General features: G+C 36.7%; 3 protein-coding genes across 7 annotated transcripts in view; all 3 read left to right on the top strand.

Annotated features, from left to right (window-relative positions):
* The first annotated feature begins 14,387 nt into the window (after nt 1-14,387).
* Nucleotides 14,388-35,997, top strand: LOC142351754 (ATPase family gene 2 protein homolog A-like). Its single transcript, XM_075407192.1, has 3 exons — nt 14,388-14,604; nt 33,842-34,144; nt 34,265-35,997. Exons 1-3 carry the CDS (start codon nt 14,388-14,390, stop codon nt 35,995-35,997), a joined length of 2,253 nt encoding a protein of 750 aa, XP_075263307.1.
* Nucleotides 35,998-36,904: 907 nt separating this feature from the next.
* On the top strand, nt 36,905-95,575 carry LOC142334876 (uncharacterized). 5 transcript variants are annotated; one of them, XM_075383210.1, is made up of 11 exons: nt 36,905-37,450; nt 80,143-81,635; nt 81,937-82,534; nt 84,503-85,266; nt 85,703-86,719; nt 87,167-87,456; nt 87,860-88,033; nt 88,712-88,998; nt 90,457-90,710; nt 91,589-92,212; nt 94,751-95,575. In XM_075383210.1, exons 2-11 carry the CDS (start codon nt 81,465-81,467, stop codon nt 95,072-95,074), a joined length of 4,503 nt encoding a protein of 1,500 aa, XP_075239325.1. In that variant the 5' UTR covers nt 36,905-37,450; nt 80,143-81,464; the 3' UTR covers nt 95,075-95,575. The 5 variants fall into 5 exon arrangements, with proteins under 5 accessions (XP_075239325.1, XP_075239346.1, XP_075239339.1 ...); XM_075383231.1 differs by lacking the exon at nt 36,905-37,450 and adding an exon at nt 58,735-59,303 and having other exon boundaries at nt 88,712-88,944; nt 90,460-90,710; XM_075383224.1 differs by lacking the exon at nt 36,905-37,450 and adding an exon at nt 58,735-59,303 and having other exon boundaries at nt 88,712-88,944.
* A 21,215-nt stretch (nt 95,576-116,790) lies between these two features.
* LOC142345505 (S-phase kinase-associated protein 1-like) overlaps nt 116,791-122,025 on the top strand; it is a 13,707-nt gene continuing 8,472 nt past the window's right edge. Inside the window, exon 1 of the mRNA XM_075397580.1 lies at nt 116,791-117,006. Coding sequence (XP_075253695.1) covers nt 116,914-117,006 — 93 coding nt within the window. The 5' untranslated portion in view covers nt 116,791-116,913. The remainder of the gene's footprint in view (nt 117,007-122,025) is intronic.

Genomic DNA, 122,025 nt, shown 5'->3' with positions numbered 1-122,025 from the left:
TAACATAACTTATATATCTATTAAAAAACAAAATTAGTTTATATATTTATATATATATATATATATATATATATATATATATATATATATATATATATAAATGTATATATATATATATATATATATATATATATATAACTTATTTGCCAATAATCGAAATTTGCTAAGTTTAATTATTGGCAAGTAATTTCCAAAGTTTGACAAAACTTATATATCTATAGAAAAAAACTCACTCTATATATATATATATATATATATATATATATATATAAATATATATATATATATATATATATATATATATATATATAAACAGAAACTGACCAATTAAACGCAAAAAATTTAGCTAAAGTGAAAAATGTATAGTAACTAGACTCTTTGAAATGGGTTTAAAAAATCAATTCATCCATTTACAGCAAACAGTAATATCAATCAAAAACAAATCAGCACCTTGAAGAAGTTTTCTGAGCTTTTCATCCTGAAAGGCAATTTAAATTTGTATTTTCTGTTTGAACTAACTATTTATGTATCTTTGATTTTGCTTCAACAGAAAAAACGGGGTTTCAATAACTATTTGCTTTATTTCAACTGCTCTTGAGTCTATTCTATAATATCCCTAGTTATTACCAGAAAGCGCTTTTTTTAGCATAAGGCGCTAAATAAAAAATTCTAGAAACTATACAAATGTTCATGAATATATATATATATATATATATATATATATATATATACACATATATAAGTATAATTGTTCACTTTCTCTATTTGAAGCCATGATAAAAATTTCTGATTCAATATTGGCAGCTGCTTCTGCTACAAAATTTAGAAAGCCTCAGCAGAAAATAAACAAAAACTGAACATTTGAACAATTTATCCATTAAAAACAAAACCATTCAAAATTTGAAAAAAATATCCTCGCAAAACCCCATGATTATTGTTGTGCAAAATTGTCCGTCAGCGCCTCCAAATAGATGATGAAAATTTGTGAATTTTGATTCTTTGTAAGAATTGCACAATATGCTTTCATAGAAAACAAGTTGTTTAAGTAATGACCTTTCTATCGTAAGGGAGTCACATTTGATCATTAAATTTGCCTACAAAAGTTACCAACATCGTTTATTCGACTGTTGAAAAATTACAACTCCAGACAAGTTCCACATATTTTTGACTACTAGTACATCGAAACTCACCATAATTCATATAAAAATTTACTAAAAAGAAAAAAGTATTTATATCTTTTTTAAGTTATTGATTATTAAACAATTTATTCCTACAATTTTTCAAAGCTGAAGCATTCGTTTCTCAACAGCTTATTCGCAATCAATTTCCAAAGCTTAATTATAACTTTCAAATCTATAAATATGTAAAATTGATGCGATATATATATATATATATATATATATATATATATATATGTGTGTGTGTGTGTGTATGTGTGTTTGTGTGTTTATATATATATATATATATATATATATATATATAAATATATATATATATATATATATATATATATATATATGTATATATCTTCTAAATTTTATATACTTATTGAGTCAGCTGCCAATATTGAATCAGAAATTTTTATCATGGCTTCAAATAGAGAAAGTGAACAATTATCCTTATATATATGTATATGTATATATATATATATATATATATATATATATATATATATATATATATATATATTTATATATATATATATATATATATATATATAAACAGAAACTGTCCAATTAAACACAAAAAATCTGGCTAAAGTGAAAAATGTATAGTAACTAGACTCTTTTAAATGGATTTAAAAAAATCAATTCATTCATTTACAGCAAACAGTAATATCAATCAAAAACAAATCAGCACCTTGAAGAAGTTTTCTGAGCTTTTCATCCTGAAAGGCAATTTAAATTTGTATTTTCTGTTTGAACTAACTTTTTATGTATCTTTGATTTTGCTTCAACAAATTAAACGCGGTTTCAATATCTATTTGATTTAAATGTGGAAAGTTGCTTAGTAACTAGATTCCTTTCAATGCGTTAAGAAATTCAATTTCTCCAATTACAGTGAACAGTAATATAAATCAAAAGCAATTCATCACCTTAAAAAATTTTTCTGGGCATTTCACCCTGAAAAGCAACTTAAATTTTTTTTCTGTTTCAATAAACTTTTTTGTATATTTGATTTCAAATCTCCAGAAAAAACGCGGTTTCAATATCTTTGTTTTATTTCAACTTTTATAATATCCCTACTTATTATCAGAAAGTTTTTTTAAGTATTGAGCTTAAAATAAAAAATCCTAGAAACTATACATAAAATCATATATATATATATATATATAGAGGTGTATGTGTGTAAATACAATCATTATACATATGCTAAACGTACAACCTTACCATCTTACCATCTTATCTTACCATCTTATCTTACCATCTTACCTTATGTAACCAAACGATCTTACCATCATTGCTGCAATCGTGCAGTGTGCAGTTTGAAATTAAATTTATTTAGAAACTTTATTAAAAACTAGTTTATTGAGAATCAGTTCGTTTTTTTAACACACTCTTTGATTCTTTAGATTTGTTCTCAGTTATTTAACATTCTTGTGATCTACTCTGTCCACCTTGTTTAGTTGGCATATAATGTTTACGTTCCCAGCTGCGCGTATTATTTTTTAAATAGTATCATTCTATATAAGAACGTATATATTGTAATGGGACAAAAAAAAACACTGCGAAAATAGAATAAATCCCTTTTTTGCCAATAAAAACTGAATTAGTGACTTTTGTCAAGCTTGATTAGTTTCTTAAAAAGCAGAAAGAGAGTAGTATAAAGAGCTTGAATTTGCTCAATCAACTTTCAATGTTAAGCGAGAAAACAACCTTTGGGCCACTTTCTGAAAAAAATTTTTTTCCTGATTTTCTGCATTAAGGCTGTGAAAAGTTCAAACCTGTTTTTTAACTAATCATAGTTGCGGGGATTTAAATACCTAAATAGGCATTTATGATTGTTTCTAAGATTTAGGCACCCTTTGATTTCAAAAAAACATCTCTGACTTTTTGATTTTCGCGATTCATTTTTTTTGTTTTTTTTTTTGTGGCTACATTAATAGAAATTGATTTCTTGCCATATCTAACTGCTCCACCGACTTCCAGACTAATTAATTTTTTTCAAAAAATATGTATTGACCGCTTAGTTTATTAATTCTATCACCAAGTTCCATTGACGACAAGTCTTATCGGCGATCTAATGAAGCATTGGGTGGTTACCGAGGCAACAGTTTCATTTCACATCCAACTCTCACTCTATCTGTATTTATACAAAAAATCAGAAGTTTTTAAAATTTGCTGGTATTTTTTCTGTTTGTTCATTTTAATTAGCAGCCTTCGCAATCACTGATGATATTTGAAATAGTTGACATAATTTAAAACTTAAGTCTATAGCTGATGGTTTTTTTTACTTTTTAAAAAATATATATTTGGTGATATATTGAGATTATATTCGGTTTGCCTTTTTGTTATATTGGGACTCAGTATCAGCTATGACAGTTCTCATAAACTTTTAATTTGTCGAAATTAAATTTTTTAAAAAATTTCAATCAGTTTTCAACTAAGGGTTTTATCGTCCTTTTTGCACCATTCATTGTTTTTCTCACGGGTTCGTTTAAATGTTTGGTTTTTAAAAAAAGTTGATATGTATTTCCGAACGACGGATATTCGGATAGTTAATAAAAACTTTTTGTTTAGTTATATGTTTCTGAAATAACCTCGGCGGCAGTTTTTGTCAAAAACATCAGTAAAGTATGAAAGTTTGACGGAAGATGTTGTTATTGGATTCAGGTACTCTGGCAAATTTTTTCCACGAATGGGAGAATCGTTTAATATTTTTAGTTTTTGTACATTTATCTGATGATTTCCTAGTTATAAAAATATGTTTTTTATTTCTATCCAACGTTTATTATCCTTTTATGAGCCTCATAGTCTTAGTTTGTTTTAAGGCAGACTCAAGGTGGTCACCTTTTACAGCCTTAGGGCATAAAGAGCAAGGGCTACCTATTTCTGCGCGCGAAGTAGGCTTACCTATATCTCTCAGACTAACCGACTCTGTAAAACACTGAAGATAACTTCTATTAATACGGTGGTAATACAATACAGCACCGGAGTCAAGAGTGTACACATGCTAACAGGCTGACTGCAGTCAGTGAAGTTACTGCTATATAAAAAGAGAATAGTGTCTTCTCAGTCATCCAGTTGGAGGAGTACATCCAGTATTTTTACTGCTACAATTTATTGTATTTCAGGTCCGGCACTGCCATGGTTTATTGCTTTTCTATAAGATTTGCTCAGAATGTATACGGTCGGGCGATTGTCACTTTGTTGTTCATCATGTAACTCAATACTCAACAGTACTCTCGATTTTTATAACCAAAATATGGTTATATAGGAAAGAAGATTCATTAAATTTTCAGTCAATTTGTGGCCAATAATGATAATTTAAAAGCAAAATTCCCCAAAACTTAAGGTATATGTATACTGATAAAAGTGTAGGATCTATGCTGTTTTTGGCCCCCGAGCTAGTGAGCATAAATTTTTTATGACCCCCAGGCGCACGTGCTATTTTCTTACATAGTAACGTGCTATATAACAACATATAATTTGTAACTGGGGGTCATAAAAAAACACTGTGGTGGCCGAAACAGAATAGCTCCAAAATGTATAGTTAAAAAATCTATGTTTTAATACCCGGGTCGAGGATTTGTGATGAATTATCGTAAGAAATGCGGTGAAATGCGGTGAAAAAAATAATTTTCACCGCGTATTTCTTACATCTTTTTGTGGTGAATGCGGTGAATCGGGTTAATTATTTTATTTTTCACCGCGTTATCAGTATTCTTACAAAAAAAATCGTGACTATACGGGATTCAACCTCTTACCTTCTGCATAACTATAACATCTTTATCCACTGCGCCAACTCTCACTTACTGATTTAATATTTCTTGTGTATTTAAATCGGATTGAGTACGTTGGAAAGCAAATGCGTTGAATTGTTGTAAGAAATGCGGTGAATTTCGCGGTAAATTTTTGCATGAAATGCGGTGAAATGTGTTGAATTATTTTTTACCGCATTCACCGCTTTCACCGCATTTCTTAAATTAATTTGCTGCAAAAGTCGATGCGGTGAATTTTGTAAGAAATGCGGTGAAATGCGTTGAAATATTTATTTTCACCGCATTCACCGCAATCACTGTATTTCTTACACAAATTCGCCGCGTTCACCGCATTTTTTGCAAAAATTTACCCAAAAACCTCGACCCGGGTAAGATATTTTCGAGTTCTCCCACAAATTGCTCTTATAGCGAGGTTATTGTTGTCGCTGACTAAAATCAATTCAAAATGACAAATAGAGCTCATTGATGTCATTTCCTCACAATTATTTGAGCCCAAGTTAATTGGAAACTGGTAACGAGAATAAAAAAGTGTTTTAATAACCAGATTCATCTGTTTTGTGAAAAATGATGCTTCAGGATTAAAACTGATGGCAAAAAACTGCAGATAATTGTGATAGAATAGAAGATGAGACGATTCCGTCTAGTCAACCATAAGTCAGCCTTTTCTCCTCGACAAATTAAAACATATCTTTCCAAGGCTAACGCAACAGTTGATGTTGCTAGTACCAAACTTTGTTTCCGACCTTTTTCAAAACCAAAAATTTTCAAACAAAAAAAACTTGAACCAAATTTTTTAACAAATTCAAACGCGCCATGCTTAATATTATAATCGAAAATGTTTCAGCGCGTCTATATGTCGCCATTTCAAGCTGCGGAAGTCAATAAATTGCGTTAGCGACAAAAATTTTAATAATTTTCCAGACGGAAATTTTTGTGTTAGGGCAACTAATACACAGTGTATATTGTTTCCAACAAAATTTAAAAAAATTGTTGAGCAACCAATAGGTCGAAATCAAAAGTTCTGATCATTTGCCTTGGCACCAGTAGGGCACAACTTCAGTCACAACTCGTGACGTCATCAATGTCTGTCTGAAATCAGGCACTGTTCTCCAGTAGTCATCCCCCTTGTAACTTGTCTTGTAGTCATTCACACTACAGAGAAATAAAATGCTTCTCCATTTTAGTCTTTTCATTTTCAGTCCAGATCATTTGCATTAAAAAATAACTTAACTCACCTGAACTATTAATGCAAATGAGCTTTACCTTAATTTCTTACTTAAACTTAGGCTAACTTTGCCTCAACATTGCTTCAAAAGAAAAGGTCTTTACCTTAACAAAAAAACCGTAACTTTAACCTTACTTGCCTTTAAAACATCTATAGTCTTTCTCTCGTGTTGAGGTAAATTATCCTTCCTTTAGTCTAACTTTGCGTTAAAAAAAAGTTTAACGAGATGTTACCTTAAATTAAATTTACCTTTTTAGTACGCTTGCTTTTGCTCGCTGGATTTTCTCCATCAAAATGAGGAAAACCACATAAATTGATTTTTGAGAAACTAACAGGTTCTTTTATTAACTCTCCTCTAAAATTGGATGGAATTTGGAGAGAACCCGATATGTATATGTATATATATATATATATATATATATATATATATATATATATATATATATATATATGTATATATATATATGTATATATATATATATATATATATATATATATATGTATACATATAATTATATATATATATATATATATATATATATATACATATGTATATATATAATTTTGGAGCTAAATTCCGCAGCTCTATTTGATAAATTCTGGTGCGCTGTCTTCTTGGAGATTAAAGTATATGAAACATTAACCTGAAGTAAGGAGTTCTGTATTACGAGACCACAGATTATCACTGAATTCAGAGTTAGAGCAACAAGTAAACTATGTAAGCTAACACCGTTCCATCAGGTTTTTTTTTAATCGAAGTACAATAATGTGGAACAATTGAAAAAGCTTACAGAAAACAACAAACAGTTGCAGAGAAAAACAATATTCAAAAATTCATTGGCTACAAAAAAACGTCAAGAACTCTGATTTAAAATGCGTAGTGTTGAGCAGGCAAATTTAATTGAGAAGCAAATTATCCTCTGTATGAAAGTGGAGTTGCAAAATTTCTGCCACATCGGATAATCGTCGAGGTAATCCCTTACAGTAGAAGTTGAAGTTGCCAAATGAAAGTTAGAAAGAAAAACTTTCATGAAGACATTGAGTCAGCATAACTCTAGCATTACTCTGACTATTTTTTTACCATCTAGGGCCTCAGCAAAAACTGATGGCCCTCGTTTAATGCAAAGTAGGTTTTTCCAACCCTATTTCTCTGTTTTATATCTGAGTAATTATCTACTTTTAACTCTTTAACTCCAATTATTTTCATTACGAGCCAGCTCATCTTGCAAATATAATTGACCATTTGACCCATTTTACCCCTTTATTTCAACAAAACGTATTTTAAAATATGGTAAAAAGGCTTTAAATGTAGGATATGGCAACAGCAGACCAATCATTTTTATTGAACAACTGATTACATTAAATTATATTTTAATAAAACATAATTGGTTTTAAATTTTACAATGTGACTGCTTCAAAATTCCAAAAACTAGAGCAAAATAACTAAAACCTATTGGTATGGTCGCCAGTTGAGTGGCAACGTCATGCCTAACAAAATTATTGCGTTTCGATCTTTTAATGTTATGTGTTATGATATTCCAAAAATTCTGTTCAAAAACTGAGCCTGATTTTTTTTCTTAGTCTCCTGCCTTTATCCAGTTTTCTATGAAGGCCCTAGAACTCATCAGATCTTGTTTAAAAAAAGTGGTTGTATCTAACCGTAGCCCTATGAAAATATCTCTTTCTGTGATCTATTTCCTCCCCAGTAAGGTTAACACTTCATCGAAGAACTAAAATGTTAGACTGGTCAGAACTTCTCTATTTTTGTACAATTAAACGATCAATGATAGATGAAAAATCAAAAGAAGCAAATTTTTTTTTCCAAAAAACTTAGAAATCAATCATTATGGAACTTCAATTTTTATACGGCGTGTAATCGTTGTGCCATTCATGGAATCCGCCAAACAGACAGAAATAAAAAACAGCATACCAAATATCAAGAAGGTAATCAAGCATACCAACAATTCCAGTGAATATCAAATCAATTGCACTTTGGTAACCTACCAGGAAGTAATCCAGAGAGTGCAGATCTTTATTTTTACAGAGGACGTACAGACAGTAGATGTTGATTAGAAGAACAGACCAAAAAATCGTGAACTAAAACATCACAAGTTTAAAATAATTTATGACTTACTATCGTTTACAAATTAATTTGGAAAAATAAGTAAAATAACGAATTACTTTACAAAACTATCTGCAAAAAAAAGTTTGGTCTTTAATTCCACTCTCGCCGTTAGATTCTTGTCCTGCACATGGAATTTGGACTTTTTTAATGTCATGAGTTGTATCTTTGACATGATCTAATTCCAATTAGTGGGTTTCCCTTCCAAGCTTAGGAAACAAATATCGTCGCCATCTAAAACAGAGCACGACATGAATTAAGTAGGCGCTTTGTTTGCGTACGTTTTACACTATGAACGTTTTTCTTTCACAATTTGGAATCTATTCTGTCCCCCCCCCCCCGTGTTGAGGACAACGACGAAAAAACGACGATATTTTGTAAGAAGTTGTCGTTTTTCGTCGTTTTGTCGTCGTTTTCGTCGTTTTGTCGTCGTTTTCTTCGTTTTCATTAGTTTCCGTCGTTTTGGTCGTCTTTTAAGTGTACGAAATGATCGTTTCTTCGTCGTTTTTTTGTCGTTTCTTACGTCGTTTTTTTCAATTGAAATCGTCGTTTTTTTTGTCGTTTCTTACGTCGTTTTATTGTTATAAGAAATCGTCGTTTTTTGATCGTTTTTTCGTCGTTTAATTGCTCTTGAACTATTTTTTCTCTATTAGATCGTTTTGGCATAAAAGTATTATGGCCTGATAGCGCTGAGGTCAGTGCAGCAGGTAAATGTATCAAGAGTTCAATGGTTCCAGCGCGGATCGTTTTTTCGTCATTTTTTTGAAAAACAATCATTTCCTACATAAGAATAACGACGAAATAACGAACAAAACGACGATTACCACGTAAGGTCTTTGATCGCTTTTGTCTAATGAAAACGATTAAAAAACGACGATTTCTTTCAAGTGAAAAACAAAATTCCTCAACACGCCCCCCAGTGTTTTTATGACCCCCAGTTACAAATTATATGTTGGTCATAAAAGATTTAGGACCCTGTGAAGTCAGATTTTGTAAATATTGCCCAGTCGATAAAAGCGATTACACTTAACATTATTTTTGAACTAAACATAAAATATTCAGTACAAAACAAGACTCAAGTGATATATCGAGAAGTAGCGAACTTAGCAACTTAAGTTAAAACTTCGATATATAAAGAAAACTTTCTTACCTGATGTTTGGTGAAGTGAAATTGAATAATGGCTTCTAATTTGAACCGAATCTGGGGAAGCTGAAGTTTGGGAAAGACTCCAAGTGGACTGGCGCTACGTTAAGGATCAAGGTAATATCTTAGTGATAGTAGACGCGGGGTCAGGTTGCATAGAAGCCTTCCCTGCGGGAAATAGAACCTCACAAACAGTGAAGGTGTACTTGAGTCAAATCTTTGCAAGATTTGGGATACCAAGAACATTAGTATCAGACAATGGTCCTGAGTTTGTGAGCAGTGACCTAAAGCAGTGGTGTGAATCACTTGGGATTAAAAAGATGGAATCTCCCATCTACCATCCAAGAGCAAATGGAATTGCTGAACGAGCGGTCCAAACAGTGAAACGGGCTATTCAAGCCTGGAGTCCAAATCTGAATGTGTCATTTGGCGCTTTTCTACAGCGGGCTTTAATGACACATCGGAACACTTCCAAGACGCGGGGCAAAATCTAAGTAGAACTGCTACTGGGACGCAAAATAAGACTTCCAGCAGTCACTGATTTTGATCTGTGTGAACGAGTCCTCTTCAAACCGACAAACAGTTCACCAACGGTTCCAGCTACTTTCATTATCCGTAAAGGAATGAACACTTCGTTCATCCAGCCGGAGAATTCAAACAAGACAGTTCTTGTTAGTGACAACAAGATTGCACGGTTGGAACCTGACGACATCAAGACTGAATCTACTGACTCACAGTCTGAGAGCAGTAGGGACGACATAGACGTGGCATCACCCAACTCTACTGAAGAAACCTCAGTAGTTGAAGGGGAACAACCTTCATTGGCCACGAGAACTTCAAGCAGAAATAAAAAACAGCCAGAAAGATTTGGAGAAGCTATTCCTACAAACTTGCTTAAAAAAGGAGGGAGGATGTGATATATGGAGAAGTAGCGAACTTAGCAACTTAAGTTAAAACTTCGATATATAAAGAAAACTTTCTTACCTGATGTTTGGTGAAGTGAAATTGAATAATGGTTTCAAATTTGAACCGAATCGTCGATTCAAATTTGTTCATACCACAAGTTTATCAATGTACATAAACCATAAATTTGTGAGATAGATTCGACCTTCTCACTACCAAACTCGATCAGTAACCAACTCTGAGGTAGGGACAACAATGTGTTAGGTGCAAAAAACTGCACTAGTACTTGCCATATACGGCAAGGGGAAAAACTTGTCCACAACTAAGGTGTAAATTAACACATATCAGTTTATCTCTATCTAGACGGATCTGTAAATTTTCATACTGATACGGATTATAAATACCTGTGAAATTTCGTACATTTAGGCCATTTTCAATTCAAGTATTAAAATAATAAAATTCTTGTTATTCGTGCTCGAGACCACGACAATGGTGTCCAGACCACCAAACGACCGACAAACCTTGGATCTGCAGAATGCTGAATCCTGTACTGCGTGGATCATGTCTTTTGTGGCGAAATGTCGCGCGGAGAAGAAAGAAGATAAAGTCATCAACGACGGTACGATCGGGGACCTACAGGTAACAAATCTCTTTCTTAGTATATGCGGCCAGGACATATTTAGGAGCCAGCCAATTTAGGAGCCTTATGAGCCCTAAAAAATTGTTAGACACTTCTTTTAAAGAGATCAGTCTAGCTATTCAAAACTATATTTCACCTAAGGAGAGAGTAGTAAGGGCAGAAAGGGCTAAATTTCTGTCCGTTGTCTAAGGCGTTGGAGAATCTGACGACGATTTTCTAGCGCGCCTCAGAGAAGAAGCACGTTATTGTGACTTCGAAAAACTTAAAACAGTAACCAACTCTGAGGAAAAGTTGGTGAAAATAAAATTTATCTCTTGTTTGAGAGACCCTGAGGCCAAATTAGGACTATTAGACGGCATTAAAACTAAGCCAACGATGTCTCTGTCTGAAATGACAGAAAGCTTACAGTTCAGAAGTCAAGTAGTGGCTTTTGCGAGTTCCTCAACAGGTAATAGACTATTTGTAATAAAAGAAGAAGTGGGATACAACTTCAAAAAGACCTTCAGAAAACCTAGTGAAAAGTTCACTGGTATTGAAAGCACTGGTAACTTGTGTAATAGATGTGGAGGTAAGCCGTGTCCGGCCTTGAACAAGAAATGTAACACCTGTGAAAAGGTGGGGCACTTCTCAAAAAAGTGCAGAAGTAAAACCCAGCCTAAGTCAGGTAAGTCTGACCAGCACAACAACTTCTGCGAGGAAGAGGGTGAGTTGCCTGGTCAAACATCATCCAAAATGGAGATGGGAATGTACTATACACGGGAAAACGTGTTTAACATGTCGGTGACATGGGAGTACATTACAGTAAAAGACCATAAAATAAAAATGCAAGTTGATACCGGTGCTGATAGCACCGTGATATCATCCCTAATCTGGACTGAGCTTGGTAAACCTCAGTTAAATGGGAAAGTCAGACGTCTTGAGGCCTATGATTGTCATCAACTGACGCTTCTGGGATCACTAACATGTGATGTTGAGTGGAACGGAAGCAGGTATAGGCAACAACAACTAGCAGTTGTGCAATCCGACAAAAAATTTGGGCTACTTGGGAGAGACATACTACCCCAAGAAGGCATCAATGCAGTGAGTGATGAAAGACTACCTGCAGTCAAAGGATACAAAGCGCATGTGAAACTCATACCGGGATCACAGCCAATGTTCTGCAAAGCCAGAAAGATACCTCTACCTCTCCAAGACAGGGTCAAAGAGAAGCTTGAGACAATGGTACGACAGGGCATCCTGGAGCCAGTACAACTTGGTGGGGTCACAAATGCATCACCAGTAGTGTGGCAGCGGAAGAAAAATGAAGCTTTGAGACTATGCGTGGACCTCAAAGTTCACACCAATGGCAAAGTTATGGACGAGGACTATCCAATTCCATAAATGGAGACCATTTTTCATAATCTCCATGTGGCCTCTTACTTTGGAAAAATTGACTTATCAGATGCATATTATCAAATTGAGCTGGACGAGGATGCAAAAGAAATATGCACAATCAACACATCGCAAAGATTGCTCAACGTGTGCAGGCTTCCTCAGGGCCTAAAGAACTCTTCATCAATCTTCCAGAATTGCATTGAGTCAACCCTCAAAGGAATCAAGGGCGTGGTCATATTCCAAGACGACGTTCTGGTATATGGAACAACAAAGGATCAATACGAGAAACGAATGCTTGCAGTCAAGAGTCGGCTACGTGAAAAAAATTTTACCATCAATGAGAAGAAATCCAACTCACAACCAGTTTCAAGCGTAAGTTTTCTTGGTTACTCTGTTTCCAAAGAAGGAAGAGCACCCGATCCCAAACATGTTGGGAAAATCAAAAATGCAAAACCGCCATCAAGCATGAAACAACTCGAGTCCTTTGTCGGCTTAGCAAATTTTTATGGTCGAATGATACCGAATTTTGCAACCAAAATGCTACCCCTAAACGAAATTCGAAAAGAAGAATTCAGATGGGACAAGGAAGAGGAAAATGCTTTTGAAAACATCAAAAACGAGTTATGTGCTAACCCTCTTGTACAGCCTTACAGCTTGACGAAGGAAGCAACTGTGACAACAGACGCCCTAGAGAAAGCTATAGGCGGGGTACTCTCACAAGAAGGACATACTGTGATCTACGTATCGAGGAAGTTGTCACAAGCCGAACAAAATTACTCCAATATTGAGCAAGAGGCACTTGCAATCGTCTTTGTGGTCACAAGATTGAAACAATTCCTACTCGGAAGAAGGTTCACTCTATAGACTGACCACAAACCTCTCAAATATCTCTTCGCCCCAGACGAAGAAATTCCGAAAACAGCATCAGCAAGAATTACAAGATGGGCGATAGCGCTGATGGGATTTGACTTCGAATTGGAGCATACATCCGGAAAACAGATCCCCCACGCTGATGCTCTGAGCAGACTAGACTTTGATGATGACGATGACAATGATCGAGTCTGCTTTGCTCTTGACAATATCTACTTCGTCCAATCCGACCTGGTGACACAATCAGACATCAAAACTGAGCTGGGATTGAATCGACTCTTTCAAGATGTCATCAAACGAATAAAAAGCTGCATCTGGAAACAGTGCTCAGAAGCAGAGAAAGAATTTGAACAACTGAAAGACGCCTTGACCATTCACAATTGAATCATCTTTCGAGGAGTTGTGCCTTTCATTCCACCCAAACTAAGACCCATGGTGATGGCCAAAGCTCATGAGACTCACCCAGGCAAAAATGCAACTAAAACAGCATTTCGAATGATGGCTTGGTGGACCGGCATCAGTCAAGATGTTCTTCGATATGTTAGTAAATGTAAGGAATGCCAAAAAAGCAGGCCTCGCCTGGGGAAAACAGTATCCACTTGGCGGGAAGCTGAAGTTTGGGAAAGACTCCAAGTGGACTGGCGCTACGTTAAGGATCAAGGTAATATCTTAGTGATAGTAGACGCGGGGTCAGGTTGCATAGAAGCCTTCCCTGCGGGAAATAGAACCTCACAAACAGTGAAGGTGTACTTGAGTCAAATCTTTGCAAGATTTGGGATACCAAGAACATTAGTATCAGACAATGGTCCTGAGTTTGTGAGCAGTGACCTAAAGCAATGGTGTGAATCACTTGGGATTAAAAAGATGGAATCTCCCATCTACCATCCAAGAGCAAATGGAATTGCTGAACGAGCGGTCCAAACAGTGAAACGGGCTATTCAAGCCTGGAGTCCAAATCTGAATGTGTCATTTGGCGCTTTTCTACAGCGGGCTTTAATGACACATCGGAACACTTCCAAGACGCGGGGCAAAATCTAAGTAGAACTGCTACTGGGACGCAAAATAAGACTTCCAGCAGTCACTGATTTTGATCTGTGTGAACGAGTCCTCTTCAAACCGACGAACAGTTCACCAACGGTTCCAGCTACTTTCATTATCCGTAAAGGAATGAACACTTCGTTCATCCAGCCGGAGAATTCAAACAAGACAGTTCTTGTTAGTGACAACAAGATTGCACGGTTGGAACCTGACGACATCAAGACTGAATCTACTGACTCACAGTCTGAGAGCAGTAGGGACGACATAGACGTGGCATCACCCAACTCTACTGAAGAAACCTCAGTAGTTGAAGGGGAACAACCTTCATTGGCCACGAGAACTTCAAGCAGAAATAAAAAACAGCCAGAAAGATTTGGAGAAGCTATTCCTACAAACTTGCTTAAAAAAGGAGGGAGGATGTGATATATGGAGAAGTAGCGAACTTAGCAACTTAAGTTAAAACTTCGATATATAAAGAAAACTTTCTTACCTGATGTTTGGTGAAGTGAAATTGAATAATGGTTTCAAATTTGAACCGAATCGTCGATTCAAATTTGTTCATACCACAAGTTTATCAATGTACATAAACCATAAATTTGTGAGATAGATTCGACCTTCTCACTACCAAACTCGATCAGTAACCAACTCTGAGGTAGGGACAACAATGTGTTAGGTGCAAAAAACTGCACTAGTACTTGCCATATACGGCAAGGGGAAAAAGTTGTCCACAACTAAGGTGTAAATTAACACATATCAGTTTATCTATATCTAGACGGATCTGTAAAATTTCATACTGATACGGATTATAAATACCTGTGAAATTTTGTACATTTAGGTCATTTTGAATTCAATTATTAAAATAATAAAATTCTTGTTATTCGTGCTCTAGACCACGACAACGAGCATTAAATAGCACTTATGATTTGTGGAATGTATGTTGCAATGAACGATGAAATCTGCTTTGCAACCTGTGGTACAAAACTCAACAATCAACGATTCTATTCAATTCTCGTTGCTATAACAAAAGTTGCAAAACTTACAAATGACATTATTACATATTAGCGCCAGAAAACTACCAGAATATGAAAAAGTTGGAACCTCTACTTTGGCTATATATATATATATATATATATATATATATAATATAATATATATATTTATAATATATATATATATATATATATACATATACATTTATATATATATATATATATATATATATATATATATATATATATATATATTTCCACAACTCTTATGCCACTACTGTTGCTTTTTGAAGAGCAGTGGTGAGAAAAAAGTGGTGGAAAATGGTGTCCCTTTTTCACCCCTATTTATTTGAGTGCTTTTTTCACCCCTTATCAGTTAACCCCGATTTGTTCACCACTCTATCACATAACCCCGCTATCTTTTCACCCCGATTTTATTCTTTTATATAATAAGGACTATTAAGTTAATCAAATAATTACTGGGTCATGCCTCTCGAGGCATGGCCATGCCTCAGCAGACCTTGAGACTTGAGATGAAACTATCACAACCGAACATCGGATTAAGTTATCCGCTTAATTTTAACAAAACATGCCTGCAACTGCTGTTCGGCGGTGGGAAAAGATAGAGGGGTTAAATGTTATTGGCGGTTAAATAAAACGGGGTGAAAAGAAGTGAAAACCGGAAAAATGATACCCTTAGTGCTCTAATGTTTTGCTATGAATAAGTTAAGAGCTTTAAACTAACAAAAAAGAGACTTTTCTTCCTTTTGTATAAATAGGAAATGAACTTGAAATGACTAATGTCCGAGTAAAAAAAAACAACAACAGCACTGCTCAAAGTCCTTTATTCGCATCCAATGCCGCAATCACTTTTTTCTCATCATTTGGCGTCTGGAGTTGTCTTCTCTGAACGCTGACATTTTCTGTTCGCAATTGAGAGAGTACCGGTCTCGTAATAAGTTTCTCAAAATAAGTTCCGAAAACTTTTGAGAGAAAACTATTGTAGAAACAAGCCGAAATTTTAGATGGCACCCGAAAATGAGCGTGCTTTTTGTCAAAAAACTAGAAACGGGCGTTGTGCATCAAATACATAAATAAGCACTTGATATGATAAAGTCAAGTAACCCAACAATTCTTTTCAAAGGGCAATAAGTAATAGCTCACCAAATTAATAAATATTACCTACATTTTGCACGTTTTGATCCTTTGAACAATTTACTTCCAATTTGCCACACCAAACTTTCCTAGACCAACTCCGACAGTTATTTTGCATGATCTTGCAAGATTTTTGCAGATGACGCTAATATTGCAAGATTTTGCAAGATTCTTGCAAATGACGCTCATCTTGCAAGATGCAAGATCCGGACGCCTATCTTGCAAGAAACTTGCAAGATCTTGCATGATAGACGTCAGGTAGATCTTGCAAGGTAAAATGTTCAAGAAAAAAAAGAAATTTTAAAGTCGTATTAACTCAAAGATCATTTTCTCTTATGAGTTCAGACCGTCGAAGGGAGCTCTCTGATCAAACGAAAAACTTTCATATCACTTCTGCCTTCAATAACGTATTTGAAAAACTCATATCCAGAAAAAAATTTTCAATGACCGTTTGAATGCTTTGTTCTATCCACACAAAACTTGAACTGTGAAGTAGGCAAGGAAGAAGAAGATAAAAAAGCCTAAAAATGATTTTTCTCGGGTCTAAACGTAAAGTTTTATATCAACTTTACCGTCGATAACGTATTTGAAAGACCCGTTTTCACAAAAATAGTTCAATGATCGTTTCAACGCTCATTCTGTTCACACCAAGTGTGAATGATTTGACAAGCACTAATACCTTCGCGCATTGGTCTTAGCTCTTATAGTCTTTTTTTCTTTTGTGTCTATCTAGGTCAGGTGCGCTCCTTCAGGAGCTCAGTAATGCACCGACTCTAGTCATCATAGAAGCCAAAAGGCCCGCACTCAAGCTAAGACTAGATTTCCGGACGTCCAGTTTGCTAGGGCCTTGCAAAAATTCGTCGTTTATCTTGCAAGACTTTTGCAAAAATCAGACGCTTATCTTGCAAGATTCTTGCAAAAATTCAACGCTTAACTTGCAAGAATCTTGCAAGAGTTCGACACCTATCTTGCAAGAATCTCACAAGATCGACGCTTACCTTGCAAGATTCTTGCATTTCCGACGGCTATATTGCAAGATCTTGCTAGAATCTTGCATGATCTTGCAAGATGGTGCGTAATCTTACAAGACTCCTGCAAGATTCTTGCAAGATCTTGCAAGATAGCCGTCGGTATTAGACTAGGGTTTTCATTTAAAATCCAAGAGCTACAACAAACTTCAATTAAAGTTTTTGGTACGTTATTTTGGTCTTTCGACATTTTTCGCATCCATATTAAAACCTTCGTGTTTGCACTGAAAATTATGAAATATTTCTCATACTTAAGCACTTCATTTTTACTTAAGCACTTCTCATACTCAAGCACTTCAAACACGCCCCCCCCGGTGTTTTTTACGCCCCCCCCCCGGTGTTTTTTACGCCCCCCCCCCATTACAAATTATGTGTTGTTATATAGCACGTTACTTTGTAAGAAAATAGCACGTGCGCCTGGGGGCGTAAAAAATATCAGCCCAATAAGCTGGGGGCCAAAACAGAATAGATCCAAAATTCCCCTAATATCAGGAAATTGTAGTTCAAAATATTTGCTTAGTGGTTCATAAATTGCGTAACTTAATCGAATTCTTGCCTAATGCCCCTCCCTCACTATAGGAGTAGCCGAACGCAAGCAATACAAGAAAAAGCGATTCCCGTTAGTCGCGATTTTGACCCAACCCAATCAAAGAGTGTTTTTTGAATAGCATTTTTAGCTGGATTTACTTGTTTTCAACCTTTTTCAGGCTTTCCCACTATTTTGTTGTTCGCTGAAATCTTGATCATTTTACATGGATGTACTGCAATTTCTCTATTTCCCTGGATTTTTCCCCGGATTCCCTCTTAGATTTACAGGGAATCCTGGGTCGAGGTTTGGTCAAAACATAATATAAGATTAGCGGTGAATAGCGGTGAAAAAAAAACTTTTTTCACCGCAAAGCGTGCGCATCTTTTAGCGTTGAATGAGATGAATTTTTGCGGTGAATTTTTTTAGCGGTGAATTTTTTTTTCACTGCATTCAATTGATCTCTTACAAAAAGAACCTGTCGTACACGGGTCCGAACCTCTTACCTACTGCATGTCGACAACTTTTTATTCCACTGCGCCAGCTGTCACGTATTTTATTGCTATGTCCTTTGACTTAAAGATAACCGTTGAAATTAGCGCGAATAATATTTGTAAGATTTGCGATTTTAGCGGTGAAAATTTTTTTTCACCGCTTTCTGCTGGTAGCAGTGAAAATTTTTTTTTCACCGCATTCTGCCGATAGCGATGAAATTTTTTTTCACCGCATTCTGCTGGTGGCGATGAAAAACTTTTTTCACAGCATTCTGATGGCAGCAGTGAAAAATTTTTACTTTCACCGTTTAAGCGGTGAAAAAATATTTTACCGCTTTGAAGTTTTTTTCACCGCATTAATCACTTTGAAAGCAAATCTTACAATTTAACTCAAATTCACCGCAAATCTTACATCTTTTAGCAATTTTTAGCGGTGACACCTTGGCTCGGGATAACTGCACTAGGCAAATTGAATTATGTTAGTAGAGCAATATCAACTTTTGCCACCTACCATTGGGAGTTCTGAAAATATCTTGAAGCGCAGAATTCCAATGTATTCGGCGGGTTCGGGGTCCCTGTAAATTGGCATAGACCGGGTGCTAGTAATATGCGAAGAGTTTGTCGAAGTTGTTGAAATCAAGGTTGTGAAAACTAAAAAAATTATATATCCACCATCAACTTAGATAACTAATTGTAAAACGCCATGTAAAATTATATTGTATTGAAAAACTAATTGTAAAACGCCATTTAATTATAACAATATAATAATATGCGTATTAATTACTCAAATAATTTTTACAGTACATTAGATTCATTCCTGAGTTACCACAAGATCCAAAGTACAAGATTTTTAAATATTTAAATGAAAAGCGCTATTTTAGGAGCCTTAAAGGCGCTATTTTAGGAGCAGATATAGAAGTTTGTGGGTTGAATCAAAATCGTACATGCAGCTAAAAAAACATCTACAAAATATTAGCTCCCATATATAAAAAAAAAGTAAAGGCTTTTGCTCCTTTTTAAAATTAAAATAAGTATCTGTTCATAGGAAGTATAAAAGATCCAATGGTATGCAAAAGAAGAATTTTGCAGATTATTTTGTCTCTCCGGTTGATCAATACCAAATCTTTTTAGATAGGAACTAGATGATTGATTTGATATATGTTAAAAAAATGTAGAAGTTTGCAAGACTTCGTAGTAAAATCCATAGACTCAAAACACGGCCATCTAATATATTATAAAAAACGTCTCAAGACAATTAGAATATTCAAAATATTGATTGAAATTACTTCAAAAAACGATTTAATGTTATTAGGCAATATAAATGAAAAATTAACAAAACATTCTCAAAAAAAATAAAATTGAAAAAAGTAGCATAGTGTCTTTTTTCAAAACTTGGTTCAATTAAATTACATTATCTATGCGTTACGTACACCAAATTGTTAAACCAAATACAGTTCTGACGAGCAACTGAACATAATTTTTTTCAAATTATTGAATAGCTGCAAGATATTTTTAAATCGAAGATCGATTCCCTCACTAATGTACTTTTTAAGGGTTGAAGTTTGTTACTATTTTTTTAACCGTTTTCTTGCTAGGCAATCAATGATTTTTCTTTTTTCAACGTCAAGAACGAAGCACCTCTGTTGATATCAAAGAAACCAAGAAAAAGTGAGCTATAAAAAAACTGTTGTTTTTCAGTCAATTCTTATGGAGTGGCTGTAATTTACTTCACAATAATTTCTTTTCAATTTTTTAGTGAATCAACAATGTCAATAATTGCTAGCATTAAATGATTGAAAGCCCCAACCACATATTTTTTTTCTTTTGTTGCCTGTTTTTGAATTTAGAATCAACGTCAACCCTTAAAAAGTACAATAGTGAGGGAATCGATCTTCGATTTAAAAATATCTTGCAGCTATTCAATAATTTGAAAAAAATTATGTTCAGTTGCTCGTCAGAACTGTATTTGGTTTACAGTTCTTGAGAATTCTGCAAGAAAAATCACAATCTCTGTTGGAGTAAACATTTTTGGTGCATAATGTAAACTCAAAGCACATTCAGTAAAAATTCACATCTCGAATACAATTGAATCTGAATAAATCTATTTATGATGCTGGGAAAATGACTATTTGATGCAGTGAGCAATTATGAAAAAACATCTTATAAACTATTATCTCTGCTTTTTTCAAATATAAATTCACGGCGTGCTTTAAAGAATTTCAACCTCAGAAAATTGAAAACGAGCATCCTTATTGAACATCAACTTCTTCTATTCAACTCAAATATTGTTTAGGAGCAACTATTTTTAACTGTTTTTTAAAATTGATTATAACAAGAAAAATTTTTTGCAACCTAATTGTTGTAAAAAACAACTGTTAGCCTACTGCTAGAGGTTAGTGGTATAGTAAATCAATGCTGAATCATTATAAAGACATTCTGTTCTTTACGATGGCCAGTAATGCATGAAAATTAATATGCACAGCTGAACTCCCGCGAACAAGGTTTGATTTATCTGCGATTCGAAAATCCGCGTGGGTACTTGTAACTTTTTATTTGCGTAGCAAGTCGTAACCACTCGGCTAATTGGGCTTTGTGGAATATGCCTACAAACTAGCTTGTATATAAATAGTGTTTACACTACTATAGTAATTACCAGTTCTACGCTACAAAAGTATGACATTACTCTGCTCTGACTTACTTTTGGGGCATGAGTAATTTTCAGACTGTACAGGATAAGTTAAGCCTGGGCGAATTCCAGGACCTGAATATAATCTTAAGGAAGAAGAACTGTACACAAAGAAACTTAAAATATTCTGGAGATGCAATGTTTCAGAACTGAAATAAGTTTTTATACTTGAAATGTGCTGGTTCAGCGCTGAAATGCTCTGAGACTCAAGTTCAAGAGCCAATACTAGAAAAAAAGAGTTGGTGAATTTGAAAAAAATGATCTTTGAAAGACATTTAGCACCATTGAAATTTTAGTGAACAATGGAAATTGTAAGTGGAATTTAAAAAATAATTGTCGTCCGATATCTACAAATGACGAAAAAGTAAATTTGGTACCGTCAGAATTTTGCACTAGCATAAGATCTGAAACGATTCGAAAAATGATATATCGTTAACGCGATGACCGATCAACTGCAAGAGGAAAACTACAAATTGGTTTTGTATATCAGCAATGTTAATACGCCATCTTTATTTATTCTTACTTTCCTTACCCATTTTGAAGTATTTCTCCACTCGCTGAAAATGCGTAAATTCATATAATGGGAAACAAGTGCAATTTCAGTTGTATTAATCTCAACCCAGACAACAATTTTTTAATCATAGTTCCTGAATTTTCTTTAATTAAATTTTCCTCACTTGCAATGCACCGATAAATCTGAGGAGAAATTCATGGTGCACAAAGCGCATCAAACACTTTTATCCGGAGAGCTTAAATTCAACAACTGCAGGGTATAAAATTTGCACTAAATTTAGTGTCTGTGACAAATTGAGATGAGTGAAGCTTTTATTGGGGATTAGAAATTATTCAGTTGCAATCAGAATTTAATTTGACTTTTCTTTCAATTTTGATCCCTAATATTTTGAGGTCAACGAAGGGTCAAAACATAGTGGTCAAGATAGCCCGTAGTGAAGATTCTTTGCTTTCATTTGAGGATCATATGTGATTTCATATGTTTGATCTTATTTACTTATTTTATTTCATATGTTCTTGATTTTTTAGTACGGTCATACTAAGAAATCGAAGAAATCATATGTGATGCTTGTATGATTCATATAAAATAAAGTATGATCCTTGTTTGATTACCGGGAGTCATACATCTATTTTCCCCTACTATTTACGCTTTTAGATTTATCACTAATGTATCAATGATGTGATTCCCCGGGCTCAGGTTGCAATGCTCCAAACAATTGTGTGGAGCAACATTTGTTTCAAAGTTGGGAGTTATTTATTAGAATAAAATATATGTATATAATTAAAGTTTTGAGGTTCTCTGAAGCTAAGTCATACGTATAATTGATCGTTTAAAACAGTAAACAAACAGCATTCTTTTCGCTGTTTGAAACTATCAAAACCAGAATATGAAAAAGCTGCTGCTTTTTCCAGAAGTTAATATGTGCAAATATTGAGAAATACACACAATAAAATCCTTTGAGATTAAAAATCTGTGCAGCATTGTACATTTAAGGGAGGCAAAGTAAATTGCTCTTAATGAACTGTATTCAACTGACGAGATTTCGAGGACTCTCAGGTGCACTACGAAAACATTTTGAGGCTAGACGTAACAAACGTTCACTTAAAGTTCAATAAGATGCGGTACATTCAACCCGAGGGCTTTGTCTTGAGTGTCTCGTTTCCCATGATACTGAAAAAATTAAAAATTTGGCCTAAATCCTTTGAAAAATCTTGCCGAAAACACGGGGAGGAACGAAGAGCAAGACTCTTGACATGAATGGAATGTGCTACAATTTTAAACAATGGGGAAAATTATATTTGGTTTCTGTGTAAAAAGTGGCAAGCGCAATTCAAGTTGAAACCGGTTTCATACAAAATACCAGGAATTACGGACGCGATGCTTAACAACATGCAGGAAATTGTTCGAGTATGTAGCTGTTTGGAACAAAATCTCAAAGCAAACAAAAGTTTCAAAAAAAAGTGAACATAGAGCATAAGGCGATGTTTTTTTTGTTCATAAGAGGGGAATTATCAATCAAAAAAATTGCAAGTTGACAAGAACTTGTGTGAATTTTAAAAAAATTTTACTACGAGAAGTTTTAAAATTTGCCGACCCTAACTGAAATCATCTCTTTTTTGTAACTTTAACTTGTATGTGTTGTATAGCTAACATAAAATGGATACAATGCCATCTATCTTGGTCAAACCTGCCCTATTGTTACCAATAGAAATCATGAGCATCAAAATAAAGGTTCTCCTGTGGAACAACAGACCGTTGATTTTTGAGGAACTGCAAAATCTTGAATGGGATAATCTCACCTTGTTGGGTTGAAAACTAAAAACTCTTGAAGCGATATATACCTATAGGTTGAAAACTTGGTGACCGGGAACGGAATCGCCATTAAAATTTGATTTCAAACGCCAAATTTTACCTTCGACAACTATGAAAACCTGAATATAAAAATACGGCTGGTTTTTCCAGAAGTTAATATGTGCAATTATTGAGAATTACACACAACAAAATCCTTTGAGATTAAAAATCTGTGCAGTATTGTACATTTAATGTAGGCAAAGTAAATTGCTCTTAATGAACCGTATTCAACTGACGAGATTTCGAGGACTCTCAGGTGCACTACGAAAACATTTTGAGGCTAGACGTAACAAACGTTCACTTAAAGTTCAATAAGATGCGGTACATTCAACCCGAGGGCTTTGTCTTGAGTGTCTCGTTTCCCATGATACTGAAAAAATTAAAAATTTGGCCTAAATCCTTTGAAAAATCTTGCCGAAAACACGGGGAGGAACGAAGAGCAAGACTCTTGACATGAATGGAATGTGCTACAATTTTAAACAATGGGGAAAATTATATTTGGTTTCTGTGTAAAAAGTGGCAAGCGCAATTCAAGTTGAAACCGGTTTCATACAAAATACCGGGAATTACGAACGCGATGCTTAACAACATGCAGGAAATTGTTCGAGTATGTAGCTGTTTGGAACAAAATCTCAAAGCAAACAAAAGTTTCAAAAAAAAGTGAACATAGAGCATAAGGCGATGTTTTTTTTGTTCATAAGAGGGGAATTATCAATCAAAAAAATTGCAAGTTGACATGAACTTGTGTGAATTTTAAAAAAATTTAACTACGAGAAGTTTTAAAATTTGCCGACCCAAACTGAAATCATCTCTTTTTTGTAACTTTAATTTGTATGTGTTGTATAGGTTACATAAAATGGATACAATACCATCTATCTTGGTCAAACCTGCCCTTTTGTTACCAATAGAAATCATGAGCATCTAAATAAAGGTTCTCCTGTGGAACAACAGACCGTTGATTTTTGAGGAACTGCAAAATCTTGAATGGGATAATCTCACCTTGTTGGGTTGAAAACTAAAAAATCTTGAAGCGATTTATACCAATAGGTTGAAAACTTGGTGACCGGGAACGGAATCGTCATTAAAATTTGATTTCAAACGCCAAATTTTACCTTCGACAACTATGAAAACCTGAATATAAAAATACGGCTGGTTTTTCCAGAAGTTAATATGTGCAATTATTGAGAATTACACACAACAAAATCCTTTGAGATTAAAAATCTGTGCAGTATTGTACATTTAATGTAGGCAAAGTAAATTGCTCTTAATGAACCGTATTCAACTGACGAGATTTGGAGGACTCTCAGGTGCACTACGAAAACATTTTGAGGGTAGACGTAACAAACAATCACTTAAAGTGCCATAAGATGCGGTAAATGCAATCCGATGGTTCACTTTTGTGTGTCTCGTTGACCATGTTTCTGAATAGTTGCGCTTTAAATCTTTGAAACATCTTGCAGAGAACAGTGAAGGGAGGGAAGATCAAAATTCTTGACATGATTGGAGTGTGCAATAATTTTCAACAAGGAATAAATTGAGAGTTGCTTTCCAAGTAAAAAGTTACAAAACATTTCATGTTGAAACCGTTTTTATGCAAAATACCAGGGGATTATGGTTGCAGCGCTTAACAACGTGCAGGAAATTGTTTGAGTCTGTAGCTGTTGTGAACAAAATCTCAAAACAAACATTAATTTTAAAAGAGTGAGCATAGAGCATAATCCGATGATATTTTCCCGGGGGATTTACCAATCAAAATTGTTCAAGTTGACAGTAGTTTGTTTAAAATTCGAATCTTCTTCACAACAAGGAATTTTATAAATTTCTGGTCCAAACTGAATTCATGTTTTGATTAAAATTTGAAATTGCATGTAAGATATTAAATTATATAAAACGGATACTACTTCATCTATTTTGGTCAGACTTGCCGTCATGTTACCAATATTATCTCACAGCATCACGAAAAAGATTTTCCAATTGGATAACAGCTCGTTGATTTTTACGGTAACGCGCAAAAATTTAAACGGGTCATTCTCAGTGCACGTCGTGGGGTTGAAACTCTGATGATCATTGAGGCGACAGACATCAATAAAATGAAACCTTGATAAATCACCAGGGAGGAATTGCCATTAAATTATTATTTCAATTACAAATTTTACTTTTAACAGTTGCAAATAAAATTGGTGCATAATTTTTTGAAATTTTTTCAATTAAAAATCCTCGAGGATAAAAACAAAAAAGATTGAGAGCAGAACAATTGTTCTCTGAACAAAACACACTGGAAATTTTAAAAACGACATAAAGTCTATAGATTGTTGGGTGTATTAATTAAATAGAATTTTCGTAAATATATCGAAACTGTAATTGAGTTCAAAAATTTGTTGCTATTTTAGCTCATTTCGTAGAACCACATCAATTTAGGCAAAGGCAACTGTGAATACCTTGTAATCATTTTATTGGATTGTGCTGCATTTTTCAGTCATACTGACGATAAATACATAGTTCGAAAACGCTTGTTTTCACTGATTAAAAAATTTTTTTATTGAATTTTTTTTGCAAAAAAAATTAAGTTCTGCCGGTGAGGACGGTTGCTACGTCGTCACACTTTGGAGGCTGAAATATTTGCAATGCAATGTGGTGAAGAGCACGCTGGGATAGACACCAGATTGAACGTTATATTTTTTAAGATATCTCAACAACCTTGAAATTTGTGTCCGAAAGGAGGCTACATCCAAATGATACGTAATGAACTTCTCGACTACTTTGCAAATTTTCTAAACGATGTCTCTCATGGTGCCAAAAGTAAGCCTCGTTTCTAGCCGCTGAGAGGGGAGAAACTTTTGCGCTTAAATCAACGACAACTGATGATGATGATGCAAGATTAGACATCACGGCCAACGGACTTTGGAAATCGGAGAGATTCAACATAACATATTTTGTCATAAATGTTTTCAAGCCACAAGCAACAAATTGCACTGAAAGCAGTAGCGAAGCCTAGAAGTATTTTGAATCTATTAAATGTACCAATGTGAAAAAAGAGTAATTGATGTTGAGAAAGCAACATTTTGTCCACCTGTCTTTACTTGCGCTGGTTGAGCTGGCCCATCAGCCTAAAAGCCGAGGAAACAAATGACATCTAAGCTCTGTGTGAGAAAAAGGATAACTAAGTTGACATCATAAGATATCTAAGGACAAAAATCAGTTTTATTCTCATAAGGAGTTCTGTCCTCTGCAGGTTTCTCAGCGTGATTGTGTATAAAATTATATTTTCATTGATGAATCTGAACAATGCCAACTGCTTTATGAAGATTTGGGAGGAAACGAACTTGCCAACACGTATCCATTGTGAAAATAAGTCTTTGTAGCAGTAATTATAATGCTGGCGAGAGCTGAGTTGACCTATTACACTTTTAGGGGAGGGTACTTCTGTTGATTTAATTTTGTTCTTAATAGATGACCATAAAACGATGGCGAGGGGGGGAAATAGAAAGGATGCTAATTTTTGGGTCGTTCCCGTTATAGCCCCCAATATGCCAATTTTTTTATTCCTAGATTTACAATATGAGGCATGTTTAAGCATTTTGGGGGTTGTTCTTGCCACTTGCTTTAATTTTGTAAACTAATTGGCATACCTTCCAGCTGTGATTATCTCAGAGGTCTCATAAGCTTTTTCATTGATTATTGCAGATCTTAGGACGCGGCAGCCATCAAAAATTTCAACTGCCGTCCCCTCAAACTGTAGGTTTAGATCTCTGAAGCCTCTTTTACTATTATTTGACGCTTCAGGGCGTTAAAGGTGTAGCCAAAATAAATACCAAGTTCAATGAGTTGTTTGTAGAACAAGAGTAAGTCTTCCAAACGTCTACTGCGCTGCCGTCGTATGAGTACCATTTTTGCGATACGTGTGCGCTCAGGACAAGTCCATGCAATGGGAAGTGTGGCTACTCCATACATAGCTATAGCAATGGTTCCCCTTGAGTTTTACCCTCTAGGTTTTACCTGTGACGTATAAATAGGACGTGTTTTGGAAAACAAAACTGGAGGAGGGGCAAACTCTCTTGATGTTTTCAACTGGCAGATTACGGTTCAGGCAGTTGAAGGCGGTTTTTGTGTCTATTAGGAGAACAGTTTAATTTTTAGGTTTTTCATTTTGAGCGCACAGTGAATTTTGTGTACAATCTAGAACTTCTGTTTTAGGAAAATTTGTGTGTTGACGTCCAAAAAATGTAGGTCGTTTTCTATACGCTTGATCATGCCTCTGCCTGAAGCGACGAGGAGCTACGCCAATTGGTCGAACATCGGTGTTTTTTGTTTAAGGGGATTAGTCTTCATGCGTCATTTCCATGAAGTTGTTTAACTGATCCACTTCAATTCTTTACGCTGTTTACACAGCACAGCTATAGTTTCAAGAAAAAAGTCGTCGAGGTGGCCTTGCACCATCGCTTGAGGAGCGAGGATATTGGTTACTAACCGGTGGTTGATCGATTTCACGCAAGGGAGAACCAGGCGGGGAAGATAGCGGCAACCTTCAATGAAAGTTTTTCATAGATGCCCCTTTCTGCAAACTGTTTCAGAATTCCATCAGAGCATTTAACGAATTTTTGCCCTTTTTTGTGTTTGTTCAGTATTTGAAGTTTTCCAGTCAGTGGCGGATTTCTTTTTGAATTCTGTCAGTCTTATCGGGGTTTCCTGGCAGTTTATGCCAGAACGTTTCGTAAACTTTTTCGTTTTTTTTTCGCTGCATTTTCTTGTTGGGGGGGCGTTGTGACTATGGGTCCATCATTGGCATCATCAGCAACTATGGTAGTTATCGTATATTTAGAGCTCTGTGTGAGAAAAAGGATAACTAAGCTGACATCTTAAGATATCTAAGGACAAAAATCAGTTTTATTCTCATAAGGAGATCTGTCCTCTGCATTCTAAGCTCAAGGACACTTAGACGGCACAAAAATGTTGATACCTCAATTGAGCTATTTTTAAAGGAGGGGGTTAGCTTGACATCATCTACTTTTGTCAATAGTTGTTTTTGTTATATTGTTGTCTGTCTTTTGTTATAAAGTTTTCTCAGCTTGATTGTGTATAAAATTATATTTTCATTGATAAATCTGAACAATGCCAATTGCTTTATGAAGATTTGGGAGGAAACGATCTTGCCAACACGTATCCATTGTAAAAATATGTCTTTGTAGCAGTAATTTTAATGCTGGCGAGAGCTGAGTTGACCCATTACACTTTTAGGGGAAGGTACTTCTGTTGATTTATTTTTGTTCTTAGTAGATGACCATAAAACGATGGCGAGAGGGGGAAACAGAAAGGATGCTAGTTTTTGGGTCGCTCCCGTTATAGCCCCCAATATGCCAATTTTTTTATTCCTTTGTTTCCAAAAATCCACAGGAAAAGATTAGGGTTTTGCTCTTAAGCCGCGAAAGACAATCCAATCGACGGGTAGTGATCCCCTATTATGAGAGATCACTGCTTTGTATATAATTTTTGAAGTCAAACCATTAAAACTATTTAGTGCTGCGTCATGAGAGATGAGTTTCTGTTTAATCTGAGACATCACTGCATGGAACAAAATTTTAAATAAAAGGCAATATAACTATTAAGAGCTGCGTCATGAGAATTAAATTTCGTTATTATTTAAATGTGCTATGAATATGGACTCCTCGCCCGAAATATGGCACTGCATGAACTATCAAAGTCAATTGGCCGTTTGGAACACCCTAAGGCACATGATAGCGCTGCGCAGGAGAGGAAAACTTATTTTCGTCTGTATGTATTTTATTGCGTCCGCTTATGATTCGTCTTCCTTTTCAAAACCTTTGCTAGCTGATTGTTTTTTTGTGCGCGTTGGGGACTGACCTGCGCCTCATGTAGAAAAACACTAAGGTAACAAAGTTACTCTTCTCAACGTTTCTCATATTTTTGGCACTTCAACGACTCATGATATTTGTACGCTTCTGCATAGTTTTTCATTTATAACTTTTGCAATTGAGTTACAGATATTCACGTCGAAGGAATAATGGCTCAGCTTAGACGCCAGAGGCCATTCGATTTAATGTCTATTCGCGCGTTTTTGTAAGTGCCATTTTTTGTTTAGCGAATGAGTCGACTTGAAGCAACTGAAGAGTCGGCTCAACCTCGACATAATAGCAAAGGTCATGCATGATGTTAGGAAAGGTATATCGGTTCTCGTTGTTTCTCATTTGTGTTGTCTCAACCTTTGCACAGTGGAGAACATGTAATTGGGTGAACAATTCACTCTCCCGAGTTGGAAGCGAATACAATCGCCGTGCGCATTGAGACATCGGAGAGTCAGGGACCGACGGCAATACATGCGTTCGGATGTTGGCATATGCGTCCGTGACAATATTCTGTGAGTTTGGTGTTGGCCTAGATAAGAAATTTTTTAAATTACAATTTGAGGCATGTTTAAGCATTTTGGGGGTTGTTCTTGCCACTTGCTTTAATTTTGTAAACTAATTGGCATACCTTCCAGCTGTGATTATCTCAGAGGTCTCATAAGCTTTTTCATTGATTATTACAGATCTTAGGACGCGGCAGCAATCAAAAATTTTGACTGCCGTCCCCTCAAACTGTAGGTTTAGATCTCTGAAGCCTCTTTTACTATTATTTGACGCTTCAGGGCGTTAAAGGTGTAGCCAAAATACCTACCAAGTTCAGTGAGTTGTTTGTAGAACAAGAGTAAGTCTTCCAAACGTCTACTGCGCTGCCGTCGTATGAGTACCATTTTTGCGATACGTGTGCGTTCTGGACAAGTGTATGCAATGGGAAGTGTGGCTACTCCATACATAGCCATAGCAATGGTTCCCCTTGTGTCTTACCCTCTAGGTTTTACCTGTGACGTATAAATTGGACGTGATTTGGACAACAAAACTGGAGGAGGGGCAAACTCTCTTGATGTTTTCAACTGGCAAGTTACGGTTCAGGCAGTTGAAGGCGGTTTTTGTGTGTGGAGAACCAGGCGGGGAAGATAGCGGCAAACTTCAATGAAAGTTTTTCATAGATGCCCCTTTCTGCAAACTGTTTCAGAATTCCATCAGAGCATTTAACGAATTTTTGCCCTTTTTTGTTTTTGTTCAGTATTTGAAGTTTTCCAGTCAGTGGCAGATTTCTTTTTGAATTCTGTCAGTCTTATCGGGGTTTCCTGGCAGTTTATGCCAGAACGTTTCGTAAACTTTTTCATTTTTTTTTCGCTGCAGTTTCTTGTTGGGGGGGGGGGGCGTTGTGACTATGGGTCCATCATTGGCATCATCAACAACTATGGTAGTTATCGTATATTTAGAGCTCTGTGTGAGAAAAAGGATAACTAAGCTGACATCTTAAGATATCTAAAGACAAAAATCAGTTTTATTCTCATAAGGAGTTCTGTCCTCTGCATTCCAAGCTCAAGGACACTTAGACGGCACAAAAATGTTGATACCGCAATTGAGCTATTTTTAAAGGAGGGGGTTAGCTTAACATCATCTACTTTTTTCAATAGTTGTTTTTGTTATGTTGTTGTCTGTCTTTTGTTATACAGGTTTCTCAGCGTGATTGTGCATAAAATTATATTTTCATTGATGAATCTGAACAATGCCAACTGCTTTATGAAGATTTGGGAGGAAACGAACTTGCCAACACGTATCCTTTGTGAAAATATGTCTTTGTAGCAGTAATTATAATGCTGGCGAGAGCTGAGTTGACCTATTACACTTTTAGGGGAAGGTACTTCTGTTGATTTAATTTTGTTCTTAATAGATGACCATAAAACGATGGCGAGAGGGGGAAACAGAAAGGATGCTAATTTTTGGGTCGTTCCCGTTATAGCCCCCAATATGCCAAATTTTTTATTCCTTTGTTTCCAAAAATCCACAGGAAAAGATTAGGGTTTTGCTCTTAAGCCGCGAAAGACAATCCAATGGACGGGTAGTGATCCCCTATTATGAGAGATCACTGATTTGTATATAATTTTTATATTCAAAGCATTTAAACTCTTTAGAGCCGCGTCATGAGAGATGAATTTCTGTTTAATCTGAGACATCACTGCATGGAACAAAATTTTAAATATAAGGCACTATAGCTATTAAGAGCTGCGTCATGAGAATTAAATTTCTTTATTATTTAAATGTGCTATGAATATGGACTCCTCGCCCGAAATATGGCACTGCATGAACTATCAAAGTCAGTTGGCCCTTTGGAACCCCCTGAGGCATATGATAGCGCTGCGCAGGAGAGGAAAACTTATTTTCGTCCGTATGTAATTTATTGCGTCCGCTTATGATTCGTCTTCCTTTTCAACAACTTTGCTAGCTGATTGTTTTTTTGTGCGCGTTGAGGACTGACCTGCGCCTCATGCAGAAAAACACTAACGTAACAAAGTTACTCTTCTCAACGTTTCTCATATTTTTGGCACTTCAACGACTCATGATATTTGTACGCTTCTGCATAGTTTTTCATTTATGACTTTTGCAATTGAGTTACAGATATTCACGTCGAAGGAATGACGGCTGAGACTAGACGCCAGAGGCCATTCGGTTTAATGTCTATTCGTGCGTTTTTGTAAGTACCAATTTTTGTTTAGCGAATGAGTCGACTTAAAACAACTGAAGAGTCGGCTCAACCTCGACATAATAGCAAGGGTCATGCATAATGTTAGGAAAGGTATATCGGTTCTCGTTATTTCTCATTTGTGTCGTCTCAACCTTTGCACAGTGGAGAACATGTAATTGGGTGAACAATTCACTCTCCCGAGTTGGAAGCGAATCCAATCGCCGTGCGCATTGAGACATCGGAGAGTCAGGGACCGACGGCAATACATGCGTTCGGATGTTGGCATATAAGTCCGTGACCATATTCTGTGAGTTTGGTGTTGGCTACTAGACAAGAAATTTTTTAAATTACAATTTGAGGCATGTTTAAGCATTTTGGGGGTTGTTCTTGCCACTTGCTTTTATTTTGTAAACTAATTGGCATACCTTCCAGCTGTGATTATCTCAGAGGTCTCATAAGCTTTTTCATTGATTATTACAGATCTTAGGACGCGGCAGCCATCAAAAATTTTAACTGCGGTCCCCTCAAACTGTAAGCTTAGATCTCTGAAGCCTCTTTTACTATTATTTGACGCTTCAGGGCGTTAAAGTTGTAGCCAAAATAACTACCAAGTTCAGTGAGTTGTTTGTAGAACAAGAGTAAGTCTTCCAAACGTCTACTGCGCTGCCGTCGTATGAGTACCATTTTTGCGATACGTGTGCGCTCTGGACAAGTCTATGCAATGGGAAGTGTGGCTACTCCATACATTGCCATAGCAATGGTTCCCCTTGTGTTTTACCCTCTAGGTTTTACCTGTGACGTATAAATCGGACGTGATTTGGACAACAAAACTGGAGGAGGGGCAAACTCTCTTGATGTTTTCAACTGGCAAGTTACGGTTCAGGCAGTTGAAGGCGGTTTTTGTGTGTGGAGAACCAGGCGGGGAAGATAGCGGCAACCTTCAATGAAAGTTTTTCATAGATGCCCCTTTCTGCAAACTGTTTCAGAATTCCATCAGAGCATTTAACAAATTTTTGCCCTTCTTTGTTTTTGTTCAGTATTTGAAGTTTTCCAGTCAGTGGCAGATTTCTTTTTGAATTCTGTCAGTCTTATCGGGGTTTCCTGGCAGTTTATGCCAGAACGTTTCGTAAAGTTTTTCGTTTTTTTTTCGCTGCAGTTTCTTGTGGGGGGGGGGGGGGGGGGCGTTGTGACTATGGGTCCATCATTGGCATCATCAGCAACTATGGTAGTTATCGTATATTTACCGTGATTGGGGGCTATAGTTTATCTGACCAATAAGCTGTGGGGGGGGGGGGGGGGGGAGGGCTAGAATGGGAAAAACCCCTGTCACCAAATGTGTAACATGGAAGCCCACCAAAGAACAAAAGTCAGCTTCGCTCTAAGGAACTCCTTCTGCAGCCGACAAAGGTCTGTGATGACGCGAATTTATTGATAGTTAAATGGGAACAATTCTGTAAATTTACCAAATACTTTGAAAACGAGAGCTTGGAGAACCAGGACGAACCAATACTCACCCAGTTTTAGGGGAGGGGTGTTTCTAATTTCCACTCCTTAAACTTGTATGACTAATATCGCTTTCCGCATAAACAAACACTTGTGTTACTTAAGATCAGATATGAGCGCTAAATCTTCAAAGAAAAAAGTGAAGACCGAATGGGCAGAATGCAACGTTTGCAGTAAAAAAGTTCTATCGAGAATAAAGGAAGGGCATGATTGTGATGGCGGCATTGAACTTCCATATATACAGAACGTTGGCATGGACGTTTTATTGATAACTAACAATGTTTCAGAAGATAATAAGAACTCTGAAAATAGTTGCATAAAAATGACCTTGGAGACTATGTACCAAATGGGAGTTGACTTTGGAGCCTGGTGCAAGCTGATTTGTAAAGATGCGGAGTTTTCAAGCATATACCGCTGCTTGCCGTCTACAGAAGTTCCGCCTGGCGGCATACTTATTCCAGTTGAAGTTACTAGTGTTCGAAACGCCAATTTTCACAGTATCTTTGAGGTGCGATTGGTGTCTGATGTAGATATATTCAATGCTTTGGTGCTTCACGTGAAGCTTCTATCAGATGAAACATCATTCTCTGGTAAAATAGAACGCCGTTTGTTGCAACAAATTGTGCTCAATATCTTAAAAGGAAGAGTTTTGTTTAGTGGACAACATATCGCCATGAGAGTCTATGCTATAAAATGTACTCTTGTTGTAGGCGATTTGAAGACTCTGGAGAAAGAAATGGAAAACCTCCTATATAGTAGAGAAAAGGACGATAGCTGCGAAGAAAAGTTTGCTATGGTTACTGATTCTACTCAAATTGAAATAGATTTGACTTGTGGCAACTATAGCTCACCCAATCAGACGGCTCGCATCGAAATGGAAAATATCAATTCTTTTGGGGGATATGAGCTGCTGTTAAGTTCTCTTAAATCAGAAGTTATTGACCCCATCATTAACAAAACTGTCGAAGTAAAGTCACGTGTTTTTGGTGTTATGATTCACGGGTCTTCAGGAATAGGAAAATCATTTCTCTCTAAGTGCTTGATCGGGGAACTTGGTGTATTTGAAGACGATATATTGAGAGAAATAAAGTTGCCATCGAACTCAAAATCTGGTCAGGTGACTATTTATGTTTTGGATGATCTACATTTTCTTTTTGGCGTCCAAAGTAAATTAAAGGTTCTTGACGACGAATCTGTTCAAAATCCGATTCAACGGCTTCGAACATTCTTTGATCAGTTGCATAAACTAACAGGCGATGTTCTTGTAATTGGAATTACGCCAGACATTGAATTAATTGATAGTTCGTTGCGAAGAGTTGGCTACTTTGAGTACGAATACGAAATAAATCCTCCCAGTCAAAATTGTAGATACGATATTGTTCGTAAAATCTGCCAGCGGTGTTTTGCTAATTTTGTTTTTGATAATGACGATTTGCTAAGCTTGAGTTTTGAAGCCCATGGCTATATTGCTGCTGATCTGTTACATGTATTGAAATATGCTACCTTTGACGCCAGTTCGAACGAAGTAACGAATTGCAACTTGAAATCTGCTCTTAAAAAAGTGAAACCTAGTGCTATGAAAGAAATTGTTTTGGATATCCCGCCTGTAAAATGGAGTGATATTGGAGGTCAAAGTGATTTGAAGGCGAAGTTAAGACAGTGTATCGAGTGGCCGGTTAAAAATCCGGAAAAGTTTGCAAAGTTCGGGATTCAGCCTCCTAGAGGGATCCTTCTGTATGGACCTCCAGGGTGCTCAAAGACCATGGTTGCTAAGGCGCTGGCCAATGAGACAGGACTCAACTTTTTAAGTGTGAAAGGACCGGAAATTTATGACAAATATGTCGGTCAATCTGAAAAAGCGATCCGAAAACTGTTCCAACGTGCCAAACAGGCGGCACCTGTTATAATTTTCTTCGATGAAATTGACGCGATTGCACCCGCTCGAGGTAATTCGTCAAATAACAGTGTATCTGATCGAGTTTTAACCCAACTTCTGACAGAAATGGATGGAGTTGAGAAGTTAGAAAACGTTGTCATTGTAGCAGCTACAAACAGACCAGATATCATTGATAAAGCTCTATTACGTCCTGGCCGAATTGACAAATTATTTTATGTTGAGCTTCCTGACAGCGATACTAGGCAGAAAATTATCGAAATTAAGCTACGTAAAACGCCGCCTTTGAAAATTGCGAACGGAAGTCGAGACAGTTTTCTGAAAGAATTACTCCTCAAAACGGAAGGTTTCTCAGGGGCTGAAGTTTGTGCTTTGTGCGACGAAGCTGCAATGAATGCGCTTAGACGAAGCATGAGTTATGAAAACGCTGAAGTTGAAGATTTCATTAGTGAAGATGATTTCTGCGAGGCTCTGAAATTTGTTTTGCCGCAAACTACAAAACAGTCGCTTAAACGATATGAAGAATTTCGGCAGCAGGCTGAGCGATAAAATTGCAAAGACGAAAGTTATGGCAAGCTTGGGTTTCAGTTTTAATTCAATAAGTGAATTCTATCAGGTTATTCGATGGCACTGCTCTGCTTTTTAAATCGAGCTAGAGTCAGAACAATAGCATTGATATATTCTGTAAGAACCTTTCATCTTATCAGCAATGGCTGATTTGATTTTGGTGATGATTTTCCTGTTAAATTCGTCATACTTGACCTGTGCCAGCTAATGCTATCTAATACCGTACTTACTCTTAGAGTACAAGCTGAGGTGTTATTTTCAGTGAAGAAGCATCACTTTCTAATAATTAAATGATACTATGCCCCCTTTTTTGGCCTTAGTTTTGCGACTCAATTAGCAATAAATGTCAACATGAAAGAAAAGCGGTGCGCATTTTACGAGTATATATTTGAGATGTTTATAGGTCTGATCTTCATCAAAGAGACTTCTATTAAGGTGCTGCGGTGGCATGCAATGAATGTCTCTAACCGGTCGCGCTTAATGACCCTAACGCCATTTTTATTGTTCGAATTTGCGATACGTAAAGTTTTTTTGTCAGTTTGAGTTAGAATTTGTTAGAATTTACTATACTTAATTGGAAAACAGTGATAAATGATTGTTAAATATTAATTCAAAGTTTTTGATAAATGAATGAAAAGCCACTGTTTATTGTGGCTTAATGTTTTAACTTGAAACAAACGGCTGTTTTTATAATTTTTAAATGAAGAATATCAATTGCTTTTATTGTTTGTGTTTTTCATGGTCGATGTTTGTTCATAATTGGCGTTTTTTCACACAATGCTTTTATTTTTGGTCCTATTTAATGACCTATCGATTTATTGACAAAATACATTAATCAATCGCGAAAAATGGCTCGCATTTTTTGAGCGAGCAGGTGCTTGTAAATGAACAAAAATATTGTAATAAAAGGCTAAATTTGAAGTGAGAAATGTAACCGTTGATCAATTCTTGCTTCGCATGTAACTACTTTAATCACTAGTTACTGAACAAATTCTCTAATTTAATCTTCTGTAAAACGACCACCAGTTTTAAAACTCCAATCATTGCTGCTTTGCGTCAGTGTTTGGTTTTGACTTTAGATTTTTAAACGATTTAACTTGCTACTGTAAAAATGTTTTGAGTCTGTAAGGACTATTCAAGACCGTTCTTTTTCTCAACACCATCAACAAAGTTGGTCCGGCTTGTTTGTTCGCTGGCCAGTGTGACTTAGCCAGTTGTCTAAGTAGACTGGCGTTATGCTGTGACTTTGGTTTGTAATTTGCACTCTAATGATTGTTGCTAGCGCTTACTGTGTACTGGATATTTTAGCTTCTAATCAAAGTTATGCTCTGGTTGCTAAAGATTGTTTGAAGACTTTACTTGAATTCTGCTTTGAAATAAGAGACGAAACAACAATTCACCAAACAACACGCGTTTGACCACAACAAGAACAAACGTAAGTCCGAGCTTTGTTGTATCAATCTTAGTTGCCTCTATGTCTGGGAATTCTGTCTCGCGAAGCGGAAACTTCATCTTTAGAGTGTAGGGTGTTTTTATCTCCCTTTTCTGTTTGTTGAGCGCGTTTTGCGCAGGTGATCAAAGGAACGGCTTGTTTCCTTTAATCAAATCATTTTGCAGTTGAAAGTGAGACAGTTTACAGACAATCAAAAGAGCATCACGCGTTGTAATATGGCTGATGATGCTTGGTAGGTTTGTTTGGATAGTTGTATAAATTGTTTTGTAGATAATCACCCTAGACAAGTTAAAAGAATATTGCCCTCTCGGTGAATTCATGTCTCATCTTGCGCACCCAACTGTTTCAATGAAAGGTATTCCATAGCAATTGAACCCCCTCCTCCCTCCCCCCCCCCCAACCACCCGCTATAACCAACATTTATAAGTAATATTCATTTTAACAATGCTCTCTCAGGCTTTCAATAAACTTGTTGTCAATTTTCAATATTCGGCAAGTAAAAGAATTTTCATGTTCTTGTCTATCGTTCTGAAATAGACTTCAAATTGGAACAATTATTTAGGGGGGGTTTGAAAAATAGAAAACCTAAATACCGACTCTAGGTTGCATGATCTTAAGCACGCGTTCTCATGTCACGTGTTATCGTTTTTTCCCACGCGGTGTCCTGGCTAAAAGCAATTTTACGGTGCATATTTTAACCGGTGCCAAGCTTCGGTTATGCCTATTTTTTTTTTATTCCACACTACTTTCAACCCTCTATCATTCCGAATAAATGGTTGTTACATTTTGTTTAGAAGCAAAACTAAGAACTTTAATGCTAGCCTCAAATTTTTTGATCAGATAATTTTCGACTTGATCAGATAATTTTCGAAATTTTTTGATCAGATAATTTTTTGATCAGATAATTTTTGAACGCTCTCTGTGTACACGCTCCAGAGATTTAAAAAATTGAGAATTCCGGAAATTTAAAGGTGTTGGTTTATAGGGAGTTTACAATTAGGAGAAGATTCGCCCAATTTTTTTCATGGTTCGTTTTCGCACATTTAAACTAGACGGACTAGCTGTGTAGCTCGCCGCTGTCGAGCCTCTTAGGAAGAAAGCTCCTACAAACATCCGTCTCATACAGGATGTGATAACCCAAGTTGAACGCTCGGTTGAAGAGGATGGAAGCCCGCAAAGAACAGATCCTCCGAACGTTACCTGAAGACATGCGTCATGTTGACGGATTGGAATCAGAAAAAGGAGCTTCTATTGCCTAACTGCAATGCCACTGAAACGCTACGGTTTCACGCTGACAAAATTTACACTAATCCAAGCTGGGGAAATTTACACTAATCCAAGCTCTCCACTCTGCAGTGGTGGGTTATACGGTTCAACCCATATGCGGTTAATCGAAATTATGGACACGATTGCAATTATAATTCATGACTTATGATATGACGTCGAAGTTAACCAGCTCTTCAGATGACAGAAGGCGAAAGCTTTTAACACAAATCTACTAGCGCTGATGATGCTCGACTTGACATCAAAGAAAATGGCTTGTGGCGGGTCTATATTCAGCAGAACTTTCTTCGACGTGAAAATTTTTAATTCATTGGTCAATCCATGCCCAAAAGAAACCAAGCACTTCTCCAAATATAACGAGGCGATTACAAATCTAAAATATCAGCAACGTATTCTGAAGTACAGAGCCGTCTGCAACACACACCATCAGGGAACTAGTCACAAAAATCTCCGAAAAGAAAACACATACTCGGACAGAATAACATACATTCGAGCAAAGATAATTTTTGTATTCATACTGAACACCCTAACATATTGCCGTAAGCTTAAAATGCAGCGCGTTCTCACTGTTTCGTCCATTGGGTGGATTGTACCCCTTTTTTGTGAATAAAAATCTGGAAATATTAATCTAGCCTGTGTGGTGAACAAATTTTGCTCCGCTTTTGTAACTTGTTCTTCAAATTTGTATACGCCAAACGTAAATATGGATATCTAATTGAAGTTTCATTGGCATTAAAGTTGTGGAACGAAGATTGCCTCCTTCCACCAGATACTAATGAAATTTGTATGCCATTTAATTTATTTTATTTTGTATATTTTGTTGGAGTAAGTACAAGCGTGGAGACCGATAACGATCGGGTCGGTTAAATCCTTCATTGGAAGATCAGCCTCTTCGTTTTTCAGACTTCCTCATTAGACTATAATTTTCAAGCAACCGACCTATTCATTCGAGTATCTATTTAGTAACTTTTTAGTCGTCTGACATTTCGAGTGACTTTTACGCCCTTGAATTTTTGCGTTTTGTGTGATCTAATTTTCTCTCTCTATCACAGTTTCATGATACATGACTATCAAATTTCAAAACTGTCGATGACCGTGTGAAAGTATGTTTGCATAACGCAGGATCGGTTCGCAACAAGACCTCGCAAGTAAGAAATCTTATTGAAGCTAATGATTTTAACCTCATAAATTTAACAGAAACGTGGATCAAAGATAACGCAAGTGATGAGTTTTATCTCAAGTAGTGTTGCCCAAATGGCTATTATTAATTAAGTACAAACAGAAAAGAAAAAATAGGCGGAGGATTAGCGGTGTTCTATGATGGAAATTTACGTGTCGATAATTTTTCAAACAAGTGATTTACAGACGCGGAGGTGCCTTTTCTTAAATTTACGCTGGGAAAGTCACTTTGTCTTTTGGTTTGTATATACCGTCGACATAATACTAATGTACGTGTCTTTATAAGTGAGTTAACATCGTTTATTGAGGAGAAAGTGCTGTTGTTAAAAAATTTACTTATTGTAGGCGATATCAATATTTCTATGCTGCTATAGAATGATGCGTCAAGAAATTGGATTCTTTTTTGGATGAATTTGGTTTGCAACAGCAAGTTGCCGTGCCTACTCAAAAAAGTGGTGGAATTTTAAACCAAGTTAGTACATCCGAGGAGGTTGAATTATCAGAACCTCTTGTAAGTTTCGTTACAAGCTCTAATCCTGTAGTTTTGCAATTTGACCTTCTGCAAAAGCACGATAATTCAGCTATAAAGAAGGCCTCGTGCAGAAAATGGCAGAATTTTGACGTGGTAGCGTTTGCAGAACTTATTGTTGCTCCGATCGACAGAGATAATCCTGAAAATGTTTGGAACAGTGTTTTAATGGAACGAAATCAGCTATGTCGATAAAAACCATCCTCTGAAAACTAAATATGTGAGAAATCATACGTGCCCTTTCTTGAACGATGAGCTAAGAACGATGAAAAGATCGAGAAGAAAAGTTGAGAAAAATTTCCGAAAGAATGTTAATTTCCAAGCCAAAAGCCGGTTTCTTTTTGCAGTTTTTGAGTATTTTGAGCTGTTTACCAAAAAGAAAAATGAATACCTCAAAAAATGTTTTGCTAGTGAAAATAAGCGTGTTAGGTAGTCTATGCTGCAGCAACTCTTATGAGAAATTAATGTTGTCCTGCCGCAGTCACTAGGGGAGCCTGAATGTCTAGCAAATAAGTTTAATGCTTTCTCTGCTAAGAAAATAGAAGCCGTATTAGTTTCACTGCCTCCAATGAATGGTCTAGAATTATTTGATTCACATACAACAACCCTGGAGAGTTTTCACACTGAGCAAATTGCAATTACTTCTACCAAAAATTTCGAACAGTACGGCAACGAGGTTACGTGAAATTTTTTTGACAAATTCTCCTGACTACTTCATTGCGTTAATTAATTTAACTCTCCAGTCAGGATACTTTCAAAAATCAATACTTCCCAATCTTGATCCTGAGTTGTTCTCCAGTTATCGCCCTGTGACAAATCTAAGATTCCTGTCAAAAGTTATTGAAAGAGTTGTTTTTGAGCAAATTAATTTCTACCTGAAATCCAATAATCTTATGAGCAAGTATCAGAGTGCTTCGCATTCAACAGAAACGGCTTTACTTAAGGTCTTTAATGATCTTCTTTGCTATCTAGACGAGTTGAACTCCGTGATGTATATTGGGCTAGACTTGTCAGCAGCGTTTGATATTATTGATCCACTGTTTTTAGTTGAGATATTAGCGAAAAGGATTGGTTTGCAATCGGCGTTGTTACTGTTTATTAAGAATTATCTTTCGCATTGTTTGCAACAAGTTATCATAAATGGATGTCTTTCTGGTGATGTTAAAGTTAAGACGGGTGTGCCACAAGAGTCGGTTCTTGGTCCTTTACTTTTTTCCTGTTACATGCTGCCTTTAGAAGATAAGCTGAAGGAACTGGGAATAAAGTATCATTTTTGCGCAGATGATACCGTTCTTTATTTTGTGTTCAGTTCGACCCTCAGTCAATGCACGTTTGATGCTTTTTTGACCTCGATTCAATGTTGGTTCAGCAATGCAAAATTGAAATTGAATGCGGATAAGAGTGAGTATATAATTTTTCGGAAATGTAAAATTGTTTAACATGGTCTCTTACGTCTGCCGGAAGATGGTGACTACACTGAACAGGTAAAAGTTCAAGGTTGTTATATTGATTGTCAACTTACTCTGCAACGACAGGTCAACTTCGTTTGTTCAAATTCATCTTTTTATCTGTTTAACGTGTGCTAAAATCGTGACCAAGTTAAAACATCAGTCCTAATTGAGTTAATTAGAGTTTTAGGGTTATCACGTGTTGATTGCTGTAATTCGCTTTATTATTGTCTGCCAAACTTTTTTATTGGCAAAACTTCAGCGAATAATGGTCTCTGCCGCTCGTTTGATATTTCGATTGTCACCTTCAACACCAACCTTGTCGTACCTGAAGCAGCTACACTGGTTGCCAATTAGGCAACGCATTGTATTCAAATTGCTATTGTATGCGCATCGCTTTGTACATCAGCCTGGCAAACTCCCACTATATTTATCGGAACTAATGAAACGAAACACGATGGTTACAAGGTCTCAATATTTTTTACAATTTACTTGTTCCCAAATTTCGCTCTAATTTTGGAAGACGTTCGTTCTCGCATGCTGTCGCTGTTGAGTGGAATAAACTCTCATCTGATTTGAAACTTATACCCATTGAAATTTATTCAGGCGAAAACTCAAAATTTATCTTTTTTAATTTTCATTCACTGTTGAGATTTTAAATGGTGCTTAAAATAATAAAAATAATAATAATAATTTCAAGCAGCTGAATTCAATTGGCGGCAATTTAATACTAAAATTCAAATGAAAAGTGCTCCGAAACTGGTGCCATTTTTCACTTAAAATCTTAATAGTGGTATATCTTAACCTCTAATGTTGTTTTTTGGAGCCCACTATTGAACTTCTGAGTCCCATTTAGGCTCCCCCTCCCCACCGACTGAAGCAGGTTGCAATTGATTAGAGCTCCCACTAGTCGTTCGAGAGCAATTCTTCCGACGTTTAGTCGGTTGTGTTTTTTTAGAACTTTTGCGGGGAATGTGTTGTAGATTTTTTCCTTTTGAAAGGGCGCTTTTTAGTTCAACTAAACCTGCTCATCTTTTTATAATAATCGTTCAATGCATTTCTATTCGTTCATGCTAAATGTTTGTTCTTGTAATCCTAACAATTATCTTGACCTGAAAAATTCTGCTGGTACATTGAAAGATGGAGCAAAATCCTTAATTTCACGTCTTTCAATCGTTTCGAACATGTACATAGATATAGTTGAGACCTTCAAAAACTAATTGAAATCTGTGTGGGAAATTTGCGCATTACTCTGGACGAAACAGTTCCAACCTTACATCGAAGAAAACGAACTATCTTGTATTTTGAAGAAATTGAAAATTAGAATCCTGCTCTACAACATTGAACTTTCTCAAAAAATAAAGCTGCAAAATCTTGGAATTATTTTTTTTGTAAATCGAATTTCAGCTTCTTTTTGAACAGTTAAGTAATAAAAAAAACAGTAGGTCAATATTGAAAGAAATAACGTTTTCTGATCTATCTTATGGAATTCTATGAACAGGTTTTAGGTTTAGTTAAATAATCTCAGTAATTTAGCAACTCTGTTGAAAGTGGCAACTATTATTTCTTGGTAACAGCTATTAATTGTCACATGGCATACGTTTTCTGCGAGTGATAAGTTCAGGCTAAAAAGTGTTCAATAAAAAGCAATATAGCGCACATTTTTTAAAAAATTGTATTGTCTATGCCTTGCCCTTTAGTTGGCCGCTCTTATAATCACCGTTCCGATTTAATGGCTCAATTTTGTGCATAAATTATTAACAATTGAATTTTTAAGCCATTTTATTTGGAGTCATTTATCCAATATACACAGGTCAGGTATATTTATATCCTGTTACTTTTTCGAGCTGTGATATTGACTAAATTGTTCATTTTCTCTCGTTGCGTTAAGCTTGAAAGTTTATTGATGAAAATGTGATTTGAATACGCAACGCATTTGGCCGCTTTATTGTTTCTAGCCGGACAATAAAAGGCTAAATCGGGGAAAGTGATATGAATAAATTTATGATACAAAAGGAGGGAAGAAAGCAGAGGAATCAATTGGGGGGTGCTGTTGCTTTTTTCCATCAAGCAGAACCGTTTAAATGGTGCTTTTTATCCCTATAGGGATTTCATGCAAAGAGTGAAAGAGAGAAAAGGCGAAACTGTTGAGTGTTTTGCAGCGTATGAAAGAAGGAAGCTTTCTCTTCGTGGATGAAGAAAGAAGTGATCAGTGTTAGAGTTGAGGTTGAGTTAGAATTTTTGTGAAGGCGTTTTGTATTGTTGACAAGTATATGAGCTATGCGGGGCGGGCGGCGGGATAGAGTGCGCACGTGAACACAATTTACTACATAGTACACACTTATGTCTTTTGTACTTATTGTAGCAGTAGTATCAAAAGTAGTAACATTGTGGTGGATGGATATAGTATTAGCAATAGTAATGCGTCTTTTATCCAGGTAGAGTTAGTTGATTTAAAATAGATGGAAGGGGTAGTATAAGCAAGGAGTAGAAACAGGAAAGGAAAAGTGAAGCAGATGAAATAAGAGCAAATTTAAAATGTATTTGATGCTCAATTAAATATGCAAACAGAAACAATTCACTGCGAACAAAAGTGAAAAGAGAAGCAGTGCCACTGTTCCTTTGTTTGTTTGTTTGTTTGTTTGGTGAAATTGCTGAGGTCGCTAGTAGACTAGTAAACAATTAATACACTCTGCTCCTTGTACATTTTTCAATTTCAGATTCTTTTATGATGTTCTTAGAAGTGCGCCTGTGAGACTAGTGAACATAAACTTTTGACTTTGAATCAACATCAACATTAGCATGATTATAGAGGTTGATAGCTTAATAATTGAGACGTAGGAAATACTTATCATAAAAAATCAACAATGCATTACAGCCCCTTGTTTGCTTACGTCATACTATTATACTTGTAAAAAATTTCCAAATATTTATTAACACTGTGACATTTTGGTGAATTATGGAAGTTGTTTGAACCTGCAAAAATTAAGTTTCAGAAACAATATGGCAAAATTTTGCAATCAAGTTGACCTCCGGGTTATTTGAAATTTTTTGTGTTAATGGTTAAAAGGATTTGTCGGCTATCGAATATTTTCAATTTGCCCTTTAGAACAAATTTTTTTGCGCCTCTCAAGCGGTGGATATCGATTTAAAATAAGCATAGCTGTCTGAATGTCCATTTCTGGGCTAAAAGTGAACTTAAAAAGTGAAGAAAAAGGAACGCAATTTGAGCCTAATCAAATTTGAAGGACAAAATGTAGTCAATGAAAGCGAACTTAATCTGAAAGGTCTTCAATTTGCTGTTTATTGATGCTTTTTTTTACCACCCGGTGCACTATTTGTGAACTTAAAAATACCTTGTCTGTTTTTAGAGGAGACATTAATTGTTTGTATTTTTAATGTCACTGTTAAATTCTAAGCAGATGGTTAGGAATATAACTTTTTAGAACGATTGCCAAAAATCTTTGAGCTGTTATAATTAAACTATTTATCCCGTAAATTCAATCGAGTAAATAATTTTTAATTTTCGCCGTTTTTAATTTTCGCCGTTTTTAATTTTCGCGTATAATTCGCTTTATTAATTTTGCTAAAGTTCATTTATTGTATCAAATGTATTAAGTGTGACCCGACCCTTGCATATGTTGGTTTTGATTTATGGTTAGTAAGTCTCCCCTCCCCCCCCCCCCCCCCACCGTACGATTTGTGGTGTCATTTTGTAATAGGTTGACCTGATAATGTGTTATGCCTTTCAATCATAATACTTGACCGCCTATTAACAGCATAGCCTCGTTTATATAACTACATGCATATATAATGTACAATTTAACAGCTCAATCTGTTCAGAAGTTGTGAATATTCTCAGCTAAATTCATTTTAATTGATCGATCGCTTAAGTTGAATATTTTGCTGAAATGGCTTTGCTGCTACTGCTGTTGAGATGGTAAGTCGTTCTTGTTTACTTTGTTTTATTGATAGACTTGACTTGACTTGCGTTGCTTATTATGCTTGATTGATTGCTGCCTTCAGTTTTGCCTTTGCTTATGTCTGTTGTAATATTTGTAGACTCCCACTGTGACGTAAGCATGTGTTGGTGAGAACAATGCGTGAACTAACTGAAAATTTCTCAATGTGTGAAATATTACTGAAGATAAGTTTTGCTGCAATTCACTGATTAATTTTACTGAAGATTTTTCTTTCCTGGATCTGTTTTACCGAAGATTTTTCATTCCTTGATTAATTTTATTGAGATTTTTCGTTCCTTGATTATTTTTACTGAAATTTTTAATTCCTTGATACATTTTTCTGAAGATTTTTTTTCCTTGATTGGTCTGGTATTTGACTGGAAGCGGAAAAGGTGCGCAATTTTTAGAATTTTAATCGCTGTTTCAGTTGATGAAAAATTAATTTTAATTAGTGAGTGAATTAATTATTGATCATTCGATCTTAATAAATTAATTGATTATTCAAGCAATTAGTTCGCGCAAATCTTTCTCATGCTGAATTTAAGACGCCTGCTAAAATTGTTCGATTTAAAAACAGCATGGCTAGACTGAAAATAGCTATTATTAGAAATCTCTGTGGACTGAAAATATCCATGGTTAATTTTAACTCCACTGTTTAATTATTCACATTTTGCAATGATTTGCATATTTTTGATGCATATAAATGTATAAGGTATTATTACAAATAGCTTCCAACCATATGGATTAAAAAAATTAATTTCTGCTAACTTTAGTTTTTCTATTTATAGGTTACCTACCAGTTGAATATTTATTTATAGAACTATTTCGAATACCTTTCAGCCGTTCCAAGAACTTTATATTTATATTTGTAAATTGCTGAAACGATTGAAGGTTTTGATTTATGTTTGTTGAAGAAAGTTTGTTTTAAGTTTGTGAAAACTACACAAATCAGTTGTTTTGAATTCATTACTCAGCAGTATGCGTTCTAATCAATTAACCTGAGCAATTATTTGCACAGTACACAATCTTGTTTTCCTCGTTAAGAGAGCTCAAGTCTGGAGCGCCGGAGGGGGGGGGGGGGGTTGTTCGTCTGTTTTGTGAATTTAATAGCATACTGTGTAAATGCATGTTCTCATTTCATTTGAGGGTGGGGGGGGGGGGCGGTATCGGGGTACTGCTGGGCTGTACTCATATCATACACATTAAATGCATATGTTAGCATGTACATGAATTAATGTTTCATTGATAATAATAATCTTGTCAATTGATCGGTCGATTTATTTGAGTTAGTTTAGTCGCACAGTGCGCATAGTCACACACCTAAGTAATAAATGGTTATAAAGTGGTTATAACAAGTTTTGACGCAGCACAGTGCCGTTCCGTAATGTTTTGGTCCCGTTTCCACTCAATATACGTTTATATTGTGTGTATGTTGGTGTTAAAGTGTAAGTTAGGAAGGGAAACGAAGCGTGGTTTGAGGTGGTTTTAATTGGATTAAAATAAATAAATATCAGCCCTTACTTGCTTCCCAAGTTTGTTCCGTTTTGTGAGAGGTGGCAATGGTTTGTTTGGATTTGAAGCTGTGTTGTTGGACAGCTATTGGCCTGCCCCCTTTCCCCAATTTATAACTAATACTAACTGAGTGACTGAATTAATTCATGTCGACAGAGCAGTACTATGAGAGCGGATTCTGTTTGCAACCACAGAATCAAATCGCTAGTTTATCAATTCTATTACAATTTTAAGGAAACTTATCAGATTTGGCGATTTAATAAACGATCAGACCAATCAATGCCTGGAGTTGAATATTTGCATATCATAGATTTCGTTTTATCAATAAAACTAAAATTAAGCACAGAAAGGGAACCAGTGACAATTTTTATTTTCCCTTTTTGTTCCAAACTTTTTGGAAAAAAAATGGAGAACGTTATGCTAGCCCCATTTTTTGTTCAGACACCATTTGATTTTTCTGAACACATCCCAGCTGCGTGGTACGGGTTTAATGCGTTAGGGTCCTATAATTGAACTAGCACATTTCCATTAAAAAGATTGACATTATTTCTGAATGTTTCTCACTTTTTGAACAAGATTTGTCTCATTTTCAGCATTACTTCAGCCATTTCAATTCAAACTTCATTCGTTCTTTTTTCATAAGCATATGTAGCATATGTCTTTTACTGCTTCTTGAATCTACAATTCAATCCATTTTATGAAAAACACTAACATTGTTTTTTAAAATGTCATAATACAAAGTTGTTAGCCAATTTTGCCGAAATTTGGTTCAGGTTGTCTGTATTGATTTTTAGATTTTTCTTCTGCTATCACATTGTTGCTTATCTATTCTCCTAAACTCAAATATTGAAATAGATTGAGCAAGTTCCATGCATATTTTATATTTGTCTGCCTATTTGGCAAAAATATAACTCGGCTCACAGTTTGGAGAAAATTCATCCTGACGGTCTTTAAACAAAGTCAAAAAAGAATAAAGCAGATAATTTGTCTGTTTCTATTGCATATCCTCCTATCCGAAACAAGTAATAGACATAAAACTTTTGTTGATTTTTCATACCGTTTTATAACTGTTAATCTTAACTTTTCCACTGTTGATAACATTCGGCAAAATTGAATCGAATTATAAGATAATTGGTATTTTTCGAATGCGCACACATATTGTAAAGGATTGTCAACTAATGCTCTGTTCGTTATATTTTTAATATCAAACACCGCACTACTTGTTGAAGATTTACTGGCTAATCTTTTGCTCGCTAATCGATTGCGATTCTTTCAGCTCAATTAGTGAAAATTGTATAGTCCATTACAATTCATATGAATGAAGCATTGTCTTTTTTCTCACGTTGCTGTTTTTGTAATCTTTTTTTGAAATATTGTGTTCTTTTTGCGCATGAAACCAGTTTTCTACTGTTGTTATTTCGGACTAAAAGACTGTTGTTTCAGTGGATTAGGAGACTGAAGTATTGATTTTTTTACCTTAAAAATGCGAAGTTTCACTTGAAAAAGATCTCTTTTGTCTTGATTTTCGAAATATATCTGCACAGAGAATTTTCTACACAATTTTCATATTTCAAAGTTTTCTGTTTTTTTTGCAGTCAAGTTTTGCCCCCTTTTTAAAGTTACAACCATTGCAGAGATTGGTTGGCGGTTTTTGAAATTTTTTTCCTGATTTTCAAGCAATTTTTTTTAATAAGTTTTGCTCAGCAATTAACAAACAGCCCAGGTTTTCACATTTTTTGAAAGCCCATTGTTGCAGACAAACTAAGAAAACCCATTGGATTCTTTTGTTTTCAGAAAATATTGTTTTCATTTTGTTTTCAGAATTTCACTTACCGTAATCTTATTACGTGTTTGTTTTGTGAAAAAATACTTTACATTTAGAAAGCTCAATGAAAAATATCCGCAATTTGGGACTTGTTTTAAGGTGTTTTGAAAAGTTGCGGCTATCAGACTTTTACAATAAATTATCTTTGAATCTGATCGGCTTCTGAAACTGAAGAAAACAAAATCGAAAGAGATGAGTAATTAATTGCAGGATGTTTGATAGTTGAATTAGTGGCGTGAATTTTTGGCTCGATTTTCAGGTTAAAGTGATGAAAAGGTGTTTGAACAGAAATTCTTTTCCTCGAGTATAGTTTACATGTAACGTTGATTTTGATTTTGTAATCTTTTTAAAAGTTTTTCCACGAGTTTTTTAATTGGTTTTGCAGATATAATCATATAGTACCTGTGACATTCAATAATTGTCGAAATTCTTGAACTTTTATGCATCATGTAATGTTTTATTCATTCATGTAATTGTTGACATACGGTGATCACTTTGTTGATATGATATTTGAATGATGTGTTAATATCACTTTCTTAAGATCACGCCTATAAGACCAGGCGATGAATTCAATTGAATACTCTTTGCAAACATCTATTTGACATGCTGCACTTTATCAGGGTCTAGAAGACCCAGAGAAGATAAACGTGATATGGGTCAATAAGTTGCAGAAGTTGAATTAATTTAAAGTATGCGATAGTACCTCTATATACCAAACTAGGAAAATACTATAGATCAGTTTATAAGTATGATAACTTTGAAACATTTCCTAGAGTCTGAGTTAGAAACTAGTTTTTTATCTAGGTAGTTACTGCATCGAAAATGCTATAATATGAATTTTGCTAAGTTATATCGTTTTTGAATCTAAAAGTAAAAGAATTCTTTTACAAGTAATTGGGAGTTGGGTTTTCAAAATTTATGCTTTTGTAATCTTAAAACACATGTTCCATTGCCATTATTCTGTTTTTGCTTCATTTATTTATTTTATGTTTTTCCGTTTCCAGAGTTTTGTTTTTGATTTAATTTTTCGAAGTTGCACCAGTTTTCTCGAACTTTTATCTTAGTGGAATTTTCCAATGCTTAAGCTCTTCTCGGTATTTTTATAACACCTTAATTCCTGTTTTTGTTATATTTCTTACACTCCTTTCAATTTGGGCATGCACAATGCACAATATGGCAGGATCTTTAGTTTAGAAATTCTGGTTTTTCAAAATTTTTCCATTATTTTAAATGTTTCACCTTTGTTCTTTCCTTATATCTATCTGGGTTGGATTCGTGAGCTGACTTTTTTGAGCATTTTTGATAGTTTTTAGCAATTGCCCTATTTGTAGAGAATAAATTGTTTGTTGAAAGTTGAATGAATCTACTATCAAAATTGAAAAGTCAATTGAGTACATAGTAATTATGACATAAGTTTTTCTAGGTCTCCGTTTTGATAAGTATCTTTAAATCTCGCGCGACTCGTGATCTCTTTTAAGTTTCATTTTACCTGGTCTGTGTTAACTCTGTCTGAGCCGTCTATTTTGCTGCTATTATTGGGCAATCTGGCTGCCATGTTTTGCATATTTTAATTCTTAGAGACAACATGCTTTTGTATATGTCAAATTCATCAGATAAAAGCTTTACCAAAGTTTGATTTTAAAAATCACATTATCATCCTTTTCTCTATTAATTTTCTGTAATAAAACAAAAGACATGTTTGGGTTCCGTAACCACCGTTACCTAGGTACCCCTGTGCTACTTGCAGAGAATATATATATAGCTGGCTACAGTTGTGTTTTTGGATAAAAGCCTAAATTGGGATAGTTTTGAGAATCCGCTTAATTTGAAACCTGAATAAATTGGTTTATCTACCGTTGCTATCAAATTTAGTTTAATAACCGCTTACTTGCGTTGATTACGAATGCGTGATCTGTCCTAACTTGGTAAATACCCTCAATTGAGTTATATCCAGTTCAAAAGTAGATATGTAAGTTATATTTCATAACCGTCAGTTAAGTGTAATTTAACTTCAATATTTAACAATAGTTATTTAACTATTCAGTCGTAACTTTGTGCATTACAGTTCCAAAATATAAAGAGACCGCCGGGGTTGTGTCCAAACACGACAGGTAATTCATTCTTGTATCTGAATCTTTCCTCGTAAGTCAGGTAGGCAGTCTTTTCTATCAGTTATTTCCCAGTTATGTCTTTGGAATGTACCAGTGTTGTGCCTGTTTTAACAACTGCCGTATTTTAAACAACTGACTGAATAGTTTGTTTTTCATAGAGATTTTTAATCCCTCACCGCATGGATTTTAGCCGCGAAGTTCCTTATAATAATGAAAAAATAATAATTCATCTTGTCTTTAACAATTGACCGCTCTTGTTCAATTTATCTTCTATGTTGCTTCGTAGTTTCAATTTTGGTTGTCAATTACTATACGAGAAATATGTGCTCATTTAATTGCCAAGCAAAGCCAGTTTTCCTTTTAATGAGGTTGAAGTTTTACGATTTTTTGTTCAAATTTACTCATTTGCAGCTTGGAGCGTGTTTTTGGCTATTACTCGATTAATCGTCGCCTTTTTTCAAACATGGTATTTGACAGGTATTCAATCATTTAATTTTGTTTTTTTTTCGCAGCTATTGTGATAATTAATGTAAGTCTCTCGTTCAGATAATTTTTATCAGGTGAGAAGCAATTTTCAGTGGCTTCTGTCGCTCAGTTAATAAAATCTGTGACTTCGTCGTCTTCTCTGTTGTTGTTTTTGTTGATGTCGCACAGAGCTGCAATTCGCAGGTAATTTTGGGGGAATATCGGGCGCTTATTGCCGTTTTTAACTGGTTCCATAGCTGCATTTGTATATTAGTAAAAATAGATACATTGGTAATGTGGCTCTCTCTCTCTCTCTCTCTCTCTCTCTCTCTCTCTCTCTCTCTCGTTTTTGTCTTCTCTCGCAATGTCTGCTAGCGTTGTCTTCTCTAGTTTTTGTCATTGCTTGAAGTCAACATATGCAATTATTTTTTACGAAGTCTTAAAATATTTAACAAATAGTAAAGTTCCTCTTGCGCTGTAATACTTTGGGTTCGAACTATTCGAAATTTTCATGAAGTAAAGGAGGGAATTATTTTAATGGACTCAATTTTTGTTTTCTCTTTTAAGCATATTTCTGATTCCGTGGATGTCTTTTCGGGCATGTAATTAAAGCTGTCGATCGGTCCTTTTTTCTTTTGAGGTTATATCTTTTGAGAAGTTATTGAGTTTGACGTGTATAATTAATTGCTCTCAATCGGAGTTTAGCGATTATATTAGTTCTGTGGTCTTTACGCAATTTTTCGTCGGACCGATTTTTAGTCTGACCCACTTAACTTTTCGTTCTTAAAAACAAGATAAACAGGTAGCGCCAGGAGGGCATTGGGTGACTGAGCAGCTCTCCTAGAGCCTTGCGAGGTGTGCGACTCTTACAGCTGAAAAGGTGTGTGATAACATCTGGGTGTGTGTTAAGATCTGGACTGGTTGTTACTAAAAAAAGTTTTTTTTTAGAATTTTAAAAGACTGTGGGGATTTCAGGCAAAAGTTTTAAGCATAGCATATTTTTCTATTCTTTGGGAATGGTGGTAGCCAATACCCTGAGTTGGCTTTCAAAAATGCCTATCAGATCATATAGTAATGAAGAGACAACTCGAAAACTGTGTTCACTTTCGTTTACTATCTTTGAAAAGAAATGCGTTGCATGAAAAAATTTTGAATTTAAGAAAATTAGTTATGAAGTTTTCGGAGATAGAACTATTGGGAGATTGTTTTTCAGTCTTAGGCGAAATTTACTATACCAATATGTTCGCCCGACACACTTTTGTTGCTCAAGTTGTGTACTTTTGAAATGCCTTTTAAAGACCGTGGGTTTTTGAGATATTTGAAAAAATTGACCTATAAGCATTTTGGGGGCAAAATTTCAAATTTGGGAACAGTTGATTGACTTTTAGCGTCGGCAGTGCGTTACTATCCCACTAGTCTCTGGATTGACATTAAAAAACTGCCAATCAGACTTTTAGATTCCTGTTTTCGCCGAATTTTATATTTTAGTTTTTCTGCAAAATTGATTAAAAAATGTACCAGTTAATTCAAATTAGTTGTTACTCTCATGAGATGACTCCCTTTTAAGAAGCTGGGTCTAGCTATTATATGGGGGCATTTTTAGACCGTTGGCGTTATAGATGTTTCCGAAAAACCGGCTTTCAAGTAGTTCGACGGGAAATTTAAAAAAAAAATGGGAAAAGTGAGAGAACTTTCACAACTGTTTTCTTTTGTGCTAACCTATGGCACGATCACAAAAACAATGTCCCTGTTAGCTTTGGAAACGAAAAAAAATATTGGAACAAATTTGAAGAGGAAAAATAATGATCATGTCGCCAATTGTGGCTTCGCTCCATTTCATTTCGTGGCCCGTAAAAGGGTAAATATAAATTGACGCTAGTCCCCCAATCATTCTTAATTTTTAACAATTCTTAAATTTGTTTGTTAAATTTGTTAAATTTTAATGAGCGATATTAAGCCTGAATTCATCATTTTTATACCTGAAGGTCATATTTATTTGGCTGTGACAATTGTTTGCATTTTGTATGTTTCCATAATTATTCCATCTCTTCTCTATTAAATGCATTAGCGTTTGAGTTAAGTACACAATTCACTGTTTACTGTAAATGCTAGTGCAAAATCTTCATTTTGTTTCAACTTGCTCAATTTTGAAGGAAAAGCAAAGCCTCTGAAAATACTGCAAATTCAGCTAGCTTCCCGCTTTTGTGCTGTTGGTATAACAACGCATTACATTTCGTCAAGGCGGCTGCGAAAAGTAATTGCTTGCTTGATTATATTGCTATTTATTAAGTTTTAAAGCCTTCCCACCCTCGTCCTGCCCTTAGCCTTGAGGCTTCCCGGCTTAAAGTTGCAAGGAATGAAAACAATTTGTTCAGCTTAAACACCTGTGAACGCGGGCCGCCAACTTCACTCATTTCACAACTATGTTCTCAGACAGGTTTGTGTGAAACAATCCTAATCCAATTGTATACATGCCAAAGACGGCCACTTAATAGTAATTCGCCCGAATTTATTGTTTTGACTCATTTTAATTTTGCCCATTATAGAGGACTTCCTATTTTGGGGAGCTAATTTCAATTATGCCCCTTTGTCAACCGGGATATATATGCCAAAAAATCAAGCCTTCTGACAGTCAAGGGTAAGATTTTTTATAGATAGCCCTGTCATATAGTTGCTTTTTAATATAGCTCCCAATAGGATAAGTATTATCTGTTTGCTCAAATAGTTCTCATCTTCGAATCGCTACATCGAAAGAAAATGAAAGAAAAAGATGGTTTAAGGTTAAGTTTCTGAAGTTTCAGTCTGTTGCATATATGAGCTTCATCAGAAATTACGAGCATGAACCGCAAAAGCATAAAATGCTCTTTAGCGTTACTTCCACACTACCCTACCACACTTATTGGTGATTTTTCCGGTGATTTTTTCAGGTTAATATTTAAACATTGCGTTAAAATGTTTTGCGTTAACTTAACAAAACACTATTTATCAAAATACTTTGCAAAAATAATGACATTTTCGCCTTCAGCTATGATAAAAATCAATACAAACCGTTGTCAAAAATATAATTATCTGCTTAACTGCTACGTTTTAAATTGTTTTTCCGATTTGGAATACTTGCTTCCTTTAATTACTGTTAATTTTTTCTGAAGACAGACTATTGCACCTTGACCGCATTTAAACCAATGCTTAATGATTTCAATTTGAAATGCAGCCGTTTTCTATCATTATAAGTCTTTTTGGAAATACTTTTTAACGCGTGAATGGAGGAGATTCATCTTCATTCCTCTAGATCTTCATTTTTAAAGAAATTTTGTGTTATTTGAAATTTCAAATTAATATTAACGCTTTCTAAATGACGGTTGTTTTTTGCCGAATTTCAAGATGTTTTCGTGATGAAATGAATTTTATTTCTGACTCGTTGATTTTGATGTCACATAATTTACGTGGCATTTTGAAGTGAATTTTTGCCTTTGATTGTTGAAAAGTTGATGTCTTCCAATTGTTGTTGTAGCTGTTACATAGGGCTGCAATTATTGGCGGCATGTCGCCGCTTATTGTCGTTTTTACTGGTTCCTTTGTTGCAATTACTATATTAATTAAAATAAATTAGAAGTGTGACTGCCTATCCACAGCTTGCGTGTGGTGCGGCGACATTTTTCTCATCTAAGCCAGCATAGGTGACTTGTGGTCCCGGATGTTAGGGGGCCAGGAGGGGCATCGTCGGCATCGGGGGAAAGGGGCACGGAAGGCGGATTTTTCTGTGCAGTGTGGTTGTGTCCCACTGATGGTATTAAGACCACCAGTTAGCTACCTCTACTGGTCTTTCTTACAAGTCGATCACTTTTTGGTCCGTGGTGCAGTTGAAAGTGTAATTTATGTTATGCGGTGCTACTTCACATTTGGGACAGGGGTTATCGTCATTGCTGCAAATCCTACTCAAGTAAGATTTCAGCAGGGACGGTATCCAGTTCTCAGTTGTGTCAATCGGATACGTGCAATTCGTGGCAGCGTTTGTTCTACCTCTGCTGTCTTTGGAGGTTTGCCTAGTTTCTTGATTTCTTTGTTCAGCTGCGTTTGGACCATGTGTCGGTTAATGCTTTTGGGCGCGTATTCTTCGAGATTTATTTGCTTTCTATTGTTGGTGTGTTGTTTCACGGAGTACCTATAAGTATTATTTAGTGTCGGTCACATGGTCGTATATGTTGTTTTGGCTGTGCCAGTCAAAAATTGCTGTGCTAACATTTCTGTGTGAGCTTTAGCAGGCGGTATGTCACCCTCAATTTGTACGTCATTGATGTCAGGCATTTTTGCACAGCCAGTAATTGTTCGAAGAGCATTTTTTTGTGTTTGTGGATGGTTCCAGTTGGTTTTGCTTAATTTGGAAGCCCTATTTGGAGCACTGTACTTCGGGACGCTCCGATTCATAGCTTTGTAAGTCACTGAGAATGACTTTTTTGTGCAGGTCAAGTTACTACCAGCAATGTTTTTCAGTACGTTATTGCACTTTCGTAGTCTCTTTGGTGTTCTCTACATGTTTTTCGAAAATTGAGCCTACTATCAAAGATGACACCAAGTATATTGAGTTTGGACTTTACTGGTATTGTTAATAGTAAGTTGTGGGTCAAACTTGGCCTCCTTGGTCCAGATATTGGCACTTGATTTCTCAGTTGATAACTTAGTTTGCTTGATTCTAGTTTATTGCTTTCGGGGGTAGAGGCAGTTTGCTCATGTAGATGTTGAAGAGTATTGTTGATAATACACCACTTTGGTTGTCACCATGTTTGACTATTCTCCAGTTTTTTATTATATTCTACGTAAGACAAACTCCCCTGTAAGCATGGAGTGACCCATTTTTTGTGCTATTTGGTAGTAGTGCCTCAAGTATGGGTTTTAGTAGTAAGTTGTAATCCACGGTGTCGAAAGTGGTGGTTAGATCTAATGCTACTAGTAGAGTACGGTTGCAGGGTTTTTGATTATGGCCCTTTTGGATATCGTTTGTGGCCATATTAAGAGCGGTTGTTGTTGAGTGTTCAGGTCTAAAGCCGTGTTGTTTTAGTGGATCTCTGGGTTTAGTAAGAATTTTTATCTTTACAATGGGGGAGAGAAGTGCAATTAGCCTGATGTTTTAAAATCCTTATATGGGTTTTCCCGGCTAATGTAGGGGTATACCTCGGCCAACTTTTCAGATAATAATTTTTGCGTTGTTCACAAAAGTTTGTCTGTGGGGTGTCTGAGTGGTATGGAGCGTAGATGGTGTAGGTGGATTGGCGCTATTTCATCTGGGCCCAGGGCCTTACTTTTCTTTGTATCTCATAGCTTCTTGTCACTCTGTTATACTTAAACATTCTGCTCTCCATTACAGTTTCCTTGTTGCTATCAGTGTATTTATTTTCTGTATTTATTTTCTGTTTTAATTTTTTCTTGTGCGTGAAAAGTATTGTTGGTTAAGCTTGTTTGCGCGTTTATTTAGTTCATGGTTAGGAGTAGTCTTCTTTCCGTTAATGTATGTGTCTGTTTGCCGGTGGTTTAGGTTCCCCTGGATGTTTTCTTTGATTTTATCTCTTTTCAGAAAGCTTTACTGCTTCGCTGTGAAGGTTAGCAACCACTGTTTTAATTTTTTCTTGTTAGATATGACTGCCAGCCGTGGCCTGGGAAGGCAGAATTTGTCAAGGGGAAATTTTGGAACTTAGAGATCACATGCCCCCTTCCAGGTGTATCCCCACCAGATTTATCGTGCCAACAAACCCCGCTTAGTGATGCTGGCTTCTCTTAGTATTATTTGTCTGTTCACCCTAAGGCTTGCCTGGGTATTTTAGGAGCAAATCGCATGGCCCTGATAGATTTTGTTTAATGCTTTGTTTGGGAAATATTGATTTGATAATTTTGATTTGACGGACGAACAAAAATTTAATCGCCTGTTCATCTAATAAAGGTTTTAGATATGGGCTCTTTTGACTTGATGTCTGACCAACCTGCTTCGTGGCTTGTATCCGCCAATCTGCGGGCTATTTTTTTTCTATTTTTTAAAAAATGAAATTACATTTTAAGTTATGTAAGATGTTGACACAAATTTTGTATAATAACTTTATTTAGCATGTTTTAAAAATATACCAAACTTTTTTCACTCTGATAATAGCTTGTATTGCCTAATCAGAGAACGCACGCGCGGTTGGCTATTTTTTGTTCAGACTGGATTTTGGATTTTCCGTTGTTCGAGTGGAAAAATTGTTTATTGAAGTGTAAACACAATGTCAACAATTATAATCAATTTTCTCAGATCCTACGATTAGTTCTATGAATTGGTTGTTCACATTTGAGCGGAAACGAAGACGGTAGTACGCAAAAGGTCATTGTTATCGGGGTTGAATTAAACTTATTGAAATTGTTGTTGAATAGATCCAAAAAATCTTTTGAAAGCGGTCCTTTGGTCTGCTATCGTCATTTGTTTAGAACCGTATTATGAAAGCACGTGTGTGTTGGTTTGAAGTGAGGTCTGAAGACGTGAATAAAAGTGAACCAACATATGATGAAGTGTTATTGTAGTATCTAGAGACGTAAATTTCCGTGTGATCTAAAACCTTCTATGATGGAACCAGCGCCGTATTTGAAATGATGCTTTATTGTCATCACATCACGTGTTGACTTAGTTGAGAAGTAGAACCATGCACGCACGTACAATTCAGCTGTAACGTTCATGAGAGCCGATGTTAATTAAAGTCTGACTGTCTTGTGATTTTTTTTTGATCTTTCATTTTTTGCCGCCAGTAACGTTTATGATCCTGGTTGCACAATTTGGGTTGTAAAAAAGAGGTGTTAAAATGGCACCTGTATGTGGGGGGGGGGGGGGGGGGTGTCAAATATATATGCCCACAAAGCTTGCGGGGCTTGCAATCTGATTGACAATACAAATATTGCAATAAAATTAAAAGTCAAGGTTGCAAATTTCAAAAAGCTTGAAAGTGAGGAGACAACTTTAACTGAACTCTAACGAAGATCACAACCGAATGTGTGCGATCACTTCACGTATTTGGCAAATAAATTGAGTTTATCCAACTCAACTAATTCTGTTTTCGGCTGTTTTCACGTTCGGCCAACGGCAATATTTTGTTCTCACATTCACTTGTACATATATCTGGTGCTGTTTTGTGTTTGTTAGTCAGTCAACGGGGATAACTATTATTTTATTTTTTATTCCTTTCTCTGTCCCTATCTCCCGCTTGTTGTACTCTTTTTAGAGATATTTCTCTCCTTTTCATGTTCCGTTTTGTTCAATTTCACAACTCAGTTACTGTTCAACTTGTATTTTATGGATTGTAAACAGTCCATTAATTAAGCGATTTATTTTGCATATCAATGTGTGTGATATATAAATACACGGAACTATTTTAGTCTCACTAACTTTTTATAATTTTACTTTTTCAATTAAATTAAATCAATTTGACTGCGTGTATTATTCGAGATTCGTGTGACTAACCGACGATATTTCTGTACTCGTCAATTTAATGAAATCGACTCAACTGGTTAGTTATTTTAATCAACTCTCTTTGCATAACTTGCCGATAAAGTAACTTGTTAGCGCCCAATGAATGGGAAAGAGGGAGACAAAACTCTGCTTTGGGATTAGACTATCTCACCACCGTTGCTATATGAAGAGTGCCGGAAAAGATGGTCTAATCAACTGCTGGTGATGAAAATTATGTAACTTGTTATCTCAACGAGAGTTGATCGAAAACATTACGTTTATCGCCCTCTCGAAGCCATTCAACCACTCGGCTCGGCGTCGGAGTTTGATAACTTCTCAAATGCCGATAACAACCGTGTGCCAATATTAATTCCACAGTTAAGAATTAATGAATGAGATTCAATAATTGAAGACGTGTTTGTTTTACATAATTGCGTAGTTGTCATAAATCACTTTGTTGGACTGAGATTAGTATGCCCAATTAAAATTTTGTCCTTCATTTTTCAGACAAAGTGTTGATGAAATCTTAATCATTACAAGTTTTTATCGCGGATCCTTTTAATAGCGGCAAAGCGATAGCTGGAGCTATTAGTGGCATTCTCTTGGTTTCTACAATTCAAATCATTTGAATTCTATTGGAGCGCTGTCCTTTTGTTTAAGATCTTTTCGCACATTTTCGTGATTTTTGAAGTCAAATTGGAATAGTGATTTTGGTCACGACGAAACGGGAAGTGGAGCGAAAACGCGAGTGGTTTTGCGGTGTATTTTTTAAATCTTTTAAGTGGAGAGAGAAAATGGTGTTTGATCAAAAAGTCGCTTTCTCGATTGTGATTTTTTGCTCTCGTGGTGCAATTGGAATTCTGTTCTTAGTGTTTTTTGAGTTTTTGATCGATTTTGTATCTAGTTGCTTTACCGAGTCATTTCTAGGTTTTAGGTTTCTGTTTAGTCCTTGAAATATTTTCGAATTGTAATTCGAGACTTGTCATTTTATTTTCAAGATCTGTTTTGCTATTTTCATGATTTTTGAAGTCAAATTGGAGTCGTGGTTTTGGTCACGCCTAAATAGGAAGTGGAACGACAGATCGAGTGGTTATGTGGTATGAAGTGATCTCTCGAACTTTAGGTTAACGTGAGAAAACGGTGTTTGACCAAAAAAATCGTCTATTGTGGGTTTTTTATTCTCATGCGGCGATTTGACTTTGTTTTTTTTAAAACTGTTTTTCCAATTTTAAATCGGTTTTTTTCTAATGTCTTTCTAATCCATTTCTAGTCATTTCTGGATCTAATTGTTTGTCCAGTCAGTGAAAATTCTTCGATTTATTTTAGTACTTGTTCTGCTATGATGTTGGTCAAAAAGACGAGAAATTTCTCTTTTCGATCTGTTTTTATCTTTTTGAAACTGCAGATCTACGAAGATATTGCGGCTATTTTCTCGCAATTTGCCAGCTATGTTACAAATTGCCTAATTTCATATTTTTTTGTTTTCATTGATCATAATTATGGGCTGCATTGTTCTGTCCAATTAAATTTGTTGTAACTAATTCTGTTCCCCCGTAAACGAATATTATTTGCAATACATATGTGAACAAACTAATGTGTTTTTGAACTGAACATGCTTTGAATTCGCTATTAAGATTTGAGCTATCCATTCCAATTTATTGTAGTATTATAAAGGTGTGAAAGTATCAATTACAGTTGGTCATAATCGGTCGGGGAAAAAAGGAAACAGTTGCAAATATTGTCCTTTATGTTTCAGTTACATACAATAATTGCAATGATGTAATGGTGCACAATCTTTATTTTTTAAAAAAGTTTTTGCAAATACAGCGTGAATATTGTATGGATTTTTTGACAACCACGGTATGCATTGACGGAAAGTGTGGCAAGTTATAAATTATGAAAAGAAAGAATTTTGTCAATCAATATCAATTGTATTTTGCTGTTTTTAAGTTTGAACAATTGATTATTCCCAAATATGTGCAATCCATTGTGAGTATGTGGAGAATGTGTTTATATTAACGTTGTTCTATGAATGAATTATTCGGAATACTGACAGTTTCTATGCGGAAATTATGCATCGTCTTTAAAAGGCCAACATAAAATCAATGACGTGAGTATTGAATTGTGCTAAATTGTTGATGTATTTAATTGTGCTTTTCCAAATTGTATTCAAAAATAAACATTCTGATTGATTTTTATAGTTATGTATTTTGTGGAGGAAATTGTGAATTTGTGAGTTGGTTTGTGCGAAAAATAGTTGAGTAATATCTAGGAATTCAATTGCCGTGTAGAGAGTGGAGGGGGGGGGGGGGGGGGGGGTTGTAGGGTGAACAAGAGAAATAATCAATCCACATTAACGTCTATATGCCTCGTAGCATCGCATTTCAGTTGTTACAAATACTCCGCCCAGAAGCGTTACAAAGCTTATTTACAAGCGCTCTAGCACTTCAGCACCTTACGATAATATTTTGTATTTGCATTGCTCTTCTTATAGCACATTCTCAACTTGCGGATTTATTTTTTGCGTGTAATACGATATTAATACCATGCATACTTGTCTAAATTCGGCATATTTCATAAATTGGCTTGAAAAAAATTAGTTGAATCCCAGTTGAAATTTTGTTGACAAATATTTTTTGCCATAATTGTCTATGTTGATATTTTGTCCAGTATTTTTTGTTTTCCTTTCTCACTGAAAATGTTATCTTTTCTGATATTTCCGCTCAAATAAAGTTTTTAGAAATTATTTGCACCCAGCTGACCCAGTTTTTCTGCTTTTATTTTAAGAGCCTTGGAAATCTTGCAAGAGAACTAGAAATTGATAAGAGATCTGTGTAAAAACTGCATAAATTTTTTTAAACAAGACGCTGTAGATCAAATTGAAGAATAGTCTCAACACAATTGAAGTAGTGACTGACCTAAAGTATAGACAGGAAACAGCAAAAAGGTAATTAATTGAACTCAGATGTGAAGAGAAGAGGAATTCGTGACTAAAATATGCAGAGCAGAAATTTTTGAACCGCTCGAACGAACTGATGTAACTTGAATAGCTGCATGATTGATGACGTAATGTAAAAATAGTTTCCAGATGTAATAAGATGCTAAATCATCAATTGCTAATATTCGCAGTAATAGTGGGTATATTAGTCATCTGATTACGATAAAAAATGATTTTTGAAAGCATGTCGTATGTGTACTTCATTCTTAGAGAAATACTTGTCTTCTAAACAATTTTCAGCGTCGACTAGCGCATGAAGTAGCTTAATTTCCTAAAACGCAACTGACGTTAGAAGTTAAACATTTGGGTCTTTCCCATATTGCCCCCCCCCCCCCCCCCAAAAGCTTAGTGGTCAGATAACCTATAGCCCCCCCCCCCAATCATGGCAATTATACCATAATGGGGGGCTATAATTTCATGTTCATGGGGGGGGGGGGGCTATAATGGGAAAGACCCGAAAATTTTTCTGTAGAACGAATTAGCACGAAGATATAAAAAAAAGAGCTCAATAAATCATGATTGCAAAACTTAATTGATTCATATTCAGAGGTTTCTCTCAACCACGCTGAAACTTTAAGCTGATTATCAGAGTGTCTAAAAGTTGCACCTTAATTCAAAAATGAGCCAATGCTGGATATTATTAACACATTTCAATTTGCAAGATCAGTTTACGCGATCTCACTAACCATTTTTCAACTCGCAATGTTTGTCTGTTCAAGCCTCTACCCGCTAGCCCATCTAGTTGAACAATTAGTTGAATAAGTTTTATCACGCATATCTTTACATGTAGTTGTTGGTTAAGCTGGATCTTTTCCGTTTTACCAACCCCCCCTCCCCTCCCCCTCCGCCCAGCTTAATGGGCGCTTTTTATTTGCACAATCCTGACGCATGTGCCATATTTTTACATAATGATTTACTATGTAATGACACGTGCTCTGCAATTGGAGGGTGCATAATGTACAGGGAGTGGGGGGAGGGGGGGGGGAATAACAAGCGGGAAAGATCTGTTAAGCTTTTACATTTAGCGGTAGTCTTATAATTTTTAACACTGATTTGACTAACCGATCGCCTATAAAATGTTAATTTATACGACAGAAATTGCTCTAAAGGATCAATCTCATCGGTTTTCTCGGAGAATGGTCGGAACTGAAAATGTTCTGAAAATTATTATCTCGTTTTCTCATTTTTTCCGCAGTATAATTGTGCCTGCAGGTTTTTAACTTAGTTATATTACGTGATGTAATTTCTTAGTTTCTTATATTGAGTTTTTATGCAGACAAGTTGGCCGTATTTGGCTTGTTTTTAACAAAATATCTGTAACCTAGTTTTTTTACAAAGTAAATTTACTCCTATTGGTTTTTCCTATTTTTGTCACGGATCAGCTGAAACTGACAGAACTTATGTTTTCTGAAAACGTCCAAACGTTGCTTGTATGCAAATTTTAACCTTCTCTGATTATATAGATTTTAAGATTTTGCTTTGGAAAATGAAATTTATAGAATTATACATATGTGCCGTTGAGTTCCATTTGCAGATTAGTTAAAGGAATTGAAAGGCTTACCTCATGAGTGTTAACTGTAATCGCATCCCTGTTTTAAATTTTAATTTTTATATCATTGACTTTTTGAAAAATTGAGAAAAAAGTTTAAAAAGATAAATTTGAATTGGGCTGAAATTATCATAAAAGATCTTATTGAAAATTTTACAGGTTATTTTACCTGTAATTTTACAGGTTATTTTACCTGTAAATTTTACCTGTAAAATTTTCAATAAGATCTTTTTATCGAAATTCGAAGGAGCACGGAGAATTCTACAAATTGTTGAATTGCTTATTAGTAGTCGGCCACAGAACTAGTAAAAGAAATTACTGTTAGCAGCTAATTCCTCTATTTCATTTTTTCAACTTGGCCTCTCTCGATCCTTTTTCCTCATTTCTAAAAATTGTCCATGTTTATTTTCTTTTTTTTTTCTAGAAAACATTGCAGCTTTTTTGAAGATTGTTTGTTGCTTGCTTTTTCAGTTTTAATTAAAACTGTACGAGTCCCTATTCAGTTAGTGGCTCCAATTTCTCGTCATCAACTTTTATTGCATCGCCTTTTTTACGTCTCGTTACGTCTTTCATTTTGTATTTTTGCTTTTTAGTTTTCTAGTCCAATGTCGCTTGTTAAGGTGCCGTTTTTCCTGCTTTTTTCATCCCGCCCCTTTTCAAATCTCAGCGAATACTTGCCCCTGTCTAAAACTGTTCGATTGTGTATTATCCTCTGCAATTGAAGCGTCCAATCAGGGAGCTGTGTTATCTGTTTTATTCTTTACTTTCGCCTGTCTTTTCATTTATGCTGATAAATTATATTTTGTTTTCCTATTTTCGCGTTTACTTTTAGTGACTATTGGCAAATTATTTGTGCCGGTTTTCGCTGTAGTGTTTCTTGTCTGTTTGTTTCGTATATCTTTTTGCAATTGTTACAGACTTGTTTTTTCTCTCCTTCATAGCCTTGCTCTATCTCTCTATCTAACTAATTCCCTTGGCAGTTAAGGAGAAAGGAATACTTTAACTGCTGTGGTGCTTGTGCTGTGCTGCCCAGGTTATTTTGTCGATTAAGCCGTGCTTAAGAACACTGCTTCCTTGTTTTATCCCATTTTCCGCTCCGAATTTCCCCCAATAAACAAACAATATTTGCGCCCAATTGAGTGTTGATTGAAGACGTGGGCATTTAGCAAACGCTATCAAGCGCGAAAAGAAAGAGGCTATTATAGTCGCGTGCTTGCTTTACTATCGCTGCTGTTGCTTTATTTTTTCACTTTGCGTCGATCACCCCCCCCCCCCCCCCCCCCTCCCTCCTTCCCTCCTTCCCTCTCCAACTACCCCCACCGCTCCGCTTCTCGACTTTTTCCCGTCTTCCTCAAAAATAAACTTGGATCCCTGCCTCGATTCAGTTGTTCTTTTTTGTGTATTTGCGTGTGTTTGCTTGGATAAGAGAAATAAGCAGAGTTAGAATGCTGATTGAATTTGTTAAGACGGGGCTGTAAATAGTCTGCTAAAAGCCAATTGGATGTACCTGTGTTTTGAGATGTTTATCCCGGTACTGCGTATACTTCTATATATCCATCTATCTACCTGTCTGATTGTGTTAAGCGGTGTTAGTTCTGCAATGCACTCCTATTGTTTGTTGTTTGCGCTTTTAATCCATATTTTTGCGCCTCTAATGTACTCAAAAATTGCGTCCCTCTGTTTCCCCCACACATTAATACAAAATGTTGTGGTTGCCTGCTTTCCTTTTATCTCCTATTTCTATTACTATCACATTTTCTACTGCGCCTAATCAAGATACTAGTCGCTAGATAGCTAAACTCTCCATTTCTTTTTTTAGTCTTTCTCAATATCCCACCCCATCCCCCCATCCATTCAGCGTGCTGGGCATAGAGCATAGGGTCCCAATTGAGGTATAGATACCATTATGGAGTGCTCTTTATTGGGGGGGGGGGGGGGGGTGAAGGGGTGGCGGAAAGACCCCATTTTTCATTACCTAGCTTCAGTAGAAAGAAATTTCAGCCAGTAGTAGTTGTTATCCAAATTGGGATTAGATCTAATCAGAGGCGAACAGCTAAACAGTTTTTGGGGACCACTTATGGCAACAAATTTACACGACACGTTTGTTAGTTTAGAGTCCGCCGGGGTCATAAATAATAATACTAATAATAACAATATCCCCAATTTCAAACCGCTCCAGCCTCTAATACCACTTTATGCTGCATAGCCGGTCTGTAAAAGCCGTTCCTGGTTTTCTGCACCGGTTTTGGAATTATAGCTAGTAAGTAATCTTACACTACGTTCTCTGCGAGTTCCCGCCTTTCGCCGAAATCTCAAATTATATTTTATCTCCTTAATATGAGGTTGTTAAGTCGCCTTGTTTCCATTTCAAAAATATCCATTCTTAGTGCTGCTTGTTGAATCAAATGTGACTGTGGTTGTAGTAGTGGAGGCTGTGCTTAATTTCACGCTTGCGTCCCTTCCCGCTTTCCCCTCTTCTACCCCGCTTTCCACATATTGGTATCCTTGATCCCCCTGTTCAGTACTAACCAACCGCCGTCTAATAATAACTAACTAACTAGCTGAATAACTTACAGTTCTTCCAAATTTACCTCGTCTGCTCTATACGACGACAGTCTTAATTCCCTCTCTCATTCGCTCGCGCCCAACTTTGCCACTTAACCGCCTCCCTGAATCCTAAAATCCAATTTATTTCCTACTTTCTCTCTTTCTGTCCCTTAGTTTGCCGTGACTTTGACCACAAGTGCACACATATCACGAGATCTGGGACGCACCACCTCCTCTTAATGCTTCACAAGGTACAATCTTACCAGGTACTCCTAATTTCAGTTATTTCTGCTGGAACCTTTACTCTTTCGCGCGAACCCCCCCCCCCCCCCCCCTCCCCCCGCATGTTAGCTGGTACTGCGCTCATTTTGGTTATTTTTGCTTGAACCCTTACAATCCAACCCGAACTCCCTCAAACTTATAACTCTTATACTTTCGCCTCTCCCGTTCACCCCCCCCCCCCCCATTGCATGATGCTGATTGAAGCAGAAGAGATAGATCTGGCTAACATTAAAGCGCCCTCTCAGCCGCCTCCTTCCGATTCCCCACCCACCAACCCCGGGCTGCCGACGTCTCTGCCCCCTGTTTGTTTACCCTCGCTATAAATCTGCGCCGAGTCGGCTTCAAACACATAATTGTCTTCAAAGCCGGCCATTGACATGGGAATCCATTTATTTACCCGTCCTTGAATTTATTTACAGTTCCTCCTTCTTACAGACTTCCGCTTAGTTTGATCTTAAACGTGGCGTATCGTCTTTCCTACTTTTGATAATTATTAGATAATTTCATCCTATCAAGCGATAATTCTGTGCTCACTCGAATTGTAATTTATCTGCATATTTTTGCACCTTTGCCATACGGAACACTTGATATCATACGACATTATTCTGCTGTTTTTTGAGAGTCGAAAACTGACACGTCGCACAACAATCGGTTTTTATCGAACAAAAACGCATTCGTTTTATTTCCCAAGTGATGCGAATTTTTAGAATGATTGAATTCCTTTCTGTATGAAGTGAAAATCTTATTCTTTTATCGTTTGAGATTTTACAAATTTGTTCAAAGCTGTCTTTACACATAGATTGTGAATTGATTAAGACTTGCCACAGCTAGACTTGGACGAAGACTTCTTACACAAACTTGACCGGTTGCCGTAAAACTTTTTTGAAGATCATATGCGTTTTATCCTGATTGCTATAACCAACTATTATCGATTTTCCGTCTTAAAAAACCAGCGCTGCCTGAGATTTAGAAAATGTTACAGAATTTGGTAGTTTTGCAAGAATTCCTCTCGATTAGCATAGCCGACAAACAAATTCAAATTCGCAGGACTTTTGTTCAGCTTCTCGTTTGGCAAAATTTTTGTGAGCATTTTTTATGGCTTCCCGGACGTTTGAAGCACTCATGTGCAAATTTTACTACAACTTCAGACCTCTGTAGTGCAAGATTTTTTTTACAGATTCTGACCTAACTCTCGAACTGATACGCGCTTCTCGGTAACTACCAGGTTTTACTTCATCTCGCATGTTTTGTCTAATTTATCAATTGCTTTCAAAAGAAGTTTGTATCAATTATATTAGTCCTGCTGTCTTTTTTATGCAATTTTTCATCTGAACGTTTTCACTTTTCGTCCTCAAAAATGGGATAAACATGTAGAGCCCGGAGATCATTAAGTGGCCAAGCAGCTATCTTTAGTCTTTCACTTTACTAGTCTCTAAGTATGCGATTTACTGAAACTATTTTGAGGAGACATTTTTATGATGAAGGGCGGCTCTTAATCTTTAAAGTTTCAGCCCCCTCAGTCACCCCCCCCCCCCCACCCACCTCCACCAACAGTCCCTCCGCCCACCCTCCTCACCCTTTCGATTTGGACTCTCACCCTCTCCTCCAGCCCTCCCAACCCTGCAGTTATGCACCCCCCCCCCCATTACAGAGCACGTTTCATTGCATAGTTAAGCATTGCAGCTACTAAGCGGGGGGGGGGGACAAACGGAGAAAATCCCAAAGTTAAAATGATAACATCGTTGTTTTCAGAATGAAACCTTGTCTTCGAGTAGGGGAATCTTTCATTACACATTGAGAGGGAGAACAAATTGTTTTACAAAAGGCAAATTTCAGGGCACCGGTTTTTCGAACAAAATCAACTTACGATCAAAAAATCAGACGTTTTTTTAATTTTCATGATAAAACTTTCCATTTTTGTGAGTGACTTTGTTTTTGTAGTGGTCTAAGCTGATTTCAATCAGTGTTCTTTAGCAAATTGAGTGGAATCAAGTATTTTTTCATGTGATTTTCTGTTAAAATCACTTAGAAGAAAGACAAATAATAAAGTTCAAATTGCTTTCTGTCTTTAACTATGAGTATTTTTTATATAATGAACATTCACTCAGATTTTTCTTAGTTTTAATTGTGCAAAGCAAGGTTTGCCGTTTTCATAGCAAAGTAGCCGGCGTTTAACTGGTTTCTTTTGGACTTCGTTCAATGCACAGTGAGAACAAAGTATGCTGAAGTTTGACTTGTTTATTTTTTTGATCGGTTCTTTTTCAACTTGTTTCCAAAGTCCATTAACAGCCCTTTCGAGGTGTAGGTTTTTTGTCTATGAAAATTCATTGAAAAGTAATTCACAAATTGTCACGCTTTGTTTTTTTTGCTATATTTTTGCAAACATTTAAGAAAGCAAACAGCAATTTTTCAGTTAGTTTGTCCACTGAACAGCAGTATTTGTATGCGAGGGGACATTTGTTGCTCTTTATGATATAAGTTTCATGTTGTAAATTCTTTGATTAACGTTGCCTCTTGCCTTAATTGGTCATATTTGCATTGCTTAATTCTTGTTCATATCATTGGATGTAGCATTTAGCATTTTAAATTAGAATTCAGTCCACTTGCATCTTCAATTTAATTCCAGCTTATTCTGTTAAAAATAGTTTCTGATTTTATTCTTATCTCGACTCAATAAAAACAGCATTAAACTTTGCATCCATATCAATGAACTGAGAGGTTTTCTATTGTTGGTTCGTGTTGATAAGATTTTCAAACTAGAGCGTTTCATTTCAGTTTTTTGGTGTGAAATAACCGTGCAGATGGCTAGTTAGAACTAAATTAATTATAACTGGTGTAACCTAATTTCGAAAACTAGTATACCGTATGGCTCAACCCATGTGTAAACGATGGTAGCTAGCTGATATTTGGTTTGCATTCGCAAGCTAGTTCCCAAATTCGATATTATATGCAGGGATGGTGTACATATTTGAAAGATGCTTTGTTTGTGTGTCTAACTCAGTCATAAGTGAATGTTGTCAGGCAACTTGTGTCTCTTCATTAGCAAACATCTGTCGCTTTCTAGTGCTGTTGAGAAATTAATGAGCAAGTTATCTTTCATAGCGATGGCTTTGAACACTCGAGGCATGCCTCTCTCCTAACTTCCCCTCTTTGTCTTCCTAGGATTACTGACGGGCTCAACTGTGCTTTTCCAACAAAGGACCACCACTGAATAACTGGCTATCATTTAAACTGAAGAAACTCACTTGTCTCTTCTTGTAGACATCTCAAGACGCGCATCTGCTAGCTTCAGACGCTTTGTGTACTTTTCTCTTAAATTTTAAAAAGCTGCATGGCTTCAGAACCGGAGCAGTTATAATCTGAACCTGTTTTAATTATAGTTCTTTATTCTTGCAGTGAAACGTTTTTATGCAAACAACCCCTTTTTCTGATGTTAGAGATACTTATTTCACAAACTTTGATGTGGTTTATTTGCCATTTTTCATGAAAGATAGAGCCCTATTATTAAAACGGATTTGGAAAGGATTGTGTTGGTCAGTCATAAATTTTCCGGAAAATCTGCATTTTATAAAAAAAATATCAATAGCATTAGTTCACAGAATACGATAATTGATTTGTCATTTATGATTTTTGTGATCGACAGCATTATTATAGAGACTTCGCTATGACTGATTTGTGAATTGTGATAAGTAGCGCAATATTATGGAAACGGATTTGAAAACTGATCTATTAGATTCTAATTATACCTTGCTATGTCAAGTCTTGTAGTTTTCAACAGCATCTTAAAAATACCACCTCAGTAACGTTGTTTTTGAAACAGTTTTCTAATTAACCGAACAGTAAAGATTTTGAAGCACTTTCATTGGGCCCTCAAGTGAAAGGTGTTTACTCCTAAGGAGGGGTCCCCTTTGATACGAGATTACAATAGTATTTGCTGATGTTTTTCACTTATATTATTGTAGCCTCAATCAAAGAAATAAATTCTTTCTTAGGAACATAATGTGCTGGTATAGGAGTTTTTTGAATCTTACCAGGGTTTGATTTTTAACTCATGAAGTTTCACTTCAAATTGTGATGACAAATTTTCCGTTTCAAATCAAAGAGGGAGTTTATTTATCCCTGCCGAGAAAACGAAACAAACTACGCTTTCGAGAAATATTACACGAAATTACATCAGATTAAAATTTAAAAAATCGTATGGCTAGAAAGGGACGCCCAAAGGAATCACGAGACCTGCTTTTACAGCGTGACCTACATGTACAAAAACTGTTGAACAAATTTTAACTGAAAAATTTTTGTTAACGTTTTTTTTCTAGAATGTATTTCGCAAGATTTTCTATCCATATATGTAAGAGTATAATGTATATATTAGAGTATAATGTATTCAGTTGCATAATGCTGCTGTTAAGCTTCTTCAATTTATTCAAGCAAGTCGCGCGTGAATCAATTTCTGAGGCTGTGATCTCGTATTTTTAAAGCTGAATGTGTGATGGTTTTTAGTCCCTTTGATTATCTCGTCTTTATAAGCCAAAAAATGTATTCTAGGTTTTGTATGAGCTGGAGCTTATTTCTTAACGGCTTTGTCAATCTTTTGTCTTGTGTTGTAAAATTGCCATTATTTTGTTATTGCTCTGAAATTTTTAAAATTGAGTACTATCCGAAGTGGTAGGCCGCCATCTTGAAGTTTATATCCATTTTTTGGGTTCATTTTCAAATTACTGGTCAATTCTGGTCACCACATTTACTCAAATTGAAATAAAATTTGAAGTAAACATTTAAGGGTCGGAGATTTTTGTACCAAGACTTTTTGTACCAAGTTGAAGTATACATTTAGATGAGTCGGAGATTTTTTGTATCAAGAAATTGTTCAAGTTTAAGATACTTTGTAGCAAATTTCTCTTCTGTGCAATGACTGAAAGAAAAACCAGAGCCCAATGAATTTCAGCGCCCTTAATTGAGAGTTAGTCTGTCTACTTTTAGTGAGAAAAAAGAAACCTTTCTTAAGTTTCTCTAAAAAGTTACTGTTTTTTTTTTAAAAAAATAGGAATTTTTCTTTATTTTTGCGTTCTCATCTGTCTGTTTAAGGTTTCACTGTTCTAGAATTTTATCTACAGGATTCTTACATCCCAATGTAAAAATTTAAAAATGAAAATTATCAGCTGAAGCTACGGGTTTTTACAAATTTGGTCATTTTTGCCAATTCTGTTATTTGACTTATTACAGTTTTACATTTGTGACATGTCACATTGGCGTTGAAAGGATGAAATATATATTATGTTATCAGTGATTGACCTCTGGCTGTAATGACTTCGACGCTTTTTTCTTGGATTTTTCTGCTTTGTGTAGTCGTTTGACCTATTCTGAAACAATGACTGGTCTTCCTATGGGATTATAATTGAAGTTTTTTAATGCCTTCAGTTTTAAGCGAATTTTTTGAAATAACTTAGAATTTAGTTGTTTTCAAAAACTAGTTTAAAAATGTATAGATAGATATTTTTGGTCTAAAAGTTTAGTATAAATATCTATTTTTACTTTTTGACAACTTGTAGCTCAGTCTCATTTATGACAGTTTCCATGCATTTTCCTGTGAACTAAAAATCAATTTGCTGGTTGATTTTATGTTTTTACTGATGGTTTTATCTACTGGTTTTGTAAATTCTGGTTGGTTAAATGTATTAACTGGTGGTGAATGGCTTCAACATTGTGTTTTCGTAAATTGCTTGTTATTTTTCTTTGTTTTGCCTTTGTGCGTTGTTATTTAGTAATCTTATGGCTTAGTCTCTCTGAGGACAGGTGACATTGGCTTGCTAAGGAGTTACTTTTGAATATTTTCAGTATTTAAGTTTTAAGCAAATGCTTTTACAGTTTTCTGAAATATTTTAGTTTCATAATTTTATCGATTTTTTTAACGAAGCTTTTTTTTTGTCAACTTGTCACCTAGTAGGCCTTAATATTTTTGGCCTTATTGTTTTCCGTTGTTTTATTTTATTGTTTGTCTTGTCTTGTAGTATTATTAATGCCAGGTCTCATCGGTCCTCTAATGCATTATTCAATTCATTTAGTGGTTTGAGTTTGTAAGTTTTTTACGCCAATTTTTCGAACAGTATTTAAAAGTTCCATTTCTCTTTCCCAAGACAGTTAAGTCATAAATTGGGATGAGCGGGGTCGAAAATTCATTTGTGAACGCACGTTTTGAATTTCAAGCTTTTCTATTGCTCGTCAGTTTTCAACTTTTTTTAAATATGTGACCATATTCTGACTCGTTTTTAACAAAACGGTCATGGGAATTTATCAGGAACGGCCAGCTTCCATATCTCCTGGCTGGCAACTTCGTGTTAAATGTGTTCTACTTAAATAATCTTCCATTTTTCGTAGCCATTTTTGCTCCTCATGGGTAAATAATTTTTACTTATGACTTTGAATCGAATTGTTGGTAACTTTTTGTTTGAATGAGCTTCACCGAATACCTTTAAGTTAAGTGATTTTCTCTAATTGAAATTCAAATTTTGGTCTTCAACACCTTAGCGAAGACCAGAGTTCATTGCTCAATATAATAAAGTTCATCTAGAAAAGTTTTGGAGGGTTAAATGTACTAGTTTCTTTGCCTCTTGGCTAATTTTGGAAATGGAAGCAGAGCTTGGGTTGTAGAAATTGTCGAGTCGTTAAATAGCGTCCTGTTGTAATCAAAATTTGTATTTCCCAAGAGAGAAGGAAAGAGTGGATTCTGTAGCGTGTTGTAGTTATAAAACACTTTAGTAACTTAGTGCTGTAATTATGTTGTATACTGTTGGCTTTCTAGCCCAAAATTGTACGTATTTGGGTCGCATTTATGGGCTTAATGTTGCCCAGACAATTTTAATCCCCGCGTGTGTTTCGGTTTGTTCACAGCTCTTGTCTTTTCCTTTCCCTTTTCCCTCTGTCTCCTTCTTTCTCACTTGAAAGAGGTAGTCAATGTTCGGAATCTCGAAATCAGATTAGTCTTCAAAGTTGTGACTGGTTTGGTAAATGGTTAGTGTTTATTAAAAGTTTTGTTAGTCTAATCAAAATAAACAAAACTGTCTCGCCTGCTATAAAACAGCAGTTAGTGGCAATCATAACAAGCCCGGTGCCATCACGTGCAAACACACATGCTGTTTAGACTAACCAACTCGACTCAACTTATAAAACGTCTGTCTTTCTCTCACTCTTTTTCTCTCTCTCCTCTCTGAAAGGATTTTGAGCAAATTATTTCTCACTCGCTCATTTTACTCTGGTGAGGCTAACATGAACAAAACTATGTTAGTGAATAAAACTTTTTATTGATAAAAATTCTCCGCGCGTGTGAGTTGTTAAACTGCGTGTGAGTTATAAATTATGAGTTTCTGAGACGCTATTGTAGTTTTTCCATACACTTTGACATGCTTTACCCGTTTCGTAATTGTTGCTGGGGTTTTTGAGCTTTTATGGGAACGAGTACCTCTAACTGACTCGCTCACTCGTGACTTTTCACTCGAGAGAAATTGGGTCAAATGTTTGTGTGTGTGCCTGCTGTTGTCTAGAACCAGGTCTGTGTCTGTTGTTAAAAGTGTTGAGAGAGTAAGTTGTGCAATGGTGTTAGAGTGTGGTGAATTCGCACGATTGTCTTGGTCTGTATTGACCCCGATTTTCCTTGACAAGACAACTTAATCCGTCTTTGATTGGCGTCACGGTGTGTATGTGTGTAATAGCTGTACCGGAATTTGCGTGTCACAAGTGTGTGTGTGCGTGTGTGTGTATGTGTGTTGTTCGCAACGGTGAGGCTCATTAGACTACGAGCAAGATTGACTACAGAAAGAGAGGGTTCAAGAAAGCTCAGACACCGCTAGTGTGGTCTAAGTTCAATTCCTACTCCTCTACTACCCCCCCCCCATCACCCCGACTGCAAAAGAAGCCTTTTGGGCAAAGAGTAACTGCTATTGTGGCGGCCGAATGGTGGTGGTTGGAGTAGTTAACTTCACTCTGCTTTATCTCTCTCCTTCATTTATCCTCCTAACATTTTCCCTCCTTTTTTACCCTTCCTCCTCCGTTTTTGTACAGCCGATGGTTTCCTCAGCCATGTCTTTTTCAACCACTCCTTATTCTGTCTATCTCCCCAACTATCTCTATCTCTTTTTCCTTCTTTTGCCTCTCTCCCCTAACTGGTGTAAGGTTGTGGTATCCTTGATTAACCTCCCCAATTTCTCAATTTCATCAAATGGCCCTCAGCAAACAAAATCCTCCCCAGCCAGTAGCCACCAACTATTAGACCTCTTTTTTACCACAATCCCCTTTACCACTATCCATCTAACTATAACTGTTTTCCCCTCTCTAACTGGTATAGTAGTACTCAAACCAGTCCTGCTAATACAAGCACTCTTTCTGCGTCTGCAAATACCGATACTATTTGGGATTGAAAGTGGTGAATTTGTGGTTGTGCTGTCGTAAATCTTGATTTATTAGTCTCCTTCCGAAAATTTGTCTGATTGAATTTGCCTCAAGACATAAAGCGCAGCTGCTCCGAGGCACACAAATTAAGCTACTTGGCGGAGGTGTTGTCTTTATTGACTGAGATGTTTTTAATTTTTTAAAAGTCAATTGTGCGTCTGTCTAAGAACGGCTGCTTTTAAAGCTCTTTCAATTGGCCTTTATTATTGTTGCTCTACTTCAAGGGCTACGCAAAATTATCAATAGTATAATCGGATCGACTCTCGGGACAGATTTCCAACATTGCCAATGTCTACTGCTTACGTTTACTCTTCAAGCGATTGTTAAAACTCTGAACCTCGACCCCAAAATTTAAGTATTTAAATTGGCTTTTTGGACCGCTTTTGATATATCAGGTTAGTTATCAGTTATTTAAATTTCTGGAATAATTTTGCGATTTTATTTGCGTTCCTCTTAAAGTTTCCTCTGATCCATCTTAGCTAACAAATGAAGGAAGGTGGCGTGGTTCTTGTGAGGCTACAGATAAGTTCTCATTTTCTAATCTTAGCTGCTTTTTTTAAATGTTTTGGTGGTTATTGGTTGTTTTTTTAATGGTTGGTTATGGGTATTGTTGTCAAGCAACTGTAGAGAAAGCTTCCACAAGACATTTGCTTTAAGGGTGAAAGAACAACTCGATTTAAATTTTGCATCAGCTTAAGCTTGATGTTCCACAAGAAATTAACTTGTGCAACGGTATCATTAGAACCATTCGGGATTTTGATTCTCTTAAAATTTTTATAGAAAACTGTTTGGTAATTTCTATTACAATCATTGGTTCCAGTTGATTGCTTCTCATGAAATGTTGAATTTTTGTTTTCCTGTTGAGTAAGTCTGTTTGCTTTCAGACAAAAAAGTCATCGAATCAACTATTCAAAAAAACATTTGGCAACTTAGTTGAAACTAGACGTGAAACTATTAGATCTGAATTGCCAAGAAGAACAAGTTTATTGAAGAACCATTTACTATATTGCCAGACAAAATTATTTCCAAGTGAGTTATCTATAGTCAACAACATAAAGTCTAGCAAGAACTGCAAATCTTCTTCAGTCATCAGGAATTATCATGGTTTCAAAATTGCGAAAAATGATGAAATGTACCTTATAATAGAACAGGAGAATTGTTATAAAACAGAGCTCAGTAAAGTTTACGAGAAAAGGTCCCATGATTGATCGTTACCCATGAAAAAGTTTGTCGAAATGTTCTTAAGAATTTTTTTCACTTCGTAATCCTTAAGTCTGGTTTTTATTTCAATTAAAATCTCGAGGTCGCATAACCTATTTAGAAGTCGTAAGCATGTGCCTCGGGTGACTCACGTAGATATCTGTTTTGAAACTTTAGCCTGTAGTAAAAGCATTTGTTTTTCCGCAAAGTTCTTCCTTCAGAATCCCTCGAATATTTTAAAGTTTAAAGCACAAACCATATTTCAATAATTCACTTACGTACAGTACAGCTCAAAAACCGTCATAATGTTAATGTTTTGGAAAAGTGTTTTTGTTCTATGTGATTTTGGTTTATTGAAAATCATTCGTATAATTTTTTCTCTGTAACATGAATATGGGTTCTAAGGTACTTTTTGAAGTGGACTCATAAATAATCAGGCCATACTGAATAATTGGTTTAATATAGTAATTGTAAAACATTATTCTATGCTCATGTTTCATTCGTTTTTTAGTGATATTAAGAACCCACACAATTTTTGCAGTTTTCGACAGACATAGGATATATGGTCTTTGAAGTTCAACCTATTATCCACAACACTCCTAAACATTTTGTTTTTTCACAATTATTAAAAGGAAACTCATTAGTCACACACGGGACAATTTTTTGCACTTGAAAATAAGGGTTTTTCATTGATTTGAATTCAATTGAAGCCGTTTTGTCTCACACCATTTCTTTATCTCTGGTGTTTCTATTCTGAGTACGTTGGGAGTATCGAATTTATCATACGCAGTGAAAGTGCTGTCATCAGCAAATAGGGTCAAATCGATATTTTTGTTTATTGCTACTTGTTCCAAATCATTGATATAAATTGAAAACAAAAGGGGTCCCAGTGTTGAACCCTGCAGTACACCAATCTTGATTTCCTTGATCGATTTCCATCAATTTCCACAAATTGAGTTCGGTTACTCAGATAAGAATTTATCAGATCATTTGCAACACCAAGGATTCCATAGTAATTTAACTTGTCTATAAGTATGTTGTGATCCACCGTGTCAAATGCTTTTGAAAAATCTAAGAAGAGGCTTGCAACCTTTTGCGTACAATTATCAGCAAAATTGCTGATTTTAGAAGTGAATTGATTAGCAAAATATATTTGAGAGAGTTTATATCGAAGGTCAGCTTTCATTTGGAACTTTAAAAAAGAGCAGAGTATTGTTACTACCAGCGTCACAACAATACTACCAGCGTCACAACGTGACGCTGGTAGTATTGTTCATGCACAGATCAATTTAGAGAAACCTACGATCAAACGGCTCAATTAATTGTTAAATTGGCTTCAGATTAATTTCAGTATTGATGAGAAAGGCATCTCAATGGCTCATCGTTTTTACTGGAATTGTTTGCACAGTGTAACAAAATAAAAACTTTTTGAGGAAGTTTTTGAGACACGGCTTCATTTTCAATTTCTAAGGTCAGATTATTTTTTAAAGTTGTGTTGCTTTTTTGAAGGCGAACAGCTAATGTATTCTCGACAAATTAATTTCTTTCTTCAGTATAGCCAAAGCGGCACCAAGATTTGTCATAACGTAATATTTTCCGGTTTTGGGTTGTAATTTAGGCTGACAGTTTTTCAACATTGTCTATAATTTATTCCGCATCGTGAAGGTGATTTTTTTTCAGATAATCCAAATTTACTGAAATAATTATTTTTTTTTTGTAATTAAACCTGTTGATGGTGTAATAGATAATTGCCTGCTGGCTGGGAGACATTATTGGGCATTCAGTAGTAATTCAATATTATTGCTTGGTTTCGTCGATGTCTTCTCTTGTTTGGCGGCATTTAATCTAGCGTTCTTTTCCTAAAAGTTAGAGAAGTTGTCTTGTTTTTGGAGGTTGATCCTCATTCTTCAAACAAAATGTCGTATTTGCGTCTGGTTCTACTGATGCCCACTTTGTTGACTATCGATTTGCTAGTTTTTGAATAATTTTTTATCGGGCCAGTCAGCACTCAAGACTAGGGGCTTAAGAAGATTATTTTCTTGGCAGGTTTCAAGATTTTTCCTTCGCGAATTGTTTTTGATTTTAATGCATATCCGTTGGCGAGACTAAAAATTTTTCATTTCATTATTTTGAGGAGGTCAATCGTTTAGCACGTTAATTGTTCGCAAAGAACGCAAAAATTGATTAAGCTTGATATTTCTGCCGTATTTTTGTTATTTATAATTATTATAATTTATTTTGCATCGGATTCATTTTTATAGCTTCTTTTATAGAGCAAAATGGCTTCTCTTTTTGTTCCACCTTTTCAATTAGAACTTTCATATCGTAGTACTAGTTCGCGTAGTTGGTTTATACTCGCAGTTAAAGTTCAGCTATGTCTACTTTTGTGCCTTGTCCTTTTGTCTTGTTTTGAACGGCCGGGGCTTTCTGTGACTTGAGTGAGGTAGCCCATTTACAGCAGACTAATGCAGGTTAATCTAATCCGATCACTGCAATCTTATAATGCCGTTTAAATTTGCCTTCTTTTCTTTACCCCTTGTCCTTGTGTACATATGCCCTTGGCCATTCAAACATCCGATTTTAAATAAACCGAAAAGGGATTTATTGCAAGTAATATGCAGATTTTGTGCTCTTACAACTAAATGTTAAAAGTTATTTATTGTATTCCTTATTGTGCGGCAGTTTCACGAAGGGAAACTGAGCGCGTGATTTTTAAATAAAAGGAAAATCTAGGCTTTCAAATTTTGATCTTTTATTGCGAAATTTTTATTGTAAGTTACATTTTATAGTAACCGTACAATTCAATCCTGTGGTTATGATTTTCACTTTTCATGTTTAAAAGGACACAAATTATCGAATAAGTTTTCTACTTTTGATTGCTTTCTGGCGGATGAATAAAATTACAGTTGCTGGTGATAGGCTAATTGGTATTTCGTCTTAGAGAGTCTTTGAGTTAATTCTTCTGCCTGCTCCCTGTTGCAACTTGAAAGGGGAATGTTGAGAGGAAAAGAGCGAAATGATGGAAGTGGGAAGCAGGCGAAAGGAGGAGGAGGAGGAGAGGAGGTCGCGTGAATAGAAAATTTTCCAAATTTGTACAACTCGAAGGCGTCAGCGCATTCGATTGTTGCTTCACTCGCTCTCAAGTCCCGCTTTGCATTTTGCGTCATCCATTGTTGATTTTATTTTTCTCTCAGCCCACATTTAAGACGCAAAATAATCACCACAAGTCATATTGAATTTTTATCACATCAAACAGGATGCCTTTTTAATTGATAGTACAAACAACACAACACTACATGACTTAACAGTGGTGATGGTAGAAACGACGGTGCAGCTTCTCCTACGTAGTTCCTTTATTTTGCTCGCTTTCTGCCACCCTTCATATATACCACCTATCTATCCATATCCTTTCCTCGCCACCACAACTACCACCGCCACTATCACTGCAATTGCATTCCTATCCTTTAACTACTAGTCTGGTGATATAACTAATGTAATGGTACAACTAGTTGCTAGTTATACCACCTCATTTTACTTGCCTCTTTTTCATCGCCCGCAATTGGCTTTTTGCGTCAATCTCTCGCCCGTACGAACGCCCACGCCCGCCTCGTTTTGAAATGCGAATACTGTCGCTATTTACCAAACTCGTCTAGTAGCAATCAATTGATAGATCGTTGACGCGCAAAGCAAATCGATTAAGCAATAATTGATACTCAAATATAGAACAAATCATGTTCGAGCTCTATATGCGTTTTGGTGTTTGATATCGACGAAGTTAGAATCTCGCCTTACTATTAAACCCCTTAACCCAGAATTTACAAAATAAACTAAATATTGTTCAAATACTTACAAAATGTGACTAATTTTTTTTTATTTCAGATAGTTTTGATGGTACTGGCTGTTATTAGTGTTACACGGTACGTGTTGTGACCATATTGCATTTCTGTTATTATTACGACAATTGTATATCCATTCACAATAGACTACTAAATTGGCCCGAAATTGTCAAAAACTGTATCTTGAGCGCTTTTATTGTCCTTTAGTTGTCATAAATATCCATTTTTATTTGTCTCAATTTCACATTTACCTTCTCTGTCTGCAAAAATTGCGCTTTTAATTATTGATTTATTCTGTAATGTCGCTGTTTGCTCATCGAAAAGCTTCTTTCTTGAAATCAGAGTCCGATTGTAACACGCTAAGCTATCAATTATCATGGAAAACATAGTTTAGATCGTACTTGATCAAAGTTGCACAATCTTGATTTGCGAATTGTTCGAGTATCGTTCAATACACGCTATACCATCTTACCTCTATCTATCTGTCTAAATTCGCTAATGAGAATATATTTTGCTCTTTAGAGCGCCTATTTGCTCAATCAATTAGTACGGTGTGTCAAATTGTACGTGTAATCGTGTCTATGATTTGATTCTCCGGGTGGTCATTCTACTTTATATTGCAACGTTACTCGCCCTACCGATTAACAGGCCAAAGTTGAATATCTCGACGAAATTTGTTTGCCTTGGAGAAACAAACCAAGAAGCATTTGTCTGTTATTTGATGACCTTTAAATTGCTTTATTGAAAACCTCATAACTTCATAGTTTAAGTTTTAGATTGATTGATCAAGCGTTGGCGTTCCGATTACAGCCAGCCGCTCACTTGGTTAATTCAGCTGACGTTAGTTTGTTCAACACTAGTTAAATTTAACTGGTTAGTACTAGTAGTAAGTACAGTAGTTTATTAGATTCTGACCCTGCTTTATTTGATGAAACGGAACGAAATTGCTTGAGAGGTGTATAGGATTGGTATTGTTATTAGAGTGCGCGATTATTGTTAGCTAATAGTTAATGTGTCTTCACGAAGATGTTTGTGACCGCAGTGGACTTTAATCCTGCCGATGTTAATTTGCTGACGAAATAGGATTACTGAGATATTCGATCGCGTCTCTTTCTTCATACCTTGCAAGCTTAGCCATTTAATATTTAACCTTGATCAAGGGATTATTTCTCCGATCTTATAACCTCATGCGTGGTTGACAAATTTGGTCAAATTATTCATTTGGAGTGTCTTGAATTCGATCTTTGTGATATTTGAGAAACCAATTTGAACAGATTTGAACTATTCTAGAAATAGTGCTCACGTCTTAATTAGTGTTCACATCTTTATAGTACAGTTATATACAATTTGCTGGTTTATTGGGCGATGATTCCGGGTGGACCTATGCACCATGGGGCGGGTGGTGCTCCGCAGGGTGGCACTGCCCATTTACCCAATCAGCTTTCGGTTGTGACCACTGTGAACTACGGAACCCATCCTGCCCAGATACAACAAACTAATCACAACATGGATCCCTCTTCTCAATCCCAAATGATGGTACGTGTCTAGTTTTGAAATACCAAGTTCATTTATTTGAATTGATTTTTTCACAGTATTTTCAACGTAATTTTCGGTTGAATTTTCGTGTCAATGCCTAATAGGAGACAAAAAACCATGCTTTCAAAATTAGTGCTGCTGGATGTTACTTATTTCTTAACACCAGCTAACGTCGAGTTTTCTTTTTCTACATGAGTTTAGCCTCTCCCAACCCGCTTTCAAACTTGATTAAGAAAGGAAATTTAAATTTTCATATATAAACATTTTTAAAGTGGTTAAGGACTCTTTTGACTGTTTGCAGAATTACTACGGTGGCAATCAATACATGCCTGGTGCAAAACCAGCAGCAGCCTATATGCAAGGCCATCAGACAGCTGGTCCAGGAGGGGGAGGAGGGGCACCGCCTGGGGGAGGGGGAGGAGGCATGAACACAGCAGGTGCTACATTCCAATCAGCTGCTGCCAATAGTGGCTCCCCCATACAGCAAATGAAGATTGCTGCCAACAGTGCCGGACCCCCTCCCAACATGACAGTGGGTATGAATGGCAATATTGGAGGGGGTGCTGGACCACCCGTCAATAGTATGCCCCCGGGAAACCCTACAGGGGTCCAAATGCACCCAATGCAATCCATGGGTCCAAACTCCCAAATGGCCAATCAACAGTTCCTCCAAGGTCGAATGACGGGGGACCCGCGAGGTGTTGGGGTCATGTACCAACAGGGTGCAGTTCAACCTGCGGGACCTCCCAATCACTTCACACCTGGAAATGCGGGTGGAGGGGGAACTGGAGCGGGTGCGGGCAATGGTGCTACCCACTACAACAATGTGATGATGATGGGTGGTAATGGTGCACAGACTCAGCCAGCCCAACCAGCTCCAAATGACTTCAGTAACCAAGGTAACCTGCCTACCTCTAGTCTGTGATGTTCCTCTTCATTATAGAGAGTTGTTCATCATCAACCGCGGTTAATATAGTCAGTCTAAAGTAGCTTAGGTGACAGTATCTAATAACCTGTTCAAGTGTCGTAACAGAATTTTAAGGCCAAATGAAAATTGTATGGGGATAGAAAGAATTAATTTCTCCAATGAAAAAATATACAGATTACTGCATAATATATTGCATTGGAGGGGACAGACAACGGGGCTATAGACACCCACTTTTCAGTCTACCCCAGAGTTGAGTATAAATAAAACAACAATTACTATAATTCGAAAAGAAAAAATACAAATTAACACTGTTTGAAAGATAGGCAATGTGACACAAAAATTAAAAATCAAATACAAATCTTGCAAGTTTGTGACTGCAAACTAAAAATGAACACTTCAACTCATGGCGAAAATTAGCAATTTCGCCTGACGTCTTCGCTTCAAAGTCTGCCGGTACAATTTCTAGGCTTTTCAATTTATTGAATAACTTTGTTGCGCGAAATTTGATTGTACTGTGCTCTTTTTCTTTTGCATAAAAGTTGTTTGAGTAACTTAATTGCTGATCCCCTAGTTTCTCTTTCTATGGTATGCACACCGGGTATTAACAAGTCATTATAAAAATTTTTACAATGAAGGCCACTGATTGCTTTCAGAGAAAATTTCAGGATACCTTTAATTTAACTAATCATTTCGAGTACGTCCAACAACCAAGCAAAAATGGTTGTTTTAAAACTTGTTCAAGTGGTATCAGCGTATTTCAGCTAAGCAAAATCTATTTTTCTAATTTTTCACAGAATTGATAATGCATATCTGTTTGCTTCACATCTGGCGGAATGTGACTATCTGTAATGTGTATTTTGTAATTTTTTTTAAGTTTGTGGCTCCTGTTTCCCTTTTTAATGCCACTTTCCAAAATCGTTTTGACCAACTCTTTTAGATCTCTAATTACTCAAAATGATGCCACGAATATGCGGTGACGTTTGTCGATGATGTTTTTGTTAATGTTAATTTCTGTTGTTGTTAATTAAGTTGCACTGAAACGTTGCCGTATAAATGATGTGTTAGTCTGTTCAAAATTTTATAATTTTCTGCAAATTTTCATAATTGGTCTTATTAAAGTTTGTTGTTAATTGGTCGGATTAAAATTTGTTGATCAAATGACGCCTTATCGAGGAAGTTATCTTGATTTCAATTATGTGAAGAACAATTCGCTTAGTGCATTTTAAGGGTGATGGTTAGATTAAGTTCAGCAGTTCGGCAAAGAAAGCATTACTGAACTTATTTCGAAGACTTAACTTACTAACTTGAAAAAGAGAGACGTTTTTCCGGTGAAGTTAATTGGAGGTGAACTTAAATTACAAACCAAAGGTACATTTAATAAATCTCATCAGAATTTGGTTGCAAGTTACAGTATGATTAAAATTTGCAATGTCTGCTAGATTATTCTCGAATAATCAGCAAATATCAAAATCTTTAAATTAATTAAATTTAAGGATGCTCTTCTCTAAATTTAAGGATGCATTTTCTCTAGTCTCTACCATTGATGGAAAAACTTGGAGGAAAATGATAGTGAAAGATTTAAGTTAAGAAAGGCCACATTGAAAATTTAAAGCTACTCTAATCAACATGAATGATACACTACAGTTGACTATTGGCTGATTAGTTTACTAACCCAAAACCTAATATATTTAATATATTGTAAAAGCAGCCGTTTTGTCGGAACTTTTTCAGTTATTTGCCCCCCCCCCCCCCATGTGCACCAACTTACGATGATGATGCACCAGAAATATGCGGAATTACATTGCAGATCACTGTTTTAATATAGCGTATGTGCAGATAAAATGCAAACATGGGGGTAGAACACAATCCGAAAAGGTCCGCAAATCTTTTTGAAATTTTTCTAATTGGACTGTTTTGTCACGTTAATCGATCGTTGCAGGTTTCAACCAACCAGGTGGCGACTTTATGGTCTCATCCAACGACTTTATAAACTCAAATGGCAATCAGCCTGGCTCCCAGCAGTACGCTATGGGTGCCTCAGCTGCGCATCAAAACCAAGCTAACTCTCTTCACGCCCACCCGCAGGGCTCTGTTCAGCCGTCGGCAGGTGGGGGTAACCCAATGCACCAACAGATTGGACCACAAGCCTCAGGACACCACCCCATTTCTGCAATGCACCCTGGTCAATCACACCACGGAATGCACCCGCAAGGTCCGCCTGGCTCGGGTCAGCTACAGAACATGGCTGCTGCTGTTGCGGCTGCGACTGCTACGGCTACCGCTACTGCCACAGCTACTGCTGCACTTCACGAAAACCAGGAAATGTTTGCGTCAGCCCCTGGGCATCACCCGGAGATGCAGGGTGCGTACAATGCTTATGGCTACAGTGCCAACACACATGCAGCCGTCCAGTCCTCAGCTCATATGCCTCAAAGTCATTATCCAGGCTCCAATGCTGCAGGTGTAGCTTCTGGCGCTATGATGTCTGGAGGGGGCCCCGGATCTTCGATGATGATGGGGGGGCCCTCTCCACATCTGAGAATGCAATACCCCCCTCATGCTCAGCATGCTGCTGTTATGAGGAATGCAGCCCCACAGCAGTATATGAATTCCATGAATATATCCATGGGAGCAGCCGGAAACTACTTGATGGCTGGACCTCCGAAATCGTTCGCTAACATGCAGCAACAGTCCATGTTCAAAGTAAGTTGGAGTTGAACTGAGATAGAACTATAACAGTATCTTTATTTGCCACCGAGGATGGAGTTTTTGCAACAATAATTCACACTATGACTTTATATGGTATCTGAAAAATTTTACATGTTTTGATGTGCAGACTGCTTGTATGACAAAAATCCTGAATGATCTTTACATGGTTGACAAGAACTCATTAATGATCCCTTATAAATGATCACTCATAAATAAATAATAACTATGTAATGTAAAACTGATAATTTCCTCAGAAATCATGAGTGCCTTGTACAATTACAATGAATAGCATGTTGTACGATTTGTTAGAAGATTTTCAAACTAAGGCAAACCCTTAAGTTGGACCCCCTTTTTACTGAGAGCAATGATAGAAGAATGCTATAAATTTTGTGTTCTACCTTTCTAAGGTCATAATTTGCTCTGGTTTTAGATATCAAATAATACCAGTTATCCACCCATGCAGCAGCCATTACCGGCTCCTAATCAGATGCCACCTGGTGGAATGAAGCAAGCCGCCGTTGCGGCACAATTCCACCAACAGCGCCAGCTAGCTCTTCAGCGACAGGCATCGGCGCCCACTATGCTACACCCTGGCATGGCAACAGCATACCCGCCGACCCCCGGAGGCATGTACCCCGGAAACCCAAAGGGTGCCCCCATGTTCTCGGGAGCCGCGGGGTATGTTGGATCAACCCCCATGACGGCGTCCCAGATGATGTCTGCATCGCAACACAATCAATCGGCTATGATTCATCAACAGCAACATGCAGTAAATATGCAAATCCATCATCAACAGCAGCAACAACAACAAGCTATCCGACCACAACCGCAGTCACCACACATCATATCGGCCAACCACCAGAGTCCAAATGCTTCGAGGACCACTTTCAACTATCCCAACCAGCAAAGTCCGGCTATGATCACGCCTGGATCTCAGAGTATAAGTTCTCCAGCCAGTGTGACCATACTGGAACCCAATCCATCGCCAGTAGCCGCATCCTCCGATGTCAAATGGCATCATAACAACTCCAAACAAAGCGGAGCATCTTTGAACAACCTTGACAGAATCGCGACGCCTCCCAAAAACGAGGAACTCCGTCTGATGTTTCCACAGGAAAAGCAAATTCTAATTGAGCCATTCCAAATTGATCATGAAAAGGGAAGGATCACACGCACGTTCTTCATAAACGAAACGATGGGCAATAAACTGAAGAATGCTCAATCGGGAGCAGCCATTGACATTCTCCTGAAGGCGAACAGTAAGAAGGATGAGCATAATGTACAGATTCCAGAATTCGCCACCATCTTTCTCAACAACACGCAGCTGCCCAACCATTGCAATAACAACTCCCAGAGCAGTAGCATTGCAAAGCCCTTCCTCCTCCCTAAAGGTCTCATCGCAATTGGGAACAACGACCTCACTATCACCACATCTCAATGTTGCTGTGTGAGTTTACATAGAAACTATTTCTAATTGTTCTCGAACGTTGTTTGAAGCAATTATTGTAAACATGTGTCTTTTATGCAATTTTTTGTCTAACCGTTTTTGCGCTTTGGTTCTAGAATACTCGGATCTTTTTGTGCCCCCAGTACGTTATGCTCCCCCCATTTACAGAGCACGTGTCATTACATGGTAAATCATTATGTGAAAATATGGCACGTGCTTCTGGGGGGGGGGGGGGGGGGGGTGCAAATAATATGCATCCACTAAGCTGACTTTTGACTTTCTCGACTTTTTCACGCTTGTCTTCTTCATTTGCGACTTATCTCAATTGCTCGCCCTCCGAAATAAAGTTTGTTGCTGAATTAAATTGTAACTGGGCAACAAACTGAAAAAAATCCACATCCAATATTGATATGTGATGCACATTACTATTGATATTTGCTGTTTCAGTTGTTCTCCTTTGAGCTGCGCTATGTCCACAGACCAACAGTCGCTGAGGCTCTCAAAACTCTGATTGCGAAGCGCAAACTGGATTGTGACCGGGCCATCGCTAAGATCAAGGGTGTTTTCCGCAAGAAGCCAAAGAGTGAGAACAGGTCGGGTGGGGGAGTGGGAGATTTCTGCTCCTCGAATGGCGGAGGGTCCTCCTGGTCAGATGGGAATCAGGACACAGATAGTAGCCCAGAGTGTCTGGATCACACAGTTCCCTTAACGTGTCCAATCACCCGACAGCTCATTAAGTAAATAAATGAGGTCATAATTTGTGGAAAAGAATAGGAAAAACAACTAGAAAAGTATTGTAACCTAAAGTGTAATACCAGCAAATGTAAGGTTTAGTTTCTGGTTTAGTTTCAAATGTAAGGTTTAACTGAATATGAAATGAGCGAATCGAGAAGAGAAATCTACTTCTTAATTTTCGTAACTTGTCATTTCTTGGACGACCGAGCAAAAACGACAAATTTGTTAAACACTTGACCTCCTCTGTTTTGTAAGGGGAAAAGCTTCGTAATGTTTCGTTCAAAACGCCAGGAAACCAATCAAATCGTCAATGTTCTTAAGTTTAAATTCGAAAAGTATGCAACTATCTGAGGATAAAAGGGGATACCGCATTGATGTCAAAATATTCACTATATAGCAATTCAGGTACCCGGCGCGTGGTGCCCAGTGTGACCACATCCAGTGTTTCGACCTGGAGAGCTACCTGAGGGCCAATTCGGACAGACTGGCCTGGAAATGTCCCATCTGTAAACAACCTGCCCTGATTGAACACGTGATTGTGGACGAGTACCTGGAAAACATACTGCGTGATGTCAAAGAGTTAGTACATAATTTAGCTTTGATACAAGAAATAAAGTAAACATTGCATGTAAATAGTAAAAAAGTATGGTGGCGGGTAGTTCAAGGGGGGTGAGGGAGGAGGGGGGATGTCGCATATTCGAACTCTATCTCTGAGAACATTAAAATAGCTTGGTGTGTAAAATTGCAGTCGTGTTATTATTTTCTATCAGTTAGATGCTGCGTATTTTTGTCCTTCATTTGTGTCAATTATTTTTGTCCTAAATGTGTGGGAACATATATCAAATGCTAAAACATCCACATTAAAGGATGTAATGAAGTTAAGGAGGATTATTGGAATCTATTCGAGCTGAAAAAGAACCTCAGAAAATATTCAAACATTACGAAAAGTTCGTTTCTGGGCCACTGTTTTTTGTTCTCTTCCATATTTGTTGCTCAGCTCAACTAAGTGTTCAAAAGAGACTTTACGGATGTTTCTTTCTCAATTTAGTGCTTTTTATTCAGGAAAATTGAACATGTGTTTAGACAATCTTTGATATATTTCTACATAAGCTGACACAATCATCGAATGCTAGAATACTTTGCGTGTTTGATCTGTTGAACTTTGATGCTTCAATCGTCAATCGCTTCAGCTTTTATAACTAATTCAGCTAATGGTTATTATAACTATATTGCCTTTATATTGTGTTGAAATTTTAGCACCGATATCAGAGAAGTAAGAATCGATTGTAATGCCGAGTGGAAACCAGTTGGAGACGATTTAAAACCGTCCCACGCCGGAATCAAAATGGAAGCCAACGTATCTGGAATTGGTCCAGGTGCGACCACAATCAAGCAGGAGGTCAAATCGGAACCCAACATGATTGTGAAGAGCGAGAATAAAATGGCGGCCTCCTTCTACCACCACAACAACAGCAGTTCAATGTCAAAAGGTGCTGCTAGTTTTGGTGGCGACTCAAAGCAATTCAAAAACCCTCCTCTTAAAGGTGCACCACTTGTAAAATTTAGGCTACAGTTAATTTTTCTTGTTTTCAACCGTCACTTTTAGTTCTCATGATTAAAAGTTTATGCTGAATTGGTTCGTTAACCAGTAACGATATTTAACCCAAAATTGTGAAGTGTGTTTCAAGCTGTTTGCCGTAAAAGGTTATAAATAAGTTGAAATAATCTCATTTGCTGAACTCACTCACCGCAGTTTTTTCTGAATTTTTTATTACTAATTTTTTTACTTAAATAAACCGCCTTGCTTTCTAGTTTTTATTAATAGCCGCCCTCCTATTTTTACGACTCGAAGAGGAGTATTGGAGAAGTCCTTTTTTAATCAATTTTATTGGAGTGATTTTTGAAGCGGGAAATGAAACGCGTGAAAAAATTTGGAGTGATTTTGGTGGTGAACAAAAGTGAAGAGTGGAGCGAAAAGAGAGTGGTTTTGTTCATACCGCTGTTTTTGAGAGAGCGAAAAATTGATGTGTGAAAAAATTTTCTCTAAGCGAGCGAAATTTTTCACGTGCGGCTTTTAGAAGCAGTTTTTCTGCAATTTTTGATGGTTATGAGGTTGGATTATGATATTGTATTAGTTTCAGGCTTGTTTTGATAGGAATTGAAGGTTTCAAGTAGTTAATTTGAGTTTAATGCTAATTTGGAGATTTTGATCAGTTTTGCTGATTTTTAGACGAAATTTAATGATTTTGTGCGTGTTTTTTTTTCATTTAATGATTTAAGTAGTATTTGGATAGAAGCTTGTTACTTAAGGAATATTCACGTACCGATTGACTAAAGTTTTCTTGGTATAACTCATTTTTTTGAAAAATTGACAGAAGCATTGAGAAATTTTTAAACCATTTTTCTTTTAGAGTTTTTTTAAATCTTAGACAAGTTTCTTAGCCTAATATGACTTGCCCTTTGTTTTCCGAGCTTCCCCGTGCTCTAATTGCAAAGGAATTTTCTTCTCTAGGCTAGTTTCTCTCTTCTTTCATTCTGCTAAAAGTGATTTTGAACATCAGTTGCTCAGCAAAGCAATTCAAAATGAACAGAGTCAGTATAAAAATTGAAGTCAGAAATAGAAACGGGATAAACCCATAAAGCCCAATTTTAGATGCCCGCTATTTGAACGTCGTTCCTATAAGTATTAGTTACCTCTCTCTAATGCTTATTGCTATTGATAGTAGCAGTAGCCCCTGTAGCCTCTCTCTAAGAAACAGAAGTATGTTCAACTACGAAATGCCACCAAAATAAATCGGACTTAAAAATGTTTTTGTACAAAAATCTTTTTTTTTCAATATCTATTCTTTCAATCCCAATCATGCTTATTGGAATCAACGACGACTATTTTCGGGCAATCTGCCGGGTATGTTTAAATTTTTGCAGATCTTAAGAATAATGCAGTGTATCTGCTTTTAATTATTACAGATTATAAAAGATTTTCATAGTGTTATTTTTTTCAGCAGTGTGTTCGGGTGCGGAGGTAGCCAGTTCTGTGGTGGACAGTCACTGGTCTGCCGACATGGTATCAATCCAATCAGCCATCAACCCTGCAGCTGCATCTGCTCCCCCAACCCAAACCTCCGCCGCCTCTGCAATTTCTCATGGAAGCATGGGAACACCACCCTCTGCAGTTGCCAACATTGCATCGTCTACTGCAATGAACACGGCAGCTGTGCAAGCTACTGTAAACAGCAACAATCACATTCATAATGCGGTACGCTCAAAAATGTTTTCACGATAGTAGTGAAGTTTGGGGTGGTCTACTGCACAAAAAAAAGTCTCTCTTCAGACCCGGTCTCTCCAGTAGTCCGCTGGTCTGCGCTAAAAAACTAAGAGAAGCATATAAAAGCACCAAAAGATCGGGTTCGAGACTAATAAATCTAGGGTTTTTTCTTTGTGCTAGACCACACCAAATTACTGCTCACGATCAAGGAAAGAATGAATAGCGCCACACGGTTGTTATTGCCGTCGAGCAGATATCAAACTCCGAGGCGAGGCCGAGTTGTTGATTAACTTCGACAGGGCGATAACAGAAGTCTGGTATTGTTTTTGATCAACTCCCGTTGCGATTACAACAGTTGCATAACTTATATCACACCGCAGCTGATTAGACTGTCTTTTCTCGCTACTCTTCAAATCGCAACAGCGACGAGAAAATAGTGGTGGAAGAAAACAGTAATCCCAAAGCAAAGTTTCGTCGCTGTTTCACATTTTTGTAGTTTCCGTAGATAACAAATTATTTCATCGGTAAATTATTCAACTGTTGTTATGGCAACGAGAGTTGGCTAAAAACCATTTGACTGGATACAGACAACAGGTTTAAGTCTGGCTGCACAAAACATAAACCAAAGTCTGTAACTGGGTACCACAGTTCGAGCTGGTTTGGTTTGTAAATTATTGTAATACCAATATTTTTATTTTTACAATACTTCAAAGTAGAAATTATCATCTAGTGATCAAATAGGGTGTGCGCAGTAATGATCTCAGAATGAAGAATACCTGTAGAAGGAACTGTTTTGGCTGCCGATTTTTAGGAGTTGAATTAATCAATCAACGGACGTGCGTGAATGTGTTGATATTTCATTGTTATAGGTCAATGCATCCAACAATCCCACCCCGGGAACCATGTACATCTCGACACCCTCACCTGCTTCACAATCAGGATCCATTTCATCTTCCGCCTCGTCCTCCAATAATAAGCGGAAGCATCCCACGATTGACTCCAATGGTCTCATGGACTCTGTCAAAGGATCTCTGGTGGACAATGAACAGCTGTCGTCGTCCTCAGCTCTGGAACCACCGGCTGCCAAGATGCCCAACCTGGGCATCACCAATGCTAATGACCTCCCAACTACTGCTACTCTGGACCCCACTACATTCGACACTTCTTTTGATGCTGTTTCCTTCTTTGGCGACGACAATCTTCTTGGCGACTCGTTTGGAACAAATGACGATAACGGAGGAGCCAGTAACAGCAATGCGCTCTTTGATTCTCTTCTGGGAGGCGCTGGACCAACTTCTGGTCTTGCAAACGTCAGGGATCCAAACGACCCCAGTGTTATAGTGTCTGCGAGACAGCAATCACAGCAGCAATCTAATGGACAGAATCTTGTTGATGGATCTGCGAGCTCACAAGGCGTTCCTCCAACAACTTCGGCAGCAGACGATTTTGAACTAGATCAACTGTTGGAGCAGAATTCAAACTCAGAGTTTCCGGTATGTTACTGTTGTTTGCGGCGCTTGAGATCAGCGATGAATCTCATCGAAATAAGTTGCACGGGCTTCATTGCTCTCTAAAGAAATTCGGCATTTATTTGCAGCACTGTTTTTTAATAGCCGCGAAGCGATAGCTGAGGCTATTATTGGCCTTCTCTTGGTTTTTTACAATTCAAAGAATTTGAATTGTATTGGGGCGCTGTCTTTTTTAAGATATGTTCACACATTTTCATGATTTTTGAAGTCAAATTGGAGTAGTGATTTTGGTCACGCCGAAACAGGAAATGGAGCGAAAAAGCGAGTGGTTTTGCGGCGTGAAATTTTTTCGCTCTAATTTTAAAGTAGAGTGAGAATATGGTGTTTGAACAAAAATTCGCTTTATCGGTAGTGATTTTTTGTTCACATGCGGCAATTTCACTTTGATTTTTACTGTTTTTTCGATTTTTTGGATAGGATTTTTTCTAAATGATTTTTCCAATCCATTCATAGTCCCTTCTAGGTCTAGTTTTCTGTTTAGTCAATGAAATTCTTTGAATTGTACGTCAGGACTTGTCCTGCTATGTTTTTTTTATTTCGTCGTCATGATTTTTGTTACGACCATATGACGTCACAACCACTTCAAATCTGCTTTTTGTTCATTCGTTCATGCAACTTCAACTGAATTGACGTCATTATTCACTCTTAGTGGAGCTAGTTTTTTTGTGCATTCGCGTGATTAAATTTTTGGTCACACTTGACTTAACTCACTCTCAAAAATAACTTCCTAACTTTGAAATTGACTGTTATTTACTTTAATTCAAAGAGATAAGGTCAAATGGGTGTGTGCTACTCTAAATGAAGGTTATTTGAGATCAGCTAATAGAGGCAGCAATAACTTATACAGATTTTAAATCAAAATATAACAGATCAGCCTTCAATGAAAAGACAATTTTTTTGGTCTGTCTTTTTTACTGTTTCTTTTGAGACTGCCGATCTACGAATCTATTGCGGCTATTTTCTGGCAATTTGCCAGCTGTGTTTTATAATTTAATAGTGAATGAGTCATGAATTTCTCTCGGACGAAGTTTGTAGAAATTGTAATTTTGGGTTATAATTTAGGTCATCTACTTTTTTTTAAATTCGTTTTTACTTCGATTGTTTTTCGTTTTACATAAGTAACAACAATCACGTTGGATTTCTGACTTGTCTCACTCGCTGTTTCAGCTGCATGGAATTTTGAATTGGTCAATCAAATTTGAGCGAATATGTTCAAGATTCAGAAGCGAAATCAAAAGAAATGGATAAACCAATAAAGCTCGGGCACTAGGAGTAATTGTTCAAAGACTTACTATCAAAGTTTTTAGAGTATGCTGCTAACTGGCATTAAAATTAAGCTTATCATTTATTTAGATGCTGAACTCACCATATATATTTAATATAATGAAACTCTAGACAAAAATAGAAAACTTTTTGACATTTAGAAAAAAATACGTTAACGTCACTTTTTCTCTTACTTTGTTCTGATTGGCTTAATTCCAGTGCCGATCAGTGGGGTCAATGGTGCTATGTTTGCTCTCCGGAATTTCGCTATGTTCTATTATTGCTGCGAAGCTGTATGCTGAGCGGAGCTATATTGCGGTGCTCTTAGTTTTCTTTGTTTCATCGTCTGACGCTCTTTTTCGTTTTACATTTGTTCAAACAGTGAAGCTGATGTCAAATTTTCCGAACACTCCCTAACGGCATATGCACGCGTGACATCATTTTCCCCTCTCTTTAACCAACGTTTTTAGCTCATGTGCGTGATTAGATTTTGATCATACTTGACTTAACTCACTCAATAAAATGACTTTGCGCTTTAAAACTTTAGTTTAATTTGAATTAGTTCAAGGTCAAAGGAACTCTGTTTGTATCTCTATTATAGGGCACATAAATCTATTCTTTTGCAGCTATTTTGACAGTCTGCGGCCTATGTTTATTTTTCTCAGACGGAATTCGTATACATGTGACTTTTTGATCAAAAATTGTTGCCAGATTAAACTTAATTTCAACTCATTTCTTCAGCCTTGACCTTTTTGGGTTTCAGTGATCTAAGTTGTGCTCTCGTTCACAATTTTCAGCAGTTGAGTTAGGCAGAAGTTAACTACAAAAAAGTCGAACATAGAATGTGCCTAAATAGGGACTTTTATCATCCACCATGAAGCAAGCTACAACCCGACACTGGGCGTTGGTTTTGAAATCAACTCATGCAACTTCAGACTCATAAGTTTTCTTTGTAATCGACACGAAAGCGATGGCTTTACGGAGCTGTTGTTGATCCTTTCTCGGCTTTTTACAATAAAATATTTTCTCAAGTTTCCAAATTTTCTGAGCTTTAGCAACGGGGAAAATTGCGGAGCCCAAGCTCATTAAGGCACAGGGTGGTCGAAGTTTGCATTTGCAGTGCAGGTTGTATTATATAAATAAAACCGAAGTTAATGAACGTGGGCCGAGCTGTGCTCTCCTATGCTGTACATTTATAGGCAAGCTGGGTGAAATTAAAAACGAATTGATTAATTTTAGTTCGGCTTCGACGAATTGGGCGACGGTGACATCGAATCGCTGATGGCCGGATATCTCCCGGGAAGTGACCAGACATCACTGGTATCCTCCGCAGTGTCCCATTCTGTAGTCGATTCCCAACCCCCACCCCCAAGCCTGGACAACGCATTTCCGAAATCTTCGGCCGACGTTTTGCACGTGAAGGAATCCTTGTTGCCCAATAAACTGGGCGAAGATAGTGGAGCTGTAAGCGGGCTGGATGATTCAGACAATGAAACAAACCCGGCAACTAATGAACCCCCGGATGAGTTTTTACAAATGCTGAACATGTCGCCGAAATTTTGACGTTCGACTAGAATAAAATAGTCGAAAAGAATTGAATATGAAAATGAAAACACAAAACTTCAGTGGTAACTGCTGAACTCTATCTTTATCTAAATTTCTCCTTTTATTTCTCCCTTAGATTAACAGGAGTCAAACAAAAATTTAACCTTGATTTTATAGGTGTTTACTTTAGTAGGGATTATTTTAATGACCTGATAACTTTATTTTTGTGAAATTTTTATTATGGTTTATTTTTGCTCAGTGAAGGCAGTATTTTTATTTTTCATTTGTCTTTTTATTTGCTAATATTATGGAGAACCAAGTTATTTATTTTTAAAGTGTAAATAGCTTATAGGTGCAATTTTTTCGTAATAATTAGTTTGTTTTCCTTTAATTATCGCATCCGTATGTTTTCCAACTGTTCGATTTTCCATCCGAAATAAAGTAATTCAATCTAGTTTTATGATTATGATTCTGTATATAATTAACTTAATTTAGTTTGAATTTATTTTCACTTCCTAATATTTTTTAGCCGTGACATCCAAGTAAAATACAGGAAACGTCAATTGCCCTAAAGCTGAAGACCCTGATAGCTGGTAGTTGCTTCCTACTAACAATATGTACATGGCTACAGAAAGTCAGTGTCTCCGCCTTTCGCTTCAGTGTCCCCGCCCCTGAAGTAATGCATCTACGTTACATTTTTTTCGTAACTGCGTCATTGCAAATAATTTACCAAAATAGCCAACATTTTCTCTGTACTTAAAATTATAAGAAAGAATACTTCGATTAATTTGGCAGGAAAAGAGTATGATAAAAAGTACGTGCGTGTTTTATATCATTTTGTAATCGGGTTAGCGATGTAAAGATTTGAGTTTTATAATTTGCTACGGAGAAATTTTAACCATTCTCTTGGTTTTGGTTTATAGAATTGGAATTGTATAAGGAGGCTGTCTTTTTACGACTGGAAGAGGAGCATTGGTATTCTAAAGTATTTTTAAGGGAGTACTATTTGTGAGTATAATTGCTCTCAAAGTTGTTAAGCAATTATAATAGCCGTGTTTCTTCCCTTAAGCAATTTTTCCTATCAATTTTTTGTCTGATGAATTTTTATCTTGTCCTCGAAAACTTAAACTTGTGGCTCAGCGCTCTATAAACGTATGCGATTCACTGGAACTTAGATAATTTCATTGTGCCAAGGGCGTTTCTTAAGAGTTTGACCCACCTCACAATTGCCACGTCCCTCACCCCTCCGCCTCATTCCACCTGTAAACCCCCATCCGCGTTTACCTCACCCCCACACCATCAATTACGCTCCAGATAGCCTCGCTAAGCCGCAGTTAGCTAATTTCGCCAGTCTTTTGAGAGAAAAGCGCACGACGTTAGTCAGTTTTATTTTTCCAGCCTTAAAAATTTCATATTCTCAAAATTATGAAGGTGACTGTCGTACTATTCTTTCTGGAATTTTATACATAGCCTGCAAATTCTAAGATTTGGCAGTATTTCATGTTTTGCAGTTATAATAATAAGTCTCAGCCTCAGTTTTGAGTTAGACTTGCTCTGCCTTTAGATTAAAGAAGACTTGATCGGCATCGATTTGAGTTCTTAGAATGCCTTCAGCCCCTATTCCTTAGATTGCTGTCGATTTCATTTGCTATTATCTTCTTCTAAAATTCTGTTAAAAATGTGAGTGACTGATTATTTTGAGCTAATTCTTGAGACCAGATTTTGTATGAAATGATGTTTCAATTTTTTACTGTCAATCCTCTTGTCTTTTTCCTAACAAGTTTAGTTTTTGCAAAAATTTTTGAATTTTTCGTAAAATAATTCGATTACAGATATTAATAAGGTGTATCTTTAAAATGCTGTTTTCTCCAAACAGAGAATGTCTTATTTTCTGTTACACGTTCATGTAAACTCTTGCACTTTAGAACCTAAAGTTTTCTTGTTTTTTTTAAATCATTTGAGAACACTTTCTAAGTTTGTTATTATCTTTCGGCTTTTCCTTATCTTTAAGTTAATTGTGGAATTGTGAAATTCGGGACAATTTAATTAGAGCCAGTAGCTCAGCCGGATCGGTAGTAGAGGAACAAAAGTAGTGATACAAGAGTTATATTGTTGCTTATATGATTGTTTACTTTATTTATTCTTTCGTGTCAGTGCTTGTGAGCTTGCTTGTTTGTTTTTGCATAGTAGTAAAAACTTAAGCGTTTATTGTTTCTTTTCATTTTTACTGCCCATGAGTAATGCATTGTAAAGGAAGCTATTTTTTTCTGGTATTAATTATTGGAGAGGACTTTTTTTGCATTTAACTAATTTTGTTCAGTCTAGTCATGTATGAATTTGATAGATTTGTTTAATTATATGGATCATAATTGAGCACAAGAGTTCACGAACCAAGAAAGCTGAATGAATTTTGTCCTCTTAACTACATTTTTTTTGGTCGATGATCACACGTGCTCAAAAAAAGAATATATACTGGTTTCATTAACAGTCCATCTTATAAATCTGAAAGCGTATGTGATTGTTTTAAGCTTTGCTTGTTTTAAGCGTGCTCTTTTGACATGCCCGTTTGGCGTGGCCTTTTTCTGACAAAATTGAAAGCATTTTTTTATTGTTTTTGCCTGACAGTTTGACTCCCTAAGTTTTAACAGCCTAGGAATATCCCCGGAAATTTTGCTGATCAATTGTTGATAAAAGCAAGAAAACGTAAAATCCTGGTGTGGACCGTTTTTGGTTTAATCGGCAGGACTCTGGCACAATTTCTTTCTTGATAAGTTTCTGCAAATAATTACTTTCAATAGAACTTTTTTGAAGGTCCTTATTCGTTATTTTGTGGAAATTCTTTAGGGGTAGTTTTTTATAGCTTTCAAAAACTGACGGTGTAGATATCAATACTCAACCGTTCAGCTGTTTTCATCGTGTGCCGCTGTTTTTGTTGACGTGGCCTTTCTTTAAAAAATGTTCTAAAGGATAAGTGAACTGATCATAAGTTTCGTTCTCCAAGCGTTATACTACAATCTGAAGATAAAATAATTCAGATGTTTTGTGAACATATAATTGAGTTGTTTTGTAAAGATAATTGGGGTTACTTTCTAAACGTGACAGCAAAAGTGAGCACAATCTAATCATTTCTTAGTTTTTGCAAATTTTTAGTTTTTGCAAAATGACTATTGAATTATGATTTTTCGAAGGCAGAACAGCAGCGCTTTCAACTGAGTTAAGAAAATGGTTTTTTTGAGCTTGATATAGCCCTGTAGTAAATTCACGTTACAAATTGGAGTTTTAGAGCAGAAATCTGACTCAGACTTGTGGAAAGAAAACGCTTAAAAACTTCATATAAAATCTAATTGCAGCGAGATTTTTCGTAATAGGGGATATAATGTTTACCGAAAAAAATTGGACCTGCAATTTTTCGGAATTTTTTTAGTTCTGGAGTTACTTAGACGTAAAAGCACTTATATCTTGGGAGATGAAAAACCGGAATGAGATAACTGAAAACTCTCATTGTTTGTCTATAAGACAGTCCGAGATCGAACAATTGATGATCTTTTCAGCTTATTTGAGCTTGGTTCATTGCAGTATTGTCGTTACTTTACATTAGCTAAATAAATTTTACCCCTTTGTTTTTAGAACAATTGAAAGAAAAAAGATTTCCTGGAGATGACCAAAACCATCATTTCTTGAACACGGCCAAACGTTGTTTCAAAGACTGTTTTTTTTGTGTGAATGACCATGTTTATGCAAAGCTTCATAAAACTTTAGTTGTCGCTTTAATTGAAATTTGGTGCTTTTGTCAAGATGCCTTGCAAACTGCTGCCGCTTTCACTATTCTGCTTCTGAATGAGAAAGAGTAACAATGGCCTGCGTCTATAAACCCCTTCTGACTTCTGCTCCATGAACGTTAAACTAAAAACAAAAATTTTTTCGTTGCCAATTTTCTGTTGTAAGAGTCTCCAATCCAATCCAAGTCAAATTCCCCGCTCGATTATTGCTAGATTTTTTTTTTGTGTAAATAAGTTTTCAACTGTTTCGATCTTTGCTGATAATGTCACGATCTTCATGGGAGAAATCATGCGTCTGGACCGAACGTTGACTGCCGTAGTTTTTTTAAGACAACAATTTTGTCCAATAATTTGTAGATATATAATTCATCCTATTCGTCTCCATTCTTCGCCATTTGATCTTTTAGTTCCAAGCCGTTCCAAGCTGGTTTTCTCGAACTTTTGAGCTAATCCATTTGAAACTAGTTGGTCTAAACGTAGTGCTCTTGGTCCACAATGGTCCACATAATCTCGTTAATCTCACGTTTTGTTATCTTGGAGGTCCATAAAATAGTACTTCGTTGCCAGGTGGCATTTTTCCAACTCATCAATTTGTAAGGTAGCGTTGATCAATTTCCGCCATTTGGTTTGATATACTAATTCATAGTCACAGCAAATTTCTTATTTCTCCCCAAAGTTGTGGATCAATTTCTGCTCGTGACTTTTGTGAGCCCCGCTTTGTACGTTTGCTTGTTTGCGTCATCACTGAAGGCTACTGTCTCTGTGAGAAGTTTGTTTTTGAACCCAATTCTTTTGAATTCCTAAGATACTCTACCATTCAGCAGTTTTTGCTCTACTACTGGACTCGTACCGCTGTGTTTGTGTGAGTTTTTACGTTCTCTTTGTCATACCTTTCCGCTTTCATTCCATTAGATCTTCTTTGCTATTTCCATGGCAACCTTCATCTGGTTGTTCGGATACGAGATATTACTGCTTCCACATCTAGAAAATCGTTTGTCCCTTTGTTGTCAGGAAACCTACTTAATTCTCTTTGAATATCACATTTGGCCCTTCCAACACCTCAATTTGAGTCCGGTAGTTACACCAGATATACGTTTTGATCGCTAGTTCAACCAAAAGAAATAAATTTCACTCATATACATTGTGGTCCGGTATGTGAACAATCCCGTCTATCTTTATAGTGTTTCTGCAACAGAGAAAAGTTTTTCTCTTTAGAGCTTAGGTTTCAGAACCTTCGTCTTCTCGTGCATACATCTTCTCGTCCCAAAAGATCAATCTGTTCCAAATTAAGATTGGCAAAATTATGAAGTCTAATCAGGCGGACATAGAACATACTAGAATTCTCATTAATTGGTCGTACGTTCTAATTTATGATAAAAATCACAGTGCCTCTATCCACCTCAAACACGCACACATGGACACAAGCAGACACACACACATACACACTCACACGCGCACACTTATACACAAACACAAACACACATACACAAGCACAAACACACTCACACAAACAAACACAAACACACACAAACACAAGCACACACAAACACGCACATATAGACACAAACACACACACATACACAAACACACATACACAAACACGCACGCATAGACACAAACACCACGCACACGCATACACTCTCACACACACACACACACACACACCACAAAGACACACACACAAACACACGAACACACATACACTCAATTACGCACGCGCACACGCATACACTCACACACGCAAACATAAACACACACACACACACACACAAACACAAGCATACACACATACACAAACACTCACAAACACACACATACACACATACACAAACACAAACACGCACACACACACACACACACACACAAACACAAACACACACTCACATACACACACAGAAACACACACACTCACACACCCACAAACACACACACAAGCACAAACACACACACACGTGCACACAAACAAACAAACTCGCACACACACAACACACACAATCACACACACACAAACACACACAAACAAACACAAACACACATACACAAACACGCACGCATAGACACAAACACCACTCACACGCATACACTCACACACACACACACCACACAGACACACACACGCACAAACACAAGCATACACACATACACAAACACTCACAAACACACACATACACACTCATACGCTTACACACATACACAAACACACGAACACGCATACACTCAATTACGCACGCGCACACGCATACACTTACACACGCAAACATAAACACACACACACACACACACAAACACAAGCATACACACATACACAAACACTCACAAACACACACATACACACTCACACGCCTACACACATACACAAACACAAACACACACACACACAAACACACACACGCCTACACTCAAATAAACACACACAACAGTTTCATTTCCAGGTCCTTCTTTAAATCTTTAAATGGTTTTTCAATCATTGTACCATTGACTGTTTTTAGTCACGGCGTGTTGACTATTCCCTCGTTGAACTTCGAAAAGCTTATGGTCAACTCTGTGACGGCCGTTGCCAGCTTCCCGGTCGAGATGTCAGCGCCGTTTCAGCGCATCTTTTTTAAGAAATGCACTGAAATTATGTAAGACATGCGCTGAATGCGCTGAAATGCGCTAAAATGCGCTCAAATTTCGAGATGGCGCTGAAACTTTGAAATTTCAGCGCTCCTCCGGCGCATTTCTTACATAATTTCAGTGTATTTTCATCTCATTTCTTACATAATTTTCAGCACTTTTTCAGCGCATTTCTTACAAAGTTTCATTGCATCTTCAGCGCATTTCTTACATGATTTCAGCTTATTTTCAGCACATTTTTCTGCGCATTTCTTACATAATTTCAGCGCTTTTCATATCAAACGTTTTGTTATTATAAATTCAAATTAAATAAGAAGCGTTTCAGTTCTCAATAGAGCAGTGGATTAATTGATAGATGAGACACGATGATTGGGATTTGAGCCTTGGAGCGAAAGAAAAGAGCTAAACTTTTTGAAATTTCAGCGGATTTCAGCGCATTTCTTACAAAGTTTTAGCACTTTTCAGCGCATATCAGCGCATTATTATGTAGGTTTTTGCGCTGATTTTTTTTTTTGAAAATTGAGCGCATTTCAGCGCATTTCTTACATAATTATTGGAAATTTTCTCAACCCGGGTTGGATTTCGTATGTTTGATGAACCTTTCAAACCCCATTGACTGACTACTGAGGACAGAAACAAAGAAAAGGTTTTCTGAGACCACTTCCCCTGTAGATGTCTCGGGTTGCGTTTGAGCCAGGATATCGGAACCAAAGCCACAGATTCTGTCATCTCCTTACTCGTACCTACGAAAATCTCAAAGCCTGTTAGCAAATCCCAGTGTTGCTACCTCCCAAACAGTAATTCCATTCCTGATCAGCATGAAAGATTCTGCACCTAAAATTGTTGCCGCATGGCGCCAAACGTTTTTTCTTTTAGCATAAAGTGTGCCTTCATCAACATTGCTCATGCTTATCTGACTGGTTCTTTTTTTCACAGCACTGATCTTAGAGCCTTTTCATTTCCGTGAACACGCCACAAACTTTGAGTTCGAGAAAGGAACTCTTTTACATTTGCAGTGCAGGTAATTGTTATCGCTTAGAAAATTGTCGAGGACATAGATTGTTGTTTCACAATTTTTCAAGCATCTCGAACTAGGTCTGAAAAATTGCCTTACAAGATTGAGAGAATAACACAATGAATTCTATGGTAGAGATGAGAGATTTTCAGAGAGACTTGATTAGTAGGTAAAGTGAAAAAAGTCAAAATTGCCATTAAGTAAACTCATTAACAATGAAAGAATCAAAATACAAATCTAATCTGATAACAATATTATTATTTATGATGGAGTTAGCAAAGCTGAACAAATTTGGTCTGCACTATCTTTCGTACGAATTTTATTATAATTTCGAAGTAGCACAGCCGTTAAGATTGGTGAAGGGAAATTTCAACATAAGACAGTTTACAGCTTCTTTTATCAATCAGAGTGCATGAACAACAAGATGTCGACCTTGTTGGTCTTTTTAGCTTAAGTTAGCTTGCTTCATTTCACTAACTTGGTTTCTTTTAATAAAATATTGCGTCTGACAATGTCTTGTTAAGTTAATATTTAGAATAACAAAAAAAGTTGTTTAAGTTTGAAGCGTTAACAAAGAGGACTTTTCGAGCTTGAGAAGATTTTAAAAAATGAATTTTTAGTTGAGATAGATCACGTTTTTTACAATTGACTCACGCATCTGTATGCTCTAGGCTTAGTGAGTGACCCTAGACAAACTCCGACGCTTATATTGCAAGATTCAACAAGATTCTTGCGAATGACGATTATCTTGCAAGATTCAACAAGATTCTTGCAAATGAAGCTTATCTTGCAAGATCCAACAAGATTCTTGCAAATGACGCTTATCTTGCAAGATTGAACAAGATTCTTGCAAATGACGCTTATCTTGAAAGATTGAACAAGATTTTTGCAAATGACGCTTATCTTGCAAGATTCAACAAGATTCTGGCTAATAACGCTTACCTTGCAAGACCCAACAAGACTCTTGCAATTGACGCTTATCTTGCAAGATTCAACAAGATTCTTGCATATGACGCTTATCTTGCAAGATCCAACAAGATTCTTGCAAATGACGCTTATCTTGCAAGATTCAACAAGATTCTTGCAGATAACGCTTATCTTGCAAGATCCAACAAGATTCATGCAAATGACGCTTATCTTGCAAGATCCAACAAGAGTCTTGCAAATGACGCTTATCTTGCAAGATTCAACAAGATTCTTGCAAATGACGATTATCTTGCAAGACTCAACAAGATTCTTGCAAATGAAGCTTATCTTGCAAGATCCAACAAGATTCTTGCAAATGACGCTTATCTTGCAAGATTGAACAAGATTCTTGCAAATGACGCTTATCTTGCAAGATTGAACAAGATTTTTGCAAATGACGCTTATCTTGCAAGATTCAACAAGATTCTGGCTAATAACGCTTACCTTGCAAGATCCAACAAGACTCTTGCAAATGACGCTTATCTTGCAAGATTCAACAAGATTCTTGCATATGACGCTTATCTTGCAAGATCCAACAAGATTCTTGTAAATGACGCTTATCTTGCAAGATTCAACAAGATTCTTGCAGATAACGCTTATCTTGCAAGATCCAACAAGATTCATGCAAATGACGCTTATCTTGCAAGATTCAACAAGATTCTTGCAAATGACGCTTATCTTTGCAAGATCCAACAAGATTCATGCAAATGACGCTTATCTTGCAAGATTCAATAAGATTCTAGCAAATGACGCTTATCTTGCAAGATTCAACAAGATTCTTGCAAATGACGCTTATCTTGCAAGATCCAACAAGATTCTTGCAAATGACGCTTATCTCGCAAGATTCAACAAGATTCTTGCAAATGACGCTTATCTTGCAAGATCCAACAAGATTCTCGCAAATGACGCTTATCTTGCAAGATTCAACAAGATTCTTGCAAATGACGCTTGTCTTGCAAGATTCAACAAGATTCTTGCGAATGACGCTTATCTTGCAAGATCCAACAAGATTCTTGCAAATGACGCTTATCTTGCAAGATTCAACAAGATTCTTGCAAATGACGCTTATCTTGCAAGATCCAACAAGATTCCTGTAAATGACGCTTATTTTGCAAGATTCAACAAGATTCTTGCAGATAAAACTTATCTTGCAAGATCCAACAAGATTCATGCAAATGACGCTTATTTTGCAAGATTCAACAAGATTCTTGCAAATGACGCTTATCTTGCGAGATTCAACAAGATTCTTGCAAATGACGCTTATCTTGCAAGATTCAACAATATTCTTGCAAATGACGCTTATCTTGCAAGAACCAACAAGATTCTTGCAAATGACGCTTATCTTGCAAGATTCAACAAGATTCTTGCGAATGACGCTTATCTTGCAAGATTCAACAAGATTCTTGCAAACGACGCTTATCTTGCAAGATCCAACAAGATTCTTGCAAATGACGCTTATTTTGCAAGATCAAACAAGATTCTTGCAGATAAAACTTATCTTGCAAGATCCAACAAGATTCATGCAGATAAAACTTATCTTGCAAGATCCAACAAGATTCATGCAAATGACGCTTATTTTGCAAGATTCAACAAGATTCTTGCAAATGACGCTTATCTTGCAAAGTCCAACAAGATTCTTGCAAATGACGCCTATCTTGCAAGATTCAACAAAATTCTTGCAAATGACGCTTATCTTGCAAGATCCAACAAGATTCTTGCAAATGACGCTTATCTTGCAAGATTCAACAAGATTCTTGCAGATAAAACTTATCTTGCAAGATCCAACAAGATTCATGCAAATGACGCTTATTTTGCAAGATTCAACAAGATTCTTGCAAATGACGCTTATCTTGCAAAGTCCAACAAGATTCTTGCAAATGACGCCTATCTTGCAAGATTCAACAAAATTCTTGCAAATGACGCTTATCTTGCAAGATCCAACAAGATTCTTGCAAATGACGCTTATCTTGCAAGATTCAACAAGATGCTTGCAAATGACGCTTATCTTGCAAGATTCAACAAGATTCTTGCAAATGACGCTTATCTTGCAAGATTCAACAATGTTCTTGCAAATGACGCTTATCGTGCAAGATCCAACAAGATTCTTGCAAATGACGCTTATCTTGCAAGATTCAACAAGATTCTTGCAAATGACGCTTATCTTGCAAGATTCAACAAGATTCTTGCAAATGACGCTTATCTTGCAAGATCCAACAAGATTCTTGCAAATGACGCTTATCTTGCAAGATTCAGCAAGATTCTTGCAAATGACGCTTATCTTGCAAGATCCAACAAGATTCTTGCAAATGACGCTTATCTTGCAAGATTCAACAAGATTCTTGCAGATAACGCTTATCTTGCAAAATCCAACAAGATTCATGCAAATGACGCTTATCTTGCAAGATTCAACAAGATTCTTGCAAATGACTCTTATCCTGCAAGATTCAACAAGATTCTTGCAAATGACGCTTATCTTGCAAGATTCAACAAGATTCTTGCAAATGACGCTTATCTTGCAAGATTCAACAAGATTCTTCCAAATGACGCTTATCTTGCAAGATCCAACAAGATTCTTGCAAATGACGCTTATCTTGCAAGATTCAACAAGATTCTTGCAAATGACGCTTATCTTGCAAGATTCAACAAGATTCTTGCAAATGACGCTTATCTTGCAAGATTCAACAAGATTCTTGCTGATAACGCTTATCTTGCACGATCCAACAAGATTCATGCAAACGACGCTTATCTTGCAAGATTCAACAAGATTCTTGCAAATGACGCTTATCTTGCAAGATTCAACAAGATTCTTGCAAATGACGCTTATCTTGCAAGATCCAACAAGATTCATGCAGATGACGCTTATCTTGCAAGATTCAACAAGATTCTTGCAATTGACGCTTATCTTGCAAGATTCAACAAGATTCTTGCAAATGACGCTTATCTTGCAAGATCCAACAAGATTCTTGCAAATGACGCTTATCTTGCAAGATTCAACAAGATTCCTGCAAATGACGCTTATCTTGCAAGATCCAACAAGATTCTTGCAAATGACGCTTATCTTGCAAGATCCAACAAGATTCTTGCAAATGACGCTTATCTTGCAAGATCCATCAAGATTCATGCAAATGACGCTTATCTTGCACGATTCAACAAGATGCTTGCAAATGACGCTTATCTTGCAAGATTCAACAAGATTCTTTCAAATGACGCTTATCTTGCAAGATTCAACAAAATTCTTGCAAATGACGCTTATCTTGCAAGATCCAACAAGATTCATGCAAATGACGCTTATCTTGCAAGATTCAACAAGATTCTTGCAAATGACGCTTATCTTGCAAGATTCAACAAGATTCTTGCAAATGACGCTTATTTTGCAAGATCCAACAAGATTCTTGCAAATGACGCTTATCTTGCAAGATTCAACAAGATTCTTGCAAATGACGCTTATCTTGCAAGATCCAGCAAGATTCATGCAAATGACGCTTATCTTGCAAGATTCAACAAGATTCTTGCAAATGACGCTTATCTTGCAAGATCCAACAAGGTTCATGCAAATGACGCTTATCTTGCAAGATTCAACAAGATTCTTGCAGATAACGCTTATCTTGCAAGATCCAACAAGATTCATGCAAATGACGCTTATCTTGCAAGATTCAACAAGATTCTTTCAAATGACGCTTATCTTGCAAGATTCAACAAGATTCTTGCAAATGACGCTTATCTTGCAAGATCCAACAAGATTCATGCAAATGACGCTTATCTTGCAAGATTCAACAAGATTCTTGCAAATGACGCTTATCTTGCAAGATTCAACAAGATTCTTGCAAATGACGCTTATCTTGCAAGATCCAACAAGATTCTTGCAAATGACGCTTATCTTGCAAGATTCAACAAGATTCTTGCAAATGACGCTTATCTTGCAAGATCCAACAAGATTCATGCAAATGACGCTTATCTTGCAAGATTCAACAAGATTCTTGCAAATGACGCTTATCTTGCAAGATCCAACAAGATTCTTGCAAATGACGCTTATCTTGCAAGATTCAACAAGATTCTTGCAAATGACGCTTATCTTGCAAGATCCAACAAGATTCATGCAAATGACGCTTATCTTGCAAGATTCAACAAGATTCTTGCAAATGACGCTTATCTTGCAAGATTCAACAAGATTCTTGCAAATGACGCTTATCTTGCAAGATCCAACAAGATTCTTGCAAATGACGCTTATCTTGCAAGATTCAACAAGATTCTTGCAAATGACGCTTATCTTGCAAGATCCAACAAGATTCATGCAAATGACGCTTATCTTGCAAGATTCAACAAGATTCTTGCAAATGACGCTTATCTTGCAAGATCCAACAAGATTCTTGCAAATGACGCTTATCTTGCAAGATCCAACAAGATTCATGCAAATGACGCTTATCTTGCAAGATTCAACAAGATTCTTGCAAATGACGCTTATCTTGCAAGATTCAACAAGATTCTTGCAAATGACGCTTATCTTGCAAGATCCAACAAGATTCTTGCCAATGACGCTTATCTTGCAAGATTCAACAAGATTCTTGCAAACGACGCTTATCTTGCAAGATCCAACAAGATTCTTGCAAATGACGCTTATCTTGCAAGATCCAACAAGATTCTTGCAAATGACGCTTATCTTGCAAGATTCAACAAGATTCTTCCAAATGACGCTTATCTTGCAAGATCCAACAAGATTCTTGCAAATGACGCTTATCTTGCAAGATTCAACAAGATTCTTGCAAATGACGCTTATCTTGCAAGATTCAACAAGATTCTTGCAAATGATGCTTATCTTGCAAGATTCAACAAGATTCTTGCAGATAACGCTTATCTTGCAAGATCCAACAAGATTCATGCAAATGACGCTTATCTTGCAAGATTCAACAAGATTCATGCAAATGACGCTTATCTTGCAAGATCCAACAAGATTCTTGCAAATGACGCTTATCTTGCAAGATCCAACAAGATTCTTGCAAATGACGCTTATCTTGCAAGATTCAACAAGATTCTTGCAAATGACGCTTATCTTGCAAGATTCAACAATGTTCTTGCAAATGACGCTTATCGTGCAAGATCCAACAAGATTCTTGCAAATGACGCTTATCTTGCAAGATTCAACAAGATTCTTGCAAATGACGCTTATCTTGCAAGATTCAACAAGATTCTTGCAAATGACGCTTATCTTGCAAGATCCAACAAGATTCATGCAAATGACGCTTATCTTGCAAGATTCAACAAGATTCTTGCAAATGACGCTTATCTTGCAAGATCCAACAAGATTCTTGCAAATGACGCTTATCTTGCAAGATCCAACAAGATTCATGCAAATGGCGCTTATCTTGCAAGATTCAACAAGATTCTTGCAAATGACGCTTATCTTGCAAGATTCAACAAGATTCTTGCAAATGACGCTTATCTTGCAAGATCCAACAAGATTCTTGCCAATGACGCTTATCTTGCAAGATTCAACAAGATTCTTGCAAACGACGCTTATCTTGCAAGATCCAACAAGATTCTTGCAAATGACGCTTATCTTGCAAGATCCAACAAGATTCTTGCAAATGACGCTTATCTTGCAAGATTCAACAAGATTCTTCCAAATGACGCTTATCTTGCAAGATCCAACAAGATTCTTGCAAATGACGCTTATCTTGCAAGATTCAACAAGATTCTTGCAAATGACGCTTATCTTGCAAGATTCAACAAGATTCTTGCAAATGATGCTTATCTTGCAAGATTCAACAAGATTCTTGCAGATAACGCTTATCTTGCAAGATCCAACAAGATTCATGCAAATGACGCTTATCTTGCAAGATTCAACAAGATTCATGCAAATGACGCTTATCTTGCAAGATCCAACAAGATTCTTGCAAATGACGCTTATCTTGCAAGATCCAACAAGATTCTTGCAAATGACGCTTATCTTGCAAGATTCAACAAGATTCTTCCAAATGACGCTTATCTTGCAAGATCCAACAAGATTCTTGCAAATGACGCTTATCTTGCAAGATTCAACAAGATTCTTGCAAATGACGCTTATCTTGCAAGATTCAACAAGATTCATGCAAATGACGCTTATCTTGCAAGATTCCACAAGATTCATGCAAATGACGCTTATCTTGCAAGATTTAACAAGATTTTTGCAAATGACGCTTATCTTGCAAGATCCAACAAGATTCATGCAAATGACGCTTATCTTGCAAGATTCAACAAGATTCTTGCAAATGACGCTTATCTTGCAAGATTCAACAAGATTCTTGCAAATAACGCTTATCTTGCAAGATCCAACAAGATTCATGCAAATGACGCTTATCTTGCAAGATTCAACAAGATTCTTGCAAATGACGCTTATCTTGCAAGATTCAACAAGATTCTTGCAAATGACGCTTATCTTACAAGATTCAACAAGATTCTTCCAAATGACGCTTATCTTGCAAGATCCAACAAGATTCTTGCAAATGACGCTTATCTTGCAAGATTCAACAAGATTCTTGCAAATGACGCTTATCTTGCAAGATTCAACAAGATTCTTGCAAATGATGCTTATCTTGCAAGATTCAACAAGATTCTTGCAGATAAACGCTTATCTTGCAAGATTCAACAAGATTCATGCAAATGACGCTTATCTTGCAAGATTCCACAAGATTCATGCAAATGACGCTTATCTTGCAAGATTTAACAAGATTTTTGCAAATGACGCTTATCTTACAAGATCCAACAAGATTCATGCAAATGACGCTTATCTTGCAAGATTCAACAAGATTCTTGCAAATAACGCTTATCTTGCAAGATTCAACAAGATTCTTGCAAATATCGCTTATCTTGCAAGATCCAACAAGATTCATGCAAAATGACGCTTATCTTGCAAGATTCAACAAGATTCTTGCAAATGACGCTTATCTTGCAAGATTCAACAAGATTCTTGCAAATGACGCTTATCTTGCAAGATCCAACAAGATTCATGCAAATGACGCTTATCTTGCAAGATTCAACAAGATTCTTGCAAATAACGCTTATCTTGCAAGATTCAACAAGATTCTTGCAAATGACGCTTATCTTGCAAGATCCAACAAGATTCTTGCCAATGACGCTTATCTTGCAAGATCCAACGAGATTCTTGCAAATGACGCTTATCGTGCACGATTTAACAAGATTCTTGCAAATGATGCTTATCTTGCAAGATCCAACAAGATTCTTGCAAATGACGCCTATCTTGCAAGATTCAACAAGATTCTTGCAAATGACGCTTATCTTGCAAGATCCAACAAGATTCTTGCAAATGACGCTTATCTTGCAAGATTCAACAAGATTCTTGCAAATGACGCTTATCTTGCAAGATCCGACAAGATTCTTGCAAATGACGCTTATCTTGCAAGATCCGACAAGATTCTTGCAAATGACGCTTATATTGCAAGATTCAACAAGATTCTTCCAAATGACGCTTATCCTGCAAGATTCAACAAGATTCTTGCAAATGACGCTTATCTTGCAAGATTCAACAAAATTCTTGCAAATGACGCTTATCTTGCAAGATCCAACAAGATTCTTGCAAATGACGCTTATCTTGCAAGATTCAACAAGATTCTTCCAAATGACGCTTATCTTGCAAGATTCAACAAGATTCTTGCAAATGACGCTTATCTTGCAAGATTCAACAAGATTCTTGCAAATGACGCTTATCTTGCAAGATCCAACAAGATTCTTGCAAATGACGCTTATCTTGCAAGATTCAACAAGGTTCTTGCAGATAACGCTTATCTTGCAAGATCCAACAAGATTCTTGCAAATGACGCTTATCTTGCAAGATTCAACAAGATTCTTGCAAATGACGCTTATCTTGCAAGATTCAACAATATTCTTGCAAATGACGCTTATCTTGCAAGATTCAACAGGATTCTTGCAAATGACGCTTATCTTGCAAAATTCAACAAGATTCTTGCAAATGACGCTTATCTTGCAAGATCCAACAAGATTCTTGCAAATGACGCTTATCTTGCAAGATGCAACAAGATTCTTGCAAATGACGCTTATCTTGCAAGATCCAACAAGATTCTTGCAAATGACGCTTATCTTGCAAGATTCAACAAGATTCTTGCAGATAACGCTTATCTTGCAAAATCCAACAAGATTCATGCAAATGACGCTTATCTTGCAAGATTCAACAAGATTTTTGCAAATGACGCTTATCTTGCAAGATCCAACAAGATTCTTGCAAATGACGCTTATCTTGCAAGATTCAACAAGATTCGTTCAAATGACGCTTATCTTGCAAGATTCAACACGATTCTTGCAAATGACGCTTATCTTGCAAGATTCAACAAGATTCTTGCAGATAACGCTTATCTTGCAAGATCCAACAAGATTCATGCAAATGAAGCTTATCTTGCAAGATTCAACAAGATTCTTGCAAATAACGCTTATCGTGCAAGATTCAACAAGATTCTTGCAAATGACGATTATCTTGCAAGATCCAACAAGATTCATGCAAATGACGCTTATCTTGCAAGATTCAACAAGATTCTTGCAAATGACGCTTATCTTGCAAGATTCAACAAGATTCTTGCAAATGACGCTTATCTTGCAAGATCCAACAAGATTCTTGCAAATGACGCTTATCTTGCAAAATTCAACAAGATTCGTGCAAATGACGCTTATCTTGCAAGATCCAACAAGATTCTTGCAAATGACGCTTATTTTGCAAGATCCAACAAGATTCTTGCAAATGACGCTTATCTTGCAAGATTCAACAAGATTCTTGCAAATGACGCTTATCTTGCAAGATCCAACAAGATTCTTGCAAATGACGCTTATCTTGCAAGATTCAACAAGGTTCTTGCAGATAACGCTTATCTTGCAAGATCCAACAAGATTCTTGCAAGTGACGCTTATCTTGCAAGATTCAACAAGATTCTTGCAAATGACGCTTATCTTGCAAGATCCGACAAGATTCTTGCAAATGACGCTTATCTTGCAAGATTCAACAAGATTCTTGCAAATGACGCTTATCTTGCAAGATTCAACAAGATTCTTGCAAATGACGCTTATCTTGCAAGATTCAATAAGATTCTTGCAGATAACGCTTATCTTGCAAGATCCAACAAGATTCATGCAAATGACGCTTATCTTGCAAGATTCAACAAGATTCTTGCAAATGACGCTTATCTTGCGAGATTCAACAAGATTCTTGCAAATGACGATTATCTTGCAAGATCCAACAAGATTCATGCAATTGACGCTTATCTTGCAAGATTCAACAAGATTCTTGCAAATGACGCTTATCTTGCAAGATTCAACAAGATTCTTGCAAATGACGCTTATCTTGCAAGATCCAACAAGATTCTTGCAAATGACGCTTATCTTGCAAAATTCAACAAGATTCTTGCAAATGACGCTTATCTTGCAAGATCCAACAAGATTCTTGCAAATGACGCTTATCTTGCAAAATTCAACAAGATTCTTGAAAATGACGCTTATCTTGCAAGATCCAACAAGATTCTTGCAAAAGACGCTTATCTTGCAAGATCCAACAAGATTCTTGCAAATGACGCTTATCTTGCAAGATTCAACAAGGTTCTTGCAAATGACGCTGATCTTGCAAGATTCAACAAGGTTCTTGCAGATAACGCTTATCTTGTAAGATCCAACAAGATTCATGCAAATGACGCTTATCTTGCAAGATTCAACAAGATTCTTGCAAATGACGCTTATCTTGCAAGATTCAACATGATTCTTGCAAATGACTCTTATCTTGCAAGATCCAACAAGATTCTTGCAAATGACGCTTATCTTGCAAAATTCAACAAGATTCTTGCAAATGACGCTTATCTTGCAAGATCCAACAAGATTCTTGCAAATGACGCTTATCTTGCAAGATCCAACAAGATTCTTGCAAATGACGCTTATCTTGCAAGATTCAACAAGATTCTTGCAAATGACGCTTATCTTGCAAGATCCAACAAGATTCTTGCAAATGACGCTTATCTTGCAAGATTCAACAAGGTTCTTGCAGATAACACTTATCTTGTAAGATCCAACAAGATTCATGCAAATGACGCTTATCTTGCAAGATTCAACAAGATTCTTGCAAATGACGCTTATCTTGCAAGATTCAACATGATTCTTGCAAATGACTCTTATCTTGCAAGATCCAACAAGATTCTTGCAAATGACGCTTATCTTGCAAGATTCAACAAGATTCTTGCAGATAACGCTTATCTTGCAAGATCCAACAAGATTCATGCAAATGACGCTTATCTTGCAAGATTCAACAAGATTCTTGCAAATGACGCTTATCTTGCGAGATTCAACAAGATTCTTGCAAATGACGCTTATCTTGCAAGATTCAACAATATTCTTGCAAATGACGCTTATCTTGCAAGAACCAACAAGATTCTTGCAAATGACGCTTATCTTGCAAGATTCAACAAGATTCTTGCGAATGACGCTTATCTTGCAAGATTCAACAAGATTCTTGCAAACGACGCTTATCTTGCAAGATCCAACAAGATTCTTGCAAATGACGCTTATTTTGCAAGATCAAACAAGATTCTTGCAAATGACGCTTATCTTGCAAGATCCTACAAGATTCTTGCAAATGACGCTTATCTTGCAAGATTCAACAAGATTCTTGCAAATGACGCTTATCTTGCAAGATTCAACAAGATTCTTGCAAATGACGCTTATCTTGCAAGATTCAACAAGATTCTTGCAGATAACGCTTATCTTGCAAGATCCAACTAGATTCATGCAAATGACGCTTATCTTGCAAGATTCAACAAGATTCTTGCAAATGACGCTTATCTTGCAAGATCCAACAAGATTCTTGCAAATGACGCTTATCTTGCAAGATTCAACAAGATTCTTGCAGATGACGCTTATCTTGCAAGATCCAACAATATTCTTGCGAATGACGCTTATCTTGCAAGATTCAACAAGATTCTTGCAAATGACGCTTATCTTGCAAGGTCCAACAAGATTCTTGCAAATGACGCTTATTTTGCAAGATCAAACAAGATTCTTGCAAATAACGCTTATCTTGCAAGATCCAACAAGATTTTTGCAAATGACGCTTATCCAGAAAGATCAAACAAGATTCTTGCAAATAACGCTTATCTTGCAAGATCCAACAAGATTCTTGCGAATGACGCTTATCTTGCAAGATCCAACAAGATCTTGCAAATGACGCTTATTTTGCAAGATCCAACAAGATTTTTGCAAATGACGCTTATCTTGCAAGATCCAACAAGATTCTGGCAAATAACGCTTATCTTGCAAGATCCAACAAGATTCTTGCAAATGACGCTTATCTTGCAAGATTCAACAAGATTCTTGCAAATGACGCTTATCTTGCAAGATCCAACAAGATTCTTGCAAATGACGCTTATCTTGCAAGATTCAACAAGATTCTTGCAGATGACGCTTATCTTGCAAGATCCAACAATATTCTTGCGAATGACGCTTATCTTGCAAGATTCAACAAGATTCTTGCAAATGACGCTTATCTTGCAAGGTCCAACAAGATTCTTGCAAATGACGCTTATTTTGCAAGATCAAACAAGATTCTTGCAAATAACGCTTATCTTGCAAGATCCAACAAGATTTTTGCAAATGACGCTTATCCAGAAAGATCAAACAAGATTCTTGCAAATAACGCTTATCTTGCAAGATCCAACAAGATTCTTGCGAATGACGCTTATCTTGCAAGATCCAACAAGATCTTGCAAATGACGCTTATTTTGCAAGATCCAACAAGATTTTTGCAAATGACGCTTATCTAGGAAGATCAAACAAGATTTTTGCAAATGACGCTTATCTTACAAGATCCAACAAGATTCTGGCAAATAACGCTTATCTTGCAAGATCCAACAAGATTCTTGCAAATGACGCTTATCTTGCAAGATTCAACAAGATTCTTGCAAATGACGCTTATCTTGCAAGATCCAACAAGATTCTTGCAAATGACGCTTATCTTGCAAGATTCAACAAGATTCTTGCAGATGACGCTTATCTTGCAAGATCCAACAAGATACATGCGAATGACGCTTATCTTGCAAGATTCAACAAGATTCTTGCAAATGACGCTTATCTTGCAAGATTCAACAAGATTCTTGCAAATGACGCTTATCTTGTAAGATCCAACAAAATCATTGCAAATGACGCTTAACTTGCGAGATTCAACAAAATTCCTGCAAATGACGCTTATCTTGCAAGACTCAACAAGATTCTTGCAAAAGACGCTTATCTTGCAAGATCCAACAAGATTCTTGAGAATGACGCTTATCTTGCAAGATTCAACAAGATTCTTGCAAATGACGCTTATCTTGTAAGATCCAACAAGATTCTTGCAAATAACGCTTATCTTGCAAGATCCAACAAGATTTTTGCAAATGACGCTTATCTAGGAAGATCAAACAAGATTCTTGCAAATAACGCTTATCTTGCAAGATCCAACAAGATTCTTGCGAATGACGCTTATCTTGCAAGATTCAACAAGATTCTTGCAAATGGCGCTTATCTTGCAAGATCAAACAAGATTCTTGCAAATAAGACGCTTATCTAGGAAGATCAAACAAGATTCTTGCAAATAACGCTTATCTTGCAAGATCCAACAAGATTCTTGCGAATGACGCTTATCTTGCAAGATTCAACAAGATTCTTGCAAATGACGCTTATCTTGCAAGATCAAACAAGATTCTTGCAAATAAGACGCTTATCTAGGAAGATCAAACAAGATTCTTGCAAATGACGCTTATCTTGCAAGAACCTTACAAGACAAAGTACAAATATGACCTTTATATTTGAGTTGGCTTTTATCGGAACGGCGCATATGGAAATTAATGAAACACACGAGGAGAATATTCGATACGATTGAAGATTATGTCCTGGGCTTCCAGTTCACTTAGCTCATAGTCGACACATTTGTTTTCAATCTACTCGTTCAATTCTTGTATCATTCGGACTACTCAGCATATTTGCGACATCAAATGTTTGTCATTTTCTCAACACTCAAAACTCATTAGTTCCCCTGTAAGTTTTATTACAGTTGCTTGGAATCACCCGACTAGGACTGTAACGACTTTTGATGACGTAGCAATTGGGCTGTGTTTCTGTTGTACCATGGTTAATACAGTATTGGTCCTAACCTACTTCAAAACAGTTTATTATTATTTCCAAAATTTATTTGTCTAAAAATCAGCTGAATTATCATTAAGCGCTGAAACTGATCTGAGTTTATAGAAATGACTCAATTTTGGTTATTTTATTTGTTTTCGATATCTTCATCCATATTTGAAACCTTGTTTATTCTGTAGTATTTGTCCTCTAGACTCTGGGCAAATATCAATCAAAACTTCTTGTTTGTTAACATCAAAGCCAACTTTAATTCATTGCACAAATCAGGTTTCGAATTAAAATCCAGCGTCTTTACAATTCAACTTTGGCTCAGGCCTAATTTATTATTAATGGCAGAAGCATTTCCTTTACCAGAATTAGCTGCGGGTCCCTCCAGTTCTTCCAAAAACAACATTCTGTGTTTAAAAAGCAGCGACGGCGAGGTAAGACCACGCTGAAAAAATGTTCAGCCCTAGCCGGATTGAAGCCCAAGTCTAATGACCTCTGATCAGACCCCCCTAGAGCGCATAACGCGTCTTACAAGCAGCGTTCTTGCGCAAGTAAGACTGGAAAATGGTCTGGACGAGGTCTGATAGAGGTCAAATTGGTCCAGGCTAAAAGTTCCAAACTAAGTTCCCGGACCTAACGCCAAGTCAATTTCAGTACTGGACAAGTCTAAATCCAAGTCTGATTTCATTACTGATTCAGAACTTTGATCATGTCACTTTTTACACTCGGCAAGTCTAACACAAGTCTGATTTAAGACGTGGAAAGTCTAATCCAAGTCTGATTTAAGACTTAGCAATTTTAAATCCAAGTCTGATTTAAGATTTGGCAATTCTAAATCCAAGCCTTGGAAAGTCGGAAATAGCCGAAAAAACGTCAAAAAATGGTCCGAAAACGTCAAAAATAGCCGAAAAAAACGTCAGAAATTGATCCGAAAAACGTCAAAATAGCAAAAAAATCAAAAATAGCCGAAAACCTTCAAAAAAAAGCCGTGAAATCGTCCAAAAATAGTCGGAAATTGGTCAAAAATTGGTCCGAAAAACGTCAAAGTTAGACGTGAAATCGTCCAAAATTAGTCGGAAAATGGTCATAACGTCAAAAAATAGCCAAAAAACGTCAAAAATAGCCAAAAAAATAGTCGGAAAATCGTCTAAAAAAGACGGGAAATCGTCCAAAAATATTCGGAAAATGATCAATTAAAGGCCAGAAATCGTACAAAAATAACCGGGAAACCATGCAAAAAAGTCAACGGGACCTCAAAAAAAGCTACAATCAAAGCCGTTTTTCCTATACTCAGTTAAAAACAGTACTAAAACACTGAATTGGTCACAGGCAACCAAAAAAGTACAAAAAACAAACAAAGGTCTTTTTTTAATAAAAGACATATAAAATGGAGGCATCTTATTCGAAATATTAAGGCATCAGAGCTGATTTTTTTTCGTTTCTTACCCAAAGCAATTTTAAATGACTTTTTTTCAGGCAATTAAAGTATGAGCAGACTGTTTTTGGGTCAAAACGAAAAAAAAACAACTAAAGAAGGACAATAAAAAAGAAGTAAGAGGCATCGTACTTGAAATATAGAGGCATCGGTATTGATTTTTTTTTCGTTTTTGTCCCACAGCAAGAATAATTTATTTCTTGAGGCAAGTGAAGTATGAATCGACGGTTTTTGGGTCAAAACGGAAAAAACAACGAAAGAAGAAAACGAAAAAGAAAAATAGATGTTTCGTATTCGAATTAAAAGGTATATGATCTGGTTTTTCTTCATTTCTGACCCGCGCAAGAATAACTGAGTTGCTCTAAGGCAAGTAAAGTATGAACAGACGGTTTTTGGTCAAAACGATAAAAACAACTATTGAAGAACACTATAAGGGAGAATAGAGGCATCGTACTCAAAAATTAAAGTCATCGGGATTGATTTTCTCCGTTTTTGACCAACAGCAAGAATAATTGATTGTCTTAGGGCGAGTGAAGTATGAATACGGTCATTAGACCTGACCAATTTTTTCGGGGTACAGAGTCTGAATTCATTAATGGCTACCAAAATACCCAAGCAATCGGAACTAGACCTGGCTCATTAGAACCCCTTTGGAATAAGCTTTATAGCCAAATATATAACTCTTAATTTTGATCAGTGGTTCGCGAAATACCGGCCGGCAAACAGAGGGCAAGTTGACCCCAGTGGACTCATCTTACCCAATGCTGGTTCTATAATAACTCAATATATCATAATAACCCATTAAAAACAAAGAAACTATAACTAACGGAGGGCAGCATTGGCTCTTGAATTTGCTGATAATTGGGAGGAACCAAGTTGATTTGGCCAGTACTTTGGCTGTTATGGCTGGAATGGTTTTCCTCTGGGTCAACTTCTACTCTCAAATTTGTAACATTTTTTAGTGCTGTATCACAGTTGTATCGAACAAGAGGGCCTCGGTTTAACATGGGAACCCTCACGAGTAAGAGTGGGCTGCAACGAGAGGACTTTTGAGGAATTAACTGCCTGGCTAACCTTGCAATGAAAGATTGGGATGCAAGGAGAACCTTTTTGGTGAATTACTACGAACAAAATTGCGATTTAAGAGTGGTTGCAGTGCGATGCAAACGTGTTTTGAGGATTTAACCCCCCCCCCCCCCCGCCGCCAAAATTTGCCTTGTGAGAGTGGGCTTCAATGGAAGGACTTTTGAGGAATTACCCCTGCCCAAAGTTGCGACGTAAGCGTGGGCTGCAAAGGGCCGCAATGTGAGTTATGAGTTTTTTGAGGAATTACCACATTGCTAGAACTGCGATGCTAGAGTGCGTTGCAATGGGTTGCATTGGAAGGACTTTTGAGGAATTACCCCCTGGTCAAATTTGCGATGTAAGAGTGGGCTGCAACGAGAGGACTTTTGAGGAATTTACTGCCTAGCTAACCTTCCAATGAAAGATTGGGCTGCAAGGAGAACAATTTTGGTGAATTACTACGAAGAAAATTGCAATTTAAGAGTGGTTGCAGTGCGATGCAAAAGTGTTTTGAGGATTTAACCCCCCCCCCGCCAAAATTTGCCTTGTGAGAGTGGGCTTCAATGGAAGGACTTTTGAGGAATTACCCCTGCCCAAAATTGCGACGTAAGAGTGGGCTGCAAAGGGCCGCAATGTGAGTTATGAGTTTTTTGAGGAATTACCACATTGCTAGAACTGCGATGCTAGAGTGCGCTGCGATAGGTTACATTGGAAGGACTTTTGAGGAATTACCCCTGGTCAAATTTGCGATGTAAGAGTGGGCTGCAACGAGGAGACTTTTGAGGAATTAACCGCCTGGCTAACCTTGCAATGAAAGATTGGGCTGCAAGGAGAATATTTTTGGTGAATTACTACATGCAAAATTGTGATTTAAGAGTGGTTGCAGTGCGATGCAAAAGTGTTTTGAGGATTTAACCCCCCCGCCCCGCCAAAATCTGCCTTGTGAGAGTGCGCTGCAATTGGAGGACTTTTGAGGAAATAATACCGCTGGACAAAATCTGATGTAGGAGTAGGCTGCAATTGCTGCAATGGGAGGATTTTTGAGGAAATACCCCCGGCCAAAGTTGCGATGTAAGGGCGGGCTGCAATGGACTCTAATGAGAGGACTTGATGAAAATGATGTAAGAATTGGGCTGCCAAGGGGCGTAAAATGATGTAACTCTCAGGGATAACTTGTTAAGAGGATGTGAAATAATGTAATTGGGCTTCCATGGGTTGCGATTGGTGAAAAAGGGGCTATCTTGTTCAGAGGGGTAAAAACCGCTATAATTGCACTTCCAAAGAAGTTCAAAATGGTGAAGGAGTTAAGGGGTAATTTGTTCAGAGGGGTAAAATAATGTAAGAGTTGGGCTGCCAACTGTGTTAATATGATGTAAGAGGGGCTAATTTGTTGTGAGGATGCAAAATTATGTGAGAATCGGGCTGCCAGCGGGTGGGTGTAAAATAATGTAAGAGTGGGAGTGTAATTTGTTCAGAGGTGTAAAATGATGTAAGAATTGGGATACCAGATGTGTTAAAATTGTGTAAAAGTGAGGGGGTAATTTGTTGCGTTGGCTTAAATGATGTAAGAATTGGGCTGCCCGGGGGCGGAGTAACTTGTTCGGAGGGGTAAAAAAATCTTATAAATAGGCTGCTAGGGGGTAAAAGTGTGTAAGAATGAGGAGTAATTTGTGGAGATGGGGGTAACTCCCTTAATTATGTTTTAGATGGGTGGACCGATAAGACATGGGTGACCGTTGGACAAGCATTGATGGTCTGGAGGCCAAGGAGAACCGGCTGAGGGTACAGAAGGAGTGGGTTCAAGACTGTCGGTGTTCGGGTATGGGGACTAAAACAATATAAGATTAGCGCTTCGGAGTGAGGTAAAACGATGTAAGAGTGGGGCTGCCAAAGGGGTTTATTAATGTAGCAGTGGGACTGCAAAGGGTTTTTTTTTTAGGAATTTCTCCACTATCCTCTCTTTCATACATTATTTTACCCTCTTCAGAGACTAAAAAGAAGTAAGAGTGGCAGGTTAATTTATCTTTTACCCTCTCACTCTTACATCCTTTACCCCCCATTGCAGTCCAAAAAAAATGTAAGGGTTGGAGTTACATTTTCTTAATAAACTCTTATCATTGCATTCCACTCTTACATCTTTTTAGGAGGAAAAATCTACCTGGGTGCATATAGGAAAGGAACCGCTACAAGTCATTGACTTCAAGCAGAGTCTCGCAGTCAATACTTAGATAATTTCTTGGTATTGAATTAAAAATGCTGTTTGGCGTTTAGTGCATATGCATGTTACAGCAACCAAAACTTTCCAAAGTAATAAAGTTCTTCCAAAAATCTAACGTGACAGTATCACTCTTTTCATTTAACTTGATTAAAAGTCTTTCGATCTAATCGGTGTTCTGCATGAACTAATGACCACCACGTTACGGTTGATGGCAAGTTACACAGTATTTGCCGGTTTAAACGGGGGTAGGGGGGGGGGTGAGATGTTTTAATCACCATAATATTGAGGGAGGACATAAATTAACTTCTCTTTACATTTTTTTGGATTTATTCTGTTTGCCCCCCCCCCCCACCTTAGTGAGCATAAATCTTTTATAGACCCCAATTTTTTTACATAGTAAAGTGCTATATAACAGCATATAATTTGTAACTGGGGTCATAAATAACACGGGGGGGTGGGGTGAAACAGAAGAGATCCATTTTTCTGTTGATTCAAGCTCGACGTTTTTTACAAATCGAGCCCGGGTCGAGATACATTGAAAAAATATGTAAGATAAGCGGCGAAAATTTGGTTTTTTTTCACCGCAAATTTCGTACATAATTTTGCTGTGAAATGCGGCGAATGCGGAAAAATTATTTAAGTTCACCGCTAGAGTCACCACACTTCACATATACAACAAGTTACCGTCCTTAAACGGATTCAAACCTCTCACCCCTTGCTTTGCAGTCACTTCTT

Source organism: Convolutriloba macropyga, chromosome 1 (genome assembly GCF_964194025.1).
Source record: "Convolutriloba macropyga chromosome 1, txConMacr16.3, whole genome shotgun sequence".
NCBI classification, from domain to species: domain Eukaryota; kingdom Metazoa; phylum Xenacoelomorpha; order Acoela; family Convolutidae; genus Convolutriloba; species Convolutriloba macropyga.
The sequence above is the reverse complement of the archived record's forward strand: the minus strand, read 5'-3'. Positions and strand labels throughout refer to the sequence as shown.

What these genes read in the sequence shown, in the direction of transcription:
- LOC142351754 (XM_075407192.1), top strand. Translation starts at nt 14,388, where the DNA reads ATGAACACTTCGTTCATCCAGCCGGAGAATTCAAACAAGACAGTTCTT. An exon ending in ATTGGCCACGAGAACTTCAA is followed by an intron (nt 14,605 to 33,841) that starts GCAGAAATAAAA and finishes ACAATGTTTCAG; the next exon opens with AAGATAATAAGAACTCTGAA. An exon ending in AGATGAAACATCATTCTCTG is followed by an intron (nt 34,145 to 34,264) that starts GTAAAATAGAAC and finishes CTCTTGTTGTAG; the next exon opens with GCGATTTGAAGACTCTGGAG.
- LOC142334876 (XM_075383210.1), top strand. Translation starts at nt 81,465, where the DNA reads ATGATTCCGGGTGGACCTATGCACCATGGGGCGGGTGGTGCTCCGCAG. An exon ending in AAATGACTTCAGTAACCAAG is followed by an intron (nt 82,535 to 84,502) that starts GTAACCTGCCTA and finishes CGATCGTTGCAG; the next exon opens with GTTTCAACCAACCAGGTGGC. An exon ending in CAAAAACCCTCCTCTTAAAG is followed by an intron (nt 88,999 to 90,456) that starts GTGCACCACTTG and finishes TATTTTTTTCAG; the next exon opens with CAGTGTGTTCGGGTGCGGAG.